Consider the following 144179-nt stretch of genomic DNA (forward strand, 5'->3'; position numbering starts at 1 on the left):
CTGAGTAGCTGGGAAGCAGATGCTGACCAGGGACAAGGAGGCATGTGGAAGCAAAAGTCATGAATGACATCACTCCCAGTCCTCTGCCCCACTTGGTCCTGGCAGTGAGGCAGGCTTTAATCCTTGCTGCTCTAATGAGGAGACAGAGGGGCTCAGTCCTAAACAGACCCATCTTCTAAAAGGCTACTCCACGGGGCCAAAGATTGTCTCTTTTGTTCCCAGAAGTGTCCTGAGTACCCACTGCAGGGCCTGGCACAGGACGGACCATTCATTAATACTTGTGGAACCAGGGGAATACTTGCTGGTCACTAAGCAACTACTCTGAAGGGACAGGTGAGTTTCCTTTGGGGTGGCCCCAAGGCTATAATGTGGCTACTGCATTGTCTTTACAAGGAGACTGTTTTAAGCATCAGGGATACCCAGGAGAAGGAATAGCTGTGAGGACCAGGGCTTTCTCCTTTTCCCATTACGGCCCTAAGGGCAGATCCGGCCTGATTGGGCTCCTGCACCCACTAACTCCAAGGGATGGGGTGAGCCTGAATGTTTGTTGAATGGACAGTCCTTCAGACCCTAGGAAAACTGGTTTATGCAAGAAAACATCGAGGCTGTATGCTCAATCTCAGCCCCCTCCCCACCACCGCTCTCAGCAGCAGGTCTGGGCACCAGCCAGAGTGGAAACCCTGGAACCTTAACTCTGTGAAGACTCCCTGGACTTCCCTAGCACTCTCCAAAGGGGTCTGGTCTCATCAGCAGCTCCCCTCATTTCTGGGCTCAGGCCCGTGACTCCTCCTGCCCATCCTTAACATCTGTCTCACATCGACACTTCTGAAGCCACCCTTGTGCCCATTCAGCTGGATTCCCGCAGCTGTGCTCCATGCTCCCAGCAGGACATCAAAGCTCTGGCTTCAGCCACTGGGTTCTGAGCCCTGCTGTGCAACTCCAGGGAGAGGTGGAAGCCAGTGCTGTCTGGGTCCAAGATGAAAGACATGAGTTGCTTGCATCAGCTGAAACCTGAGGGCAGGCTGCAGGCATCCCTTGGCAGGGGCTGGTCCCATCTCCAGGCCCATACATCTCCCCAGGCTCTCCTGCCTTCTCCCAGCTCTGTGCTGACTCTCAGGCAGGTCCCAGCACTTCAGACGTCCACATGCCCAGCTTAACAAACCTACAGGAAATAGTCCCTGCAAAAGTCTTCAGATAGTGTCCTCTCATTCTGGGTTCAACTCCTGCCCACCTCAGAACCAGTAACTTTGTCAAGGAATGGAAATCTCTGAATCAGTCTTTGGGCCTTGGCCCTGTGCCTAGAGTGGGGGTGCTGGGAGAGGTAATCTTGCTGGGACCCCATATACTGAGAGTGGGGCAGGGGAGATCTCCAAGGAAAACCTACTAAAAGAAAGGTGGATGCTGAGTGGGCAGAAAGAGCCAAGAGCTGTTTCACCAAACACGCTGCTGTCCGCTGTGTCCTCCAGTGGCATGCCTCAGCGCGCCTCATGTCTCTGCTGATGATGCTGCCTGGACGTGGCTATGGAGCTGTATCTGGCCACTGGATATGCCATTAGGGCTTCAGGGCCTCTCTTCTTTTTTCCCTCTGCATGCAAGCACCTGCCCCAGTCCCAGCCCAATAGGCCCTTTTGTGGGGAATAGTATGAACCAGCTGAGTCCTGCAGTGGAAACCTCCCCACATTCCCCACTGGAAGAGTCAGTGAGGGGCATCAGGGCAGGGAAACATGCCTGACACTTAATATCCTAGAGGGCCGAGTCCCAGGAGTTATCAACTGAATTCCACTCAGAGGCCTTTGTGGCTTCCTGGGTCTGCCATGGTCACCTGATGTTTGAGGCCCTCTGTGTTCACATTCCCAAACCCTTCTACTCATTACCACAATTCAGTCTTTAAGGATGAGGATATCTTCTTCAATTAAGGGTAAGGATAGCTGTGGGAGGATTCTTTGCAGAATAAGTCATTCTTGAATATAAGCTGGCCAATGTGTCTCCCAGGCAGTGCTTCTAATGAGGCAGTAAGCTTGGAGAACATGCCTTAGACATCCCTAGATGAGCTACTCCAGTTTGGAGTGGTCTAGGCAAAACCAGATTATTGTTTTCAGGGATATACATAATGGTCCCTAAAGGTCATCCACAAGTAGAGGGTGCTCTGGAGTCTGGAGCTGAGGTAAGGGGTGAGAATGGTCTGAAGTGACTGAATTCAGGGGCTTTCCCAGCTCCTCCTTTCACAAGTTGCTTGCACCATCTCCCCACAACACCTGTTAAGAACCCAGCGGTGAGGGGCAGGCCTGCTCAGGGCTTTGCCTCTTGCCCTCTGACAGGGCTAGAAGGGACAGTATTTGCTTTGGCTTCATTGGCTGATCAACACCCCATTCAAATCTGTACATTCAGAGTGTCAGGCCTATTCCACTCATAAGAGAGCACCACTGAGGCCACCCTCATCCTTCCCTTGGTGGGACTGTACCTGATCTGTTTTGAGAGCAAGAGAGCCTGGAGCGCTTGGAGCACATCAGGTCTAACAGTATGTGTGCATGGGGCTCGTGGCAGCCCTTGAGCACTGGGAACTTAGCCAAAGCACAAAGGGAAGACTTGGCGCAAAGCACCAAATTGATGAATGAAGTGCTGCACAAGGCCCAACACTGTCCATTCCTAGTACTATCTTAAGTGGCACAGATAACTGAGTTCAGTCCTCGAGGAAGAGAGCACTAGAGGGTGGGGCTCATCCAGGAAGCTCCCCAGAGAAAGCAGCCCGAAGGTGAGAGAAAGGGGAGCAGCAGGCGGTGCACGTGGGCGAGGCCACAGTGGTGAGAAGGTAACAGGCAGGAGTCCAGGGGTCTACAAGCAGAGGAAATTGGCTGCAAGCGTCAGACATTTTTTATCTCTCCCTTAAGCATCAGGAGGAAACAATTTACAAGTGTCAAATTTTTTTCCTTCTCTATACAAAATTAAAAGGAGGTTTCTCTTAAAATTCTGTGTTGCCATGATGACACCTGGTTCCACCCGAACTTAACTTTTCTCAGATCTTGAGCTGACCAATGCATTTTTCTTATGGAAATGGTTTTCTTAACCTATGTTAATGAAACTACCTCTTTGCTTTGGAATTTGCCTTTCTTCAAAATCATTACACCAAAGACTTTTTTTTCTTTCCTCAAACCCTGGGTTGATAATAGCTCAGTTCAGTTCAGTTCAGTTCAGTCGCTCAGTCGTGTCTGACTCTCCGCGACCCCATGAATCACAGCACGCCAGGCCTCCCTGTCCATCACCAACTCCCGGAGTTCACTCAAACTCATGTCCACAGAGTCGGTGATGCCATCGACCAACCTTGATAGTATATTAAAAAGCAGAGACATTACTTTGCCAACCAAGGTCCGTCTAGTCAAGGCAATGGTTTTTCCCGTGGTCATGTATGGATGTGAGAGTTGGACTGTGAAGAAGGCTGACCGCCGAAGAATCGATGCTTTTGAACTGTGGTGTTGGAGAAGACTCTTGAGAGTCCCTTATACTGCAAGGAGATCCAACCAGTCCATTCTAGAGGAGATCAATCCTGGATGTTCATTGGAGGGACTGATGCTAAAGCTGAAACTGCAATACTTTGGCCACCTCATGCGACGAGTTGACTCACTGGAAAAGACTCTGATAATAGCTCAACAAACCAGTATTCATATCAATTGTTTTATGGCTGGGGGATGACACACCTTGTGCCATCCTATCTCAAAAATACATATTGTGGGAGAGGGGTCTGGTGAAATTCCCTTACCCTTGAGGTGTCTTTCTTATCTGAATAATAGCTTTCTAACAGACATAAAACATCTGGCTAAAGACCAGCAGGGGGGCACTCTATCTGCCCCCTTCTGATGTCTATGTCAGAAGCTTTGTCTATCTCTTTTATACTTTAATAAAACTTTGTCACACAAAAGCTCTGAGCAATCAAGCCTTGTCACTGGCCCCGGATTGAATTACTCTCCTCTGGAGGCCAAGAATTCCAGCATCTTTCACAGCTCAGCAACAACCTTTCAGTGGTATTGGGAGGGAAGAAACGGTGACTCAGGTTAGCAGCAGTAACAATCTTGGACCACCCCCCACCCCCCCAGGGTTTTCCAGAAGCCAGGGAGCCGAGGTGGAAAGGGTTATCCCTCTATAACAAGATGGGTTATCCCTCTATAACAAGACAGGTTATCCCTGTCTTGTTCTTCCTGCACCAGCCCCAGCTAAGAAGCCCTGGGCAGATACCCAGGGGCAACTGGCACACTCTGCTTTTAGCAGAGATTCGAGGTGGGTTGGGAGGACTAATAGGAGGGAGGAGGCCCTGGGGCCCTGAGCCAAGGCCCTACCCTACACTCAAGATAAGAATCCAGAGAGCTAAGGGGAGGGGGTGACAAAGGGGACCACCCCATCCAGCTATTGTGCAAGAAGAAAGGAATGTTTCTGGTCAAATTTCAAGGGAACTTGTGGAAACTGTTTACTGGTCCTGGGTCAGCTCCAGTAGACTCACTCCCCACTGACCTAGATCTGAAGTGTGGAAGATAAGGGAAGCATTTCTCATTGTCAGGGAGAAGACATTCTCATCCCAGTTTACAGACAAGAACATTGGAACTCAAGGAGTTGATAAAGCAGCCAAAGGTTGAGGCAGGTGGGAGCAGGCTGGGAGAAGTGCAGAGTTTCTAACTGCTGACACTGGCTTGTGGAAGGAGGGGCTGGATGGGCTTCTTCTGGGAACGGGCAAACCTCTGGGGCAGTTGCAATGACTGACGTGGAGAGCAGGAGGGTGAGAGTCTGGAAGACCGACAAGAGTCAGGGGTGCAGAAGCCAAGGTGATCTTGGGTCAGCAGGGGCAGAGCCATACTGTGGATTGATCCAAAGGGTAGGGTCAGTTCAGGAGGCAGGGCATCAGGAGCGGCCCAGGAGTATCACTTGGATCCTACTTAGAGGCCTCTGGGGTTTCCTGGAACCAGCATAGTCACCCAGTGTTTGAGGCCTTCTGTGTTCACATTCCTGAACCCTTCTAGTCAATCCCATGATTCTGTCTTTAGATAGGTCTGTCTTTTATCTCACCGTAAGCACGTTTAGTCCCATCTCACAACTGACTGCCTGAAATAGTCTGTACTTACAAACTGCAGCTTACCAAAATTCTGAGCTTCTGTCCCCGCTTCCAGTTTTATCTCACAAAGGCCTTCCAGGAAGCATTTCCTGACCACTCCTGCCACAGGCACCCGGAATTTCTCTGGGTCCTGGAACATATCAGTGAATCACTCAACACTGGCAGAAATACTAGTGTGTGTCAGGCACTCACAGAGAAAAGAGTATGCACCATCCTCACTTCTTGGAGCTGATGTCATTGAGAAGACAGCCAGCCAGGGGAAGGAGCAAATACACCATGGCAACTTTGACATGGACTAGTGAAGGGGATCGGAGAAGGCAATGGCAAGCCACTCCAGGACTCTTGCCTAGAAAATCCCATGGACAGAGGAGCCTGGTGGGCTACAGTCCATGGGGTCGCTACTAGTCAGACAAGACTGAGTGACTTCACTTTCACTTTTCACTTTCACACATTGGAGAAGGAAATGGCAACCCACTCCAGTGTTCTTGCCTGGAGAATCCCAGGGATGGCGGAGCCTGGTGGGCTGCTGTCTATGGGGTCGCACAGAGTCGGACACGACTGAAGCGACTTAACAGCAGCAGCAGCAGCAGTAAAGGGGATGATCAGTGTGCTGAGAATGGAGATGAGAGGAGAGGCCTCTCTCAGGTAGGGAGGAAACCTGCTACAGAAGCCTGCTGGCATTCCTGAGTGGGCCTGAGATGGAGAAGGAAGAGGAGGCTGGCGCTGCCTGTGGCGAACAGAGGCCCCGGCAGAGTGGACAGATTGTGTGCACTGAATTGGAGAGTTCAATGTTGGATCCTGGGACATATTTGAAGCCATGGAAGTCATCTGGTTCAAGATGATGTTCTTGGACCAGGGTGGTCGCAGTAGAAATAAGAAATAAATGGATTTGGGAAGCAAATCCTTCACTACTACCCACCCTTCCAGACGGATTTCAGTTGTACTCAGAACAGCCATTGCAGGTATGTTCCCAGTTCCCAAACCATGCACTTTCTGCCAGATCTGGACCAACTCCCAAGCTCCTCCCAGACACCACACTTCAGGGTCCACAGGCACCCCAAATCCCATAGGGCCAAATGAAACTTACATATCTTCCACCCATCCCTCAATCCCCTGATCACCCCGGGCTCCTGTTTCTCCTCCTGCATACTCTATCAGAGCGATGTTGCAACTGTCACTACTCTAGACCAGTGCCTTCAGACTTTGAGGGACACATGTGTGTGTGTGTGTGTTCAGTCGTTTTAGTTGTATCCGACTCTTTGTGACCCTATGGAGTGTAGCCCACCAGGCTCCTTCTCTAGGCAAGAATACTGGAGTGGGTTGCCATGCCATCCTCCAGGGATTCCTGACCCAGGGATCAAACCTGAGTCTTCTGCAATTCCTGAATTGCAGGCAGATTCTTTACTGCTGAGCCACCAGGGAAGTCCAAGGCACACAGAAACCACCCAGATACAGGCACTGATTCAGCAGGTCTGGACGGTCCCAAATTTCAAGTTTGTGATAAGCACCCAGGTGCTGCCACTGCTACTGGTCCTTGGAGCCCAGTTGGAAGAATGTGCCTTGTGGCCTTCCCTCTCCCTCACCCACCCACCTCCACATCCTGAATACTTTTTGAGTCTGTCCTTCTCCTTTCCTCCTACCACACCTGCTTTCAGGTCCCATGATCTCTAACCTGGGCTGTTTCAGCACCTCCTGATCAGTCTTCCTTTGGTTCATGTTGCTAAGGGTTGTCCCCAGGAGAAATCAAATGTTTCATGAGAAGTACTACTTGGTCAGGCATCTTGACCACAATTGCCAACAGGGTTCTGGTCAAGGGCAGCTGCAGAGTTGAAGATGCTCCTTACCACTGACTCTGTGCCAGGCTGGAGGATGTGTGCAGAGTGGAGTCCTGGAGGGGCATCAAGATCAAAGCCAGCAAACGGGCTCTAATGGAGTCATCCCATCAACCCTGGGACCCATTGGACAGCAGACCCGAAGGTCCTGGGCCAAGGAAGGACACTACATAATGATCAAGTGATCAACCCAAGAAGAAGATATAACCATTGTAACTATTTATGCACCCAGCATATGAGGTTCTTAATGTGAGGTGAGTTGAGGTGATGTCGCTCAGTCGTGTCCGACTCTTTGTGACCCAGTGGACTATAGCCTACCAGGCTTCTCCATCCACAGGATTCTCCAGGCAAGAATACTGGAGTGGGTTACCATTTCCTTCTCCAAGGGATCTTCCCGACCCAGGGATCAAACCCAGGTCTCCCGCATTGGAGGCAGACGCTTTAACCTCTGAGCCACCAGGGAAGCCCATAAGGGGAAATCAACAGTGACACAGTGAGAGTAGGGGACTTTAACATCTCACTTACACCAATGGATAGATCATCCAGATAGAAAACTAATAAGGAAACAAAGAGTCACATTTTGGGGCAGCGAATTTTGCTCTCCTATGATACGGACACACTGCACAGGAAACATCCCCAGGTCCTCCCTAAACTAGTAGTGAAAGTTAATGATGTTGCTGGCATTATCATCTGTCACTTGATTTATGATAATTTTACAGGACAGATTTAAAGCAAAAAATTTCATTTTAGTTTTTAATCTTAGCAAAGTTTTAAATAAGAGATTATATTAGATGACAATACATTTTGGTTTTTTCTCTTTTTAAAATTTTTACTGGAGAAGATGGCAGAGGGATAAGACGGCGAGACCACTCTCTCCCCCACAAATTCATCAAAAGAACATTTGAACGTGGAGTAAAGTCCACAAAACAACTTCTGAATACTGGCAGAGGACATCAGGCTCCCAGAAAAGCAGCCCATTGTCTTCTAAAGGAGAGAGAAGAAATCCAGCTCCACCCACCAGAACACCGACACATGCTTCCCTAACCAGGGAACCCGGACAAGTCACCCGTCCAACCCCACACACAGCGAAGAGACTACATAATAAAGAGAACTCCACAAACTGCAAGAAGAGGGAAAGGCCACCCCAAGCAAAGCAATATAAGCAAGATGAAGAGGCAGAGAAATACCCAGCAAGTAAAGAAACAAGATAACTGCCCACCAACACAAACAAAAGAAGAAGATATAGGGAATTTACCTGATAAAGAATTTCAAATTTTGATGGTGAAAATGATTCAAAATCTTGAAAGCAAAATGGAGTTACAGATAAATAACTTGGAGAAAAGGATTGAGAAGATGGAAGAAAGATTTAATAAGGACTTAGAAGAAATAAAAAAGAGTCAATATACAATGAATAATGCAATAGATGAGATCAGAAACACTCTGGAGGGAACAAACAGTAGAATAACAGAGGCAGAAGACAGGATAAGCGAACTAGAAGATAGAATTGTAGAAATAAATGAAACAGAGAGGAAAAAAGAAAAACAAATTAAAAGAAATGAGGACAATATTAGAGACCTCTGGGACAATGTTAAACGCTCCAACATCTGAATCATAGGAGTCCCAGAAGAAGAAGACAAAAAGAAAGACCATGAGAGAATACTTGAGGAGATAATAGTTGAAAACTTCCCTAAAATGGGGAAAGAAATAATCACCCAAGTCCAAGAAACCCAGAGAGTCCCCAACAGGATAAACCCAAGGCAAAATACTCCAAGACACATATTAATCAAATTAACAAAGATCAAACACAAAGAACAAATATTAAAAGCAGCAAGGGAAAAGCAGCAAATAACACATAAGGGGATTCCCATAAGGATAACAGTTTCAATAGAAACTCTTCAGGCCAGGAGGGAATGGCAAGACATACTTAAAGTGATGAAAGAAAATACCCTACAGCCCAGATTACTATACCCAGCAAGGATCTCATTCAAATATGAAGGAGAAATCAAAAGCTTTACAGACAAGCAAAAGCTGAGGGAATTCAGCATCACCAAACCAGCTCTCCAACAAATGCTAAAGGATCTTCTATAGACAGAAAACACAGAAAGAGTGTATAAACTTGAACCCAAAGCAATAAAGAAAATGGCTACGGGATCGTACTTATCAATAATTACCTTAAACGTAAATGGGTGGAAATTTTCAAAAAGGCTAGGAAACAATTCTCATAGCCATCAATAGTTCAGTGTTGAGTTCATGAATAGTTTTTAAAGTTTGGGACAAACTGTAGTATTTGCTATTTGAAGTACTATTTGTAATTGGCATATTACGATGTAACATTGGTCTTCATTTCCAACTTAAAACGCCTAAAAATGCCTAACAGGTTTTTAGATTTGTGAATTTTAGTTGAAATGTATTTTACGATGTTACTAAACCTGCAGAAATATTGAAATATTTCAGAGAACTTATTCACTGTACATTTAATTTATTTTATTTATAAAAGTTATGAACTGTAGAAAGTTTTACTTGTTGGGTCAAATGCTTGTTGCTTCAAAGGCTTGTTGCATTTGAAGTGCTAGTTACAAGAAAATCAAATACCTTCAATGTATAAATGCTATTAAGTTTTTAAAGGACTCTGGAGTATAAGTAAGTTTGTTTAAAGAAATTTAGTCTGTTCAACTTGAATCAGCTCTGTCAAACATTAATTAAAAGCCTCATTAAAAAAAAATAAATTTTTACTGGAGTATTGTTGCTTTACAATGTTGAGTTAGTTTCTGTTGTACAGCAAAGGGAATCAGTTATACATATATATATATCTAATCTTTTTAGATTCCTTTCCCGTTTAAGTCACCACAGAGTACTGAGTTCCCTGTGCCATACAGTAGGTTCTCGTTAGTTATCCATTTTATATATGGTAGTATATATATATATGTATATATATATGTCAATCCCAATCTCCCAGGTCATTCCACCCCCCGCTTCTCCCCTTGGCAACTGTAAATTTGTATTCTACATCTGTGACTGTTTCTGCTTTGTAAATAAGTTCATCTCTACCAGTTCTCTAGATTCCACACATAAGAGATATTATATGATATTTATCTTTCTCTTTCTGACTTACTTCATTCTGTACGACAATCTCAAAATGGAATTGGCATTGTTTTGGTCCTTTGAACAAAATAATATTCCATTGTATATATGTACCACATCTTCTCTATCCATTCCTTTGTAAATTATAATACATTTTGAATTAGGGAAAGAAAAGAATAAAAACGCCAAACTTCTATCAGTTTACTCAAAATAAAAATACATATAAAATTATATAAATATAGGTTAACTCTTTCCACTATGTAAATTTATGCTGCTGTTTGAAAGGCTTGAAAATTATTTTTCAAGTTTTTAATGTCCAACTCAATCCCTCAATAAAGTATAACTATATTTTCTGAATGCTAGTTTCTGGGAAGGCTTCCCTGGTAGCTCAGCTGGTAAAGAATCTGCCTGCAATGCAGGGGATCCCAGTTTGATTCCTGGGTTGGGAAGATCCCCTGGAGAAGTGATAGGTTACACACTCCATATTCTTGGGCTTCCCTGGTGGCTCAGACAGTAAAGAATCTGCCCGCAATGCGGGAGACCTGGGTTCGACCCCTGGGTTGGGAAGATCCCCTGGAAAAGGGAAAGGCTACCCACTCCAGTATTCTTGCTTGGAGAATCCCCATTTATAGAGGAGCTTGGAGGGCTACAGTCCATGGGTTGTCAAAGTATCAGACATGACTGAGCGACCAAGCACAGTTTCTGGGAAACTACTCCATGTGCTCAATCAGTGGGTCTCAGATTTTCATAGTGTGTACTAAAATCACTTGTTAAAATGCAGATACCCTAGCCCCAATAGAGACTGTGATTCTGTCTCTTCTGGGGAATTAATATTTTATAAGAAAAAAAACAACAAACCAAAAAAACAGTTCAGGAGACAAAGATGCCCATTCAACTTTGGTTCTGGCTGCTTTTCTTCCCTGATGCTAATGGCCCCACCCGGCGGTCTTAGGGTGAATTACAGGCACTCCTAAAGGAAGGTTACCAGATGAAAGGTTACCCTTTCTAGGGCAGGGTACAGGCTCAGGACATACAGTATCTCTTCTAATTTTCCTCAAAAGTCCTTTCATGAGATAGCCTCATCCCATATCACTGATGGAAAAACAGACTCAGAAAGTAGAGGTGACTTGCCTTATTGATTGTTTTGCAGTTTCTACAAATATCGTTATGCTGTACACTTGAAACTAATATAATGTTATTTGTTAGTTATACCTTAATAAAAGTAAAGATAAAAAAGGAAAGGGAGTATGACAGTTAAAGTTTTCCACAGAGAAACGGGGGGTGGGTGAATTGGGTTGCAGCAGAACCTCCTTAGGTCCTCAAGGTCACCCAACCCAGGGAGAGTTCAGGAACTATTCTCAGCTGCACAGGGGGCCCAAAAGTACAGGGCTGGCCAAGGCCAGGGACACCTAGTCTCTCCCAGGACAGCTCTGTGGTGGCAACTACTAGCCAGCAAGCCCTGCCTGGTTTTTCTTCCCTGTGCATGCAAACAGAAGAACAAGAGCCATTTGGCACTTGAGGAAACACTAATAGAATCCCCATATTGCATATTTTATCCTCACCTAAATGATGTCCACAGGCTTCCCTGATGATTCAGATAGTAAAGAATCTGCATGCAATGCAGGAGACCTGGATTCGATCCCTGGGCTGGGAAGGTCCCCTGGAGAAGGGAATGGCTACACACTCCGGTACTCTTGCCTAGGAAATCCCATGGATAGAGGAGCCTGGCAGGATACTGGGGGTTATAAGGAATTGGACACAACTGACCAACTATAATTCTCACTTTTTTTTTCAAATATGTCCACAACTTGCTTTTTCTTTTTGTGTGGTTTTCAGATTTTGTTGTTGTTTAGTCGCTAAGTCATGTCTGACTCTTTGTGATCCCACGTTCTGTAGCCCACCAGGCTTCTTTGTCCATGGGATTTCCCAGACAAGAACACTGGAGTGGGTTGCCATTTCCTCCTCCAGTGGATCTTCCTGACCCAGGGATCAAACAGACCCTTGAGAGGTAGATTCTTTACCACTGACCTGCCTCTTGACAAACCTGTATGCTGGTCAGGAACCAACAGTTAGAACTGGACATGGAACAACAGACTGGTTCCAAATAGGAAAAGGAGTACGTCAAGATTGTATATTGTCACCGTGCTTATTTAACTTATACGCGGAGTACATCATGAGGAATGCTGGGCTGGAAGAAGCACAAGTTGGAATCAAGATTGCCAGGAGAAATATCAATAACCTCAGATATGCAGATGACACCACGCTTATGGCAGAAAGTGAAGAGGAACTAAAAAGCCTCTTGATGAAAGTGAAAGAGGAGAGTGAAAAAGTTGGCTTGAAGCTTAACATTCAGAAAACTAAGATCATGGCATCCGGTCCCATCACTTTGTGGCAAATAGATGGGGAAACAGTGGGTGACTTTATATTTTTCTGGGCTCCAAAATCACTGCAGATGGTGATTGCAGCCATGAAATTAAAAGACGTTTACTCCTTGGAAGGAAAGTTATGACCAAACTAGACAGAAAATTGAAAAGCAGAGACATTACTTTGCCAGCAAATGTTCATCTAGTCAAGGCTATGGTTTTTCCCGTGGTCATGTGTGGATGTGAGAGTTGGACTATAAAGAAAGCTGAGTGTCAAAGAATTGATGCTTTTGAACTGTGGTGCTAGAGAAGACTCTTGAGAGTCCCTTGGACTGCAAGGAGATCCAACCAGTCCATCCTAAAGGAGATCGGTCCTGGGTGTTCATTGGAAGGACTGATGCTGAAGCTGAAATTCCAATACTTTGGCCACCTGATGCGAAGAGCTGACTCATTTGAAAAGACCCTGATGCTGGGAGGGATTGGGGGCAGGAGGAGAAGGGGACGACAGAGGATGAGATGGCTGGATGGCATCACCAACTCAATGGACATGAGTTTGGGTAAACTCAGGGAGTTGATGATGGACAGGGAGGCCTGGTATGCTGCGGTTCATGGGGGCGCAAAGAATCGGACATGACTGAGCGACCGAACTGAACCGAGCCACCTAGGAAGCCCCTTTGAGATGTATTCATTGTAAATAAATCAAGTAGTTAAAAATTTCAAAGTTCCTATGTATGCATATTTCACAATTTATTGAATGACATGTAGGTTGATTTGGTATGGCTTTGTTCTGGTTTCTACAATTACAAATAATGCTTAACAGCCCTGTGGCTTTGAAAAGTTACTTCGAACCTCTCTGAGCTTTTGTTTACAGAAGCTCAGTTTACAGATATTGATCTGTAAAATGAGGGTAACACTAGGTTTGCAATTAGGATTAAATGAATTCATAAATGTAAACAGCATATCTCAATAAAGATAATTTTGTGCCCAGGGAAAATTTGGCATTGTCTGGAGACATTTTTGGTTGTGACAACTTGGGGAAGAGGATGCAGCTGTTACTGGAAGGTAGGTTAGAGGCTAATGTTACTCTGGTAGGCAGAGGCCAGGGATGCTGCTAAATATCCTACATTGTACAAGACAGCCCCCATGCGCAAAGAATTATCCAGCCTAATATATCAGTAGTGCTAAAGTTGAGACATCCTGGAATAGTTCATGGCACAAAAAAAAGCACTCAGTAAGCATTAGTTTTGAATTGGTGTTGGAGTAGACTCTTGAGAGTCCCCTGGACTGCAAGGAGATCAAACCAGTCAATCCTAAAGGAAATCAGTCCTGAATATTCATTGGAAGGACTGATGTTGAAGCTGAAACTCCAATACTTTGGCAAGCTGATGCGAAGAACTGACTCATTTGAAAAGACCCTGATGCTGGGAAAGATTGAAGGCGGGAGGAGAAGGGGACAACAGAGTATGGGATGGCTGGATGGTATCACCAACTCGATGGATATGAGTTTGAGCAAGCTCTGAGAGTTGGTGATGGACAGGGAAGCCTGTTGTGCTGCAGTCCATGGGGTCACAAAGAGTTGGACATGAGTGAGCAACTGAACTGAACTGAAACATTAGTTATTTTTCAAGAGCAGCAGTGAAGATTCTCTTATTTTCTATATACAAGCATAAGAATCTCTTATAGAAATAATCACTGCCTAAAAATACTCATAAAACATTTACCAAAATTATTTTACTCAGCCATAAAGAGCACCTTAAATTCTAAAATGCAGCAATTGTGCAAAGTATTTTCTTACCAAGAAGCAATAGTAGGGAATTCAACTACAAAAGGAGAACTTCTTCCTGCCCCACCATTACCTCCCACACCTACTAGAATTCCAAGGCTACCAGAATTTTTAAATTTCATAAGTAGCTCTTTTCAAAAAGAGTAACATAGAGTGAAATATTAATTTATAAAGTACTATCAATAATATATCATATATTAAAAGCTACTGAGCATAACCAAAAGAAAATGCAGGAATAAAACACACCACAATCTTATAAAATTTTATAAAATAAACATGTTTTAAGTTTTTAATTGAAGTATATTTGATTTGCAATATCACATTAAGTTTCAAGTGTACAGCACAACAGTTCCACTATATACGTGGGTTTGTGTATAAGACTCTGCACTCCCAATGCAGGGGGCCCAGGTTCGTTCCCTGGTCAGGGAACTATATACAACATACCACAACTAAGACATGGCACAGCCACATCAATAAATATATTAAAAAGTTTGGAAGCTAGAAAGCAGATATTGACACATAACTGACTTAGACTCCAGATAACCCAAACAATAAGCCAATGAGGAAAGCTGAGAAACTCAATTAAAACCTCAAACTGGATTAAACCCCTGAACCACAACCTGAACCACATGATCCACCAGCAGCTGCAGAGCAGCAGAGTTCCTGGCTACCACAGCTCGCACTCCACAAACAGTACACTGGTGATGGTGGTATCTGCCTGCAGCAGCAGCAAAGTCTCGGAGTGTCCCAGATTGCACACTATAATCAGGGACTAGTAGGCCCTGCAATGGCACCAGCAGGAACAAGCTATGCCTCCCTGACCTTCACCAGCGGCCGAAGGAGACCCAGCGCCAGTATATTCTGCTGCAGACATCAAGCAGCAGGCACACTAAGGAAGTACATCCTGCCCCAACAGATGGCACCAGTCAGCACTGAGCAGGAGCCAAGCAATACTAGTACAAAGCCGACAACTGTGCATGACAAGGACTCAGAAAACTAAACTGTCATTGGTACGGAATCTACATAAGCAGATAGAAACCACGGACTAACGTGGTGACTGCCTGAAAACACTGAAGATTAAGTGGGACTGAGAGTGCCCTCACAAAATAACCAAAATGGAAGAGTACTGTAGAAAACCACTCATACAAAGATGCAGGAAGACCACCATCCAAATGAGAAAAGATAGTCAAGTGAGGCCAATACTGAGATGAATCAGATGTTGGAATTATCTGACAAGGATTTGAAAGCAGCTGGCATAAAAACCCAGATGGTCAATACTGAAATCAGATTGATTATATTCTTTGCAGTTGAATATGAAGCTCTATACAGTTAGCAAAAACAAGACTGGAGCAGACTGTGGCTCAGATCATGAACTCCTTATTGCCAAATTCAAACTTCATTTGAAGAAATTAGGGAAAACCACTAGACCATTCGGGTATGACCTAAATCAAATCCCTTATGATTATACAATAGAAGTGACAAATAGATTCAAGGGATTAGATATAATAGAATGCCTGAAGAACTATGGACAGAGATTTTTAACACTGTACAGGAGGCAGTGAACAAAACCATCCCCCAAAAGAAGATATACAACAACAAGGAAAAATGGTTGCCTGAGGAGGCCTTACAAATAGCTGCAAAAAGAAGAGAAGCAAAAAGCAAAGAAAAAGAAAGATATATCCATCTGAATGCAGAGTTCCAAAGAATAGCAAGAAGAGATAAGAAAGCCTTCCTCAGCAATCAACGCAAAGAAACAGAGGAAAACAACAGAACAGGAAAGACTAGAGATCTCTTCAAGAAAATTAGAGATACCAAGGGAACATTCCATGCAAAGATGGGCTTGATAAAGGACAGAAATGGTATGGACCTAACAGAAGCAGAAGATATTAAGAAAAGGTGGCAAGAATACACAGAAATACTACACAATAAAGATCTTAATGATCCAGTTAACCATGATGGTTATGATGGTCAACCATGGTTAACCATGATCACTCATCTAGAGCCAGACATCCTGGAGTGTGAAGTCAAGTGGGCCTTAGGAAGCATCACAATGAACAACCTTGTGCAGGTGATGCAATTCCAGTTGAGCAATTTCAAACCTAAAAGATGATGCTGTGAAAGTGCTGTACTCAATATGCCAGCAAATTTGGAAAACTCAGCAGTAGCCACCAGACTAGAAAAGACAGTTTGCATTCCAATCCCAAAGAAAGGCAATGTCAAAGAATGTTCAAAATACTGCACAATGCACTCATCTCTCACACGAGCAAAGTAATGCTCAAAATCCTCCAAGTCAGGCTTCAACAGTACATGAGCCATGAACTTCCAGATGGTCAAGCTGGACTTAGAGACAGGAACCAGAGATCAAATTGCCAACATCCATTGGATCATCGATAAAGCAAGAGAGTTCCAGGAAAACATCTACTTCTGCTTTATTGACTACACCAAAGCCTTTGACTGTGTGGATCACAACAAACTGTGGAAAATTCTTCAAGAGATGGGAATACCAGACCACCTGACCTGCCTCTTGAGAAACCTGTATGCAGGTCAGGAAGCAACAGTTAGAACTGTACATGGAACAATGGACTGGTTCCATATTGGGAAAGAAGCATGTCAAGGCTGTATATTGTCACCTTGCTTATTTAACTTACATGGAAGAGTGCATCATGAGAAATGCTGGACTGGATGAAGCACAAGCTAGATTTAAGATTATAGGGAGATATATCAATAACCTCAGCTATGCAGATGACACAACCCTTATGGTAGAAAGTGAAGAGGAAGTAAAGAGCCTCTTGATGAAAGTGAAAGAGGAGAGTGAAAAAACTGGCTTAAACTCAACATTTAATAAACTAAGATCATGGCATCTGGTCCCACCACTTCATGGCAAATGATGGGGAAACAATGGAAACAGTGACAGACTTTATTTTCTTGGGTCCCAAAATCACTGCAAATGGTGACTGCAGCCATGAAATTAAAAGACGTTTACTCCTTGGAAGAAAAACTATGACAAACTAAGTACCATATTAAAAAGCAGAGACATTACCAACAAAGGTCTGTATAGTCAAACTATGGTTTTGCCAGTAGTCATGTATGGATGTGAGAGTTGGACCATTAAGAAAAGTTGAATACCAACGAAATGATGCTTTTGAACACTGGTGTTGGATAAGACTCTTCAGAGTCTTTTGGACTGCAAGTAGATTAAACCAGTCAATCCTAAGGGAAATCAGTCCTGAATACTCACTGGATGGACTGACGCTGAAGCTGAAGCTCTAATACTTTGGCAAACCTGATGCGAAGAGCTGACTCACTGGAAAAGACCCTGATGCTGGGAAAGATTGAAGGCAGGAGAAGAAGGGGACAACAGAGGATGAGATGGTTGGATGGCATCACCAACTTGATGGACACGAGTTTGAGCAAGCTCCAGGATTTGGTGATGGGCAGGGAATCCTGTCCTGCTGAAGTCCATGGGGGTCACAAAGAATCAGACACTAATGAGTGACTGAACTGGCATAAAAACACTTCAACAATCAATTACAAATTATCTGGAAACACATGAAAAAAGTTTCAGCAGAGAAAAACTTTACAAAAAAAAAAAGAATCAAATGAAAACTGTAGAACTGAAAAATACAACATCCAAAATTTAAAACCTCACTGAATAAACACAACACTAGATTGAAGATGATAGAAGATAGAATCATCGAACTTGATGACAATCTGAACTACAGAGAATAGAAAAATAATAAACACAGACTCAGGGACCTGTGGGTCTATAATAAAGGATCCATATAATCAGGGTTAGAGGTGCAGAGGAAGATGTGGGACCAAAAAGATAATGAAAGAAATAATGGTTGAAAATATCCCAACCTTGGTGAAAGACAAACCTACAGTTTCAAGAACCAGAGAGAATCCCAAATATGAGAAACCAAAATAAATCCACATTAGGACACATCACAATTATACGTCCGTAAAGAGATCAATTCTGGGTGTTCATTGGAAGGACTGATGCTAAAACTGAAACTCCAATACTTCGGCCACCTCATGCGACGAGTTGACTCACTGGAAGAGACTCTGATGCTCGGAGGAACTGGGGGCGGGAGGAGACAGGGACGACAGAGAATGAGATGGCTGGATGGCATCACCAACTCGATGGACATGAGTTTGAGTGAACTCCGGGAGTTGGTGATGGACAGGGAGGCCTGGCGTGCTGTGATTCATGGGGTCGCGAAGAGTCGGACACGACTGAGCGACTGAACTGAACTGAAACTAAAAACAAACGGAAAAAATTGAAAAAGCTAGAGAGAAATAATGTACTACTTACAAAGCAACAGCAATTCAAACAACAGTGGATTTCTCTTCTGAAACCATGGGGCCAGAAGGGAGTGGCATAACAGTTTTCAAATGCTGAATGAAAAACTGTAAACTCTGAAGTGTAAATCTGGTGAAACCATCCATCATAAAAGAGAAGGCAATAAAGACATTCGCAGATAAAGGACTTCTAGAATTTATTGCCAGCAGATCTATTCTTAAAGAATGGCTAAAGGGAATTCACTAGAAAGAAAGGAACTCATGACAGAAGAGACTGGGCCCTCAGAAAAGAAAGAATGATACAATTAGTGATCAGAAGTAAACACAATAGATTATCCATTACCACAGGAGTTTCCTTAATTATATTTTAGGGATGAAGCCAAAAGGTGCTATAATGTTTAATGTATTGACAGTATAACTTTAATGGGGGGCTTTCTTGGTGGCTCAGCTGGTAAAGAACCCACTTGCCAATGCAGGATACACAAGAGATGTGGGTTTGATCCTTAGGTTGGGAAGATTCCCTGGAGAAGGAAATGGCAATCTTCTCAAGTTTTCTTGCCTGGAAAATTCCATGGACAGAGGACCCTGGCAGGCTACAGTCCAGGGGGTCAAAAAGAGTCAGACATGACTAAACGCACACACACACACATATATTGACAATTGCTTTCAATGTAAATAGTCTAAATACACCAGTTAAAAGACAGACTTGGGAAAAAATACAGATTTGGAAGAGTGGATTCAGTTCAGTTCAGGTCAGTTGCTCAGTTGTGTCTGACTATTTACGACCCCATGGACTGCAGCATGCCAGGCCTCCTGTTAATCACCAACTCCTGGTGTTTACTCAAACTCATGTCCATCAAGTCAGTGATGCCATCCAACCATCTCATCCTCTGTCGTCCCCTTCTCCTTCCACCTTCAATCTTTCCCAGCATGAGGGTCTTTTCAAATGAGTCAGTTCTTTGCATCTAGTGGCCAAAGTATTGGAGTTTCAGCTTCAGCATCAGTCCTTCCAATGAACATTCAGAACTGATTTCCTTCAGGATGGACTGGTTGGATCTACTTGCATTCCAAGGGACTCTCAAGAGTCTTCTCCAACACCACAGTTCAAAAGCATCAATTCTTTGGCACTCAGCCCTCTTTATAGTCCAACTCTCACATTGATACATGACTACTGTCAAAACCATAGCCTTGGCTAGACGGACCTTTGTTGGCAAAATAATGTCTCTGCTTTTTAATATGCTCACTAGGTTGGTCATAACTTTCTTCCAAGGAGTAAGCATCTTTTAATTTCATGGCTGCAGTCACCATCTGCAGTGATTTTGGAGCCCCCAAAAATAAAGTCTGTCACTGTTTCCATTGTTTCCCCATCTATTTGCCATGAAGTGATGGGACCAGATGCCATGATCTTAGTTTTCTGAATGTTGAGTTTTAAGCCAACATTTTCACTCTCCTCTTTCACTTTCATCAAGAGGCTCTTTAGTTCTTCTTCCCTTTCTGCCATAGGGTGGTGTCATCTGCATATCTGAGGTTATTGATATTTTTCCCTGCAATCTTAATTCCAGCTTGTGCTTCTTCCAGCCCAGCGTTCCTCATGTTGTACTCTGCATATAAGTTAAACAAGCAGGGTGACAATATACAGCCTTGACGTGAAAGTGAAGTTGCTCAGTCTTGTCCAACTCTTTGCGACCCCATGGACTGTAGCCCACCATGCTCCTCCGTCCATGGGATTTTCCAGGCAAGAGTACTGGAGAGGGTTGCCATTACCTTCTGCAAAGGATCTTCCTGACCCAGGGATCGAACCCATGTCTTCCGCATTGTAAGCAAGACGCTTTACCGTCTGAGCCACCAGGGAAGTCCTTTCCCTATTTGGAACCAGTCTGTTGTTCCATATTCCTTGTCCATTTCTCACTGTTGCTTTCTGACCTGCATACAGATTTCTCAAGAGGCAGGTCAGGTGGTCTGGTATTCCCATATCTTTTAAGAATTTTCCACAAACTGTGGGAAATGGATTAAAAAATAATAACTCAACTCTATGTTCTTTATAAGAAATTCACTTCAAACATGATGACAGAGGTAGCTTCAAAGTAAAAAGATGGAAAAAATATGTCCAAACCCAGATGGCTTCAGTGGAGTATTTTACCAAACATTCAAAGAATTAATAAATTATTTTAATCTATTTCAGAAAATAAGAGAGGAAGGATGCCTTCCAACTAATTTTATGAGCCTATACTATTCTGATCCCCAAATCAGATGAAAACAGCACAACAAAGAAAACCACAGACCATTATCCCTCACAAATTTAGATGCAAAAATCCTCAGAAAAATTTAGCAAACTAAAGAAAATATAAAAAGATGATATACCACAACCAAGTGGGGTTTATCTTTCCAGTTATAAAGGTTGGTTACATATTTCACAACCAAGACTGAAGGTCATATGAACATTTCAATTTACACAGGAGAAACATTTGACTAAATTCAAGTTAATCATTCATGATAAAAATTCTATGGAATAAAAAGGAACTTAATTTCATAAAGAACATTTACAAAGCCAATAGAGAACATCACACTTAATGGTATGACTTTCCCCGAGACTGAGAAAACAAGGCAACAATATCTGCTTTCACCACTCCTACTCAACATAATACTGGAATTTCTAAACACTGTCACAAGTCAAGAAAATGCAAAAAAAAAAAAAAAAACACATCCAGATTGGAAGAAATGAAATAAAACTTTCTCTACTTGCAGACAACATGCTTGTTTATGTTGTAAATTCCAAGGAATGTATAAAAATCATCTAGAATTAATAAAGTGAGTTCAGAAAGACGGCAGGATACAAAGTTACTATAAAAATGTATTTCTATATGCTGATGACATTCAAGTGAAAAACCAAAACTAAAGATACCACTTAGAATTGCTCCAAAGAAATGAAACAGGTATAAATCTAACAAAATATGCCCAAGATCATATGGTAAAATTTATGAAATGCTGATAAAGAGACATAACTTGTTCAAGATTTGAAAGATTCAACATAGCAAAGATACTAATTCTTCTCAAACTCATTTACAGATTTACCACAATCCTTAACGAAATCTCAACAAGATTTCTTTTTATAAACATAGAAAGGCTTATTCAAAATTTTAGATGGAAAGGCCCTAAAATAGCAAAAACAAATTAAAAAAAGAAAAGTGGCAGTAATCATTCTTTTAAATGTGAAGTGTTTGCTACTAGTTACAATAATAATAACAGTATCATATTAGCAGAGGGATAGTCATATAGATTAATGGAACAGATAGAAAATGAAGAAATAGATCTACATAAATTTGTTCATCTACTTTTAACAAAGGAAAAAAATCATTACAGTGAGAGAGAGGAAGTGTTTTCAGTAAATGGTGCTAAAGTAGGTACCTATAGCAAAAACAAAAAGCCTTAAACTAATCCTTCAACTTTATACAAATTTTAACTCAAAATGGTGAGTTTTTACAAGTATGTAAAATGTAAAACTTCTAAAAAAAATAGGATAAAATATTCAAGATTAGGCAAAGAGTTCTTAACCAAAAGTATGATTCATAAAAGGAAAACTTGATTAACAGAACCTTATACAATCTAAAACTTTTGCTCAGCAATTGATCCCATTAATGAATATGAAAAGACAAATTATGGATTGGAAATATTTGCAAATCACATATTTGACAGAGTATTCGTGTGTGGAATTTACAAAGAACATCTCAGACTCAAGATTTAAAAAGACAAACAATCTAACTTTTAAAACAGGCAAAAAATATGCATAGATGTTTTATGAAATAAGATATGCATATGGAAAATAAGCACATGAAAAGACATTCAACATCATTAGGAAAATGCCAAATAAAACTGCATACCAAATAGAACTACAAACCATTCATAATTATAGAAATAAATACAGTAATAACACAAATGATGGTGAGGATGTGGAGAAACTGGATCCATGATAAATTGCTGCTGGGACTGTAAAATGATACAGAGTAATATAATTTTTGTAAATGATATCTTGATCCCTTTTTGATGCCCTGGCTAGAGGTTGGTCAGTTTTCCTTCTTGAGCGCCCAATTTAGCCCAAACTCCCAACTGTTGATTTACTGGGCTCTCATACTCCTAGCCATTATTTGTTGTTTTTGCTGTCAGTCACTAAGTAACGTCCGACTCTTTGCAACCCCACAGACTGCAGCATGCTAGTCTCTCCTGTTCTTCACTATCTCCCAGAGTTTGCTCAAATTCATGTCCACCGAGTCAGTGATGCTCCTTCTCCTTACGCCTTCAATCTTCCCCAGTATCAAGGTCTTTTCCATGAGTCCGCTCTTCGCATCAGGTGGCCAAAGTATTGGAGCTTCAGCATCAGTCCTTTCAATGAATATTCAGTTTTGATTTTCTTTTAGGATTGACTGGTTTGATCTCCTTGCAGTCCAAGGGACTCTCAACTGTCTTCTCCAGCACCACAATTCGAAAGCAGCAAATTTTCAGCACTCAGCCTTCTTTATGTTCCAACTCTCACATCTGTACACAAATGGAAAAAAACCATAGCTTTCACTATAGGGATCTTTGTCAGCAAAGTGATGTCTCTGCTTTTTAATATGCTATCTAGTTTTGTCATAGCTTTTCTTCCAAGGAGCAGGCATCTGTTAATTTCATGGCTGCAGTCACCATCCACAGTAATTTCGGAGTCCAAGAAAATAAAATCTGTCCCTGCTGCCACTTTTATCCCTTCTATTTGCCATGAAGTGATGGGACCAGATGCCATGATCTTCGTTTACTGAAGGTTGAGTTTTAAGTCAGCTTTTTCAGGCTCTTCTTTCACCCTCATCAAGAGGCTCTTTAGTTTCTCTTCACTTTGTGCCATTAGAGGGGTATCATTTGCATATCTGAGATTGTTGATATAACCTCCAAACCTTGATTCCAGTTTGGGAGTCATCCAGCCCAGCATCTCACATGATATATACTCTGCAAATAAGTTAAATAGAAAGGGTGACAATACACAGCCTTGTCGTACTCCTTTCCCAATTTTGACCCAGTCCGTTGCTCATTATTGGATTTTAACAAGTCTGCAGGGTGTGCCTCTCGCCCCTATGCTGTGACCTTACTCCTGGCAGGCTGGAGCCTGATTCTTCTCTCTGCCCTGGTTGGAGCACAGGGCCTTGACCACTAGTTAACTAATGCACATTCATGCAAACATCATCTGTCAGCTCAGTCCTTTCTCTGCTTATTTTCAACCACCACCTTAATAGAACATCTTGATCTTTGAACACAGCTCAGGACAGTTACATCCGGCTAGGATCCCACCACCAGAATTGTCCTTGAATTTACTAGACCATTCATTTATGTACTGAAACGGGCCATTAACTATTATTTTCTGCAGGAGATCAATCCTGGATGTTCATTGGAGGGACTGATGCTAAAGCTGAAACTGCAATACTTTGGCCACCTCATGCGACGAGTCGACTCACTGGAAAAGACTCTGATGCTGGGAAAGGTTGGGGGCGGGAGGAGAAGGGGACAACGGAGAATGAGATGGCTGGATGGCATCACCGACTCTGTGGACATGAGTTTGAGTGAACTCCGGGAGTTGGTGATGGACAGGGAGGCCTGGCGTGCTGTGATTCATGGGGTCGCGGAGAGTCGGACACGACTGAGCGACTGAACTGAACTGAACTGAGGCCAGAAGAATCATTCACGACTAAACATCTTGTCTTTAGAGAGATCGAGATACTGGCTAAGCTCAAAAGTCTGAAAGCCTGTCCTGTTTCCAAGTAACTGACAGGCCAAATGAAAGGGAGGAAGATCAAAGAAAAAAGAAGAGAGGGACAAAATGAACAGCCTGAGAAAAAAGAAAAAAAAAAAAGAATAAAAGAGTTAGTTGGAAGACTGGGAGCGTTAAGAAGATGATTAAGTAGAGATGACAAGGCAGTAAAAGAGAAGAGAGCAGGAAGAGAACTCAGACCCTGAGAGGCGGGCACCGGTCAGCGCTCCCCAGAGCCCGGGACGAGGGAGAGGGCGGGGCCTGCGCAAGCTGCGAGCGGAAGCGACCGCCCCGGATGCGGAGTGGTCGCGCCCTGCGGCGGCGGCCAATGGGCGCCCGGGATGTTGGAGCGGCAGCGTCGGCCGCGGCGCTCGCTCCTCGCTCGCCGCAGCGGGGTGAGGTGGGGGAGGGGGACGGCGGCCGCCGCCATGATGCTTGTTTGCTTTCAATGAAAACAAGGGGGACGCGGAGGAGGAGGAGGCGGCGGCGTCGGTGGCGGCGGCGTCGGCTGCGCGGAGGCGAAGGCAGCGGTGGGTGCAGCGAAAAGGGAGAGGCCGGAGGCCGAGCGGCCGGGAGGGCGTAGTGGCGGCCAGTCGAGGAGGCTGAAGCGGGCGGCCGCCGCGGTGGATCTCGGAGGGGGAACAAAGAGCGGCGGCTGAGGCGGCAGAGGAGCGGCGACGGCGGCGCTGCAGCTGCGGGCGGGACTGGTATGGTGGTTCCACAGGTCAGACCCCGCTGCACTCACAGGGAGGAGGCGGCGGCAGCGGCGGAGGAAGGCGGCGCACCCCGAGAGGTGAGCGAGACCGGCCCGAGGCCCAGCCGGGCGCTGCTCCTCGCACTGGCGGCGCACGGGCCGCCCTCAGTCGTGTCCCGGGGACCGTGGCGCGGGGCACTCGAGCGGGAGCGCCGTACGTTTTGTGGGCGGCGGGCCTGCAGCCTGGAGGAGACGGCGGCTGTTGAGGGGTCCCTGGATGCGCAGCCGTCGCGATCCGGCTGATTCCGGGACCGCGCCCCCGCGCAGAGTGCGGGGCCGAGGGGTGTTGATTGACGGCGGGGGTGGGGGCAGTGCCCTGGCTCTCCACTCTGGCTCTGGTCACTCGCAGGAGGAGAGTTGGTGTGTGGGACTCTCGGCCAGGATGGGTGGCAACTTTGGAGAAGTGGCAGTGTGGGATTGCGCGAAGTGTAGTATGGAACTTCGCGGTTACCGCAGAGCGGGAAACTGTTTCCCCCAAGTGTGTTTAAAATTAAGTTTTAGGCAGTTATTTTTTTTGAGGGGTGGAAATGGATTGGGAGGATTGGAATGGCATGGTTAAAGAAGCACTTAGCAGCAGATGGAGAGATTAGAATATTGCTGAGGACTCAGAGATACAATTACTTGAAGCTTTTATGTTTAATAACCTAAATCTTATCTTTCCTCTTTTTAAAGTACCAGTCATTATTTTCTTCGGAAACTTTTTTTTTTTCTTTTGACTCTTCTCCTTCTATACCTTTCTTGAAGAGCTTGCTAAGCAGTACCTGTAACCGTTTCTTGAACTGTTAACTGTAAAAGACCGCGTTGTGAATGGTCGTTTTGCTTGTCCTTTTTGGACGTGTTATTGTGTTAAACTGACGTTTAAATAATTTCCATGAATATGAGTTCCCATACTTATTTCCTGGGTGGCTTCCCTGGTGGCTCAGAGGTTAAAGCGTCTGCCCCCAATGCGGGAGACCCGGGTTCGATCCCTGGGTCGGGAAGATCCCCTGGAGAAGGAAACGGTAACCCACTCCAGTATTCTTGCCTGGAGAATCCCATGGACGGAGAAGCCTGGTAGGCTACAGTCCACGGGGTCGCATAGAGTCGGACACGACTGAGTGACGGAACGGATACTTATTTCCAGGTGGATTGTCCCATTAGTGGTAGTGCAGAATATTCTTGCCTCTTTGTGTCTGGGGATTTTAATTTTGGGGAGGAAAAGAGTGAATATGAACAAGTGAAAAATAAAAGGGAATATAGTTACACCCCTGGTGGGCTTCCGTCTATGGGGTCACACAGAGTCGGACACGACTGAAGTGACTTAGCAGCAGCAGCATAGTTACACTTTGTGTTTTTCTGAATGCACTAGAGTTTATCATCCCAAATCGTAGGCTGTAGGAGCTATGTCCATTGATCAAAAGGTTTTGAAGGCTTGTTTTGTAATTGCTATCAGAGTAATGATCACAGCCTTTAGAATAAGATGACTTTTAGAATAAAAATTGCTTAATATTTTTAGACCAGTGATCTGGTCCAGTCGACTTGCTTTAAACAAAATTTTTGAATAGCTACTAATGAGGAAACAAACTTAGAATGGTTAAAGCGACTTGCCCAAGATATTACAGTTAAGAGGGAAAGGACCAGGTTTTGTGTAAGTGTGAGAGCACACGAGAGTGATGTACTTGATAAAGATTAGTTCTTTTGGGAGGGCAGAGTGTGTTTTAGTAAGTGGAAGTTATTTGAGGTAGTTGAGTCTCATCGGTATCAGTAGGTGAAAAAGATACTTAATGAAATGATCAAAAAGCGAGGATGTGACAAAAGACAAAAGTTTCTTGTGAAGCTAAGAAGATTTTGCATAGTTTCAGAAGTGTCTTCATCAGTGGTAATGTGTTAATAAATGAAGAAGCTCTTCTAAACGCTTGTTTGTAGGGATTTTCAGTTTTCTTAGACCTTGGTGGCAAAGTAAAACTTCAGACTCTTGAATAGACGTGAAGTTGGTTATGGAACTTAGTCCTGACTACAGATATTGGCATTTGCTTCTGTACTTGTGGTTTATAAATAATGTATTTTGGCTAGTGCTTAGGCATTCCACTGTGTCCATATTAGCCTTTTTTAAATGTTCTTTAAAGCATAAACCTTTTTCATATTGTAGTGCAGCAGAATGGAGAAGGAAATGGCAACCCACTCCAGGGTTCTTGCCTGGAGAATCCCAGGGACGGGGGATCCTGATGGGCTGCCGTCTATGGAGTCGCACAGAGTCGGACACGACTGAAGTGACTTAGCAGTGCAGCAGAAAGGGGTAATATGTGTAAGGCATACTGGAATAAATGGTCAAGGCTGCTCACAACTTGTGGCTTTTGGGTCATAAAGCATGAGGACTCTTTAGCACCCTTGTAACTTTCTCATACTTAAGGTGCACTGGTTGAAAAACTGCTTTTAAAGTGTTTATTTGCATATAAGGTGGGGGCTCATTTAGGCTGCCTTAATCTTACTCTTCTCTGGGCTTTACCTCTCCCTCATCCATTTTTATTTTCTTGGTAACTTATGTGCAAAGAATAGAATATGCTGGACATAGTGTTGGACCCTGAAAATTAAACAGTGAATAATAGTTGCTGTCTTCTTGTTACTGTAGTCTTAGTAGGTGTACAGAGGCTGTGGGAGAACAGGCGAGAATGATTAAATTTGTAGAAGGTGTGGGAGCAGTTTACAGAAATAACATGGAATTAGGTTTGTCAAACTGGGGAGACAGGTCATTTCAAACATAAGGAACTCTGGGTGCACTGAGTTGCCAAATGTTGGGGTAAGGCCAGTGGTGACATGTTACTGAAAAGGAGAGTGACTGGAGATGAGCCTGCAAAGGTATGTCCATCCTAGATTTTGAAGAACCATGCTTACTAAGCTAAAAGTGAGGTTTGTATCTTTATCCTATAGCAAAGGAAAAAGCAAAATATTTTTCAGAGGGGAGCAATGTGATTTAGAGATCATTTAGGCATCAGTGTGGATAATTAAGTGGAGGCCCTACATAATAAGAGAGTCACATTTGAGATAGTGTGAAGTTAGTGAATCTGAATCTGTTTTAAACTTGGATATAGGGTATTTTGTTTCTGTGATCCCTTTTGTAGTGGGCTTGAGGACTCAGTTCAGTTGCTTTGTAATACAGGGTAATTTAAAATGTTCTGAAAATCAAGAGCAATCAAAACAATGAAACCCATATAGTGGTACTGTAGGTAGGCATTCAGGCTTTCAGAACTTGTCTTCTCAATTAGGCTGAGGCAGACTGTAGCAGTTAAGCTGGAAAAATCAATCCTTTGCTCACCAGAAGTGAGAGCCACCAAACTTAAAGGTTATGGCTATCCTGATGGTCTGTGAGGGTATGGACTGTAAACATTTTGTGAAATTGCGTGGAGGACAGAGTTTTCCCTTCTGTATGGTGGCAGGTGGATTCTGAGCCACCAGGGAAGCCCAGAGCAACATATAGGTTCCTAAAAGTCACTATGGTAGGCAGAACTATGCAGTAAAAACTATAGGCCTTTTGGGAAAAATGGTACTGGGACACAACACTCAGAACATTGTCAGTGACTTTATTTTTTAAAAAAGGAACCTGATAAAAATGGTAGCATAGTTAAATGATTAAGGAATACGTAATACATAAATGATTAAGGAATACATAAATACCACAGGTGCTGGAGAAGACTCTTCAGAGTCCTTTGGACAGCAAGGAGATCAAACCAGTCAGTCCTAAAGGAAATCAACTTTGAATATAGATTGGAAGATGCTGAAGCTGAAGCTCCATTGTGAAGCTGATGTGAAGAGCTGACTCATTGTGAAAAGACCCTGATACTGGGAAAGGTTGAGGGCAGGAGGAGAAAGGGACAACAGAGGAGACGGTTGGATGTTATCACTGGCTTGATGGACATGAGTTTGACCAAACTCCTGGAGATAATGAAGGACAGGGAAGCCTGGGGTGCTGCAGTCCATGGGGTTGCAAAGAGTTGGACACAGCAGCTGAACAAATACCATGGTAAATGTGACACTTTACCTTGAAAAAGACCTGGTTTGCTTGTGGAAATGGGCATCAGAAGGGTTGCTGCTTGTGAGTTATTGTAAAGTTGATGGAAAGAGGGTTACCTGAAATCAAATGGAATGTTAAAATAACACCAAATGTGAATGGTTGTGGCTCAGCATATGTGTACACACAGGCTGAACTGGTGGAGCTGATAGGTGTTTTCAGGTGTGTGTATTTTGTAAATTTCTATGTAGCTCCTTTCAGCCAGGGCAGGTTTCTACCTTTTTCAAGTGTTTTTCTCAGACAAAATCGTATGTAATGGGAATTTTGTGTTACGCTCAAATTTTCTAATACATCAGTCACGTTGGAACAGATTATTTTCAGAGTAAAAGATACAGCAGAACTAATTACACTTCAACATAGTGTTTTAAAGTAGTGCTAAAACTCAGTTCCAAAAATACCTGAAACATGCTATTTTAGACTTGCTACTGTAATTGGGATGGTTGGAAAGTGTCACCGACTCAGTGGACATGAATTTGAGCCAACTCTGGGAGATAGTAGAGAATGGAGGAATCTGGTGTGCTGCAGTTTATGGGGTCGAAAAGAGTCGAGACCTAGCAACTGAACAACAACAACAACAGTAGTAGGGCTTATGCTCTTTTATTTCAAGTGGGCTTACAGTGGTGCAGAGAAAAACAAGTGAACCAATAAAGCGCTCATCAGTTTACATGAGGAATACACAAAGTATTTGGGGAATGCTAAAGAAGGAGCAGAGGCTTCCCTGGTGGCTCAGATGGTAAAGAATCTGCCTGCAATGCAGGAGACCTGGGTTCAATCCCTGCCTTGGGAAGATTCCCCTGGAGAAGGGAATGGCTACCCACTCCAGTATTCTTACATGGAGAATTTCATGGACAGAGGAACCTGGTGAGCCGCAGTCCATGGGGTCGCAAGAGTTGGAAGTGACTTAGCAACTAAATCACCACCGCCAAAGAAGGAGCATCTAATTCTGCTTTGGAAATGGGGGATTCATCTCAGAGGTCTTTGGGCTGAATTTTGAAAGTTGAATAGAGGTTTGTTAGCCTGAGTGGGGCATTTCAGTGGGAAGAAAGAGCATGTGCAAAGACAAGTTACATACAACTTGGACTGTGAAACAGTGCAAAGATGTAAGGGACAGGAGGAGTTGCCAGAAATAGTCTGTGAATGGTCTTAGGCTTTTTCTTAAAGTGTTGGGATGTAAGTCTGTATATAATAGGGATTCATTGAGAGTTTAGGTGGATGGGGTGGGAAAATTGTGTGTGTGACATACTTTTTCAGGAGACATAGTAAAAATGTGAAGGCTTGATGAAGAGGGTCAAGAAACTGGGGTCAGAAAGTCCTTAGGACTTCACTTAAGTCCTTGTAAAAGAAATACTCTAAAATTGTTAAAGCCTCCAGGATTTATATGGTCAGCATCTCGTGAATGATTTTCTGTCTTAGTTTTCAGGGGGGAAAAGGACTAGAGGGTCAAAGTTGATTTCTAGTATAATAGAACTTCCCACCGGAGAAGGCAATGGCAAGCCACTCCAGTACTCTTGCCTAGAAAATCCCATAGATGGAGGAGCCTGGTAGGCTGCAGTCCGTGGGGTCGCTAAAGGTCGGACACGACTGAGCGACTTCACTTTCACTTTTCACTTTCACACATTGGAGAAGGAAATGGCAACCCACTCCAGTGTTCTTGCCTGGAGAATCCCAGGGACGGGGGAGCCTGGTGGGCTTCCGTCTATGGGGTCACACAGAGTTGGACACGACTGAAGTGACTTAGCAGCAGCAGCAGCAGAACTTCCCACAATGATTGTATGTATAACTTAGCAGCTAGAATAAATGTTGAATGTCTCAAAAGGCCGAAGTTGCAATGAGATATGGTGTGGTCACTCACATAGAGCCTGATATCCTGGAGTCTGAAATCAAGTGGGCCTTAGGAAGCATTACTACAAACAAGGCTAGTGGAGGTGATGGAATTCCAGCTGAGCCATTTCAAATCCTAAAAGATGATGCTGTTAAAGTGTTACACTCAATAAACCAGCTAATTTGAAAAACTCAGCAGCACTCACAGGCCTGGAAGAGGTCAGTTTTCATTCCAGTCCTGAAGAAGGACAGTGCCAAAGAATGTTCGGACTACTGTACAATTGAGCTCATTTCACAATGCTAGTAAGATGTTGCTCAATATCCTTCAAGCAGGAACTTCCAGATGGACAAGCTGGATTTAGAAAAGGCAGAGGAACTAGACATCAAGTTGCTGACATTTGTTGGATCATAGGGAAAGGAAGGGAATTCCAGAAAAACATCTACTTCTTCTTCATTGACTATGCTAAAGCTTTTGACTGTGTGGATCACAGCAACTGTGGAAAATTCAGAAAGAGATGGGAATACTAGACCCCGTTACCTGCCTCCTGAGAAACCTGTATGCAGGTCAAGAAGCAGTGGAACCTTACATGGAACAACTGACTGGTTCCAAATTGGGAAAGGAGTATGACAAGGCTGTATATTGTCACCCTGCTTATTTAACTTATATGCAGAGTACATCATGTAAAATGCCAGGCTGGATGAATCCCAAGGTAGAGTCAAGATTACAGGGAGAAATATCAGCAACCTCAGATAAACAGATCCGTTCCGTTCCATCCGTTCCGTCGCTCAGTCGTGTCCGACTCTTTGCAACCCCGTGGACTGTAGCCTACCAGGCTTCTCCGTCCATGGGATTCTCCAGGCAAGAATACTGGAGTGGGTTACCGTTTCCTTTTCCAGGGGATCTTCCCGACCCAGGGATCGAACCCGAGTCTCCCTCATTGGAGGCAGACGCTTTAACCTCTGAGCCACCAGGTAAGCCCATAAACAGATGATACCACTCTAATGGCAGAAAGTGAAGAGGGCTATAGAGCCTCTTGATGAGGGTAAGAAGAGAGTGGAAAAGCTAGCTTAACATTCAGCATTCAATAAACAAAGATCTTGACATCTGGTCCCATCACTTCATGGCAAATAGAAGGGAAAAAAGTGGAAGCAGTGACAGGTTTTATTTTCTTGGGCCCCAGAATCACTGTGGATGGTGACTGCAGCCATGAAATTAAAAAACACTTGCTCCTTGGAAGGAAAACTATGACAAACTTAGGCAGCATTTTAAAAAACAAAAACATCATGTTGCCAACTGAAGTCCATGTAGTTAAAGCTGTGGTTTTTCCAGTAGCCATGTATGAACGTGAGAGTTGGACCATAAAGAAGACTGAGTTCTAAAGAATTGATGCCTTCGAATTATGGTGCTGGAAAGTCCCTTGGACCACAAGCAGTTCAAACCAGTCAATCCTAAAGGAAATGAACCCTGAGTATTCACTGGAGGGACTGAAGCTGAAGCTCTGTCTTCAGCTAGAGCTTTGGCCTCCTGATTCAGAGCCAACTCATTGGAAAAGAGCCTGATGCTGGGAGAGACTGAAGGAAACAAGAGAAGAGGGCAGCAGAAGAAGAGGTGGGTAGGGAGCGCCACTGAGTCAGCGGACATGACTGAGCAAACTCCGGGAAAGAGTGAAGGACAGGGAAGCTGGCGTGCCGCAGTTACGGCTCAGTGCATGAAAGACAACAAAAGGGGGTGGCTGTACTACTGTGATCGTAGGAGAGGGACGAGTGATTAGATGATTGAAAATCTGGTAAAAGATAAGAGATGAAAACGTTTCTGTTCGCAGCCATCATTGTTGAATTGGTTGCTGCTTGTCTCGTGCTAAGAGAAAAGATTTAGATTTAATACTGGTGGTTGGCTCTCCTTACCTTTTTGATCTCAGTGATGTATCACCACACAAATTTTGACTCAATGCCCTTCATGTTAGTTGGCATTCAGCTTTGTTGATTAGATCATAAATCATGATTGTCTTAATTTGTTCTTTACCTCTGTACTTCACATTTGACTTAAAATACAGAAATTAAGATTTCTACACTAAGAAGTATTTGTATTTTAAATTGAAATTTGTGGATAACTTGTATTTAGTATACCTTTGTAGTTATATATTGAGTTGAATTTGCTAGTATTTGACTATTTTTGACCTTCAAAATTGGTAGTTTCCTGTGTTGCGGTATACTCTTGCTTCTCTCTGTGTTTTATATTCAGTCACGTTATTAGGCACAGGCACATTGTTAGAACTGCATTTTATCAGCAGTCTGTTGTGGTGGTTGGTGGTTTAGTTGCTAAGTTGTGTCCGACCCTTGAGACCCCATGGGTTGTAGCCTGCCAGGCTCCTCTGTCCATGGAATTCTCCAGGCAAGAATGCTGAAGTGGGTTGCCATTTCCTTCTCCAGGGGATCTTCCCAACCCAGGGATCAAACCTACACCTCCAGCATTGCAGGCAGATTCTTTACTGCTGAGCCACCAGGGAATCCCCCTTAATAGCAGTCTAGTAAACTCTTACAGGCTGTTGGTTATTGACTGGGCGCTGCAGATACAAATGGGTTATTCCAGTCTTCTCCTTTGAGAAATTAGACTACTATGTCTGCTGTTTGACTCTGTATTTGGAGATTATTTTATCATAATTTTAAAATCTTTTTTGCAGAGGTTTTACTGGTTGTAAGTTTTAGTTAAACCAGTATGAACTTAAAGTGAGACGTGTTAGTTGCTCAGTTGTGTCTGACTCTTTGCCACCCAATGGACTGTAGCCTGACGAACTTCTCTATCCGTGTAATTTTCCAGGCAAGAATACTGATGTGGATTTCCATTCCCTCCTTAAGTTTATTTTTATTCTCTGTGAGAAAAGGATTTAAGGAATTGAGATTTTGGGAGGCAGGAGAAGGTAGCTACTGAAACCTTACATTTTTAGAAATACCACTGCAGTGTTATTTGCCTTTTTCATTCTCCTCTTATGAGTATACTGTGCAGTTTTTCATAGACTAACAAATGTGTGTGATATCTGATCAGTTGAATTCAGAGTAGACAGGCTGTCTTCCAGCATATCAGACCTTAAAGATTTGCAAAAATGTAAGACAGTGTCACTCTTCTTGCAAAATTTTGCTTTGTTTTTGAAAGTAGTTACTTTTCATTAAAATGTTGTGGTTAACATGTGCTCGGTTTATTATATTTAGTGAGTTAATACACATTTTAAAATTCGTTAGTTCTTATTTCTAATATAGTTCTTCTTTCTAAATGTTGATAGAACTCACATACAAAAGGTCTTTGAGGTACCTGAGTATAAGGATCCTGAGATGATAGCATTTGAGATCTGCTGTCTTAAGTATTAGGCACAGTTTGGGAGTAGAGAATATGAGTGAAGAGCAGTTTGTAAAGATGATGTATCTGAGAAGGAAAGTCAAGGACTCATGGTCTTAGCAACATAATATTTGAAGAATGAACCCAGAGGATCTTGGTTTCATCAGTGACAGAATTCTAGAGTTATATGAAGCATTGGTGTACAGCTTGCAACTAGATTGTCCCAGGTTCAGATCCTAGCTCTACTATTAGCTTGGTGCAAACATAATTGCGGTTTCAGATTGTGAATCATTATAACTAGGCTGAAACAGAAACCTTTATTAATCAAAATAGGAACCATTACAATCCACACATTTTTGCCAACGAGAAAAAGGTTTTGTTTATTCCTGTAGCATAAAAATCCATGCTTTGGGTTTTGAAAAACTCCTGGAAAGCATTTTCTGCATCCTGCTGGTTGTGGAAGTGTTTTCCCAGCAAGAAGTTGAGATGCTTGAAGAAGTGGTAGTTGGTTTATGAGGACAGGTGAATATGGCAGATGAGGCAGACCTTTGTAGCCCAATTAATTCTTCAGCTTTTGAAGCATTGACTGTGTGATGTGCAGTCAGGCCTTGTCATGGAGAAGAATTGGGCCCTTTCTGTTGACCAGTGCTGGCTGCAGGCATTGCAGTTTTTGGTGCATCTCATTGATTTGTTGAGTAGACTTCTCAGATGTAATGGTTTTGCCCTGATTCAGAAAGCTGTAGTGGATCAGACTGGCAGCAGACCACTAAGTTTGGCTTTGGGAGAAGCTTTGGAGCTTTTTGGTTCAACTACTGTCACCAGTTGTTGTATAAAATCCACATTTCGTTCCATGCCACAATCCGATTGAGAAATGGTTCATTGTTGTGTAGAATAAGAGAAGATGACACTTCAAAACAATGATTTTTTTTTGATTTTGGGTCAGCTCATGAGGCACCCACTTACCGAGCTTTTTCACCTTTCCAATTTGCATCACATGCTGAATGACTGTAGAAAGCTGGGCATTGAAGTCTTCGGCAACTTCTTGTATAGTTGTAAGAGGATCAGCTTTGATGATGGCTTTCAGTTGGTCGCTGTCAACTTCTGATGGCTGGCCACCACACTCCTCATCTTCAAGGCTCTCGTCTCCTTTGCAAAACTTCTTGAACCACCGCTGCACTGTATGTTCATTAGCAGTTCCCCAGGCCAGATGTGTTGTAGATGTTGAGAATTGTCTCCCCTGCTTTACAACCCATTTTGAACTTGAATAAGAAAATCGCTCGAGTTTGCTTTTTGTCTAACATCTTTTCCATAATCTAAATATAAAATACATAGGAAGTAATGTCAATATCAAGAAAAGAAAGCAAATGGGCATTGAAATGATGTATAACATAATCACATTTATTTAAGAATGTATTCCAGTGTCACACAGCAAATTTCAACAGTGCTAAAACTGCAGGTACTTTTCCACTAACCTAATACTAACCAAGTGTGTGTGACTTTGCGCAAGTTACTTAAATGTAAGAGTCTCAGTCTCCTTATCAAAAGTAAAGAGGATAGTGTCTACCTCATGGGCTGCTATGAGAATCAAATCGAGGTAATACAAGGAGATTATTGCATTGTGGTTGAAAGCACAGATTTGAGTTAAAACCTCAGTTGTGCCACTAGTTCTGTGATCTGGGCAAGTGACTCTCTGACCCTTCCTTCCTTTATGCATGAAGAATAGTAGTATTTATTTATAGGAGTTGTGAGGATCAAATGACATGAAGTGTGTGCAGGGCCTGCCAGTTGGTGAGTGCTCAAAACATGTTAGCTGTTAAATGCCTGGTGCAGAGTATGGCATATAGGCGCCCAGCACAGTGTTGTCTTTACTGCCACCTGTTTGAGGTTTGCTCTCATTTTGCTGTAGAATGTCACCAAGATTATACAGTTTTTACCTTTAAGTTTGGGCTTTCCTGGTGGCTCAGTGGTAAAAGATCTGCCTGCCAGTTGAGGAGATGTGGGTTCGATCCATGGGTTGTAAAGTCTCCTGGAGAAGGAAATGGTAACCTACTCCAGGACTGTAGCCTGTTCCCATGGACAGAGGAACCTGGCAGGCTACAGTCCATGGGGTCGCAAAAAAGTTGGACACGACTTAGCAACTAAACAACAACATTCACTGAGCATCTACTATTTGCCAGGCTCTGAAAATATAAAAAGTTTAAAATGTAAGGGCAAAGATCCTATAGTAGAGTAGGTGAATGAGATGTAAAAATAATTAAGGTGGGGTTAAAGAGGCAACGTTAGAAATACCTTCAAGGTTCAGAATACCTCAAAGCAGGAAATTATAGATTCCTGTGTTGGTGAGGGATAGGAAAGGAGTCCTAAATTAATGTTTGTAAAAAGAAAGGTTTGTAGTGTGATTACACTGTTGTAAGATTTTTGTTTGCACACCCCCCCCACCCTGTAGATTAAGATCCACGATCACGTACATGTTTCCTGTTTATTCTTTTTTCCTAGCACCTGACAGTGCTTGAAACAGAATCAGAAGGTGCTTAGTAAATATTTGTTGAATGAATGATTCTGTAAAGAAAGCTTCCTTAAGGAAGCATGATTCAGTTGTATTGAATTGCCTTTTTTAAATTATTTTTTTGAGTTTTCTTTGAAAACCTGATTTTGAGTGTTGAAGGAAAGAATGTTTAGACCACTCTATTAGTGTAACATGCTAAGTCTGACACAGGACGCTGGGAGATAACAATTGGACTGATAAACGCTGAGTAAGTATGGTGTGCAGAGGAAAGAGGAGTGGATCTGTGCCTTTGTTGGGAAGGGCTTGCAGAGGCTCTGATGTTAACTCGAATTGCTGTGAAGGGGTGAGTAGGAGTTTCTAGTGAAGGTTGTCTGGTGAAAGGATTATTGTCTTCGAAGTAGGTCTGCTGTGATCAACTTGGGACTGGATAGAGTGTTGCATGTGTAAGTGGCTGAAGATAAGTGAGAAAATAGTGGCCTAAATCCATGTTGTAAAGGACTTTGATGTTAGGGTTTTAACTAACTAGGTAGGCAGAAAGGGCCATGTAAGATTTTTAAGCCGGAGAAGGCAATGGCACCCCACTCCAGTACTCTTGCCTCGAAAATCCCATGGACAGAGGAGCCTGAAAGGCTGCAGTCCATGGTGTCGCTGAGGGTCGGACACTACTGAGTGACTTGACTTTCACTTTTCACTTTCATGCATTGGAGAAGGAAATGGCAACCCACTCTAGTGTTCTTGCCAGGAGAATTCCAGGGATGGGGGAGCCTGGTGGGCTGCCATCCATGGGGTCGCACAGAGTCAGACACGACTGAAGTGACTTAGCAGCAGCAGTAGCAAGATTTTTAAGCAGGAGAGTTATATGGGCAGGCATCAATCAGGAAGATACAGAGAAGGTTGTTTAAAAGTTGTAGCTGATAAATGAGGGTGTGAATTAACTTTAATAGCTGTAAAAATGGAAAAGACAGGTTTAGAAGTCCTGAAGAGGTAAAAATCAGTTGGATTAGTGAAAAATTTGTTAACACCTAGTGAAAATTTGGATTGGAAAAAGTAAATTGGCACCAAGGCTAGTCGCACTACCTTTTGTACATTCCCTAACTTATAGTTCTTTGAAAAGCCTGATCAATAAAAGGGTCTTTCTTTGAGAAATGAGTCTATTTCTCCTTTTTTTCCTTTGCCTGCCTTTCCTCTGCCCCACTCACTCTTTTTCTTTGTGTTTCTGAAAGAAGTAAAACACCAAGAATGGAGGAGAAAATATAACAAACAAGAAAAGGAAAAGAACTTACCTTTTGTCTTGTCAGTTAAGATTGGCTGTAATTCAAAATTGGTCATTTGTAGTGATATGGATGAACCTAGAGTATGTTATACAGATTGAAGTAAGTCAGAAAGAGAAAAACAAATATATACTAACACACACATATATATATATGGAATCTAGAAAAATGGTACTAATGAACCTATTTGCAGGACAGGAATAGAAACATAGATATAGGCAATGGACTTGTGGACATGGGGAAGGAGATGGTGGGACACACTGAGAGAGCAGCACTCATGTATACACACGGCCATGTGTGAAATAGATAGCTGATGGGAAACTGCTGTGTAACACAGGAAGCCATGCTCCGTATTCTGTGATGACCTAGGTAGTGGGGTTGGGGGGATGGGATGGAGGCTCAAGAGGGAGGGGATATATGTATACTTATATCTGATTCACATTGCTGTACAGCAGAGACTGATGCATTGTAAAGCAATAATACTCTAATTAAAAAATAAAAAAAAATTGGCTATGATGCAACCTTATTTCCCTTTGGAAAAAAATCTGGCCATTACAATTAAATTATTTAACTTCAGAGTGTCTTTTAACAAGGAACGTGTTTTTATATATTGCTGCAATAAAATCATAATAATTTATTAATATTTCAAAATATGAGCTAGGTATTAAATGTTTATCCAACTGTCTGCATAATGTTGTTTGTTGCAGATTTGTGGATCATTCATTACATCTCATTATATACATCTCTTCATTCTCTTCAAATCTATAATAGTTCTGACCCCAGCTTGTTGAAGGTAGCAGACCAGTTATCCTGGAGAAAGTCCTTCATTGCAGTTGCTGCTTTGGTGTCGTCTAGCCAGTTTTCTGGGCTTCCCTGGTAGCTCTGCTGGTAAAGAATCCGCCTGCAATGCAGGAGACCCCAGTTTGATTCCTGGGTCATAAATTCCCCTGGAAAGGGATAGGCTATCCACTGCAGTGTTCTTGGACTTCCCTGGGGACTGAGACGGTAAAGAATCCACCTATATTGCAGGAGACCTGGGTTTGATCCCTGGGTTGGGAAGATCCCTTGGAGGAGGAAATGGCAATCCACTCCAGTATTCTTGCCTGGAAATCCCCATGGACTGAGGTGCCTGGCGGGGTACAGTCCATGGGGTTGCAAAGAGTCGGACGTGACTCAGCACAGCACAGCACAGCCAGTTCCTCTAGTTCTTAAAAAGGTAAACGTTATTGGTGTGTATTTCATATTCTCTCAGATTTTTGACCCACAGTATCTGGTTCTGCCCTTTACTAGTGTTGAGAAGATTGATGAAGTAATAGTCTATTCCTCTCTTGAACATTTTCTGCCTTATCATCAAAAACAACCTGGGTGGTGGTGTTACCTTAGCATTATGCCAGCGCCAGCGCCTCATCTCAAAGTTGTAACCCAGTTTAGAAGTCTTTGTTTTAGGAGTGCTCATTGGGAATTACGAAATGATGTTGTTCTTGTTCTTTCATACTCATTTATTAGTTGTCTTTTGTAAAATAGGACTTTTTTTCACCTGGGCCATTTGATGACTGAAATAGGGAGGAAATTGAAAGGATGGACACTTAGATCTTTTTCTTTTGTATTAAATTTCTAGTTTAAAGCTACCTCACATGGTGGCTGACTCGCAGTTAGGGTCCCGCACCTGACCCCTTCCTCTCTCCTCCTCCCTCCACTTCTCTGTTACATTTTCTCCTTTGTATTTTTAAGCCAGTTCATAAAATCTTTAATAATGTAAGCATTTCTTTCTGTCTGGTGAGTAATGTCCTGTATTTCTTCATGTAAATATTTATTCTTTTCTGAGATAATGAAAAATCATTTCTCTGAGGTCTAGATCAGGGACAGATTTTGTGCTGCCAGGATCAGTAATGATGTTTGACATTGGATTGGGGGAGTTGAAGATTGACTTCACAGTCCAACTCTCACATCCATACATGACCACGGGAAAAACCATAGCCTTGACTAGACGGACCTTTGTTGGCAAAGTAATGTCTCTGCTTTTTAATCTACTATCTAGGTTGGTCATAACTTTCCTTCCAAGGAGTAAGCGTCTTTTAATTTCGTCAGCATCCACAGTGATTTTGGAACCCCCCAAAAATAAAGTTGGACACTGTTTCCGAATAATTGATGCTTTTGAACTGTGGTGCTGAAGACTCTTGAGAGTCCCTTGGACTGCAAGGAGATCCAACCAGTCCATTCTAGAGGAGATCAGTCCTGGGTGTTCATTGGAAGGACTGATGCTAAAGCTGAAACTCCAATACTTTGGCCACCTCATGCGACGAGTTGACTCACTGGAAAAGACTCTGATGCTGGGAGGGATTGGGGGTGGGAGGAGACGGGGACGACAGAGAATGAGATGGCTGGATGGCATCACCGACTCTGTGGACATGAGTTTGAGTGAACTCCGGGAGTTGGTGATGGACAGGGAGGCCTGGTATGCTGTGATTCATGGGGTCGTAAAGAGTCGGACAGGACTGAGCAACTGAACTGAACTGAAGATTGACTATTTTGGGTCATATACATGCTGACTGTGGCCTCGCTATTTTTTAAAAGTCTTGTAATTTTCCTTGGTAGTTTTCCAGTCGATTTTGGAAACCTTTTACTCTTTTCAGATAGTAATCTGCAGCGATACACTGTATTTTTTAGAGAGCAAGATCTGCTTGTTGATTTCAAAGCTTGGGGAAAAATCCTGAATTGTTTGTGTACTTATGTTAACTACTTAGTTTCCAATACTATGTTCTGTTGGACTACAAGAAGAATGGGTGGAGTTGCTTAGTGGCCAGATATGCTTCTCAAAAGGGCTTGATTGTCCAGTTTGTTACCATTTCTTTTATTCTGTCATGTTCTCTCCCCCTGCCAACCCTCCGCTTCCACTTACACACTCTTCAGTTCAGTTCAGTTCAGTTCAGTTCAGTCGCTCAGTCATGTCCGACTCTCCGCGACCCCATGAATCACAGCACGCCAGGCCTCCCTGTCCATCACCAACTCCCGGAGTTCACTCAAACTCATGTCCACAGAGTCGGTGATGCCATCCAGCCATCTCATTCTCGGTCGTCCCCTTCTCCTCCCGCCCCCAACCTTTCCCAGCATCAGAGTCTTTTCCAGTGGGGGACTTGGAAAACAAAGATTTTGCCTCTTTCAAGTTTAGAGTAATGTGCTGTCTCTTAAATTTTAAGACAACCCATCACATGTCTTGAAAACTCAGAAAGGGAGTGGCTGGCTGCCTAGGCAGAAATCATGACTCTTAAAGGAATGACCCCAGGTCTAGGACCTGGATTTCAGATTTCAGTTCGGCAGTATTTTTATTTATTCTCTGAAGCATGATTGAACTCTGGACATTGATTCACACTGACTAAGCTCGCATGAGATTGGTAAATCAGACTGCTGAACTTTCACTAAGAAGTCAAATGATTAATAACTCAAAGGGAACTCTCTTACACTGTTGGTGGGAATGCAAACTGGTGCAGCCACTGTGGAGTACAGTGTGGAGATTCCTTAAAAAACTGAGAACTGTCATATGAACCAACAATCTCACTGCTGGGCATACACACTGAGGAAACCAGAATTAAAAGAGACACATGTACCCCAGTGTTCATTGCAGCGCTGTTTACAATAGCTGGGACATGGAAGCAACCTTGATGTCCATTGACAGATGAATCAGTAAGGAAGATGTGGTATGTATATACAATGGAATATTGCTCAGCTATAAAAAGGGACGCATTTGAGTCAGTTCTAATGAGGTGGATGAAATTGGAGCCTATTGTATTGAGTGTAGTAAGTCAGAAAGAGAAACGCCAATACTGTATATTAACACATACATATGGAATTTAGAAAGATGGTAATGATGATTCTGTATGCAAGGCAGCAAAAGAGACAGATGTAAAGAACAAACTTTTAGACTATGGGAGAAGGGGAGGGTGGGATGAATTGAGAGAATAGCATTGAAACGTGTATATTGCCGTATGTGAAATAGATGACCAGTGCAAGTTCAGTACATGAAGCAGGGCACTCAAAGCCAGTGCTCTGGGACAACCCAGAGGGATGGGTTGGGGAGGGACGGGGGGTGGTTCAAGATGAGGGGCACATATGCACCCGTGGCTGATTCATATCCATGTATGGCAAAAACCACCACAGTATTGTAAAATAATTATCCTTCAATTAAAGTATATTAGTTTTAAAAAAATAGCTCATAGGACCAAAATACTAACCTTAGCTGAACAGAGCAGCTTATCATTAAATTCTATTTGGAAAAGCCAGTGAAGATCAGATGGTTGCTTTGTAAGTAAAATCTAGTCAGAACAGTAGCATTTGAGTGATCTTAAGGACTCTTAAGGGATGTTGTCATTAAGCTCTGGTCGCCTTACACAGTGCTTTGTTATTACTGGTATATTCATACGATTCACAGTGGGCACTTGCTTTGCCAGCTTGTCCTCCAGATGGAACAGGAACAGTTCTTGACAGTATAGCTCTTTGTTAGGTATGTTTTGTATTAGTCTAAAAAATTCAGTCATTGTATTTATTTCTATTTTGGATAAATCAACATGTAGGAGAATAGTTTTATTAACAATATTTAACAAAACAAAAAACAGATATTCTGTTTCTTGTGCAGGTGATTAGTCTCACTGTTTACTTACCTTCTTCAAAAAGGGATTACTTACCTCTTCCTGTATTTTGACTACATAGTCAAACCCATTTTTGTGTTTGAAAAATAGCTCTAGTTCTCATCAGTACAGAAGTGGCATAACATAATGAAAGTAGCTTTAGCTCTTTTCCAATTTTTTTTACTGTGTAAAGTATATATAACATAAAGTTTACCATGTTAATCATTTTTAAGTGTAACATTCAGTGTTATTAGATACATTGATGATGTTGTGCAGCCATCACCCTCATCCATCTTTGTAACTTTTCTTTTGTAAAACTAAAACCTCCAACCCATTTAGCAGTAACTCCATTTGAGGTAAGTAATTGCTGACTGGCTCACTTTAACTTCATATGATAGTGGGTTTTTCTCCAGCTTTGTTTAGCTTTGTAGGTTTCCAGAGTAGGTGTTCAATTCAGTTGCTCAGTTGTGTCCGACTCTTTGCAACCCCATTAACTGGAGCACGCCAGGCTTTCTGGACTATCACCATCTCCTGGAGCTTGCTCAAACTCTTGTCCATCAAGTCGGTGATGCCTTCCAATCATCTCATCTTCTGTCATCCCCTTCTCCTGCCTTCAATCTTTTCCAGCATCAGTCTTTTCCAATGAGTCAGTTCTTTGCATCAGGTGATCAAAGTATTGAAGCTTCAGCGTCAGTCCTTCCAATGAATATTCAGGATTGATTTCCTTTAGGATTGACTGGTTGGATCTCCTTGCAGTCCAAGGAACTCGCAAGAGTCTTCTCCAGCACCACAGTTCAAAAGCATCAATTCTCTGGTGCTCAGCTTTCTTCACAGACAACTCCACATCCATAAGTAAATACTGGAAAGACTGTAGCTTTGATTAGACAGATCCTTGTTGGCAAAGTAATGTCTCTGCTTTTTAATATGAATTTTAAAGAAACCACAAGCAAAATAAACAGTAGTCCCAGTATCAGCTTAGATATAATTCTTACAATTTGTCTGATTCTCAGAAATGTTTTTTACACTTAATTAGGTCACATTAGACCCAGATGCGGAGAAGGCAATGGCAAGCCACTCCAGTACTCTTGCCTAGAAAATCCCATGGATGGAGGAGCCTGGTAGGCTGCAGTCTGTGGGGTCGCTAAGGGTCGGACACGACTGAGCGACTTCACTTTCACTTTTCACTTTCACACATTGGAGAAGGAAATGGCAACCCACTCCAGTGTTCTTGCCTGGAGAATCCCAGGGACAGGGGAGCCTGGTGGGCTTCCGTCTATGGGGTCACACAGAGTCGGACACGACTGAAGTGACTTAGCAGCAGCAGCAGCAGCAGACCCAGATGAGGTTTGTACATTGCATCTGATTGCTGTGCCTTAGTTCAGTTCAGTTCAGTCGCTCAGTTGTGTCCGACTCTGCAACCCCATGAACCACAGCATGCCAGGCGTCCTTGTCCATCACCAACTCCCGGAGTTCACTCAAACTCATGTCCATCAGTTGGTGATACCATCCAGCCATCTCATTCTCTGTTGTTCCCTTCTCCTTCTGACCCCAATCCCTCCCAGCATCAGGGTCTTTTCCAGTGAGTCAGCTCTTCGCATGAGGTGGCCAAAGTATTGGAGTTTCAGCTTTAGCATCAGTCCTTAAAATGTATACCCAGGACTGATCTCCTTTAGGATGGAGAGGTTGGACCTCCTTGCAGTCCAAGGGACTCTCAAGAGTCTTCTCCAGCACTACAGTTCAAAAGCATCAATTCTTTGGCGCTCAACTTTCTTCACAGTCCAACTCTCACATCCATACATGACCACTGGAAGAACCATAGCCTTGACTAGACAGACCTTTGTTGGCAAAGTAATGTCTCTGCTTTTTAATAAGCTCTCTAGGTTGGTCATAACTTTCCTTCCAAGGAGTATGCATCTTTTAATTTCATGGCTGCAATCACCATCTGCAATGATTTTGGAGCCCCCAAAAATAAAGTCTGACACTGTTTCCACTGTTTCCCTATCTATTTCCCATGAAGTGATGGGACCAGATGCTGTGATCTTAGTTTTCTGAATCAAGAGGCTTTTTAGTTCTTCTTTACTTTCTGCCATAAGGGTGGTGTCATCTGCATATCTGAGGTGATTGTTATTTCTCCTGGCAATCTTGATTCCAGCTTGTGCTTCTTCCAGCCCAGCGTTTCTCATGATGTACTCTGCGTATGAGTTAAACAAGCAGGGTGACAGTATGCAGCCTTGACGTACTTCTTTTCCTATTGGAACCAGCCTGTTGTTCCATGTCCAGTTCTAACTGTTGCTTCCTGACTAGCATATAGGTTTTTCAAGAGGCAGGTCAGGTGGTCTGGTATTCCCATCTCTTATTTTCTGCAGTTTATTGTGATGCACACTGTCAAAGGCTTTGGCATAGTCAATAAAGCAGATATCGATGTTTTTCTGGAACTCTTGCTTTTTCGATGATCCACCAGATGTCAGCAATTTGATCTCTGGTTCCTCTGCCTTTTCTAAAACCAGCTTGAACATCTGGAAGTTCATGGTTCACGTATTGCTGAAGCCTGGCTTGGAGAATTTTGAGGATTACTTTACTAGCGTGTGAGATGAGTGCAACTGTGCGGTAGTTTGAGCATTCTTTGCCATTGCCTTTCTTTGGGATTGGAATGAAAACTGACCTTTTCCAGTTCTGTGGCCACTGCTGAGTTTTCCAAATTTGCTGGCATATTGAGTGCAGCACTGCCACGGCATCATCTTTCAGGATGTGAAACAGCTCAACTGGAATTCCATCACCTCCACTAGCTTTGTTCGTAGTGATGCTCTCTAAGGCCCACTTGACTTCACATTCCAAGATGTCTGGCTCTAGGTCAGTGATCACACCATCGTGATTATCTGGGTTGTCAAGATCGTTTTTGTACAGTTCTTCTGTGTATTCTTGCCACCTCTTCTTAATATCTTCTGCTTCTGTTACGTCAATACAATTTCTGTCCTTTATCGAGCCCATCTTTGCATGAAATGTTCCCTTGGTATCTCTAATTTTCTTTTTTTTTTTTTTACTTTTTCAAAGAGAATTTTACAAAAATAAAATTACCTAAAATTAAGCCCACCATTGTACTTAAATATCCGGTTCCACTTCCCAGGTTAAGAAAAGACAATCCTGGTTGAAGTTTCAACGCTTCCATAACTTCAGAATAAATGCAAGGTGCTGACAAGTGTATGTTGCCATGCTTCCAGGCTAAGTCTTTGTATGCATTGTCTCGGTAGCCTTCCAAATAGTAATCTCCGCGATCAATCGCTCTGAAGGCTTGCTCCACTCTTTCAGTGCGGATATACTGGGCTTCTTTTAAGTTATCAATTAAGTCATCATTATCTTCCCCAGCACTCACAGCTCCTCCCATGATAGTATTCAAATCAAACCATAAATTTTAAACTGTAATAAAATTAGCAGAAATGGCTTCCAATAATGTAGTGTGGTTTTATTTTCCTTTTAATATTGCATTTGATTTCCAAAAATACATTAATCCTGTGAAATGAAGAGGCTAAATTCTCTGATTCTTAAGGTTCCCCATGGCTCTGACTTCTCTGCTAGTTGGGCATCAGTTAAACCTGTGGCGACGCGGTCGGTGGGCCCGCTGCAGCCGGTACTGGTGAGGCGCTGGGTCTTGGTTGGCTCCTCAGCAGCCAGCGCCGCCGCCAAAACAACACGGCCGCCGCCGCCGCCGCGGGGAGAGGCGGGGCCGGGACGCAGGTTGGGGAAGCCCGAGCGCCGCGGCCTCGGAGCCGGCGGCGACCGGGCATGCGTGGACGGCGCCGGGCGCGAGCGGTATCTCTAATTTTCTTGAAGAGATCTCTTGTCTTTCCTATTCTGTTGTTTTCCTCTATTGTTTTGCATTGATCACTGAGGAAGGCTTTCTTATCTCTCCTTGCTATTCTTTGGATCTCTGCATTCAGATGCTCATGCCTTTCCTTTTCTCCTTTGCTTTTCACTTCTCTTCTTTTCACAGCTATTTGTAAGGCCTCCTGAGACAGCCATTTTGCTTTTTTGCTTTTCTTTTCCATGGGGATGGTCTTGGTCCCTGTCTCCTGTACAATGTCACGAACCTCCGTCCATAGTTCATCAGGCGCTCTATCAGATATAGTCCCTTAAATCTATTTCTCTCTTCCACTGTATAATCATAAGGGATTTGATTTAAGTCATACCTGAATTGTCTAGTAAAGTCATGCTCAAAATTCTCCAAGCCAGGCTTCAGCAATATGTGAACCGTGAACTCCCAGATGTTCAAGCAGGTTTTAGAAAAGGCAGAGGCACCAGAAATCAAATTGCCAACATCCACTGGATCATGGAGAAAGCAAGAGAGTTCCAGAAAAACATCTATTTCTGCTTCATTGACTATGCCAAAGCCTTTGACTGTGTGGATCACAATAAACTGTGGAACATTCTGAAAGAGATGGGAATACCAGACCACCTGACCTGCCTCTTGAGAAACCTGTATGCAGGTCAGGAAGCAACAGTCAGAACTGTACATGGAACAACAGAATGGTTCCAAATAGGAAAAGGAGTTCGTCAAGGCTGTATATTGTCACCTTGCTTATTTAACTTATATGCAGAGTACATCATGAGGAACGCTGGGCTGGAAGAAGCACAAGCTGGAATCAATATTGCTGGGAGAAATATCAATAACCTCAGATATGCAGATGACACCACCCTTATGGCAGAAAGTGAAGAGGAACTCAGAAGCCTCTGATGAAAGTGAAAGAGGAGAGTGAAAGGTTGGCTTGAAGCTCAACATTCAGAAAACAGAGATCACAGCATCTGGTCCCATCACTTCATGGGAAATAGATGGAGAAACAGTGGAAACAGTGTCAGACTTTATTTTTTTGGGCTCCAAAATTACTGCAGATGCTGATTGCAGCCATGAAATTAAAAGATGCATGCTCCTTGGAAGGAAAGTTATGACCAACCTTGATAGTATATTAAAAAGCAGAGACATTACTTTGCGAGCCAAGGTCCGTCTAGTCAAGGCTATGGTTTTTCCCGTGGTCTTGTATGGATATGAGAGTTGGACTGTGAAGAAAGCTGATCGCTGAAGAATTGATGCTTTTGAACTGTGGTGCTGAAGAAGACTCTTGAGAGTCCCTTGTACTGCAAGGAGATCCAACCAGTCCATTCTAAAGGAGATCAATCCTGGGTGTTCATTGAAAGGACTGATGCTAAAGCTGAAACTGCAATATTTTGGCCACCTCATGCGACGAGTTGACTCACTGGAAAAGACTCTGATGCTGGGAAAGGTTGGGGGCAGGAGGAGAAGGGGACGACAGAGAATGAGATGGCTGGATGGCATCACTGACTCCGTGGACATGAGTTTGAGTGAACTCCGGGAGTTGGTGATGGACAGGGAGGCCTGGCGTGCTGTGATTCATGGGGTCGTGGAGAGTCGGACACGACTGAGCGACTGAACTGAATTGTCTAGTGGTTTTCCCTACTGTCTTCAATTTAAGTCTGAATTTGGCAGTAAGGAGTCATGATCTGAGCCACAGTCAGCTCCCAGTCTTGTTTTTGCTAACTGTATAGAGCTTCTCCATCTTTGGCTGCAAAGAATATAATCAGTCTGATTTCGGTGTTGACCATCTGGTGATGTCCATGTGTAGAGTCATTTCTTGTGTGGTTGGAAGAGGGTGTTTGCTATGACCAGTGAGTTCTCTTGGCAAAACTATTAGCGTTTGCCCTGCTTCATTCCATATTCCAAGACCAAATTTGCCTGTTACTCCAGGTGTTTCTTGACCTACTTTTGCATTCCAGTCCCCTATAATGAAAAGGACATCCTCTTTGGGTGTTAGTTCTAAAAGGTCTTGTAGGTCTTCATAGAAATGTTCAACTTCAGCTTCTTCAGTGTTACGGTTGGGGCATAGTCTTGGATTACTGAATGGTTTGCCTTGGAAACGAACAGAGATCATTCTGTCGCTTTTGAGACTGCATACAAGTACTGCATTTCGGACTCTTTTGTTGACCACGATGGCTACTCCATTTCTTCTAAGGGATTCCTGCCCACAGTAGTAGATATAATGGTCATCTGAGTTAAATTCACCCATTCCAGTCCATTTTAGTTCGCTGATTCCTAGAATGTCGATGTTCACTCTTGCCATCTTCTGTTTGACCACTCCCAATTTGCCTTGATTCATGGACCTAACATTCCAGGTTCCTGTGCAATATTGCTGTGCCTCATAAGTCATTTAATATCAGTTTGTTTTCATGTCATTCATTTGTTGAGGAAATTGGGCTTTCTGTTATGTAGAGCTTTCTATTGTCTGCATCTGATTCTTGGATAATTCTTGTGGCATTATTTTAGAGTGAAGAAAAAATTTTTTTACTCATAGTAAAATACACTCTCTTAATAACCATTTTAAGTGTACAGTTCAGTAGTGTTAAGTATATTCACATTGTTGTGTCTTATGTTACTTTTACCATATTCCTCTGTCTCCTGTACTTGGTGTAAACTGGTTCCAGATCTAGAGAGGCTTATTTGATTCAAGTTCAGTCTTTACTTTTAGTTTTTTTTGGATGAAGGGGCAAGAGTACCTATTATTGACATATCAGTCTAGCTGTGCTAATACTGAGATTGAGCCTTGGGTTCAGGTCTTACAGCCTGATCTGTTTAAATTTTTTCCATTGGATATTTTTCACCCGATTCCTTTTTTAGCCATTAATGGTCATCCCCTTTTTTTTTTCTTTAGAGGTTGTGAAATAGTGGTTTTTCTAATTATGTAACTTTTTGCTTTTATTAGCTAGAATTGTGTTAAGAACATTTCCTCCACTAGTTTCTGCCAGAAATGCTGCATAAATGTTTGATTCTTTCCCTTTATTTTCCTACTCCAGGTGACAGGTTTTTGTTTTTTTTCCCATCAGAGTTTTTGATTCATACAGTTTACAGTTGATTCGTAGTCTTCCTTTTGTTGTTCAGATTGTCTTATCTTGGCCAGTCGGACCTCTTTAAGCTAACTACTATGCCCTTCACAGCTAGAGCATCTTAGTGTTCAAGCTTGTTTATATTTTTCCAATCCCGTTCTTGAAATCTTCCATTCTCTAAGGAGTTCCTAGTTTGTTTTGGTGGGAAATTGTGTTTAGAGATCATAAGATGGATGTCTACTTTTTGAAAAGATGTTGTTTTCAGCTATTTGACTTTTTCACATACTGACTGGTTTCTTTTCTTGATTCAACAGGCATGCCCAAAGAAAAATACGAGCCCCCTGACCCTCGGAGGATGTACACAATTATGTCCTCTGAGGAAGCAGCAAATGGAAAGAAATCTCATTGGGTGGAGCTTGAAATAAGTGGTAAGACATACACAGATAAATTTATGGTTTGCCAGTTAAGATCTAGTAATGCCAATACACAGGGAAGCAGTACTGTATTTTACCAGTGCTGATTTGTCTTAGAAGCTGAAATGTTCAATAGAAAGAACATGGTTTGAGTCAAAGTTCAGAACCCATTCATTGCTTATTTTCTCACTGTCAGTGTCCTTTTATAAAGTGAAGATGATAATATCATAGAGGAAATGAAAATAGCACATGTAATGACTAGTATACAAAGGTTTGTTCTGTTACTTAATTCTCTGATGATGTAGGATAGGGATTTTTGTGTTACCCCGTTGCAGGTTTCCAGTGATGGGGGGATACCTGTTCTGCTGTAGATTCTGGGCTAGATTTGTTTCTCCTTATTTTCTTCATTTGTGTTTCAGTCTGAGTCTCTGTGGACAGCCTTGTTCAGAAACACAAAATCTTGAAAAGAGTTTGAAGCGGCTCTCAGAATTCCCTTCTACCTTTAATGGAAGTCTTCAAAAATATGGCCAAGGGATGTGATTGCTTCTTAAGGCAACCAGGGCTAAAGATATTTTGTGTTCATGTTGGCCTAACATGCCTCCTCATACTTTCCTTCTAGTTCTTGACTCTTGCTTTATGAAATAATATTGACCAAATTTTCTGTTCTTTCACCTGACTGCCCTTGATATTTTTAAAAGTTTAATGCAACAAGCATACTGAGTATATGCTGTGTGTAAAACATTTTTCCAGGTGCTGTACTAGGCATATGTAAGATATATAGATGGGGGGAAAAAGGGTCTGTTTCATTCTGAAGCTTTTGGCATTTTACGGAGTGAGAGGAAGGAACTGTGCCAGTGTAAGTAACTAATAGACAATCTATAACTGTCAAGTCTAAGTAGAAAAGTGCTATTCAGAAAACAAAAGGAAGTAGTGACAGTAGCATCTCTCCCTTGTCAGCTTAGAAGTTCTGATTAATTATTGAGTAAACCCAAACACCCTCTTCTGCAGCCATGGTAGAGGTTGGCACCTACATGGGTCTCTCCTGTTTTCCCTCTTCCAGTTTCTGGAGTGTGTTGTAGAGTGGTGGGAGAGTGAAATTTCTCTCTTTTGCCTCTCCTGTAAAATTTGATTTTCTCTATCAGAGATCCTTTGAAGCATAGGCAATTACCACTCCAGCTTCCCCTTTTAATTTCTGCAGGATTGGTATTTAACTATATTTTTCTTTTTTCAGTCTGTATTAGCAGTTTTTGAATTACAAGTCGTTTGCTTCTAGGAAATTTGGATAATCTAGAAAGTGTTCACTTAGGTCAGTGAGGTTGTGTCTCTGAGGAAGGGGATTTTTCTCTGTGTGCTCACTCTACCTCATGTTGGGAACTCATTGGCAAGTTTGAGTCATTGTTCTCTGCTTACTCTGAACTTTGGGAAGAAATCTGTGTAGAAGATAGGAAGGAAAAGGAGAAATTTTTCCTTTAAAATAGCATTCTTAACAGTTTTATCTTTACCAGGTGTTGTGGAGGATAAGCTATTGATTGAATAGGTCTGGTGGAATAAGACCTTGTAATTAAGAAAACCACTATCAGGAAGGACACTTTATCATCTTAATACATGAACGTAAACTCCAGTGTGTAGAAATTTTCAAGACTGAGTTCATTTCATACTAAGATTAGAGTTATTTCAAGGCTAGAGTTATTATGTATATACTCTAGCATCAGTTCCTTAAGATCCTGTGATACGAAATTCTAGGGTTCTGAGGTCATTGAACTCTGGACCTGAAGTAATCTCATATATTCTTCTGGTTCTAGGGAGATGGATGGTTAGATACTTGTGCCATTTGGAGGTAGCCAGATAATCCAAATGACTATTAGTCATTTACTTTTTTAGAGGCCTTTTTTTTAATGGTAAAATGAAACACGATAAAGAAAACCACAGAAGCATAGTAGTGAATTATTTTAAGGCCAGAAGCCTCATAATACCCGGATCAAGAATTAGAAGTCTTCTGATCTGTCCAGTAGGCATGAAATGCATGTGGCTACTGAGCATTTGAAATGTACTTAGATGAGTCCAGGGCTTCCATTGGTGGCTCAGTGGTAAAGAATCCTCCTCTAATCCAGGGGCCATGGTTTCCATCCTTGGTTTGGGAAGATCTCACGTGCCTTGGAACACCTAAGCCCATATACCACAACTAGTGGGCCTGTGCTCTAGAACGCATGCACTGCAACAGGAGAAGCCACCACAATGAAAAGCCTCTGCTTGCAGCAACTAGAGAAAGCCCATGTACAGCACCGAAGATCTAGCACAACCAAAAATAAATAAATCTGAAAAAGAAAAGAAATGTCCTTAGTCCAGACTGAGATGTACTGTAAGTATAAAACATATGCCCGATTTCAGAGACTTATAAAAAAGAGATGTAAAACCCTTTGTTAATAATTTGATATTAATGAAATGAATGTTTTAGATATAGAGGATTAAATAAAATATATTATAGTTTAAAAAAAAGGAATTAGAAGTTTTTCACTTTTCCTGAACCCCTTCCACACCACAGCCAAACACAATCCCTTCCCCACTCCCCAAAAGTAACTGTTACCCTAACTTTTATAGTATTCACTTCTTTTGTTTCCTTACAGTTTTAACATCAGGTTATGTAGGGCTTGCCTGGTGGCTCAGATGGTAAAGAATCCGCATGCAGTGTGGGAGACCTAGGTTTGATCCCTGTGTTGGGAAGATTCCCTGGAGGAGGGCATGGCAGTATGGCAATATATCTCCAGTATTCTTGCCTGGAGAATCCTCTTGGATGAGGAGCCTGGAAGGGCTGCAGAGAGTTGGACACGACTGATGACTAAACACAAGTGTTAAGAGTTTAGTGCTCCCCTTTGTATTTGATATGTCTTAAATTACATGTTCCCCGTCCATCCTTTTCTTTACAATTTATCTGTTGAACTTCTTGTTACCCTGCAGTATGTATTCTCCTGTATGCAGTTCATGTTTTTCATCCATATTTGCAAGTAGGATGCAGAGACTTGATCAAGAGCCAGGTTTAAGACCCTTGACAGGACTGAAGACTGTTTTATGTATGTGGTATTTTTTTTTAGGAGGCACATAAGATATAAAAGCCTTCTTTTCTACTGATGTTCAGTGCCTAGAGCCATTACTTCTTTGAGGGTTGCAAAATAGTGATACTCTTTTTTTTTTAAATTAGATGAGCTGTATCTGTTAAGAGATACTTTCCCTCATTTCTTAAAATGTTGCTACATTTTATCTTGGGCTTCCCAGGTAGTGCTAGTGGTAAAGAACCCTCCTGCCAGTGCAGCAGACATAAGAGATGCTTGATCCTGGGTGGGAAGATCCCCTGGAGGAGGGCAAGGCGACCCACTCCAGTATTCTTGCCTGGAAAATCCCATGGACAGAGGAGCCTGGCGGGCTGCAGTCCACAGGCTTGCAAAAAGTCAGACACTACTGAGTGACCTATGGTGCACACAGTTGATTTATTCCCTCATTTACTAATTGATTGCTCAAGGTATAAATTTGTATAGGAAAGGTAGAAAAGAATGCTTCTTTCTTTCCTTTTATTTATGAATTTTCAGGATAAACTGTTGTCCTTTCCAGTCAGATTTTTATTTTTTTTTTTATTTTATTTTTTTTGTAGTTAATTTTTTTTATTGGAGGCAAATTATTTTACAATATTATATTGGTTGGTTTTGCCATACATTGATATGAATTTGCCATACATTGATATGAATATGAAGTTCCCCCTCCTGAACCCCCCTCCCACCTCCCTCCTCCCTTTATCCTCCCTCTGGGTCATCCCTGCATGCCAGCCCCGAGCATCCTATAACATGCATCGACCCTGAACTAGTGATTCGTTTCACATATGACAACATACGTGTTTCAATGCCATTCTCCCAAATCATCCTACCCTCACCCTCTCCCATAGAGTCCCAAAGACTGTTCTATACATCTGTGTCTCTTTTGCTGTCTCGTATACAGGGCTATCATTTGCATCTTTCTAAATTCCATATATATGCGTTAGTATTCCAGTCAGATTTTTAAAGTTTCGTTTTTAAAGTATCCAGTGGTTTAAGAATCCGACTTCCAATTCAGGGAATCCAGGTTTGATCCTTGGTCCAGGAACTAAGATCTCACATGCTGCAGGGCGACTGAGGCCCTGTGCCACAACTACTGAGCCCACGTGCCACAACTGGACAAGCCCCAGTGCCACAGTGAACAATCCTACATGCCACAGCCGAGACCCTACAGAGCCAAAAATAATTAAATAAAGTATATTCAGTTCAGTTCAGTCGCTCAGTCGTGTCCGACTCTCCACGACCCCATGAATCACAGCACGCCAGCCCTCCCTGTCCATCACCAACTCCCAGAGTTCACTCAAACTCATGTCCACAGAGTCGGTGATGCCATCCAGCCATCTCATTCTCTGTCGTCCCCGTCTCCTCCCACCCCCAATCCCTCCCATCATCAGAGTCTTTTCCAGTGAGTCAACTAGTCGCATGAGGTGGCCAAAGTATTGCAGTTTCAGCTTTAGCATCAGTCCTTCCAATGAACACCCAGGACTGATCTCCTCTAGAATGGACTGGTTGGATCTCCTTGCAGCACAAGGGACTCTCAAGAGTCTTCTCCAACATCACAGTTCAAAAGCATCAATTCTTCGGCGATCAGCTTTCTTCACAGTCCAACTCTCACATCCATACATGACCACGGGAAGAACCAAAGCCTTGACTAGACGGACCTTTGTTGGCAAAGTAATGTCTCTGCTTTTTAATATACTATCCAGGTTGGTCATAACTTTCCTTCCAAGGAGTAAGCGTCTTTTAATTTCATGGCTGCAGTCAGCATCTGCAGTGATTTTGGAGCCCAAAAAATAAAGTCTGACACTGTTTCCACTGTTTTTCCATCTATTTCCCATTACTAACTAGTATATTTGGGTTTCAGACATATGCTGTGAGTTGTCATTATTACTCTTATTTTATTGCTTAAAATTGTCCTGTTTTGCCGTAAGCTTGATGGCAGTCAAATTTTTTTTCATTATTCAGTTCAGTTCAGTTGCCCAGTCGTGTCCTACTCTTTGCGACCGCATGGACTGCAGCATGCCAGGCTTCCCTGTCCATCACCAACTCTTGGAGCTTGCTCAGACTCACATTCATCGAGTTGGTGATACCATCCAACCATCTTGTCCTCTGTCGTCCCCTTCTCCTTCTGCCTTCAATCTTTCCCAGCTCAGGGTCTTTTCTCATGAGTTGGTTCTTTGCATCAGGTGGCCTGAGTATTGGAGTTTCAGCCTCAGCATCAGTTCTTCCAATGAATATTCAGGACTGATTTCCTTTCGGATTGACTGGTTTGATCTTGCAGTCCAAGGGACTCTCAAGAGTCTTCTCCAACACCACAGTTCAAAAGCATCAATTCTTCGGTGCTCAGCTTTCTTTATAGTTCATTATTATTTTGTCTTTTTTGCTTAGATGCCCAAAGAGTTTTTTGCCCTTAAAGTCAGTAATTTTTGTTTGAATTTATTTTGGTATTGGTTGTTCTACTTGGATAATCTTAGGTATAATATGCTCTTCAGTGTGTAGTTTGAGTTTTTTCTCTTTTAATTTCAGGGAAGTTTCCTTGGATTATAGCTTTAGTGTTTGTTGTGATTCCTTTCTTCACTTTTTCTTTCAGAGAGGTTTGTTCTCTGTATTTGAATGATCCTGTTCATTTACTAGGCAAACCATTCAATATCACCTATTTGTCTCAGAATCACTGTTAAAGACAGGGTACAGTAAGTTCATGCCCTCACTGTTGTACCGTTCTTTTACATGTACAGTCAGACAGTCCTTTAACCACCATCACAATTACAGTATGGAATGGTTTCATCACTGCAGAAAACTTCACCCTGCTCCATTTTGGGCAGACTCTCCCCCCACTTCCAGCCCCTGGCAAATACTGAGTTTTAATTCTTTTTTACTAAACTGTTTTAGGTTCATAGCACCTTTGATGTAAAGTACAGTGTATGATCCTTCCTCTGTCAGCATCCCCCACCAGAGTGGTGCATTTGTTAACAATCCATGAATCTGCTTTCGCAGCCAAAGTTCATAGTTTACATTAGAGTTCACTCTTGATATTGTGCATTCTTGGGGTTTAGACAAATATATAATGACATGTATCCACCCCTGTCATATCATACAGAGTGGTTTAACTGCCCCAGAAGTCCTCTGTGCTCTCCCTGTTCACTCCTCCTTCACTCTCCCTGAACCCTTGACCTTTTTACTCTTGCCATTGTTTTGCCTTTTCTATCCTTGGGATCAAACAGTGTGTAGACTTCTTAGATTGGGTTCTTTGACGTAATAATATGCATTTAAGTTCCTCCGTGTGTTTTCATGGCTTGATACTTAATTTATTTTTAGTGCTGAGTCATATTCCATTGTCTAGATATATCACACTTGATCCATTCACCTACTGAAGGACATCTTGATTATTTCCAAGTTTTGGCAATTATGAATGAAGCTGCTGCAGATGTCCACATGCAGGTTTTTGTGTGTGTGATGTCGGTTTTCAACTCCTGGGTAAATGGCAAGGCGGACGATGGTGAGAATGTTTAATTTTGTAAAAAAAAAAAAGCCAGACTCTTCCAAAATGGCTGTATTATTTGGCATTTCCACTAGCAGTGAATGAGAGTTCCTATTGCTCTACATCCTCTCCAGCATTTGACACTGTTCTGGGTTTTGCCCATTATAATGGGTAGGTATAGTGGTGTCTCATTGTTATTGTAATTTTCATTTCCCTCATGATAAATGATTAAGAGCATCTTTTCATATGCTTATTTACTATGGATATATCTTCATTGGCAAGGTGTCTGTTCAGGTCCCCCCCTTTTTGTTTTTTTTAGATTTTTTAAAAATTATTTTTAATTGGAGGATAAGAGCTTTACAGTATTGTGTTGGTCTCTGCCATACATCACCATGAATCAGCCATAGGTATACATACGTCTTCTCTCTCTTGAACCTCCCTCTCTTCTCCCACCCCATCCTGCTCCTGCATCATACAGCAAATTTCCATTGGCTATCTGTTTTACATTATGGTAATATATGTGTTTCCATACTACACTGTCAATTCGTCCCACCCTCTCCTTCCTCCACTGAGTTCATAAGTCTTTTCTCTGTCTTCAGTCCATTGCTGCCCTGCAAATAGGTTCATCAGTACCATCTTTATTAGATTCCATATATGTATACATTAATGTACAATATTATTCTCTTTCTGTCTTCACTCTATATAATAAGTTCTAGATTCAGTCATTAGGGCTGATTCAAATGTGTTCTTTACTATGACTGAGTAAAATGTCATTTAATTTAGATGACCATTACATCTACTACTGTAGGCAAGAATCCCTTAGAAGAAATGGAGTAGCCCTCATTGTCAACAAATGAGTCTGAAATGCAGTTTTTGGGTGCAGTCTCAAAAAGGACAGAATGATGCTGTTCATTTACTAGGCAAACCATTCAATATCACAGTAATCGAAGTCTATGCCCCAACCACTAATGCTGAAGAAGAAGTTGAACGGATCTATGAACTACAAGACCTCATAGAATTAACACCAAAAAAAAGATGTCCTTTTCATCACAGGGGACTAGAATGCAAAAGTAGGAAGTCAAGAAATACCTGGAGTAACTGGAAAATTTGGCCTTTGAGTACAAAATGAGGCAGGCAGGTGTTCACAGTTTTGCCAAGAGAACGGACTTTTCATAGCAGACACCCTCTTGCAACAGTACAAGAAATGACTCTATGCATGGACATCACCAGATGGTCAATACCAAAATCAGATTGCTTATACACTTTGCAGCCTAAGATGGAGAAACTCTATACAGTCAGCAAAAACAAGACCTGGAGCAGACTGTGGCTCAGATCAAGAACTCCTTATTGCCAGATTCAGACTTAAGTTGAAGAAAGTAGGAAAAACCATAAGACCATTCAGGTATGACCTAAATCAAGTCACTTGTGATTGTACAGTGGAAGTGACAAATAAATTCAAGGGATTAGATCTGATAGTGTTGCCTGAAGAAATACAGATGGAGATTTGTAACATTGTCCAGGAGGTGGTGATCAAGACCGTCCTCAAGAAAAAGAACTGCAAACAGGCAAAATGGTTATCTGAGGAGGGCTTACAAATAGCTGAGAAGAGACAAGAAGCGAAAGGCAAAGGAGAAAAGGAAAGATACATCCATCTGAATGCAGAGCTCCGAAGAATAGCAAGGAGAGAAGAAAGCCTTCCTCAGTGATCAGTGCAAAGAAGTAGAGGAAAGCAATAGAATGGGAAAGACTAGAGATTGCTACAAGAAAATTAGAGATACCAAGGGAATATTTCATGCAAAGATGGGCTCAGTAAAGGGCAGAAACGGTATGGACCTAACAGAAGCAGAAGATATTAAGAAGAGGTGGCAAGGATACACAAAAGAACTGTACAGAAAAGCTCTGAAGGACGCGGATAACCATGATACTGTGATCAGTCACCTAGATCCAGACATCCTGGAGTGCAAAGTCAAATGGGCTTTAGGAAGCATCACTATGAACAAAGCTAGTGGAGGTGATGGAATTTCAGCTGAGCTATTTCAGATCCTAAAGGATGATGCTGTGAAAGTGCTGCACTCAATATGCCAGCAAATTTGGAAAATTCGGAAGTGGCCACAGGACTGGGAAAGGTCAGGTTTCATTCTAGTCCCAAAGAAAGGCAATGCCAGAGCATGTTCAAACTATTGCATAATTGCACTCATCTCACATGCTAGCAAAGTAATGCTGAAAATTCTCCAAGCCAGGCTTCAACAATACGTGAACTGAGAACTTCCAGATGTTTAAGCTGGATTTACAAAAGACAGAGGAACCAGAGGTCAGACTGCCAGCATCCATTGGATCATAGGAAAAAATCAGAGAATTGCAGCAAAACTTCTGCTTCATTGACTACACTAAAGCCTTTGACTGTGTGGTTCACAACAAACTGTGGAAAATTCTTCAAGAGATGCGAATACCAGACCACCTTACCTGCCTCCTGAGATATCTGTATGCAGGTCAGAGAGCAACAGTTAGAACCGTACATGAAACAGTGGATTGGTTCTAAATTGGGAAAGGAATATGTTAAGGCTATATATTGTAATCCTGCTTATTTAACTCATATGCAGAGTACATTGTGCAAAATCCCGGGTTGAATGAAGCTCAAGCTGGAATCAAGATTGCCGGGAGAAATATCAATAACCTCAGATATGTAGATGACACCATCCTTATGGCAAAAAGTGAAGAACTAAAGAGCATCTTGAAGGTGAAAGGGAAGAGTGAAAAAACTGGCTTAAAACTCAGCATTCAAAAACAAAGATCATGGCACCTGGTCTCATCACTTCATGGCAGATAGTGGGGAAACAATGGAAACAGTGACAGACTTTATTTTTGGGGGCTCCAAAATCAGTGGAGCTGGTGAGTGCAGTCATGAGATTAAAACACACTTGCTCCTTGAAGGAAAGCTATGACCAACCTAAACAGCATATTAAAAAGCAGAGAGATTACTTTGCTGACAGAGGTTCATATAGTCAAAACTATGGTTTTTCCAGTGGTCATGTACAGATGGGGAACTGGACCATAAAGAAACCTGAGCGCTGAAGAGTTGATACTTTTGAACTGTAGTGTTGGAGAAGACTCTTGAGAGTCCCTTGGACCGCAGGCAGATGCAACCCAGTCTATCCAAAAGAAAATCAGTCCTGAATATTCATTGGAAGGACTGATGCTAAAGCTGAACCTCCAATACTTCGGCCACCTGATGCGAAGAACTGTCTAATTGGAAAAGACCCTGATACTGGATATGATTGAAGATGGGGGAGAAGAGGACGACAGAGGATGAGATGGTTGGATGGCATCACCGACTCAGTGGACATGAGTTGGGTAAACTCAGGGAGTTGGTGATGGACAGGGAGGCCTGGCGTGCTGCAGTCCATGGGGTCGCAAAGAGTCAGATGCGACTGAGCGACTGAACTGAACTAAAACTGTCATCGTGTGTATGTACGACAACAACGTCTTTATCCGTGCATCTGTTGATGGACACCAAGGTTGCTTCCACGTTCTTGCTGTTGTTTTTTAGTCACTAAGTTATGTCTGACTCTTCGTGATCCCATGGACTACAGCATGCCAGGTTTCCCTGTCCTTCATCGTCTCCTGGAGCTTGCTCAAACTCATGTTTACTGAGTCAGTGATACCATCCAGCCATTTCATCCTCTTGTCTCCCCCTTCTCCTCCTGCCCTCAATCTTTCCCAGGATCAGAGTTTTCCAATGAGTCAGCTGTTCGCATCAGGTCGCCAGAGTATGGGAGCTTTAACTTCAGGTTTGCATGGGTCCTTCTAATGAATATTCAGGGTTGATTTCCTTTAGGATTGAGTGGTTTGATCTCCTTGCTGTACAGGGACTCTCAAGAGTCTTCTCCAACACCACAGTTAGAAAGCATGAGTTCTTTGGCACTCAACCTTCTTTTTGGTCCTGTTACTGAGTCCAGGCTCACTCTGCTCACAGCAGGTCAGTGAAAATCAGATGAGGTGTTGGGACCAGGAAGATGGCTGCCTACTGCCTCAAACAATCTATCATGTCGGGGCCTGAAGTCAGATTCTTTTATAGACCATGGATGAGGGGAAGTGAGGTAAGTAAAAAGACCATTTCATTCCTGCAGGTATGTCTTAGAATGGCAGTACTCAGGTAGGGGATGTGTTAGTTTCAGTGTTTCACAGTCATTTCATGGGTAGTATGAAGTGGAATATTGCCTGTCATCAACAGAGATGCCACATGTATCTGATTCCGGCCTCTCTCATTGTGAATTTCTGGGACAAGCCTGTAAGCAGAAAATGAAGGGTGCCTCGTACCGTGCCTCATGCTGACCCATTTGCCGCACAAATGATTTAAGTTGTCACAGTCCTTCACAGGTGGACTGGGTCAGGTTATCTTCCTGAGGCAGGCCATTATGTATGCATAATAACAGAAAGGGTTAAAGTCACAGAAGCTGTTCCATTGTAAATTCAAAATTAACCCTTCTTGGTTACAGTCCAACTCTAGTATCATTATGTGACTGCTGGAAAAATCATGGCTTTGATGATCTAGACCTTGTCAACAAAGTAATGTCTCTCCTTTTTTAAAGGAGACATACCTAGAGGTATGTCACAGTTTTCCTTCCAAGGGCCAAGCGTTTTTAATTTCATGGCTGCAGTGATTTTGGAGCCCAAGAAAATAGTCTGTCATTGTGTCTGTTTTTCTTCCTGTCTATTTTCTATGATGTGATGGGACTGGGTGCCATGATCTTAGTTTTTTGAATGTTGAGTTTTAAGTCAGCTTTTTCACTGTCCTCTTTCACCTCACAAGAGGGTCTTTAGTTTCTCTTCCATGTCCTAACTATATATAATAGTGCTGCAGCAAGCATTGGGATACGTGCGTCTATTTCATTTATGGTTTTCTCAGAGTATATGCCCAGTAGAGGGATTGTTGGGTCATATGGTGGTTTTACTCCTAGCTTTTTCAAGGAATCTCCATACCGTTCTCCATAGTGGCTGTATCAGTTTATATTCCCACCAACAATGCAAGGGGTTTCCGTTTCTCCACTCCCTCTCGAACATTTATTGTTTGTAGATTTTTTTGATGATGGCCATTCTGACCAGTGCGAGGTGGTCAGTGTAGTTTTGATTTGCATTTCTCTAATAATGAGTGATGTTGAACGTCTTTTCATGTGTCTGTATGTCGTCTTTGCAGAAATATCTGTTTAGGTCTTCTGCCCATTTTTTGATTGGGTTGTTGGTTTTCCTGATGTTGAGCTGTATGAGCTTTTTACATATTCTGGAGATTAATGATTTGTCAGTTGTTACTTTTGCAATTATTTTCTCCCATTCTGATCTTCTAATTTTGTTTATTGTTTCCTTTGCTCTACAGAAACTTTTAAGTTTAATTAATTCCCATTTCTTTCTTTTTGTTCTTATTTCCATTACTCTAGGAGATGGGTCAAAGAACATCTTGCTGTGATGTATGTCAGAGAATGTATTGCCTGTGTTTTCCTCTAAGAGATTTATAGTTTCTGGCTTTACATTTAGGTCTTTAATCCATTTTGAGTTTACTTTTCTGTATGGTGTTAGGAAATGTTCCTGTTTCATTCTTTGATACGTAGCTGTCCAGTTTTCCCAGCACCTCTTATTGAAGAAACTTTGCCCATTTTTTAATTGGGTTGTTTTCCTCTTGAGTTTTAAGAGTTCTTTGTATAAATAACAGTCCCTTATCAGCTATATCTTTGCAAGTGTTTTCTCCCAGTCTGGCTTGTCTTTTCATTCTCCTAACAGTCTTCCATTGAGCAGAAGTTATTTTAATGAAGTCCATTTTATTATTTCTTTCACAGATTGTGCTTTTTGTATTATATGTAGTCATTGGAGAAGAATGAAACAGAGACCAGAAATAGACCCCCATAAATAGAAATAGACCCACATAAATATGTAGTCATTGCAAATTCAAATTATGTAGGTTTTCTCCTTTGTTGTTTTCCAGGGGTTTTATGGTTTCGTGTTTTACGTTTAGTTCTATGATCCATTTTGAGTTGGTATTTTTGAAGAGTGTGAGGTTAGATTTTTTTTTTTTTTTTCACTTGTGGATGTTCCAGCACCTTTCATTGAAATGACTTTTCTCTATAGTATTGCCCGTGCTCCTTTGTCAGAGATCAGTTGACTGTATTTATGTGGGTCTGTTTCTGGGTTCTTCTTCATTCTTTTGCCAATACCACAGTCTTGATTATCTTAACTTTATAGTATTGAAATCAGGTAGCATCCAAATTTTATTCTTCAGTTTTGTGTTGGCTATTCTGTATCTTTTTCTCCTCTGTATAAAAGTTAGGATTAGTTTGTCAGTATCCAGAGAGTAACTTATTCAGCATTTAGAAGTCTTATTTATGTTCTTTTATTGTTTTACCATTTCTTAATACCTTTCAGCTCATTTTGAAATTGTAGGTGATAGTTATTGGGGTGTGTTTGGTATGTTTTTGTTGTCTATAGGGAGTTTTTCCTGCTACTTATATATGTTTTTCTTATATAATTTTTAGAAATATATGACAACTTTTATAGGATTTGACCTTATAACTTCTGTTCATTTTTATTTTTAAATTTAATTTTTATGAACTTTTAGGTGTGATTCAGGATAGTTTTTCTAACTTTGGAGCTCCCTCTCCTGTGTTATTTGTTTGCAGAGCGTTCACAGTTGTGGTAACTTATTTTATTTTTTGAAACTTTCTGGTTCTGTTCCCTTCTCTCAATTTTATCTGGACTTTCCCCCCCTTTATCTCTTTTATACCTGTCCTACTTTATTTTATTTACATTTTTTTGAGCTTTTTTTCTTTTTTCTCAGTGTGGGGCCTTGGCTGGTCAGTTTGGAGAAATTCTGGGACCCAGGCTACTGTGAAATGAAATTATCTCCTGCCATATCAATAAACAAGAAATGTCACAGCCATCAGCAATTTTGGGCCTCCAAATGTGAGTGAGGGCTCTCAAAATGGAACACAGGGCGATCATGCTGAAGTTGCCACCCTTCCCCTGCCCTGTGTGGTGATTGCTGAGGCACTCAGGGGAATGGAGGCAGCAGCCATCCCCACTCCTTAAGGTGAAGGTGAACAAGGCATTAAGGATGTAAGCAATCAGGAAACTGGATTTAGCCCCGGATATGACTGAGTGACTTCACTTTCACTTTTCACTTTCACACATTGGAGTAGGAAATGGCAACCCACTCCAGTGTTCTTGCCTGGAGAATCGCAGGGATGGGGGAGCCTGGTGGGCTGCTGTCTATGGGGTCACACAGAGTCGGACACAACTGAAGTGACTTAGCAGCAGCTGAGGTGCATATGACAGGAATGAATTCAGGAGTGAGCCCAGAAGCTTGCATCTTCCCTTACAGAGAGGAATACCAAATTCCTTAACTCAGTATCTGAGTTTCCTTACCTCGCAGTAATCTTTGATGTTCAAACTGCCTGCTTTCTTTGTTGCAAACTTCGTTGCAAACTGACTCCCCTTTCAGCTTACTTGGAGCAATTTTCTTGGGCTACCAAGATGCTGCCTCCCAGGATTGGAGTCCTTAACATTCCCGCCAAATGAAATAACTCTCTACTCTCAGGTTGTGATTATATTATTTTTCAGTAAACACTGCTTTCAGACTTACTATGGACCCTATGGAGTAAGTGTCCATAACTCATTACTAAATTGCAGTAAACTCTTCCCAGTTGTGATAATGTGGGTGGGTGAAAGTGTCCTCTTTAGATCTTCAGAGCTTTCAATCTGTGTAGTCTCTCCTCTGGTGCTTTGCCCTGTCACCTATAGCCACCTTGGCGTCTTTGGACTCCCAGCATCATCTCTTCAACATACTTAATATTGCCGGACTCCTTGCACTACTTTGGAATCTGTAGCAGTGAAGTGGAACAGACTTAAGGGCGCACCTTGTTTTCCGTTCATCGGTGATCACTGTCCTTCCTGTGTTGCCTATTGTCTGTCCAGTGCCTTGAACTCAATATTTCATATATTTGTCCGGTTTCTTAGTTGCTTTAGGTGTGAGGGTAAATCCAGTTCATGTTACTCTTATCTAGCTGAAAATTAAGTCTGTCAGTTTTTTTTCTCTTTAAGATTGTGTTTGGTGACTCCAGTGTCTGAATCTCCTGGGTGTTCTCTTTTGTTGCTTCTCTGTTTCTTCTGTTTTTCATTCCTTTGGTAATCTTTATTAAATAATAGGAATTACATGTTAAATGGTAGAATGATTTGATGGGCTGGATGGTATTCTCTTTTTTAGGAGTGAATTTTCTTTTTTGTCTGTCAGTTCTGTGAGGAGTGACCTTAATCTAATCAGGGATTCATTCATCTCATTTAAACTTGGTGTTGGCAGTGGTTTTAAGAGTTGACTTACTGCAGAGTCGCCCCTATTCCATTTATAGATGCCAGCTGGAATCTTGATGGTTAACAGAATCAAATTCCTTAGTGGTTCAATTCCCGTTTTGCATTCCCAGTTGTGTAAGAGGACTTAACGTTGTGTTCAACACTTCACCCTCCCAGCCCCAACTTTCATTTCATCTGCTTGCTCCTGCTGCTTGTGATTCAGTGCATTCTTTTAGAAGTAATGTGGTGAGCTGTGTTTCACTCATTCCTTCTATATTTGCTTCCCTTTTCTCCAGGTTATTTGTGTCTCATGTCTTACTGCTTCTATAGTCCTCCATTTCTTTTGAGCTCATATTTGTGGTGGTTTTCCTCTTTTTTTACTTAGTTTTTCTTTTGCCCAGTGGGATTATTGGTCAGCAACAAATGACTCTCATTATAGTGTTGAAAAAGCTCTCAAACGGTGTTGCAGGAATAAAACAGACAATTGAAAATGGCTCCTCAAGGTAGTCTACTTCTGCAGAAGGGTTTGCTACAGACTCAGGTCTGAGAGCAAGCACACCAAATAGGAAGTCCGCTTGGTCTATTCCTAAGATGCAGATTCCTTCCCCTGGCTCCTCATAGATTGAGGACCACAGAGTTACAGTCTTTCCCAGACATTGCCTAAGTTTTTATTGGACAATTGATAACTATTTTCCTCACCCGTTTAGTTCTTTGCACATGTCCAGGATAAAGCCCGCAAACTTAGCCTGCCAAAATGTTCTTATGAGGAAAGAGAATCAGGACGTGAAAAGAGCAGAGGATTGATACCAAGCCACCATTTAGGAATCTTATTCACAAGTTGGCTGTATACCTTTCTGTTCAACTATTAAGAATGAGTCACTTCTTTATTTCTTATACCTCTCCTTTGGTAGAAAAGACCATAAAGTGAAAAGTGAAGTCACTCAGTGGTGTCCGACTCTTTGTGACCCCATGGACTGTAGCCCCACCAGGTACCTCCATCCATGGAATTTTCTAGGCAAGAGTACTAGAGCGGGTTGCCATTTCCTTCTCTAGGGGATCTTCCCAACGCAGGGATCAAACCCAGGTCTCCTGCATTGTGGGTGAAGGCTTCACCATCTGAGCCACCAGGGAATCCCAGAAAATACCATACCTTTCTTAAATAATCGGAAACAAATACAAATGTGTACTGATTTGAAAATTCTGCTTAAAGAATCTGCAGATGCCAAACTTCTTTCCTGTTCATCATTTGGTGGTGGTCTTACTGTTTTTTCATTGTGTGGGGTAACCCTGTTTTTACCTGTTTTTAGGTACATCTGTAGCCCAGAAAACTGCTTATTCCAGGCTCCTGAGGTAGCAGTGTAGGGTAAGGACAATATATTGACCAGAGCTGCTCCCAGAAATCTTCCAGGAAGTAGAGCCTTAAATCTGGACTCCTTGGTAGTCATTAAATGATCTTAGAACTAGGTGACCTGGCTGTAGGTTACATGTCAGTCTTAACTACTTTGTGACATTTTCTAGCATTTTGAAAGCTTGAGTTTATCATGAAGTTAATCTCTATTCAGACTTAACTGTTTTCCACTGGAAAGTGATAGACCATGTCTCCCAAATTCTGAATCAAATACTTCTGATTTAAAAGAAATTTTTTTTTTATATTAATTTTGGCTCTTTGATAATGTGGTAAGTAACTTCAGAGTCAGGTCGCTTTCAGTATGTTATCAGCTTGTGCATGTCCACCCTCTGGACAACCCTGGTGTCTGCTGTATGGAAGTTCATAGTGGGAATGGATAAACAGGAGAGGAGGGAGACCCAGGTAGATACAGCAGATACTGAATGGTGGCTCTGAGGCCATCATTGGAATCACTTATATGTCACTCATTCATTTATTGAAACTTTGATGGGACAGAAAATTTCAGTAATCCAGCAGACTGTAGGAAGAAATTCCTTTAATAAGGTACTTATCAAACCTTGATAAATACAAGGGAGAAAACTTGAACTATTCATCATTTTTAACATTGTCTTAGCCAGGAATCACAGAAAGCATACTTAAAATAGCAGACTTTCGAGTTAATGATATGAGGAGAGAGTGGAGTTAACAACATCTCAGGAAGAGGGGACATGGAGAATATAAAGTACAATAGAAGTCTCTCATCCCCCTGTTATACTTCCTAGCAGTCACAGGCACGTGACCATTCAAATATAGCTTTATTAATTTCTTTTGCATCCTTTTAGAGTCCCTCTGTGTATATACAAAACAAATTCTTGTTCCATCCCTTATTTTTAACTCAAAAGGTATAGTGCATTATACACAAATCTGCACTGTGCTCTTTCAATGTAACGTGTTTTAGAGAGAGTTCTTAACACGTGTATAGATAACTCTCCTGTATGTTTTAAACTGTAATATTCTGTCACATGTACTGTAATTTCAGTGGTGCAGTACTGATGTCTGACAAACAGTGCTGTAGTAAATAACCTTGTAGGTGATTTTGTATTTCTGCTAATAAATCTATAAGTCAAAGGGTATAAGCATTTATAATTTTGACAGATGTAATGATTGGATGGGAAGGAGAATAAAACAATGATTTCTTGCTCTTACTATAGAGAATCAAGTGTAAAAGTGAAGCATGCAGTTAAAACTGTAAAGAATCTAAACTTTAATGTTTTTTAGAACTTAGCTTAACCATAGAGGGATTTTAGAAAATCTTTTGTAGCAAAAGAAAACAAAGTTTGAAGGTCTGTATTTCCATTATTTTTTCATTTTTTCTTTTATTAAATCAAATTTAAAGAAGCTTTCAGTCCATTTTCATTCCTTTTTATATTAACATATTAATGTGATATAATGGTAGTCATGCTAGGTGATAGAATTTTGGTTTTTTAAAAAATGATGCTGTGTTACCATGTGGTAGAGCTTCTACATCACACTGTGGTGGTCATTTTATTTTCAACTAACATTTTCACCTTTCTCTCAATTTTTGTGTTTTTCCTAATACTTAGTCTTCCCATTCTCAAGTTCTAGGGTTTTTACCTTGAGGTATAATCTTTTGCTTAAATCAGATCTGTTTAATTTGAACAGCTTGCATCTTTCTGTTGCTATTAGGACATGAATTCCTTCCCACAAGAGTTCAGCCATGTGTATATATACCTTTACTATTGCGTTTTCCTTTATGAATGGAAATTTTTGTTAACTCAAAAGCTTGGTGCATTAAGTTCATTTTCTCCCTTGCCAATCCTGCTGTTTTTAAACTAAGCATTATTACTGTATTTAATCTGCCAAATGTTTTCCTTAGCGCCCTTTGTGTATTTTAATCTGGTCTCTTTCCTTACTTTTAATCCAATTTGAAAATCTTAAAACTGAATCTTCCTTTTGTAAGCTTGCAGTTTCCCTTGCTAGAAGCCTGAAATCCTAGTCTTGTACTTCAACAGGAGTTTTGACTGGAGAAAAATTCAAATTACCATCATTTCCAATTATAGTTGATTCTCATTATTCACTGTAGTCATGTTCTATATAACTACTTGAATTAGCAAATACTGAACTGATACTCTCGGATGAAATCGTTAGGTTCCTAGCAAACTCTGGTGGTAATAGTTCTGTCAGCTGATGGATACATAAGCTTTTTGGTGTGTGTTTCTATTTAAAGACAACTTATTTAATGTATGTTGTAACTCATTTAACATTAAATTCATGGCAAGCAACACTGTAACTTGTGCCTGAAGGAAGCTTATCTAAGGCATATCACACAGCCGTGCGTTTAGCACTACACTTAGGGGCTGTCATCACTCATAAAGCACAAAAATGCAAAAACTGGCAGCAAATATTGAAAAAGATAACTTGTTTACACTGCGAGAGCAGCGACAGGAAAGAGTATTACCTGTTGGACCTCAGCTGGAACCTTGGGCAATTCCAGTTTTTACTACTCTGTGCTTGTCTGTGAATGACTGTGAAATTGTAACAATTGATTTGGCAATTAGAAATAAATTCAAAGTGAACTGAAAGTTGCTCAGTCGTGTCCATCTCTTTGCAACCCCATGGAGTGGGTAGTCTTTCCCTTCTCCAGCGGATCTTCCCGACTCAGGTTTGAACCCAGGTCTCCCGCATTGCAGGTGGATTCTTTACCAGCTGAGCCACCAGGGAAGCCCGAGAATACTGGAGTGGGTAGCCTATCCCTTCTCTGGCGGATCTTCCTGACCCAGGAATTGAATCAGGGTCCTCTCCATTACAGGCAGATTCTTTACCAGCTGAACTATCAGGGAAGCCCAGGGAATAGGCAGATTTGCAAATACAGAATCCAGGAGTAATGAAGATCAGCTGTAATTCTTGATTCTTCTAAAATGTTAGAGTTTGAGAGATTTAGTCAAGATTTCTTCCTTGTTATATTTCAGTCTGCAAATGGGAAGTAATGATTTCTCTATAGATAATCCTAATTATAACACCCAAAAAAGATGTGCTTTTCACTATAGGGGACTGGAATGCAAAAGTAGGAAGTCAAGAGACACCTGGAGTAACAGGCAAATTTGCCCTTGGAGTACGGAATGAAGCAGGGCAAAGGCTAATACAGTTTTTCCAAGAGAACGCACTGATCATAGCAAACACCCTCTTCCAACAGCACAAGACAAGACTATATACATGGACATCACCAGCTGGTCAACTCCAAAATCATATTGATTATATTCTTCGCAGTCAAAAGTGCAGAAGCTCTATACAGTTAGCAAAAACAAGACCAGGAGCTGACTGTGGCTCAGATCATGAACTCCTTATTGCCAAATTCAGACTTAAATTGAAGAAAGTAGGGAAAACCACTAGACCATTCAGATATGACCTAAATCATATCTGAAGTGAGAAATAGATTTAAGGGATTAGATCTCATAGAGTGCCTGATGAACTATGGATGGAAGTTCGTGACCTTGTACAGGAGACAGGGATCAAGACCATCCCCATGGAAAAGAAATGCAAAAAGGCAAAATAGTTGTCTGAGGAGGCCTTACAAATAGCTGTGAAAAGAAGAGAAGTAAAAAGCAAAGGAGAAAAGGAAAGATATACCCGTTTGAGTGCAGAGTTCCAAAGAATGGCAAGTAGAGAAAAGAAAGCCTTCCTCAGCGATCAATGCAAAGAAATAGAGGAAAACAACAGAATGGGAAAGACAAGAGATCTCTTCAAGAAAATTAGAGATACCAAGGGAATATTTCATGCAAATATGGGCTTGATAAAGGACAGAAATGGTATGGACCTAACAGAAGCAGAAGATATTAAGAAGAGGTGGCAAGAATACACAGAACTGTACAAAAACGACCAGATCTTCACAACCCAGATAATCACGATGGTGTGATCACTGACCTAGAGCCAGACATCTTAGAATGTGAAGTCAAGTGGGCCTTAGAGAGCATCACTACGAACAAAGCTAGTGGAGGTGATGGAATTCCAGTTGAGCTGTTTCACATCCTGAAAGATGATGCCGTGGCAGTGCTGCACTCAATATGCCAACAAATTTGGAAAACTCAGCAGTGGCCACAGAACTGGAAAAGGTGAGTCTTCATCCCAATCCCAGAGAAAGGCAATGCCAAAGAATGCTTAAACTACCGCACAATTGTACTCATCTCACATGCTAGTAAAGTAATCCTCAAAATTCTCCAAGCCAGGCTTCAGCAATATGCGAACCATGAACTTCCAGATGTTCAAGCTGGTTTTAGAAAAGGCAGAGGCACCAGAGATCCAATTGCCAACATCCGCTCGATCATGGAGAAAGCAAGAGAGTTCCAGAAAAACATCTCTTTCTGCTTCATTGACTATGCCAAAGCCTTTGACAGTGTGGATCACAATAAACTGTAGAAAATTCTTCAAGAGACGGGAATACCAGACCACCTGACCTGCCTTTTGAGAAACCTATATGCTGGTCAGGAAGCAACAGTTAGAACTGGACATGGAACAACAGACTGGTTCCAATAGGAAAAGAAGTACGTCAAGGTTGTATATTGTCACCCTGTTTATTTAACTTATATGCAGAGTACATCATGAGGAACGCTGGGCTGGAAGAAGCACAAGCTGGAATCAAGATTGCCGGGAGAAATGTCAATATCCTCAGATATGCAGATGACACCACCCTTATGGCAGAAAGTGAAGAGGAACTCAAAAGCCTCTTGATGAAAGTGAAAGAGGAGAGTGAAAAAGTTGGCTTAAAGCTGAACATTCAGAAAATGAAGATCATGGCATCTGGTCCCATCACTTCATGGGAAATAGATGGGGAAACAGTGGAAATAGTGTCAGACTATTTTTTTGGGCTCCAAAATCATTGCAGATGGTGATTGCAGCCATGAAATTAAAAGATGCATACTCCTGGGAAGGAAAGTTATGACCGACTTAGATAGCATATTAAAAAGCAGAGACATTACTTTGCCAACCAAGGTCAGTCTAGTCAAGGCTATGGTTTTTCCCGTGGTCATGTATGGATGTGAGAGTTGTACTGTGAAGAAAGCTGAGCACCGAAGAATTGATGCTTTTGAACTGTGGTGTTGGAGAAGACTCTTGAGAGTCTCTTGGACCGCAAGGAGATCCAACCAGTCCATTCTAAAGGAGGTAAGTCCTGGGCGTTCATTGGAAGGATTGTTGCTGCTCTAGAAACTCCAGTACTTTGGCCACCTCATGCGAAGAGCTGACTCATTGGAAAAGACCCTGATACTGGGAGAGATTGGGGGCAGGAGGAGAAGGGGAGGACAGAGGACGAGATGACTGGATGGCATCACCGACTCGATCGACATAAGTTTGGGTAAGCTTCAGGCGTGGTGATGGACAGGGAGGCCTGGCATACTTTGATTCATGGGGTCACAAAGAGTCGGACATGACTGAGTGAGTGAACTGAACTTAACTGAATTATTCCTAATCTCTTTGCCAATCATCCCTTTAATTTCAGGGAACACCAATGAGATTCTTTCTGTTTCCTGGTATTTAGCAATTAAGAATTCTGGGCACTTTAGAATGAATTTGCCAATCAAAACAGGGCTTTTAACTTAGACCAAGATAATCCCAGCCTTTCTGAAGTCACTATAAACTGCTTAAAACTGAATGTAAATTTTTGAGTACTCATGAATATGTTCAGTTTTTAATAGAAAAGTAAATAGATAACATTAGAACCTCAGGTTTCTTTTCTTCTTTGACCTCTATCAGAAAATTAGGAACCTTAGTTTCTTGAATAGCTTATTAGTTCTGTTAGTAGAGATTTATCTTTCTCTACAGTATGTTACATTCTTTTGCTTTTATAACTGTTGATCTTTTAAACCAAGATTTTTTCCTACAGATGGAGTACTGTAATGTTTTGAAATACGTTTTTTTCTTCTTGTTCTGGTGACCATCTTTCCATATCATTGTATAGAGCTCTACTAAATTCTCTTTAATAGCTGCAGAATATCATTGTGTATATGAGTCATAATTTAAGTATACTCTATTAACGATCATTTGTTATTAACATTTTTCCCTACTACCAGTATTATATATTTCTAGGCATTCTTGAATATATTTTTATAAGGTAAACCTCTAATTGTAGAATTGTGATAGGGCAAAGAATAGTCAAAGTTAAAATTTAGTAGCTATTATTACAAGATTGGTTTAAAATATGGTTGTATTTTTCCCATAATGAATGTGTGTTTCCCTCTTAGCTTTGCCAGTACTGGGTATTAATCTTCTTATTTTGCTATTTGCATTGGTAGAAATGTTTTATTTAGATTTTTATCTCTTTTATTACTGAAATGAACTTTGTAAAATGACTGACCCTTTGTTTTTTATTGATTAAGTTACTTGTTCTTATCTGTTGTTCATTTTCCTATTGCTGATTGCTGTTTTTATTATGGAGCTCACATAAAAAAATCCCGAGGTTGGAAACTTTGTCTTATTGCCATTCTGTTGCCACACCATACTAGTCATTAAACGATGGCTAAATTAATGGCTGTTGTCTCTTTAGCTGCCAAACATGGCATCTCCACCATATACAATTGAGCCTTGAACTTGCCTGTTTGAACTGTGTAGGCCCACATAGGTGCAGATTTTTTTCCATAAATGTGTACTACAGCACTAGACCATCTAAGGTTGGTTGAATCTGAACAGAACTGCACATTAAGAGGACTGGCTGTAAGTTACGTGTGGGGGACTCCACATTGTTCAAAGGTCAACTGTAGAGGTTATCTCTTCACTTAGGACTCCTTTCATTTTTTTCAGCATTCTTTTGTAGTTCTTAGTACACTTGGATTCTTCACTTTTTTTTTTTGGTCAAATTTGTCCCTAGGTGTTAACATAAGTTTGATAGATAATAATATATAACTGTGGATAATTCTTCAAGAGATGGGGATATCAGACCACCTTACCTTACGAGAAACCTGTATGCAGGTCAGGAAGCAACAGTTAGAACCGGACAACGGACTGGTTCCAAATTGGGAAAGGAGTATGTCAAGGCTGTATATTGTCACTCTCCTTATTTAACTTATATGCAGAGAACATCATGCGAAAAGCCAGGCTGAATGAATCACAAGCTGAAATCAAGAGTGCCAGGAGAAATATCAAAAAACTCAGATATGCAGATGACACCACCCTCCCTTATGGCAGAAAGTGAAGAAGAACTAAAGAGCCTCTTGATGAAGGTGAAAGAGGAAGGTGAAAAAGCTGGCTTACAACTCAACATTCCAAAAACTAAGATCATGGCATCTGGTCTCATCACTTCATGCAAATAGATGGGGAAACAATGAAAACGATGACTGACTTTCTTTTCTTGGGCTTCAGAGTCACTGCAGATGGTGACTGCAGCCATGAAATTAGAAGAGACTTGTTCCTTGAAGAAAAGCTATGACCAACTTAGTCATATTAAAAAGCAGAGACATTACTTTGCTGAGAAAGGTCTGTCTAATCAGAGCTGTTGTTTTTCCAGTAGTCATGTATGGATGGGAGAGTTGGACCATATAGAAAGCTGAGCGCCAAGGAATTGATGCTGTTAAACTGTGATGTTGGAGGAGACTCTTGAGAGTCCATTGGACAGCAGGAAGATCAAACCAGTCATTCCTAAAGGAAATCAATCCTGAATATTCATTGGAAGGGCTGATGGCTGAAATTGAAGCCCCAGTACTTTGGCCACCTGATGCGAAGAGCTGACTCGTCAGAAAAGACTGATGCTGGGAAAGATTGAAGGCAGGAGGAAAAAGGGATGACAGAGGGTGAGATGTTTGGATGGCATCACTGATTCAGTGGACATGAGTTTGAGCAAGCTCCAGGAGTTGACCTTGCCGTGCTGCAGTTTGTTGGGTTGTAAAAAGTCAGACACGACCCAGCGACTGACTGAACTGAATTGTAAATGCTACAGTTTTTAAATTTCAGTTCCTCATTGTTCATTGCTGCTGCTGCTGCTAAGTCACTTCAGTCGTGTCCGACTCTGTGTGACCCCGTAGATGGTAGCTGACCAGGCTCCGCTGTCCCTGGGATACAGATATACAGTAGATATTTTTGTATATTGATCTTTGCTGTACAGCTTTGCTAAACTCACTTACTGGTAGCATTTTTATAGATTCCATAGGATTTTTTTACATAGATGATTTGATATTTGCAAATAAAGATTCTTTATATCTGCCTTTTTAATTTTTCTTGTCTTGGAATAGCTAGAACCCACGATATAATGTTGAATGGTAGTGGTGAGAGTAGATAAATTTGCTTTGTTTCTGACCTTAGGGAAAGAATTTATTTCTTCATCACTAAGCTTTTTGTAGATGCGCTTCATCAAGAATGAGGAAGTTCTTAGCTTACTGAGCTTTTAAAATTTTTTTTTTAGTGTATAAGAGGATGTATTTTTATTAAAATTTAAAAAATTCTTATATTTATAGAGATTACACGGTGTTTACAGTTATTGTATGATATTGACTGTAATCTCTGTGTTGTTCAGTCCATCCTTGTGGGCCTTTTACCCAGAAGTTCGTACCTCTCACCCCAGTATTGCCCTCCCTTCCCACTGGTAGCTCCTAGCTTGTTCTCTGAATCTGTGAATGTACCACCTTTTTGTTATTACACTAGTTATATTTTTTTAGATTCCACATATTTAAATGATACTGTACAGTATATGTCTTTCTCTGTCTGACCTAACTCACTTAGCTCAATACCCTCAAAGTCCATCCATGTTGTTGCAAATGGCAGAATTTCATCAATGGCCAAGTAGTATTTCATTTTATATATGTATATATTAATATATTTATCCATTCATCTATTGATGGACACTTAGGTTTCTTCTGTATCTTAGCAGTTGTAAATAATGCTGCTATAAACATTGGAAAGCATGTATCTTTTGGAATTTGTGTTTTTGTTTCTTTTGGATATATATCCAGGAATGGAATTCTGAGTCCTAAGGCAGTTCTGTATTTAATTTTTTGAGAAACCTCATACACTTGTCCACAGTGGCTATATCGGTTTACATTCATACAGCAGTGTTAGAAGGGTACCTTTTGCTCCTCATCCTCGCCAACATTTATTTGTGTTCTTTTCAGGGATTGCCATTGTGACAGGTGTAAGGTAATATTTCATTGTGGTTTTGATTTGTATTTCACTAATGATGGACAGGGAGGCCTGGCGTGCTGTGATTCATGGGGTCGCAAAGAGTCAGACACGACTGAGTGACTGAACTGAATGATAAGTGATGTTGAACTTCTTTTCATGTACCTGTTGGCCATCTGTATTTCCTCTTTTGAAAACTGTCTATTCAGTTCTGCCCATTTTTCAATCAGGTTGGATTGTGTTTTTTGGCTGCACTGGGTCTTTGCTGCTACTCACGAGCTTCCTCTAGTTGCAGTGGGTGGGGGCTGCTCTCCACTTGGTGCATGGGCTACTTGTGGTGGCTTCCCGTGTTGCAGAGCACAGTCTCTAGGGCACACAGACTTCAGTAGTTGTGCGTGGGCTTAGTTGCCCCGAGGCACGTGGACTCTTCCTACACTAGGGATCAAACCCAAGTCTCCTGCACTGGCAGGTGGATTTTTCAACCACTCAACCATCAGGGAAGTCCCAGTTGGTTGTTTTTTTGATACTGAGTTGTATGAACTGTTGAATATGTTGATATTAATGTTAATATTATGTTGATAGGTCATAACATTTGCAAATATTTTCTCCCATCGAATAGGTTGTCTTTTTGTTTGATCAGTGGTTTCCTTTGCTGTGCAAAAGCTACTTAAGTTTAATTAGATTGCATTCGTTTAGTTTTGCTTTTATTTACTTTGAGACAAATCCAGAATAAAAAATATTGTTGTGATTTATATCAAAGAGTGTTCTGCCTATATTTTCCTCTGGGAGTTTTTCAGTATCTGGTCTTAAATTTAGATCTTAAATCCATTTTGAGTTTATTTTTGTACATGGTGTTAAAGAATGTTCTAACTTCACTTATTTACATGTAACTCTCTAGTTTTCCCAGCACCATTTATTGAAGAGATTGTCTTTTCTCTGTTGTATACTCTTGACAGAGAAGGCCTCCTTTGTCATAGGTTGACCATGAATGTCATAGATTGACATAGATTGTCATGAGTGTCATAGATTGACATAGATTGTCATGAGTGTCATAGATTGTCATGAGTGTCATACATTGACAGATTGTCATGAGTGTGTCACTTTATTTCTGGACTTTATGTCCTGTCCTGTTTTTATGCTGCTACCATACTGTTTTGAGTCCTGTAGCTTATAGTGCAGTATAGACTAAAGTCAGGGAGTGTAATTCCTCCTGCTTCGTTTTTCTTTCTCAAGATTGTTTTGGCTATTTGAGAGTCTTTTCTGTCTTGATACAAATGAAAATTTCTTTGTACCACTTCTGTGGAAAATGCTATTGGTAATTTGATAGGGATTGCATTCAGTCTGTTGGAGAAGGCAGTGGCACCCCACTCCAGTACTCTTGCCTGGAAAATCCCATGGATGGAGGAGCCTGGTGGGCTGCAGTCCGTGGGGTCGCTAAGGGTCGGACACGACTGAGTGACTTCACTTTTCACTTTCACACATTGGAGAAGGAAATGGCAACCCACTCCAGTGTTCTTGCCTGGAGAATCCCAGGGACACGGGAGCCTGGTGGGTTGCCGTCTATGGGGTCGCACAGAGTCTGATACGACTGAAGTGACTTAGCAGCAGCAGCAGCATTCAATCTGTAGATTGTCTTGGATAGTATGATCATTTTAGCAATATTGATTCTTCTAATCCAAGAACATAATATACCTTTCTATCTACTTGTATCTTCAATTTCTTTCATCTTTAATTCAAGATTATTTAATTACAAAGCTGGATAACTGGAAAAGAGTTTTCCATTAAAAATAGTTTCAGAGCTAGAAAGTAATATGCTGGTTAACAGGTTATGACTTTAGTACAGTGACATGATTGAATAAAAATGGCTTGAATCTTCTGGATGCATTAATCTACATTTGCTGTTGGTTCAGAAATTTACAAATAAATTTCAAAATAAATTATAATTCATCTTGATTTGTCTTTCCAAATCCATAAAATGAAGGTTTTCCTGATCACCAGTTTATCATGCAAGAGACAAGTAAATCTCATGGCACTACCCAGAAATGTGTACACCTTAGAAACTTCACAGCAACTGGCTTCTCAACAGGAAGACAGTGAGGGTCTGATAGTTTCTGGAGTAGTCTTTTGCCTCGTTAGGTAGGTTTACTCCTAGGTATTTTGTTCTTTATGAATAAAAATAAATGGGATTGTTTAATTTCTTTCTGATAGTTTGCTTTTAGTGTATATTAATGCAGCAGATTTCTGTATGTTAACTTTATATCCTTCAAGTTTACTGAATTCATGAATGAACTCTAGTAGTTTTCTGTCCTTAGGATTTTCTATGTATAGTTATGTCCTCTGCAAAATAGTGACGATTTATTTCTTCTTTCCTTATTTGGTTCCTTGTATTTCTTTTTCTTGTCTGATTGCTGTGGCTAGGACCTTCACACCTTCGTGTTGAACGAAAGTGTGAAGAGTGGGCATCCTTGTCTTGTTCCTGATTTTAGAGCTATACTCCCCCACCTTTTTGGTGCCAGGGCTGGTTTGGTGGAACATAATTTTTCCCAGACCAGGAGATTGAGGGAGATGGTTTCAGGGGGATTCAGATGCATTGCATTTACTTTGCATTTAATGTCTATTATTATTATATTATGATGCAGAGTGAAATAATTACACAGCTTGCCATAATGCAGAATCAGTGGGAGTCCTGAGCTTATTTTCCTGCAGCCAGATGGTGCCGTCTGGAGTGATGGGGGACAGTGATGCCCACAGTGTGTTGCTTGTGGCCAGTCTACTCTAATCTCGCTTCAGTTGCTGTCACTGCAGAAAACCCCTTTTCACAAAGATAGAATATTGGAAATGGAAGCAGGCTTTTCAGTGCTTTTGTGGCCATCTCAGGGTATTCCACCTTGATTTTAATCCAGAATGTATGGAGATTTGAAGTTGTCTCAAGCATACTTTAAAGGCCAAGTCATTTGCTATCTCGAGCAATTGATTCTTTTCTAGCAAGGACAAAGTTGTTTCACCTGGCTTATTCACAGATGGGTTGTGGATCTGTTCCTTCCCAGTTCAGGGTCTTTTGTGGTTGGGAAGTAATTCTCAGACTTACTTGAGAGCTGCGGTAGGTGACCATGTACCAGCTGGGAGAATGAGGGCCCTGGCTCAGTCTCTTTCAAAATCTCTGCTAAGGTTTGAAACATGTCAGAAGTCCCCATGTTCACTTGTCATCCCCATCATTCCAGTTTGGCGTTGAATGCAACCACCTTTTGCCATTTCATACTGTTCATGGTGTCTCAAGGCAAGAATACTGAAGTGGTTTGCTATTCCCTTCTCCATTGGACCCTATTTTGTCAGAATTCTCCACATCCGTCTTGGTTGGCCCTATATGGCATGGCTCATTCATTGAGTTAGACAAGGCTGTGATCCATGTGATCAGTTTGGTTAGTTTTCTGTGATTGTGGTTTTCACTCTTTATGCCCTCTCATGGATAAGGATAAGAGGCTTGTGGAAGCTTCCTGATGGGAGAGACTGATGTGGGATAAACTGGGTCTTGTTCTGGTGGGCAAAGCCATGCCCAGTAAATGTTTAATCCAGTTTTCCGTTGATGGGTGGGGCTGTATTCCCTCCCTATTGTTTTTACTGAGACCAAACTATGGTGGGGTTAATGGCGACCTCCTGCAAAAGGACTTATGCTAGCACTGTAGTATTCAGTGCCCCTGACCCTGTAGCAGGCCACTGTCAACCCACGCCTCTGCCAGAGACTCCTGGACACTCACCAGCAAGTCTGGCTCAGTCTCTTGTGGGGACACTGCTCCTTTCTCCTGGGTCCTGGTGCGCACCAGGTTTTATTTGTGCCCTCCAAGAGTCTATTTCCCCAGTCCTGTGGAAGTTCTGTAATCAACTCCCACTGCCCTCCAAAGTCAGATTCCCTGGGGTTTTTCAGTCCCTTTGCTGGATCCCCAGGTTGGGAACTCTGCTGTGGGTCCTGGAACTTTCTTACTGCAAGGATTTCTTTGGTATAATTGTTCTGCAGTTTGTGGGTCGTCTGCTCGGTGGCTCTGTGGTGGGGCTAATGGCGACCTCCTCCAAGAAGGCTTATGCCACACGCTGTGTGACCAGGTCTGCTGCACCCAGAGCCCCTGTCCCTGCGGCAGGCTGCTGCTGACCTGTGCCTCGGCAGCAGACACTCACACACTCAAAAGGAGGTCTGGCTCCGTCTAACTGGGGTCGCTTGGTCCTGGTGCGCACGAGGTTTGAGCCCTCCAAGTGTCTCTGGTGGGTTTGGGGTTTGATTCTAAATGTGATTTCACCCCTCCTACCATCTTGTTGGGGCTTCTTCTTTGCCCTTGGACCTGGAGTATCTTTTTTTGGTGAGATCCAACATTCTCCTGTTGAAAGGCAGAAGAATCAGAGATCAGATTGCCAATATCCATTGGATCATAAGAAAAGCAAGAGAGTTCCAGAAAAACATCTATTTCTGCTTCATTGACTATGCCAAAGCCTTTGACTGTGTGGATCACAACAAACTGTGGAAATAGAGATGGGATTACCAAACCACCTTACCTTTCCCCTTAGAAATCTCTATGCAGGTCAAGAAGCAACAGTCAGAACTGGACATGAACAATGGACTGGTTCCAAATTGGGAAAGGAGTATGTCAAGACTATGTATTGTCACCCTGCTTATTTAACTTATATGCAGAGAACGTCATGTGAAATGCTGGGCTGGATGAAGCATAAGCTGGAATCAAGATTGCTGGGAGAAATATCAATAACCTCAGGCATGCAGATGACTCCACCCTCATGGGAAAAAAGAAAGCGAAGAGGAACTAAATAAAGAGCCTCTTGATGAAGGTGAAAGAGGAGAGTGAAAAAGCTGGCTTAAAATTCAACATTCAGAAAATGAAGATCATGGCATCCGGTCCCATCACTTCATGGCAAATAGATGGGGAAACAGTGGAAACAGTGACAGACTTTATTCTTTTTGGGTTCCAAAATCACTGCAGATGCTTACTTTAACATGAAATTAAAAGATGCTTGCTCCTTGGAAGAAAAGCTACAACAAACCTAGTCAGCAGAGACGTTACTTTGCTGACAAAGGTCCATCTAATCAAAGCTATAGTTTTTCCATTAGTCAGGTACAGATATGAGAGTCGGACCAAAAAGAAGGCTGAGTGCTGAAGAATTGATGCTTTTGAACTATAGTGTTGGAGAAGACTCTTCTTGAGAGTCCCTTGGACCGCAAGGAGATCAAACCAGTCAATTGTAAAGGAAATCAGTCCTGAATATTCGTTGGAAGGACTGATGCTGAAGCTGAAGCTCCAATACTTTGGCTAACTTATATGAAGAACTGACTGATTGGAAAAGACCCTGATGCTGAGAAAAATTGAAGGCAGGAAGAGAAGGGGATGACAGAGGATGAGATGGTTGGATGGCATTGTGGACCTGGTGGATGTGAGTTTGAGCAAGCTCCGGGAGTTGGTGATGGACAGGGAAGCCTGGAGTGCTGCAGTCCGTGGGGTCACGAAGAGTTGGACATGACTGAGCATCTGGATGTGAGAGTTGGACTGTGAAGAAAGCTGATCGCCGAAGAATTGATGCTTTTGAACTGTGGTGCTGGAGAAAACTCTTGAGAGTCCTTTGGACTGCAAGGAGATCCAACCAGTTCATCCTAAAGGAGATCAGTCCTGGGTGTTCATTGGAGGGACTGATGTTAAAGCTGAAACTCCAATACTTTGGCCACCTCATGCGAAGAGTTGACTCACTGGAAAAGACTCTGATGCTGGGAAGGATTGGGGGCGGGAGGAGAAGGGGACGACAGAGAATGAGATGGCTGGATGGCATGACTGACTGGATGGACATGAGTTTGAGTGAACTCCGGGAGTTGGTGATGGACAGGGAGGCCTGGCGTGCTGTGATTCATGAGGTCGCAAAGAGTCAGACACGACTGAGCGACTGAACTGAACTGAGCATCTGAATTGAACTGAAAGAAACCAACAAGCCATCTAGTCATGGCAGCCACTCTGTCCATGAGACACAAAATGACCAATTCTGTTTTTCTGATGTTTAATCATTGTTTAATAGTTCTGCAGCTGTGATGTTGGTTGCCAACAAAAGTGCATATAACATATCCTCATGCACGTCCTCCTGAACATGTATCACACAGAGACAAGTACTTTTGTCCTTTTGTCAATATCAGTAGACTTTCAACCTGGATTGCATTCAGCGGTGACTTATTGATCCTTTTGAACAATTGTGCCTCAATATCCTCTGCTGTTTCATCCATTCGTCTACTTACGGTGCTGGCCTAAAGAGGAACTCGTGCCATCTTTTGAACTGCAGCATCTCCTAATAGTTCATGATAAATGAACTTTAGCAGCAGTCAGGATCAACTCTTCACCAGTAGTAGAGGCCTTTTAGTTTTAGCAGTGCAGTTAGCTACTAAGAATGATGCTCTCAGTGCAGACACATTTGATGACATGGTGGCCTTCAGTAATTGCTTCTGTTTTTCATAGTTACATGTTTATTTTTTAACTCTAAAGACTTGTTTTTTAATGCATTATGCTTGGTCTCCATATGGTGAAGCAGTTCTCAATGATTTCATGGCTTCTTGGATAACTGGTTGCCACATATTACATAAAGTGGCCTTGGAGAATGTGAATCACTTGTTGCAATGAACCTCTAATTTAAATAGAACTCTGGTATTTAAAATGCAGCTTTCTTTTTGTTAGTAGTCTTGGAGTCTTCTGCTGTCTCTTCTTTGGGTCTTTTGCTCTGTTCAAAGAAGCCCTCCAGCAATGTTTGTGTTTTACTCATTTTGGCTGGATTACCTTGTGGGCCTACCAAAATTGACTGAGACAGTATGCAGTGCAGGAAAGAGGCACAGATGGAAGTGGTAAAGAAGATAATGCGCGGGCCACTCATGGACTAAAATCGTGTTGAATTCTGACTTAAAGCCTGCTACCAGGTGCAGCTGTACAATTGAAGTATGTCAACTCACTTGCAGCTATAAACCCTGACACCAGATGCAGCTTAATTGTCACTTGCCACTCACTGATAGGGATTTGATAGGAGTCTTCAAGCAATTGATTTATTATGGTCTCTGTGCAGTCAAACCTCTCTGCTGATGTATTATGATATATGATATATATAGTATATTATTATATATATATAATATATGATATATATTACATGTATGATATATATTATGATAAATAATCTGTATTTGCAGCTGCTCTTCAGTACTAGCATCACTGCCTCAGCTCCACCTCAGACTCTCATAAGGAGCTTGCAATATAGATCCCTTGCATGTGCAGTTAACAGTAGGGTTCATGCTGCTATGAGAATCTGATGCCACTGCTGATCTAATAGGAGGTGGAACTCAGATGGTGGTGTCAGCAATGGGGAGAGGTTGTAAACACAGATGAAGTTTTCCTTGCTTCCCCAGCCATTCATCTCCTGCTATGCAACCCAGTTCCTAACAGGCCATGGACTGGTGTGAGGATTGGGGATCCCTATCTTAGAGGGAATGCTTGCAGCTTTTCACAGTTGAGTATGATGCTAGCTGGAGAGAACCCACAATCTCTGGAGAGATTTTTGTCATAAATGGATTTGAATTTTATCAGAAGTGTTTTTGCATTTGTTGAGATAATCCTATGACTTTTTGAAAGACTTATTCATTCATTCATTTGCTTTTGGCTGTGCTGGGCTTTCGTTGCTGCCTGCGGGCTTTCTCCAGTTAACTGAGTGGGGTCTCCTCTGCATTGTGGTGCTTGGCTTCTCTCTGCAGTAGCTGCTTTTGTTGCACAGGCTCTGGGGTGTGTGCTCTTTGCCGGCTCTAGAGCACAGGCTCTGCAGTTGTGGGTCTCAGGCTGTTTTGCTCCGAGGCATGTGGGGTCTTCCAGGACCAGGGAATGTTCCTGTGCTCTTGAAAAGAATGTTTATTCTACTGCTTTCAGATGGAATGCTCTATATGTTGTTTATCTAACTAAGTCAGTTTGTCTAATGTGTCATTCAAAGTCTTTGTTTCCACATTGATTTTCTCTCTGATGCCTTGTCAGTTGTTACTGTTGATTTCTCCTTTTATGTCTGTTGACACATTATTGACCAGGGGAATTTTTACAGAAACTAACGCCTGTGGCTGGTGATTTGTTATGTAAGTGAATGTTGACGTGCTCATGTTTGAGTAAATATCAACAAGTTTTTTTTGCACTTAATGTATTTATTTGAAACTTTGTACCTGTGTTACTAAAGCCTTCTAATATTTTGTTAGCGTGTGATAGACAGTACAGCAGGCATTTCTGTGCAGAGGAACAGAACATCTATTACAAATATACTGTTTCACTGTGCTTTCCCTGGGAAGAGCAGACTCTCCACTTTCTGACAGGATTCTTTTTTAGTCCTGTGGATATTATTTCCTCTAGAACATGTTCTTTTACCTGATAGTTAACAAGGTGGATCTTTGAAGGGGGCTCTTTTTTCAAATGAGAAATTTTGTGATATGTCATTTCTGATAGTTTTACAGTAATAAACTTGTGTTTATAATATTTAGAAGGTTGGAACAAAATCTAACGGAGCAAGATGTGATGATAATGACAATCACAAGTTGTATAATGAACCCTTGATCAGTTTAAGTTCTAACACCTTTGCACAGTGATGTTAATTGTACCGCTCTATAAACCTGTATTGATCTCTCTGGTCAGTAACGCACAGGTAACAGAAGACATACCAGTGTGTCTCTGGTCAGTACCGTGCCAGTATTTGCGCTCTGTGCTGAGGTGCCTCCTGTGTTGGGTGCATATGTGTTCACAGTTGCTATAAGCCCTCCTGGCCTGACACTTTAGTCGTTATGTGGTGCCCTTGTTGTCTTTCCTGACAGTCTGTAAAAGAAGTGTCCTGCTCCGGCTTCTTTTGGTCTCCGCTCTGCGTGCCATCCTTTTTGACTCAGGCACTGTGTGTGTCAGGAGCTCTGAAGTGAGTGTCTTGTAGGCAGTATAGTTACGGGTATTGTTTCTGCATCTGTGCATCCACTCTAAAAGGTTCCAGCATTTACTCCATTTACGTTTAAGGTAATGACTTATTTATATATAATCACTTTTACCATTTTGCTCATCGTTTTATTATTTTTAGCTCTTTTTGCCCTTTTATTCTTTGTGATTTGATGACGGTCTTTAGTGTTGTTTCAGTTACTTCCTTTTCTGCCTGTGTATCTATTTATACTTGCTTTGCAGTTAACCACGAGGTTTTTGTATAACAGTCTACATTTGGCCCCAGTAGCTCAGCGGTAAAGAATCTGTTGGAGGTGCAGCAGACACAGATTTGCTCGCTGGATGGGGAAGATCCCCAGGAAAAGGGAATGGCAATCCACTCCAATATTCTTGCTGGGAAAATCCCATAAACAGAGGAGCCTGGCAGGCTATTTAGTCTATGGGGTCGCTGTAATTTTTAAAATTATTTTTAAAATAAAAATGAAATTTTCAGTTTCTGCTGAAAAATCAACTGATAGGAGAGGTTTTTAAAAGTCAGAAATGGATACTGATTTTGTCAAAATGCTTTCTTTTCTGAGAAAACATTTTTTAAATTATATTTTTTAAATGCTCAACAAGCCTAGCATTTTCTGGCCAAATCTTAAACTTGGTCATTATCCCTTTTAATGTATTGTTGGATTTGTTTTTGTTAAAGCCACATTTATGTTCATGAGGGTGTTGATTGTAGTTTTCTTGTCCTGGTGTTGTCTGGTTTTGGTATCAGGTTGGTGTTGACCTCATAATGAGTAGGGAAGTATCCTTTTCAGTTTTCTGGATGACTTTGTATAGAATTGTTTTTAATTCTTTTTTGAATGTTTGGTAATATTCACCAGTGAACACATCTGGTTCCAAAATACTCTTTATGGAAAAGTTTTTTAGATACATTCATAATGTGCATTTGTCACTACCATCCATCTCCATAGCACTTTTCATCTTGTAGTTTGCCTTCACTTTTGAAAATATCTCTCTGGGTTGCTAGATAGTTGCATTAATGTGGGAATTTTCTGCCTACGTGTGTGTCTTTCTGTCTCTGTTTTGGTGACAGCTATAATTGGTAACAGTATAATTCACACAGTTCACCCTCTTAAAGTACAAATTCGGTAGTTTTTATATATTTTGTTGTGAACCCCTTACCATAGTTAATCTGAGAACATTTTCATTGTTCACGGAAGAAACCCTGGATACATTAGCAGTCATTCTCCATTTCCTCTTAACCATGGTGTTCAATTTGAGAAGTTCAATGTGAGCGTCTGTGCAGTCTTGTTCAGGTGTCTAGCCTTTGACAGTATGGCTTTTAATATCTTTAAAGTAACTTTTAATATCTCTACTAATTGTGTCATTGTTATCTCTTCTGGACTGTTCTTAATTGACTGACTTTTCATTATGGATATTATTTTAAAGTTTCTTTGTGTACCTAGTAATTTTTAATTAGGTGCCAGATATTGTGGATTTTATCTTATTGAGTGCTGTGTGAACTTGAGTGATGTTTGAACCTAGGGATTTTTATCTCTGATCCTTTTGGGTGTTTTTTTCCTCTGGCTCAGGCAGTTTCTCGCATGCATCTGCTGATCACTTGATAACTTGAGGGGGAAACTCAAATCTCTAAAGCTCTCTCTTCATCTCTCTCCTCTCTGGTACTCTGCCTTTATAAATTCTAGTCATCCTGGCTTCCCTGGACATTTGCTGTTTATCCTGTACTTTGGGGAGATCAGTGTTCTTCCCCTGGAATCCCCTAACTGTGCTGCTGTTCAAGAAGTAAGCTCAGATAATAGTAGACCTGACTTGTTTGTTTCCCATCCTTAACGGATCACTCTCCTGCACTGATTGGTGTCTGATCTCTGAAATTTGTTGTTTCATGTATATTAGAATTATTACTATAAATTACTCATACTTTTTCTGGTCATAGCTGAGGCTAATTAAAGGATAAAGTCTTTTAACTATTGTGCTCTTAAAAATAACAATACAATCTAAATACTGATATATTGCCTTAAATGAGTTGTGGTTAGTTTGCTAAGTGGAGAGTTTATAACTTAATCCTAGCAGTGAATTGTTCTAGAATCAATAAGGTGTTGACCCCTTTCTCAAAATTTTTTGTATGATAAGTTATTACTCAATAAAACATCTCAATGTTACTTAATCCAGAGACCAAATTGTAGAGTTAATTCTTGTCCCATTTTTTTTCTTTCACAGGAAAAGTAAGAAGCTTAAGCTCATCTTTGTGGTCACTAACTCACTTGACAGCTTTGTATTTAAGTGACAATTCCCTGTCCCGCATTCCTTCAGACATTGCCAAGCTTCACAATCTGGTGTATCTGGACCTGTCCTCTAATAAAATCCGAAGTTTACCGGCAGAACTCGGAAACATGGTATCACTCAGGTATACAGATTCAACTCAGTGCATAGTTATATACCCTTAAAACAAAATATTATATCGTTAGGAAACACCACTTTGTTAGGAAACAACGTTGTCAGTTTAATGTTATTTGAACAAAATTAAACGAGGTAAAGTTTTGTGGGAAAATTGAACATCAGCTAATAAATCATAAGTCACATAGATCCATTACATAACATTTATTTTATTGCTGTTTTGTGTAATATACTTCATATTTGACAAATATGGAATGAACAAACAGAAAGTGCTTGTGTTATTCCATATATGCACTTGCTTGTGACACAGTTGAGGTGCTTTTTCTCCACTAAATTCTGGGGCCCCTTATCCTTAATACAGGATCTAGGAAGTCATTGCCAATTAGTGATACCTTTTTGACTGTCCCAGGGCTTCTGTGCATAATAGTAACTGAGATGGGACTTGAAAGAAGCTAGAATTAGTGACTGAATGTGGGGGACTGTAGTGTGGAGTATAGGAGGCATATAGAGTTCCGATTAGAAACTTTGTCATTTATAAATTGTGTGATTTGGGGCAAGCTTCTTATAACCTTGCTGAGTGTTCCTTCATCTGTGAAGTTGCTGTAATAAGGGCCCAGCTGAGATCAGCAATATTTGAGATACTGACTAAAAATCTATTAGCAACCCTGTTTGGTAAATACTGTATTAGTAAATGGTAATTCCTGTAACCTCGGTTTTCTGAGATAGATGAGATTTACTCAAGTTGAATATAAAGCCAATTTCTAGCTATTATGTTAATCCTAACGGAAAATTTTGTGCCATTTCATATTACCTGCCTTTTAAAAAAAAAATTCCACTGACTTTTTCTGCTGCTTTCTATCATTTGCTGAATAATAAGAAAAGGTATAAGGACCTTGTGAGAGGTGTTTTTTTTTAACCTCTGTTGTTTCCAGACCAGCCCTTTGACAATTTTAGGCTTAATGAGTATATACTATTACTGCTAATCCTCCGAACCAAATTTACTTAAAGGACCTCCTTTCCCATGTGATATATTTGGAAATAACAGGTATTCAGAACAAGTTTTTCTTGTTCATTTTATGGCCTCACCAACCTCTGGTTTTACTCAGTAGTAACCAAGCTTCTCTTAAATTCTAAGAACCAAGGATTTTAGAAGTAGTTCTCATTCACATGTAAAAATTGACAAAACTTACTATTATAGAATATTAACCAGTATATGAAGATACTTCTTTTTTCCCTACTGAAGGTGCTTTTCATAGTTACATTTTCTATGCAAAACAAATCATTAAAATAATCAGTAGTTATTAATATAGCTGCCATTATTTATAAAGTGAAACATTAGTAAATTTGGAAAAATATTAATAAACTTATTATGCAGCTACCATAAAGTATTTTGTTTGGGCATGATATGATCATTTAAATTCTGTTTTCACAGTTTACATGTTAGGCGGGATTTTCATTTCCACTTTCTGGAATATGTGTGGGAGACATCCATCTGTGCTGACCAGGGCAGTCTCTGGACTGTGCCATATCAGCTTGCAGTGAGATATGCAGCATGTATCTGTTGAATCTCATGCTCTTAAAAAAGGGCTTAAGAAAAAAAATGGGCTTTTATTTTGTTGGTCTTTTTCTTTCTCATTTTTACAATAATTGATTGTTTTCCCCCCTGTGTTTTATAAATGTATGCCTCTGGCAGTTTGTGATATTTTTTGTTGTGTCTTTTTTTTTTTTTAACCACATATGATTTGAGAAGCACTGTACTAGACATGAGCATATAATACTAAATTTGTATTAGGAATTTATGTCTTTATATTCCTAGAAATCATATTGTTGATTTTAGCTGTTAAAGTTAATATAGCTTTTGACTTCCTGGAATTTTTACATCTACAGGGAACTCCATTTAAATAACAACCTGTTACGAGTTCTACCTTTTGAGCTGGGAAAACTGTTTCAGTTGCAGACTTTAGGCCTGAAAGGTATGACTTCCCATATTTGTGCTGCTTATAGTTTATATATATGTCTTTGAGTCTAAAGAAGGCATAAGAGGGAATCTTTCTGCCAGGGATTGGGCATAAGAGGGAATCTTTCTGGCAGGGATTTGCAGGTTCATTCTTCCCCAGAGTTCATCATTTTGTTAGATGTGGCTCACTAGTTTTTTCTCTTTTTCACTGATAGATTGTCTGCTAGTCTTTTTATTGTTTTTTCCTCTTAGCCCAGCATTGCTTTTCTTGCCCTTATTTCAGTCACCTCTGTTTTGGTGATACATTGTTGATGTCAGACTTTATTTCATCATGCTGTAAAGCAGCTTATTTCTTTTTTTAATGTTAAAATCTCAAAAAAACGGAGATTCTTACAAAGTGCAGAAAGCAGAAAATTTTGACCCATTTGACTCCTCTAATATAAAAACCAGTATTTAAGCATTTTTTTAAAAATAAAAAAAAAATTGATTTATAAGGACTTCATTAATATGTTAGAACTTGGGGACATAATTGACTTAGTAAGAAGTATTGAGAAACATTTTTTTAAACCAGCAAGGTTAAAAGTTACATTTTAAGCATACGTTAATACCTGTAATTTTTTTTTAAATCACATTATAATTCTTCGTTGGTCTTGTAGACGTAGCCAGCTTACTCTATAATTGATTCCTAAATAGAGAACACAGCGAGACTTCCTTCTCCATCAAGTGGCTGTGACTCTGCTCTTCTACTGCACGGGGCCTGAGTTCAGTCTCTGGTTGGAGAACTAAGATCCCACATGCTGTGTGTTGTGCCACCCCTTCCAGCCCAAAATCACATGATTAGGTCTTCAAGAATTTTATTTCTTAAAAATAGTTATAGAATGAGGTTTTGTTTATGTAAATCCATGTCATATTATAAAATTACAGTGTTATTGTTCACAAAAACAATTGGAAGAATATAAATAATACCTTTACAAATATATGTAAAATCATGTTCAACAGATATCACCTTTATAAATGGTTCTTTGGAAAGGTTTTATCTATATGGTTACACTGGGTGAGGCCTCTTAAAATGGATGTCAGGGAAATGTGAGTTGCAAAAGCCTTTTTCTGTTCTTTTCCCCTATGGTAAGTCTGATTTATTCTTATTTTCCTGTTTTTAAGTTTGAAAAACTGAAAAATATAAAATGTAGCCAAATGTAATCCATATAAGGACTACCAGAATTAGCAGTATTTTGTCACTTTTGTGTCTGTTTTTTTTAATGTAAAAGAAATAAAACGTTACAGAATGTTAAGGCCCTCTTCTTTGTTCCTCTTCTAGTCTTTTTCTCCTCCCAGGGGCAGCTACTGTTGTATGTCCTTCTCAGTTCAGTTCAGTTCAGTTGCTCAGTCATGTCCGACTTTTTGCGACCCCATGAATCACAGCACGCGTATGTCCTTCTGGTTTAAGGTTTTTTGTAATCTTATAGTATATATATTTTACAAACCTTAGCCTGTACTCATTTCTCTAAAGATTTTGCTGTTGTTCAGTCACTAAGTCATCTCCGACTCTTTGCAACCCCATGGACTGCAGCATGCCACACTTCCCTGTCCTTCACTGTCTCCTGGAGTTTGCTGAAACTCATGTCCATTGAGTCTGTAATACTTTCCAACCATTTCATCCTCTGAAGATTACAAACTTTATTTGAGGTTAGGGTCATTGGTCACAAGTTTTACATTGATTTAATGTATGTAAAAGCCTGTGAAAGTAAATGCTGGGGATGGCTAGGAAAGTCTTTATGGCACCTTCAGTTTTGATTTCTTGGTCTTCCATTTTAGAAAGATCCTTTACCATTTGACATTTGTGCTGTTATATTTCTCTGTTGGAAGTATAGTTTCACTGAGATGTTTGTATATCTCAGCAATTCTGTTGGACATTGTTACATATCTGTCTGTAACAGCAGTATTTTCACTTAATTTCACCGTTTTAAGACAGATCTCTGTTATTTTCCTGAGCTTTGAAACTTTTCATTTTAATGTGCTAGCTACTAAAAAACAGTTACATTACCCTTACTCTCTAAAAACTTTCATAATTTCTCATATCACTGTTCATTATTGGAAAGAGAAAATGTATCACTTTGTTCAAAAATCAAGTCTATTTGCTATGTCATCCATTCATACAGAGCCAGATTATTTCTGCCCTCTAAATCAGTTCATATCATTTTCTTTAAAGTTGTTTGCCTAAGGCTAGCATGTGTCACTTTTTTTTTAAACGTTTTTCCATGTTCTTCAAAATTGTTCTACTGTGAAAGATAGGACTATAACCTTAGATACACATTCATTTTTTTAAACAAATTTTGAGGTACTTAAAAGATTCTCATGAACCTGTAAGAAATAATGCAGAGAACAATTCATGTGCCTTTACTAATTTCCCTCCAGTGATAACATCTTTCAAACCTGTAGTACAGCTTCACAACCAGGTTATTGGTTGGGAAGCTCCCCTGGAGAAGGGAATGGCTACCCACTCCAGTATTCTTGCCTAGAGAATTCCATGGACAGAGGAGCCTGGCGGGCTACAGTCCATGGGGTCACCAAGAGTCTGACATGACTGAACGACTAACACACACATGCACAGTCAAGGTACAGAACGGTTCCATCACCAAAGGATCCCTCATGTTGCCCTTTAATAGCCACACTTGCTGCTTCTTGCCCCAGTTCACTCCTTAATTTCCTACAACCACTAAAAAGACTTTCTGTAATTTTGTTATTTCAAAAATAATATGTAGAACTTCCCTGATGTCTCAGTGGTACAGAATCTGCCTGCAGGTGCAAGAGACAACAGGTTCGATACCTGATCTGGGAAGATCCCACATGCTTCAGAGCAGTTTAGCCCTTGTGCCACAACTTTTGAGCCTGTTTTCTAGAGCCTGTGAGCCTCAGCTCCTGAGCACAAGTGCAACAGTTCCTGAAGCTCAAGCACCCTAGAGGCGCTACTCTACAACACGAGAAGCCAACGTAATGAGAAAGCTGTGCTCCGCAGCTGCAGAAAGCCCCTGCTCTTTGTACCTACAGAAAGCCCACACAGCAGTGAAGACCCAGTACAGCTGTTAAATAAATTAATTAATTAAAATTATTTAAAAAATACTATGTAAATAGAATTATGCTGTGTCTAACCTTTTGAGATTTTTCTTTTTTTTTTTTTACTCAGGTTAATTCTTTGGAAAGTCGCCCAGGTTGTTGGGTGTTTGCTTGTTTATATTGATGAGTAGTATTCATTGGTATAGATACATATCTTCATGGGTTGTTTAACCGTCTTACTGGGTTTTCATGGAGGCTCCATTTTGTAGGTCTAGTTGATTAGATCATTCGCTGTTGGTGTTTTGTCCCTTCTGGGGGTGGGACTGAAAGTTCCAACCTTCTAGTCACGTAATAGTTCTCTTAGCAACGAGCCCTGTCTTTCAGAGAAATCCAAATATCACCTCATTAACATGAAGCATCTTTATCAATCTCATCACTTAGGAAATTTCAGAAGTTTTAGTATCTATGTACCAGGAACACCAGACAGAAAGTAAATATATATTCCTTATTGTAAATCATACTATCACACAAGGTATTTTATATAGCAAAAGTTTTAAATTTTGATAAAGTCCAGTTTATCAGTTTTTGTTTCTGGAGCTTACTTTTGGTGTCAAGTCTAAGAACTCTTTAAAATAGCTCTGTCCAGTTGCTCCAGCACCATTTGTGGAAAAATTTATCCTCCGTTGAATTGCTTTTGCACTGTTTTCGTAAATCAGTTGAACATATCTGTGTGGATTCTTTTCTTTTCATCAGTCCCTGTGTCTGGCCTTCTGCTTATATCACATAGGTTTTGGAACTTGAAATAGAGTAATAAGTCTTAGTAGATAGATTGATTCTTCCTCTATAGTCTTAAAAATGGTTTTAGATATTCTAGTTCTTTGGCCTTTCCATATACATTTTAGAATAATTTTGTCTGTGGTTATAAAAAAATATTGCTGGGATTTTGAGAACTTGTATCAAATTGGGGAGAACTGACATCTTTACTATGTAGAGTCTTCCAATCAAGGATTGTGCTATATCTTTTCATATACTTAGTTCTTCTTTGATCTTTTTCATCAGTGTTGTATAGTTTTGGGTATATAAGTCCTATAAATATTTTGTTAGACTTAATACTTGTCTTTTTATTTGTTTGTTTTGAGTGAATATAAATCATAATGTATTTAAATTTTGCTGTCTGTGTGTTCATTCCAGTATGTGTGTGGTGTGTTAAGTGGCTTCAGTTGTGTCTGACTCTTTGTGACCCTATGGACTGTAGCCCAGCAGGTTCCTCTGTCCATGGGATTCTCCAGGCGAGAATGCTGAAGTGGGTTGTTGCAGTGCCCTCCTCATGTTCATTCCCTGAATATAGAAATATAATGGATTTTTTAAAGTTTTATATCATTTTACATTGTAGAATCCAATTTTAGTTTTAGGAGTTGGTTTTTCTTTTTTTTAATAGGTTATTTGGTAATTACTAATTTTTTTTCTATGTAGAAAAAGTTACCTGCAAACAGGAACACGTTTATTTTATTGTTTCCAATATGTATGCTTTCCCCCCTTCTCTTGCCTTATTTGGCACTACTAGAACTTTGAGCACTATGTTGAGTAAGAGCTGTGAAAGCAGATATCCCTCCTTTTACCTGATCTTAGAAGGTATTGTTTTCATTTATGAGTATAATGTTAGCAGTATGTATTTTGTAGATTCTCTTTATTAATTTGAGGAAATTTCCTTCTCTCCTTTTTCTGAGCATTTTAAATCATGAATGGGTATTAAATTTTGTCAAATATTTGTTTTATATCAGTTGATATGATGTAAAATGTAATTTTTTTCTTTAGCCTGGTAACTAATTTTTGAATATTGAACCATGCTTGCATTCCTGGAATAAAATCTGCTTGATCATGATGAATAATTTATTGCCCATGTGTGTATACTAATATTTTCTTAAGGATTTTTGACTCTATTCATGAGAGATGTTTGTATTTTTGTTTTTTGTTTGTTTTATGCTCACTTTGCTTGGTTTTGGTATCAAGGTGATATTCAGTTCAGTTCAGTTGCTCAGTCGTTGTGTCCGACACTTCGTGACCCCACGCACTGCAGCACACCAGGCTTCCTGGTCCATTACCAACTCCCAGAACTGGCTCAAACTCATGCCCATTGAATCAGTGATGGCATCCAACCATCTCATCCTCTTTCGTCCCTTTTTCTTCCTACCTTCAATCTTTCCCACCATCAGGGTCTTTTCCAATGAGTCAGTTCTTCGTATCAGGTGGCCAAACTGTTGGAACTTCAGCTTCAGCATCAGTCCTTCTGATGAATATTCAGGACTGATTTCCTTTAGGATGGACTGACTGGATCTCTTTGCAGTCCAAGGGACTCTCAAGAGTCTTCTCCAGCACCACAGTTCAAAAGCATCAATTTGGTGCTCAGCTTTCTTCACACTCCAACTCTCACATTCATACGTGACTGCTGGAAAAACCATAGCTTTGACTGGATGGACTTTTGTCGGTAAAGTAACGTCTCTGCTTTTTAATATGCTGTCTAGATCATTAACTTTTTTCCCAAGAAGCAGGCATCTTTTAATTTCATGGCTGCAGTCACCATCTGCAGTGATTTTCCGTTCCATTCCGTCGCTCAGTCGTGTCCGACTCTTTGCGACCCTGTGGACTGTAGCCTACCAGGCTTCTCCGTCCATGGGATTCTCCAGGCAAGAATATTGGAGTGGGTTACCATTTCCTTCTCCAGGGGATCTTCCCGACCCAGGGATCGAACCCAGGTCTCCGGCATTGGAGGCAGACGCTTAACTCTGAGCCACCAGGGAAGCAGTGATTTTAGAGCCCAAGAAAATAAAGTCTGTCACTGTTTCCATTGTTGCCCCATCTGTTTACCATGAAATGATGGGACTGGATGCCATGATCTTAGTTTTATGAGTGTTGAGTGGTAAGCCAGAGTTTTCAGTCTCTTCTTTCACTTTCATCAAGAGGCTCTTTATTTAGTTCCTCTTCGCTTTCTGTCATAACGGTGGTGTCATCTCCATATCTGAGGTTATTGATATATCTCCCGGCAGTCTTGATTCTAGCTTGTGCTTCATCCAGTCCAGCATTTCACATGATGTACTCTGCATATTAGTTAAATAAACAGGGTGACAATATTCAGCCTTGACGTACTAAAATTGCAGTTGGAGACATTAATACCCCTCTCTCAAAAATTGATAGAACCAGACAAAAGTCTACAAATGCCATCAGTCTAAGAGGTATTAGACAAATATACTGGATATAACTGATATATATAGAACACCTATCCAATAATAGCAGAATACAACTCCTGTTCAATGCCCAAGGGACAAAAGCTTCATACCTGGGCCATAAGACCAAACACCCACAAATTTAAAAGAAAGGACAATAGAGAAATCTAAAATGACACTTAAAGGACAGTGGAGAAATCTAAAATTACATTTGGAGACATTAATACCCCTCTCTCAAAAATATTTTGAGTTTTGTTACTTGATGGATACACATTCAGAATTGCCAGTTCTTGAGGATTGGCCCTTTGTCATTACACAAGACCACTCATGCTGTGGTAATTTTCTCTGAAATTTACTGTATTTGATATTGATATAATCACTTCTGCTTTTATTTGATTAATATTTGCATGATTTTTTTTCCTTCCTTTTCCTTTCAACCTGTTTAGACTGGTATATTTGAAGTGAGTTTATTGTTTATAGCATATAGTTGGGTCATGTTTTTAAATCCATTCTGTCAATCTCTTATCTTTTAATTGGTATATTTAGGCCATTTACACTCACTGTAATTCTGTAATTATTGATTCATTGGGGCTACAGCTGCCTCTTCATTTTTTGTTTTCTATTTTTTCTCCTTGCTTTGTTTTTTGTTTGCTTTTTCTTGCCTGTCTGTGGGTCACTGAGCGTTTTTTCATATTACCATTTTAATTTGTCTCAGTTCATTTGATTGATCTATTTTTGTATCTTCTTTATGGTTGCTCTTAATTTCCTTGGTGTTTAGCTGGAATAAAGATGCTGCTATCTATCAGTTTTGTTTTGTTAGGTTGCCGTTTCCTGGTCCTTCAGCTTTTGTTGGATTCTTTTTTTCCTTGTTCCCATTTATATGTTCAAGTTGCTGGTTTCTTCAGTTCTGTATCTGGAGTATGATAGGCAAATAGTGAATTCATGGAATTCTCTTCTGATTGTTCCTCAGGTCCTGATCATTCTGCCTTCTTACCACATTTCATTCAGTCTTTTCTTTCTTTACAGAGGCTTTAGTTGTTGTTGGTAGGAGGAATAGGAAAAAGTGTGTTTACTTCATCTTGTCAGAAGCAGATTCTCTCACTTTTCTTCCTTAGTTTTGAGGGCTCAACATCATATTTTAATTGCAGAATTGTGTTGTACTTTTTTAAGTTTCAGTTCAGTTCAGTCGCTCAGTCGTGTCCGACTTTTTGCAACCCCATTAACCACAGCACGCCAGGCCTCCCTGTCCATCACCAACTCCCGGAGTTCACTCAAACTCATGTGCATCGAGTCGGTGATGCCATCCAGCCATCTCATCCTCTGTTGTCCCCTTCTCCTCCTGACCCCAATCCCTCCCAGCATCAGAGTCTTTTCCAGTGAGTCAACTCGTTGCATGAGGTGGCCAAAATATTCGGGTTTCAGCTTTAGCATCAGTCCTTCCAATGAACACCCAGGACCTGTCTCCTTTAGAATGGACTGGTTGGATCTCCTTGCAGTACAAGGGACTCTCAAGAGTCTTCTCCAGCACCACAGTTCAAAAGCATTAATTCTTCAGCAATCACCTTTCTTCACAGTCCAACTCTCACATCCATACATGACCACGGGAAAAACCATAGCCTTGACTAGATGGACATTGGTTGGCAAAGTAATGTCTCTGCTTTTTAATATGCTATCTAGGTTGGTCATAACTTTCCTTCCAAGGAGTAAGCATCTTATAATTTCCTGGCTGTAATCAGCATCTGCAGTGATTTTGGAGCCCAAAAAAATAAAGTCTGACACTGTTTCCACTGTTTCTCCATCAATTTCCCACTAAGTGATGAGACCAGATGCCATGATCTTTGTTTTCTGAATGTTGAGCTTCAAGCCAACCTTTTCACTGTCCTCTTTCACTTTCCTCAAGAGGCTTTTGAGTTCCTCTTCACTTTCTGCCATAAGGGTGGTGTCATCAGCATATCTGAGGTTATTGATATTTCTCCCAGCAATCTTGATTCCAGCTTGTGCTTCTTCCAGCCCAGCGTTCCTCATGATGTACTCTGCATATAAGTTAAGCAGTGACAATATACAACCTTGACGTACTCTTTTTCCTATTTGGAACCAGTCTGTTGTTCCATGTCCAGTTCTAACTATTGCCTCCTGACCTGTATATAGGTTTCTCAAGAGGCAGGTCAGGTGGTCTGGTATTCCCATCTCTTTCAGAATGTTCCACAGTTTATTGTGATCGACACCGTCAAAGGCTTTGGCATAGTCAATGAAACAGAAATAGATGTTTTTCTGGAACTCTTGCTTTCTCCATGATCCAACGGATGTTGGCAATTTTATCTCTGGTTCCTCTGCCTTTTCTAAAACCTGCTTGAACATCTAGAAGTTCACGGTTCACATACTGCTGAAGCCTGGCTTGGAGAATTTTTGCATGACTTTACTAGCGTGTGAGATGAGTGCAATTGTGTGGTAGTTTGAGCATTCTTTGGCATTGCCTTTCTTTGGGATTGGGAGGAAGACTGACCTTTTCCAGTCCTGTGGCCACTGCTGAGTTTTCCAAATTTGCTGGCATATTGAGTGCAGCACTGCCACGGCATCATCTTTCAGGATGTGAAACAGCTCAACTGGGATTCCATCACCTCCACTAGCTTTGTCCGTAGTGATGCTTCCTAAGGCCCACTTGAGTTCACATTCCAAGATGTCTGGCTCTAGGTGAGTGATCATGCCATCGTGATTATCTTGGTCGTGAAGATCTTTTTTGTACAGTTCTTCTGTATATTCATGCCACCTCTTCTTAGTATCTTCTGCTTCTGTTAGGTCCATACCACTTCTTTTTAAGTTTACCTTATGTATATTATTTTTCCAGGCAGTGAAAAGCCAGATTAATTATAAATTTAAAGGAATTTCAAAAAGTACATGTATGTTGTGGGAAATATACCATTTGACTTCATCCATTTATTGTTGTTAGTCACTCATTCATGTCTGATGTTTTACGCCTCCATGGACTGCAGCACACCAGGCTTCTCTGTCCTTCACCATCTCCCAGAGCTTGCTCAAACTCATGTCCATTGAGTCAGTGATGCTATCCAACTGTCTTGTCTTCTGTTGTCTTTTCCTCCTGCCTTCAATCTTTCCCAGCATCAGGGTCTTTTCCAGTGAATTGGCTCTCTGCATCAGGTGGCCAAAGAAATGGAGCGTCAGCTTCAGCATCAGTCCTCCCAATGAATATTCAGGGTTGATTACCTTTAGGATTGACTAGTTTGATCTCCTTGCTGTGTAAGGGACTCTCAAGAGTCCTCTCCAGCACTACAGTTTGAAAGCATCAATTCTTTGGTGCTCAGCCTTCTTTATGGTCCAACTCTCACATCCATACATGACTATTCGAAAAACCATAGCTTTGACTAGACGGACCTTTGTTGGCAAAGTAATGTCTCTGGTTTTGAATGTGCTGTCTAGGTTTGTCATAGGTTTCACACCTTCCAAGAATCAAGCATCTTTAAATTTCATGGCAGCAGTCACTGCAGTTATTTTGGGGCCCAGGGAAAGAAAGTGTGTCACCGTTTCCATTGTTTCCCCATCTATTTGCCATAAGGTGATGGGACTGAATGCCATGATCTTAGCTTTTTTGAATGTTGAGTTGTAAGCCAGCTTTTTCACTCTCCCCTTTCACCTTCATCAAGAGGCTCTTTAGTTCCTCTTTGCTTTCTTCCATAAGGGTGGTGTCATGCATATCTGAGGTTATTGATGTTTCTCCTGGCAGTCTTGATTCCAGCTTGTGCTACATCCAGCCCAGCAATTTGCGTGATGTACTCTGCATATAAATTAAATAAGCAGAGTGACAATATACAGCCTTGACATACTCTTTCCCAATTTGAAACCAGTTCATTGTTCCATATCCAGTTCTGACTGTTGCTTCTTGACCTGCATACAGGTTTCACAGGAGACTGGTGAGGTGGTCTGGTATTCACAACTCTTTCAGAATTTTCCACAGTTTGTGTGACCCACATAGTTAAAGGCTTTAGCATAGTCAATGAAGCAGAAGTAGATGTTTTTCTGGAATTATCTTGCTTTTTCTGTGATCCAGTGGATGTTGGCAATGTGATGTCTGGTTCCCCTGTCTTTTCTAAATCCAGCTTATACATGTCGAAGTTCTTATTTTACGTACTGTTGAAACGTAGCTTGGAGGATTTTGAGCATAACCTTGCTAGCATGTGAAATGAGTGCAATTGTGCTGTGGTTGGAACATTCTTTGGCATTGCCTTTCTTTGGGATTTGAATGAAAACTAACCTTTTCCAGTCCTGTGGCCACTGCTGAGTCTTCCAACTCTGCTGACGTATTGAGTGAAGCACTAATAGCATCATCTTTTAAGATTTGAAATAGTTCAGCTGGAATGCCATCATTTCCACTAGCTTTGTTCATAGTGATGCTTCCTAAGGCCCACTTGACTTCACAGTCCAGGATGTTTGGCTCCGGGTGACTGATCACACCATCATGGTTATCTGGATCATTAACATCTGTTGTGTATAGTTCTTCTGTGTATTCTTGCCACCTCATCTTAATATCTTAGAAAGTCAGATTCCTGCCTTTCACCACCTCCTGTATTTTGCTCAGATTTATGTCTGTTGTGTCGATATGCAGCCACGTCATCCTCTGTCACTCCCTTCTCCTCTTGCCCTGGATCTTTCTCAGCGTCAGAACGTTTTCCAGTGAGTAAGCTCTTCACTACAGGTGGCCACAGTATTGGAGCTTCACCATCAGTCCTTTCAATGAATATTCAGGGTTACGGTTGATTTCCTTTAGGATTGACTGGTTTGATCTCCTTGCAGTCAAAGAGATTCTCAAGAGTCTTCACCACCACCACAGTTTGAAAGCATCAATTCTTCAGCACTCTGCCTTCTTGATGATCCAACTCTGTCATGCATACGTGACTCCTAGAAAAACAATAGCTTTGACTGTAGGGACCTTTGTTGGCACAGTGATGTCTCTGCTTTTTAATATGCTGTCCAGGTTTGTTTAATATGCTGTCAGAGCTTTCCTTTCATTGAGCAAGTGTCTTTAAACTTCATGACTGCAGTCACTGTCCTCAGTGGTTTTTAGAGCCCACGAAAATAAAGTCTGTCACTGTTTACACTTTCCCCCCTTCTGTTTGCCATGAAGCGCTAGGACCAGATGCTGTGGTCCTCGTTTTCTGAATGTTGAGTTTTAAGCCAGCCTCTTCATGCTCGTCTTTCACCCTCATCAAGCGTCTGTAGTCCCTCTTGCTTTCTGCTGTTAGAGTGGTGTCATCTGCAAATCTGAGGTTGTTGATGTGTCTTCTGGCACTCTTGATTTTAGTTTGTGATTCATCCAGCCTGCCATTTCGCAGGATGTATTCTGTATATAAGTTAAATAAGTAGGGTGATAGTATTTAGCCTTGACAAACTCCTTTCTCAATTTTGAACCAGTCCATTGTTCCATGCCTGGTTCTGTTACTTCTTGTAATAGAACCTACATGTAGGTTTCTCAGGAGACAGCTAAAGTGGTCTGGTATTCCCATCTCTTTCAGAATTTTCTACAGTTTGTTGTGATCCACACAGTCAAAGGCTCTAGCATAGTCAATGAAGCAAAAGTAGGTATTTTTTCTGGAATTCTCTTGCTTTCTCTGTGATTCATTGGATGTTGGCAGTTTGTTCTCTGGTTCTTCTGCCTTACCTTTTCTATATCCAGCTTTTACATCTGGAAGTTCTTGTGTCACGTACTGCTGAAATCTAGCTTGAAGGATTTTGAGCATAACCCTGCTGTCATGTGGTATGAGTGCAATTGTACAGTGATGAGAACTTTCTTTGGCATTGCCTTTCTTTTGATTTGGAATAAAAACTGACCTTTTCCAGTCCTGTGGCCACTACTGAGTTTTCCGTATTTCCGGACATGGTGAGTTCAGCACTTTCTCAGCATCATCTTTTACGATTTTAATTAGCTCAGCTGGAGTTCTGTAACCTCAGTGATTGCCTTTAAATATATTTTATGCTGCTGCTGCAAGAAAGTAGTAAAAAGACAGTGTTAAGTGTAATCTGGTTAGAATGGGATGCTTACCTGGTACTGAGAAATTTTTAGTTGACTTCATTTTCTCAACACACCCATAGGGTCCTGGTAACTTTCAAGTTATAGCTACCTGTTTCATAGGATTGTGGCTAAATGAAAATATCAGGACTCTGGTATGTGTAAAGAACTGAACACATATGTTGTAACTTGTCTTCTTGCAACTAATACTTTGCATTTATAGGAGCACATTTTTACCTTTACAGTTATTAAAATCGTAGAGATCTTAAAAGCCAACTAATTTAGCTGTTCTTCCCACCCATGTAATCTGGCTTTTTATGAAGGATATTCCAATATCTCACAGGTGAGGGCATGTTATCTTAAATAGTTGTGATGCTTACGACCCAATTCTCTTCTGAACTGGCTTTCTATTAGATCCTGTCCCTTGTCCTCATTCTGTTTTTTGTGTCTATTCTTTCACGAGAGAAAAAAATAAATGCGAATTGCTTTTATTCTCTGTTTGGTGATGATTCTTAAATTCCTTACTTTTAAAAAAAGTTTCAAATGGCTAAAATATCTTATTATTTTAACTATCTTCAGTCTATAGCATTTACTATTCTTTCTTAAAATGAAGCATGGATAGGAACTTTAGTTTTAAACAGTGTACAGTGTTGTTACTTCTCGTATGTAACAAACCCTTCTGAGAGAATTTTAGACTCTTAACAGTACATGTAAATCATTGCATTTGCTTTCATTTTTGGCATTTAGGAAACAGTGATTTAACTTGCTATTGGAATACTGCTCTGGGGTTTTCCCCCTTCATTAGTGAGTTAACCTTAAACCAAATCTGTCTCATTTTGCTATTTCATTCTTTCAGTTCAGTCGCTCAGTCGTGTCTGACTCTTTGCGACCCCATGAATCACAGCATGCCAGGCCTCCCTGTCCATCACCAGCTCCCGGAGTTCACTCAAACTCATGTCCATCGAGTCAGTGATGCCATCCAGCCATCTCATTCTCTGTCGTCCCCTTCTCCTCCTGCCCCCAATCCATCCCAACATCAGAGTCTTTTCTGGTGAGTCAACTCTTCGCATGACATGGCCAAAGTATTGGAGTTGCCGCTTTAGCATCAGTCCTTCCAGTGAACACCCAGGACTGATCTCCTTTAGGATGAACTGGTTGGATCTCCTTGCAGTCCAAGGGACTCTCAAGAGTCTTCTCCAACACCACAGTTCAAAAGCATCAATTCTTCAGCGATCAGCTTTCTTCACAGTCCAACTCTCACATCCATACATGACCATGGGAAAACCATAGCCTGACTAGACGGTCCTTTGTTGGCAAAGTAATGTCTCTGCTTTTTAATATGCTATCTAGGTTGGTTATAACTTTCCTTCCAAGGAGTAAGCGTCTTTTAATTTCATGGCTGCAATCAGCATCCGCAGTGATTTTGGAGCCCAGAAAAATAAAGTCTGACACTGTTCCCACTGTTTCCCCATCTATTTCCCATGAAGTGATGGGACCAGATGCCATGATCTTAGTTTTCTGGATGTTGAGCTTCAAGCCAATTTTTCACTGTCCTCTTTCACTTTCATCAAGAGGCTTTTGAGTTCCTCTTCACTTTCTGCCATAAGGGTGGTGTCATCTGCATATCTGAGGTTATTGATATTTCTCCCAGCAATCTTGATTCCAGCTTGTGCTTCTTCCAGCCCAGCGCTCCTCATGATGTACTCTGCATAGAAGTTAAATAAGCAAGGTGACAATATACAGCCTTGATGTACTTCTTTTCCTATTTGGAACCAGTCTATTGTTCCATGTACAGTTCTGACTGTTGCTTCCTGACCTGCATACAGGTTTCTCAAGAGGCAGGTCAGGTGGTCTGGTATTGCCATCTCTTTCAGAATTTTCCACAGTTTATTGTGATCCACACAGTCAAAGGCTTTGGCATAGCCAATGAAACAGAAATAGATGTTTTCCTGGAACTCTCTTGCTTTCTCCATGATCCAGAGGATGTTGGCAATTTGATCTCTGATTCCTCTGCCTTTTCTAAAACCAGCTTGAACATCTAGAAGTTCATGGTTCATATATTGCTGAAGCCTGGCTTGGAGAAGTTTGAGCATGGCTTTACTAACATGTGAGATGAGTGCAATTGTGCGGTAGTTTGAGCGTTCTTTGGCATTGCCTTTCTTTGGGATTAGGAGGAAGACTGACCTCTTCCAGTCCTGTGGCCACTGCTGAATTTTCCAAATTTGCTGGCATATTGAGTGCAGCACTTTCACAGCATCATCTTTCAGGATTTGAAATAGTTCAACTGGAATTCCACTAGCTTAGTTCGTAGTGATGCTTTCTAAGGCCCACTTGACTTCACATTCCAAGATGTCTGACTCTAGGTGAGTGATTCTCTTGGTCATGAAGATCGTTTTTGTACAGTTCTGTGTATTCTTGCCACCTCTTCTTAATCTTCTGCTTCTGTTAGGTCGATACCATTTCTATCCTTTATCAAGCCCATCTTTGCATGAAATGTTCTCTTGGTATCTCTAATTTTCTTGAAGAGATCTCTTGTCTTTGCTGTTCTGTTGTTTTCCTCTATTTCTTTGCATTGATCACTGAGGAAGGCTTTCTTATTTCTCCTTGCTATTCTTTGGAACTCTGCATTCAGATGCTTATGTCTTTCCTTTTCTCCTTTGCTTTTCACTTCTCTTCGTTTCACAGCTATTTGTAAGGCCTCCTCAGACAGCCATTTTGCTTTTTTTGCATTTCTTTTCCATGGGGATGGTCTTGGTCCCTGTCTCCTGTACAATGTCACGAACCTCCGTCCATAGTTCATCAGGCACTCTATTTATCAGATATAGTCCCTTAAATCTATTTCTCACTTCTACTGTATAATCATAAGGGATTTGTTTTAGGTCATATCTGAATGGTCTAGTGGTTTTCCATACTTTCTTCAATTTAAGTCTGAATTTGGCAATAAGGAGTTCATGATCTGAGCCACAGTCAGCTTTTGCTAACTGTATACAGCTTCTCCATCTTTGGCTGCAAAGAATATAATCAGTCTGATTTTGGTGTTGACTGTCTGGTGATGTCCATGTGTAGAATCTTCTGTTGTGTTGTTGAAATAGGGTTTTTGCTATGACCAGTGCATTCTCTTGGCAAAACCATTAGCCTTTGCCCTGCTTCATTCCGTGCTCCAAGGCCAAATTTGCCTGTTACTCCAGGTGTTTCTTGACTTCCTACTTGTGCATTCCAGTCCCCTATAACGAAAAGGACATCTTTTTTGGGTGTTAGTTCTAAAAGGTCTTGTAGGTCTTCATAGAACTGTTCAACTTCGGCTTCTTCAGTGTTATTGGTTGGGGCATAGGCTTGGATTACTGTAATATTGAATGGTTTGCCTTGGAAACGAACAGAGATCATTCTGTCGTTTTGAGATTGCATCCAAGTACTGCGTTTTGGACTCTTGTTGACCATGAAGGCTCCTCCTTTTCTTCTAAGGGATTCCTGCCTAAAGTTGTAGATATAATGGTTATCTGTTTTAAATTCACCCATTCCAGTCCATTTTAGTTCACTGATTCCTAGAATGTCGATGTTCACTCTTGCCATCTCCTGTTTGACCACTTCCAATTTGCCTTGATTCATGGACCTAACATTCCAAGTTCCTATGCAATATTGCTCTTTACAGCATCAGACCTTGCTTCTATTACTAGCCACATCCACAACTGGGTATTGCTTTTGCTTTGGCTCCATCCCTTCATTCTTTCTGGAGTTATTTCTCCACTGATCTCCAGTAGCATACTGGGCACCTACCGACCTGGGGAATTCCTCATTCAGTATCCTATCATTTTGCCTTTTGATACTGTTCATGGGGTTCTCAAGACAAGTATACTGAAGTGGTTTGCCATTCCCTTCTCCAGTGGACCACATTCTGTCAGACCTCTCCACCATGACCCGCCCGTCTTGGGTGGCCCCACATGGCATGGCTTAGTTTCACTGATTTAGAATTTTTAAAAAAATCTAAGTGCTAGACTGCATTTCTTAGTAGGATATTTCCTTATTAACTCTGTAGCATTTTTAAATTATGATTCTCAGATTGATTACATTGGCTCTCACCTTTCTTTCTCCTAGTCCTTCTTCCCACTCTTCCCCAATCCCGTTTTATTTGCTTTTGATTATTATGAAAGTGTTGAAGAGTCAGGGTCAAATGCAGAGCACTATTAGATATCTTCTAGATTGACGTCAGTCCATTAGTAATCATTTTTGAATATTTCTATGTAATGTGGTATGAATTATTTTTACTCTTCACATCAAAAACTGAAAAAAATATTTTTTCTAGTTTGATATGTTGAGTTAATATATATATATATTTATGTGGTTAATATATACAATAACATAGATAATTGTATATATTAGATCACAAATGATCTAATATATACAAATTATATATATTATATAATTATATAATTACATAGTTAATTGTATATTAGATCACAAATGATCTGATAATTTTGGTATATTTTTAAGTTTTGACATATTTTAATATTTGTGTTTCTTTCATTTTACCTATTTTAAAAATATTTGCAGGAAATCCACTTACCCAGGACATATTGAACCTCTATCTGGAGCCAGATGGAACAAGAAGGCTACTGAACTATTTGCTTGATAATTTGGCAGGTACTGCAAAAAGAAGTAAGTGGTCATTTGATTGAACCATTTTTTTAGAAAGACATCTAAGAATATTGTTTAATTTTGTGTTTTTTGTTCAACTAGTTTCAACAGAACAGCCACCTCCAAGATCTTGGATTATGTTACAAGAACCAGACAGAACACGGCCAACTGGTTGGTAACCTGATTTTTTTTAAATCTTATTTTTACTTTGTCTTTATAAGCCTAATAGTATTGTTGGTATGCTTTAGATTATGGGCAGTATTACAGTAGAATGCTTAAGGTTGATTTGGTTTGAAGATAATAATAATAAAGGCTTGTGTGAGTGAAGTGGAAGTTGCTCAGTCATGTCTGACTCTTTGTGATCGCATAGACTGTTGCCCGCCAGGCTCCTCTGTCCATGGGGATTCTCTAGGCCAGAATGCTGGAGTGGGAAGCTGTTGCCTCCTCCAGGGGATCTTCCTAATCCAAGGATCGAACCCAAGTCTCCTGCATTGCAGGCGGAATCTTTACTGTCTGAACCACCAAGGAAGCCCTGGTGTAACTGGCCTCTATATAATCATTGTCAAGGAAAGTTTGGTATAAGGCAGTACTTCTCAACCAAAGGCGGTTTTATTTCCCAGAAAACATTCAGCAGTGTCTGGAGATATTTTTTCATTGTCAGCAAGTGGTAGATGTGCTCTTGGCATCTTGTGGCTAGAGATCAGAGATGCTGCTGTGCATAGCACAGCCCCCAACAATAAAGAATTACCTACGCATGGTGTCAGTGGTGCTGCTTTTGAGAAACTCTGCTCTAAAGAACTGATCAAATTCAGTTATAATAAATACACCAAAATCTTTCTATATTGTAACTTTCCAAATTCTACAGTATTCCAGATGTATGATAATACAGAATTATAAGATAGCAAAAATACCTACTTGAGAGAGAAATCAAGCTAATGACCTCTGACTGATCTTTTAAAATTGTATGAAAATAGTTTGGACACTTCTGTCGGGTGTGCAACGATGTTTTTCTTTCATGTGAATTAATAGTTGCTTTGTAGAAGAAAAGCAGAGATGGCTGTTAAGAAAATACTTATGTTTTCTTAGATAAATGTCAGATTACATTCTACATTAATAATTGATGAAGTAGTGGAGGGAGCATAGAAATGAGGAGCCTTGGTCTTAGAAGCTGGAGGACTCAAGATCTTAGTCGGTTTCCTTTTGAACCTTCTGTCTATACCTGTGTAGTGGGAAACACAATTATTATTTATATTTGTTCATATATCTGTTCATCCTTTATTATCTGACTTATGCCATGTCTGGCGTACGGCAGCTTTTCTGTGAATATATTATTGAATGAATAAAGTCAAACTTAGTGAAACAAAAAATTTTTTTTTTCTGCCACGTGTGTGAATAAGTAAAGTTATCTTTCCTACAGCCTTGTTTTCTGTCATGTGCTATAATGTTCTTTGTGATAAATATGCGACCCGGCAGTTATATGGCTACTGTCCATCATGGGCACTAAATTGGGACTACAGGAAAAAGGCCATTATTCAAGAAATCTTGAGTTGCAATGCTGATATCATAAGTCTTCAGGTAAGTCATCAGAAGAATACTTGTTTAAATTGCAGAAATGCCCCTTGATCAGGCAAGGAATAGCTTGAATATGCATTACATTAACACATTTGAAGTCCTGACTTTAGCGGTTCTTAAAATACAGCCTTTTCCTGTATTGAGTGAATTCTGGGAACATTTGCTGCATCCTGTGCTTTTAGCACTGTGCTGCCAAATTAAGCAAATGGGTTAAGCTGGGTGTTTAGGTGTTTGCTATTACAGCTAAATGTTTATCTGCTCCTCCCTTATGTCCCTCCACACTATTTTTAATTGGGTTGCAGTGTTACTGAAACTGTGGCACTGTCAAGGTATAATTTTGCTTTACTAAAGCAAAATTGAATAATAAATAATTATTCAGTTATTGAATTATTGAATAATTAGGGCCAAGTGGAAAGAACATTGGATCTAGTAGACAGTAACTGGGTTCTCAGTCCAGCCCTCATGTTAACTTACAAGGCCTTCGGCAAGTCTCCTTGTGGTCTAAAGCTTGATCTGTGGAGTTCCTTCTGCCGCTCTGATTTTTGTTTATACCAGTTTTAAAATATAAGGAAATACATATGCATAGGGGTATATGGCTTTCCATTCTTTACTCCTAAACAGCAAAGAGGTACTTTATCAACTGGTACCTGTAAAATGACAAGTAGTTGTTGTGATTGATTTCAGATAAATTACATTGAGAAGGTGTAATTCTTCATTCTTCAGATCAGTCCTTTGAATTTATTTTAAGGTCTAAAACTGTACATATGATAATGCATAGGACTAGTTTTTGTCTCAGGAAATAACTGCTGTTTACAATTTTTCAGGAAGTTGAAACAGAACAGTATTACAGTTTTTTTCTGGTAGAGCTGAAAGAACGTGGCTATAATGGATTCTTTAGTCCTAAATCTAGAGCTCGGACAATGTCAGAACAAGAAAGGAAACATGTTGATGGCTGTGCAATATTCTTTAAAACAGAAAAGTAAGTCATCTTTCTCTCTTCTTTTTTTGGGGGGGTCCATGCCATGTGGGGATCTTAATTCCCTGACCAGTGATCGAACCTGTTCCCCTGCAGTGGAAGTCAGAGTCCTAACTACTGGACCACCAGGGAATTCCCCAGTCATCTTATTCTTAAAAAGAAAATATTCTCTATATTTGCAGGATGAGGGTCAGGGGAATGGAAATTAGTTGGCAACTAAGAGAATGAGGCACCATATTATTTCTCAAGAAAACAGTACTATGATTTAGAGGGTTTTGGTTTGATTCATCAGAAAAAATGGTTTTGGAAGACGTGTTGCAAGCGCTGCTGTGTTTTCAGGTGCATTCTAGGGTTTGACTCCAGTTGTTAACTGAAGCACTTTGTAATTGCATTCCCTCTGGGATGGTAGAGAGATTCTTAAGCCCATACTTTGGAAGAAAATTATTTTTAAAATTGTAAGATGGAATATTCCAACATGAAACCTAAACAGAAGATGATTGCATTATCTTAAGTTGTAAAAGTTTTTCAAGATGTTATTTGTATCTGTGGCAGACTGAGCGCAGCTGAAATGTACATGGGAAGCTTGGTGCTGAGTGTGGAGGATTTTCTGTAATGTAATTTACATGTCATTATATCTGTTAAGGAAGTTGGGGGGAAATTGCATTTACTGCAAAATGAATGTCTTGATACTCCCAATTTTATATTTGTGTGTGTTTTGTTTTAGATTTACTTTGGTTCAGAAACACACTGTTGAATTTAATCAACTCGCAATGGCAAATTCAGAAGGGTCTGAAGCCATGCTGAACAGAGTCATGACAAAAGATAACATAGGAGTTGCTGTACTGCTAGAACTTCGAAAGGAATTGATTGAAATATCATGTGAGTGACCTTTTCACTTCCTATAAAATTTGGCCTCCAAAATGGAATAGAAGACAGAAAATGTTTCATATTAATACTCTTGTCTAATGCCTGAAGAAATTCAGAATTTAAATCTTTTCTAAAATCTCGTATCCATTTTTCTGTACCACAAAGCTCAAGAAGAGGAAGCATTGCCTAGAAAAGTATTTCAGATCTTAAAAGGCATAAAACAAGGATTTTTCTGCTCGAGAACTTTTCACATAAAATGCTGAAGTAACTATTAGTTAAAATAATTGCTCAGAGAGAAGAATTCTCTACACTTAATAAAATTTATTGGCAACAGGGATATTTCTGTGTTGACTTCTCTTCCTGACCTGCTTTTAGTCATTAAAGGTCTTAAGTCTTGGAGAAATGGACCACTTATTTCAAACTAAATGTATATTTAGAGAGTGATCATCATGCTAAGAACTGAGACTTCTGTCACTTGAGGAGCAGTTGGAAATGGGGATATTTAATCCGAGGGATAGAAAAGATGAAAGATGGAATTTAGTGACTTTTAAATGTTTTTTAAGAAAAAGGATGTCCGTTTAATTTTGTGATGCTTAGTTTAGGACATCTAGAAGATGAGACGTTTTAAGGAGCTGAAATTATTTAAAAACCAAGCTGTCCCAAATAGAATGAGCTCTCTTTGTTCAAAGAATGAATACCCTGTGCTGGAAGTACTCATCCCAGAGGCCAGGTGTCTGTTTCTCAGGTTTGTTACAGAGGGTAGATAGATCAGTCTTCAGATGGGAGATTTTCATCCAGATTTTAGCGTTCTTTTTTTATTCCCAGGACTCTGAGATATTACTTGCTTTCAGACCATGTGAGAATATACGGGCTTTGTTTCTTCTCTTTTTATCTAATATAGCTGGAAAGCCACATCTTGGAACAGAAAAGCAGCTTATTCTCGTGGCTAATGCTCATATGCATTGGGACCCTGAATACTCTGATGTAAAGTTGGTTCAAACGATGATGTTCCTCTCAGAAGTGAAGAATATTATTGATAAAGCCTCGAGAAGTCTCCAGTCCAGTGTATTAGGAGAATTTGGAACCATTCCACTAGTGTTATGTGCAGATCTTAATTCTTTGCCGGACTCTGGTAAACAAAACAATGCTATCTTACATAGAATACTTGCTGACTTAAAATGTTTTCGTAATGTGTTGTTTATGATCATTCCAAATCTAGTCAAAATGAAAATTCAGTTTATAGTGGCCGCTATCAATCAGGTTAAAAAAATTTTTTTGTGTGGAGTAGGGACACCATTTTGAAAATGAAATGGTATTATTACCACTTCATTATAAAATGAAATGGTGAATGGTAATGGTATTATCCTCTGGTACCTCTAGAGGAAGGATGTTAATCATCTTCAGAAAACACATGGGCATATTTTATTATCCCTATTTTATATGTATTGCAGACGCTGAAAAGGTTATTAAGACAGACTCTGGGATTCCAGCATGTGGTAATATAATCCAGTTTAAATTTGACCATATATCACACAATCTTAAATTTTGGTAGACTTGATTAGAAACGTTGTGCACCTCAGGTGGGATTTGAGTTTTTTTATTTACACAGGGCAGACAATGGTTTTAACAAAAAAGGATCAAGAATGTTGATTTTTAGTCACAGAGTGGAAGAATACAGAAAGCCTTATTCTTAAACTTTTCCATAGATAGTACAGTGAGTAACAACTATACTTTCTTGGATACTCAAGAGAACTTTTCCTTGAACTTACTTGCATACATGAATGCATGCATTCACACACATACACACTTGGAGTAGTTAAATTCAGTAGCATATTGCTGCTATCACAATAGATGAAAGAATAGATAATAACATAAAATTTATGTTTAAATCTGTTTTTGGGGAAATAAAGGTACCTAAGATCCATAATTCTTTAGTCTGTCTCAGCAAAGCCATCTGGGGATGACTGGAAAGTTCTTTATTTGCTTTTCATCCTCTTTAGCTACAAAATATGTGAGGGGCAAAGAGAGACTCTTGTCACATGATACAGATCTTAAGACTCATTTCTGTGTTGCATTGTAGTAACAAAACACATGGGAAAATGTCTAGTTTTGCTAACTGATTAAATGAAAGTTAAATATTTGCAGAGCCCACCTTATGCCTGTGTGTGTGCTAAGTCACTTCTGTCATGTCCGACTGTGCGATCCCATGGATTGTATCTGTCCAGGCTTCTCTGTCATGGGATTCTCCAGGCAAGAATACTGGAGTGGGTTGCCACACTCTCCTCCAGGGCATCTTCCCAAACCAGGGATTGAACTCAGGTCTCTGGCATTGTAGGTGGATTTTTTTTTACCATCTGAGCCACCAGGGAAGCCCCATGTTATGCTTAGCACACTGGAAAAATAGTGTCCAGAGATGGTGAGATGGCTCTGTCATTCTTTCATAATTTACATATTCATAAGCACAATGAATCCTAATCTTGGTATTTCATACTAACCCTGAGCAGAAGCCTACATACTAAGATGTTGATTGTGGTGTTAATTAAAAAAAAAAAAAAAAAGGAATAACATGAATTTTTTTTTAAGAAATAGGGAACTGGTTTAACAAATACTATATGTCAGCCCTGTTGTATTACACAGTTATTAAAAAAATAGTAATTGAGATGATGTAAGTTCATACGGTACAGTAAAGTGTAAAATATTGAGTAAAATATTCTCTATGATTAAAACCATGGAAAAATGTGTTTATACAAGTTTTGGCAAAGGTGGAATATAGTGAAACATTTAAAAAAGTGAGAATATGTGTGATTTAAAACTTTAATATTGAATTATCTGTTTAGTTATGTATTGCACATTGTTTATTATACTCAACAATGCAAAAAGTACATTCATATTCTTTATAGGTGTGGTAGAGTATTTGAGCACAGGTGGAGTAGAAACAAATCATAAAGACTTTAAGGAACTGAGATACAATGAAAGTCTTACAAACTTCAGCTGTAATGGGAAAAATGGGACAACCAATGGAAGGATCACTCATGGCTTCAAGTTAAAGAGTGCCTATGAGAGTGGCCTGATGCCTTACACCAATTACACATTTGATTTTAAGGTGAGTTTTGAGATGAATAAACATTTAAAACTCCATTTTTTTTTTTTTTTTTTCAAGAGCATCCTATAATTTTGTGATGGCTTTAGATGTTAACGCTCAGGGTGGAATTAAGCCGTCTCGAGTTAGCTGAGAGCAGTATTCTTAGGTAGGACTCTGTGTGATTAGAACTCCACCCCTACTTTATAGATATTCTTAGAATCATTTCCAGGGTTAGAAATCAGATGAAAAAATGATATTAAATCCTGAGTTACCTGTCATCTCTTTTTAGGGCATTTTTTTTTTTAAATGGGCTCATTACTAATGACTGGATATGCAGGACCATTGTATTTCATTTGATGTTAGTTTGATGTTCTGTTTCTTCTATTTCAGTTTAACTAAAACTGTACTATTTGAGAACCAAAATGTAGTTTACTATTAGCTATTATAAATTTTCTAATACACATATTGTTTATATGCCTTCTTATACAATTAATGGATTACAATATGGAGTTTTTTCCTTAGTAATTCTCCTCATTTTTATTATCTGTGGTTGTTTAGGACTTGTGTTCAGCTGTCCTTTTTTGCCATCTTTTGCATTTTTGCTCTCTTAAATCCTAGTTTTCCATTTGTAACCTGCTGAAAAAATAATCATTCAGGTTAGATTGTCTGTTAGAATAGTGTAAATACTTGTGTTAACGGTTGCTTAATTTTAGACGGGAACATTACTTAGACTCCTTTGAGAAACTGTTGAAAACTAAAAAAGATTTTTATTTGGCTTTCAAGGATCTACAGAACTGTAGATAATGATTTAACACCGGGAAGAGATGAGTATGTATAGTTGAAGAGAGACTAACATGTAAATGATGTGAATAACCAAAGAGGTGGAAAACCATGACAGTATAAGGAACTTAAATGCCAAGGAAAGAAAGCCTTTCTAGGGAAAGAGGAGTGAGTGTTAAGCTTCAGAAAGATTTGCTCAGAGTTGTCTGTAGAGATGGTCAGAGAAACTAGAATACAAGGAGTTGAAGAGTAACTGAGCAACGAGAGAAAAAACCAGCTACAGATTTTCATTTCAAGGAGGTTGATGGCAGAAGAGGGGAGGATGATAACCAAAAGGTAGGAGAGCTTAGAGGTGTTTCCCTGCTGACTACTGTTACTGGTAGAAAGTGAGGAAGAATCTAGAATGTGCTTAAATACTTTTGGCCAAGAGCATGTAAAGGGCAGACTGTTACAGTTACTGGACAGAGAGGAGCAAACTAAGAGTATCCTAGCTGGGTGCCGGATGCTGGGCCTGAGTGCTGTTGAAGGTGTGAAAGGCAGAGCTGTGCTTGGCCTTTGTGAAATCATGGTCTGGTGGAAAAGGTAGATCTCAGCCACACAAATATAATATAGTTGCACTTTAGGGTGTGCATTAGCAAGGGAAAAAATCAGGTGGTAGGAGCTTTAAGTGGATGAGGGTAGGATTCCAGAAGGCCTTGGGAAAGTAATTAAACTTGGCACTTGAAGGTTAAGAAGGATTTAGCCAGGTGACAAGTAGAAGAAAGTGTTCCAGACATGTGCGGAGGCCCTGGAGGAGGACGGAGCTTATCACCTACAGGAATCACACCCTGCTTCCCCAAAAAGGGCTAGTATGGCAGTGGGGTAGTAAGCAAGGAAAAGTGTCACAAATTAAGTTAGGAAAAAGAAGCAGAGGCCATATCGTGAAGGATTCTTTGCTGCTGCTGCTACTGCTGCTAAGTCACTTCAGTCGTGTCCGACTCTGTGTGACCCCATAGACAGAAGCCCACCAGGCTCCCCCGTCCCTGGGATTCTCCAGGCAAGAACACAGGAGTGGGTTGCCATTTCCTTCTCCAATGTGTGAAAGTAAAAAGTGAAAGTGAAGTCGCTCAGTCGTGTCCGACCCTTAGCGACCCCACGGACTGCAGCCTACCAGGCTCCTCCATCCATGGGATTTTCTAGGCAAGAGTACTGGAGTGGCTTGCCATTGCCTTCTCCGTGAAGGATTCTTTAGGTCTCGTTAAAGATTTTGAAGCGATCTAGATAGGAGGAAGAATGATTACCATCCCTAAGGTTTCTTCATTCTCAATTTGGGGATGCTATTTGATCTATGTAATAACTGCCCTTTTCTACAGGCTAGTAAGTTTCTTTGTTTACCAAACATGACTAAGGATGTGTCTTGAAAGTTCTCAGTATTTCAGTGTCATTTTGTGTGTCATTTTCTTATTTTTCTTTTTGCCTTCTGTTTTTCAGGGTATAATTGACTACATCTTCTATTCTAAACCTCAGCTGAACACTTTAGGCATCCTGGGACCTCTGGACCACCATTGGCTAATTGAGAACAATATCAGCGGCTGCCCACACCCACTCATCCCCTCTGACCACTTCTCACTTTTTGCACAACTGGAGCTCTTACTGCCTTTCCTGCCCCAGGTTAATGGCATTCACCTTCCTGGCAGGAGGTAGTCAAGTACCTTCAGAGGAAGACCTCAGTTTTACTCGTAAACTTGTAAAAATTCTGAATATAGGGGAGTGAGGTATGGCCACTAAGATTTGTTTATTTGTTTGTTTTTTCTTAATGATGATTTGAGTTTTCAGTCTGATCATTTGATAAGGATATAGTATGAAAGCCAGGTGCTAGCAAACAAATTCTGAGCCCAGTATGCTTTATATACTGTTAGACAGGGATTGGTGTGTTTGCACCTATCTTTAATTTGTTGCAAATAATTTTCCTGTTTCGTCTATCCAATATAATATTTTCATGCCTTGAAATAGGAAACTGAACAGCATATTCTCTTTGCACAGAAATCTGTAGCACTACTTTTTTGAGGCCAGTAATAACATCCAGAGATCATTCTTCCATACTTTACTCCCTCCTTTTTCAGACTTGTTTGTAAAATATAGAATTTGAATTTAGCCTTTATGATTGTATATGATCCACAGAAGACCTGATTTATGAAATTTTGTACTAAAAAAATCAGATTTGGAAATGATTGTATTGTAATCTAAGGCTAAGTTTTTTTTACCTGTTTCATGTGTTATAAAGCTTGTAAAAGAAGTTGCAACAGACTTTCTCTGCTGATGATTTGCACTGTTAGGGTTTTGTTAGCCCTTTTGTACTACTTTGTTTTTAAATTGAGAACATTGCTCTTTAAATTTAACTCTGTTTAAAGTTTAGGACATTTGCTTGGACCAGAGACAACTTACCTATGAATTCCTGGATTTTTACAAAAAACTGTTTACCAGGACAGATAATCCGAGTAGTGAATGATCTGAAGGCATTTAAGGACTGAATGTGTAATGGTTGATGTATGTACGTTCTGATATTAAACTCTTAACTTTTTTAAGTTAAAAATTATGGCTGCTTAGGTACAGCTTCTTAACTCCTTTTTGAGACACTTCTTGTCCTATCTCCACTGTGCCTGCCTGAATTTGTTCCCACCAAGCACTGCCTGTGCATGCAGAGAAAATCTGTGCATCCTCTTTTGTATTTTTTAAATACTGTTTAACATTTGTGAGAGTTTTATGAAAATCCTTTTGTATGAGCTGTGGGTTTTTTCCATTGTGAAGCATTGAATATCACATTTTGGAACATGTTCATAGGGTGGGGATCCCTGGGTCTTTGTTTACCAGACCCAAGCACTGCTTTTTGGCGTCATTGCACAGTGCTGTTCATCACCCAGAGTACTACTATCATGTGAATTCTTTTTGTTTTCCATGTATTCCTTAGTTTCCATGTTTTTAAAAAATCATTCCCTTTTTTTAAAAAAGAAAAAAAAGTAATTTTCCGTTTATGAAGCAGTATGAAATAAATGAGATGTATTTTCAAAACAGGTCCTAAGACAATACTTCAGATCATTTTTAAAGTGACCAAGTCATTTTAATACGTCAACCAAGATAAAAGATATTATACCTTGTATTTTGCCTGTAGTGCCATTAGTAGAATAGAGATTGAAGCCAGCTTTAACTTTGCAAAGTTAACTCCTGTATATTCTGTTCTCATTCATTCATTCTCTCAAAAAACAAATGAATTCAGAGGGAACTTGGTCTAACTGCTTTTGTTTCAGCTGCAGGCAGGGAAGCAAAAGGACACCATGTATCCAGTGAGCATTAAGAAGAGAAATTGTTGAATGTTAATAACAGTTTTTATACAGAGAATGAGTCATTTTGGATAATGACTTAAAATTTTATGAAAAATGTTTAGCACTTAAATGTGCTTATTCTAAGAGAAAATAAAATTACATACTGTTTAAGTAAAAGATTCTTTTTTATTTTCCTTTAAAAAAAGTTCTACAAAAGGTTTTGATCTTGAATCTTTGTCTGGGACCTGGTTTTTCCTTTGAGGTTTTCTTTTTTTTTTTTAAAGATTTTGTTGTGATAGTTTTTTATTTTTTGCCTTTTGTTTTAAGTTGTGCTGACACCAAACACATTGGGTTTATAATCAGTACATTGGAAAGCTGGTATTATTGATATAGAACCAACGCATAGCTTTCTTTAGGGTTTCTTTTTGGGTTTTTGTTTTCTGTAAAGTGTGAATAAAAGGTGTGTTTACTCATTTTTCCTAAACACTGTGTTGGTAGTGTGCATCATGACAATTTCCAGCAAAGGCAAGCTGGAGCTGGTTGGACTGATGAGATGAAGGAAACTGCTTGAGCTTTATGGAAGAAGGGGAGAAGCACTTACTCTGTTTTTAATGGAGGATGCATTCTTTTCATAGACGCTGGAACTAGAGTGCACTTGTTAGATGCTAAAGGTTTGAGCTTTACACAAAATATTTTCATCTGTATTTGTTATTGTCTACAACATATATTAATTTGGAACCAGCATACTAAGATATAATGGCTGGTTATGTCTTGAAAATATTTGTTCTTGCCTCTTCTAGGCATACTGCATTCTGTGGGTCAGTTTGAACAGCTTCTCCACCTTATTAGATAGTGATAAATTGAACCAGGAGTATAGATTTACAACCATAACCTTCAAAAGAGAAAAAATATTTTCAGTCTATAGTGAATAAATGATCACACCAAAATAGACCGAAACTTTGGTTAAGCAAGGTTTGTGTTTTAAATATTTTCTGTGTTCTGGATAATTTCCAGTAATCCGTACTCCCTAAAATGCAGTCAAAAAAAAAAAAGGAAAACTAGTATGTTTTCACAGTATACATTTTCTTCAAAAATTCTGTAACAAATATATTTAATGTGGTGTTGCCATAATGTAATTTCGGTGTTCTTACAGGATAAATCCATCTTATGAATATTTTGCAGAAAATTTGGGATATATTTTCTTTTTAATGATCAGAAATTCAGAGGTGCTCAATTCCTTGTAAAATCTCTTGAGGTACAGTTTACTGTATTGGTGGCTGATTATTTATGCTTTACGAATTTAAATAATGTTCATCAAAATTAGCTTATGGCATAATTTTAAGTTGTAGAAATAAATTGTTGATTGCAACTTAACAGTCCTAGAAGATAAGCAGGAAACAACTACAGGAAATGTTTTCTATTTTACTTGATTTAGTGACAACCAGGAAAACTTGAGTTAGCACTTTGAAACCTAAGGACGTGATTAAATTGGGTGGAATGCACTTCTAAATGTTGAAATTAAAATTTCAAAGCTCTTCTAAGATGTCAAGTTTTCAATAATAAGTTTAAGTTTTTGTATTCCACTTTTTACTACTTAAACTTAGGGAATTTCCATAGTAACTTTTAAGGTTTTGGGGTTATGCTATATAAGTCCAAGAACCATCCTGGGCAAAACAACAATTTACAGCAGATTTGTTCTTTTAATGAAACAATAAGAATACCCAGTAGAGATGCTGCAGAGAATTCAAAGAACCTTTATGGCAAGTGTTTATCCCCCACTTGTAAACAGTGTTTTAAGATGTTCACTTTGCTCTTTTCGGTTACATAAATTTTAGTAACCGTTCTATTGAAATAGTGTTTAAAATAGAATATCTAGTCTTTATTCACAGTACATTATATTTATGTAATGCACTGGACTAACTTTTGTTTACCATTCATGTAACAAAACCCAGCACGTTATCTGCACTAAACTCAAGGAATGTCCCATTTGCCTAGGCAGCTCTTTAATAAGGGTAATGGGAAACTGAATATGACCTATGGACTGGTGGTAACAAGGGCTTTTACGGTTTTTTTCAGTGGAACCTTCATTGTAACTAGCTAGTAATATATTTATATACAGGGTCTCTTTTCTTTACTGATGTATTTTCCTACTCATAGCCAACCAATAAATTCAATTATCTGTTTCAAATATTTTTAAAGTGTAATTTGTATAGCTATAGTACTGAGGTTTGAGGAGATACATGTTAATCAGCAGACCACCTATTTAAAATTCTGAGTTATCTAGTACAGAGTTGTAACTCTGAAAGGGAAGAGTGAACAGGGCCGTGATATGGGGAGATGGTGTAAAATTAAGGATCTCTTTATTGCTGTGTTATCCTGTGTAACACATCTTTGCCAAAGATCAATTTTATATTTAGGCAACTGATGGTCCTTTTGCATTTAGGTTTTTTGTTGTTGTTACCATATACCTCATAGCATAAGAAATGGGCTCATGTGTGTTTCATCCTTTGGAATGAGCTTGACATATTTTGGATAAATGCTTTTAAATATAGTAGCAAACATTGTATTGGTGGGGTTATATTAATTAATTAAATGTTTTAATTGTTACATGTATATTTTGTTGTATATATAAACTTTTAAAATGTCTGATTTCTCAACTCTTCAGAGCATTACGTCTATTTAATTTTTAGAAACTATTTCTTTAATAAATAAATTTTTATGTAGATGCTGGGAAAAAAATCCTTTAAAAATACAGCACAATTTAGATAAAATATTTGCTGAGATGTCCAGTTTTTAAAGTAGGCATTTTCTACATAATCCTTAATATATAAGTTTACCTCTATAACAAGAATTTTGTTAGATATGAAGAAAGATCTCTGGGATTACAAGGTGACCGAAGACCAGTTTCTACAGTTAATTTAGCAACATTAACATTTTAAATCAAATGAGTAGGGAGATGTCCATTTTCTCATTTTCTTTGCACACTTTAAATTACTCGAATCTGTTCAAAAGCTATTGAATTATTTTAGGCCTGTCATGAGAAGCTTTGTTCGCTATACCAACATGACTGTAAGTGATCCCAAGAACTCTTAATGCCAGATACTTTTCAGGCTTACCAGTAATGTGAGTTTAAGCTGTGGGGTCTCAGAGCCTGCTTCATTAATTAATTAAAGGCTTTTGACTCTCATCCCTGTAGCCCTGGTGATTTTGGTATCTCCCCTTCATGGCAATCCTGCTAGTAAATTTTTTCCCCAAGCTTTGTGTAATTCTTGAAAGTATGGTCGATGAAAGACATTGAAAAGGGATGCTGGTGTGATCGAATTCAGGCGGAAGAAATCTGCAAAATTGTAGGACTTGCTTTCCTTTTTAATATTCATAGTGATGAAGATGTGAGGGGTATGTTCTCACATTCCGAGCTTTATATGGGAAATAACTTTCTCCCTTCTCCATTAACATGATGCTTCCTAGTGGTGACTGAACAGACCTGATGAGTGGGAGAACTGTGTGTACTTTGTCCCTTTTGATGAATCAGTTTTCATTAATATACTTTTCCTACTATACTGATCAACGTTACTAGTACTATACTGATCAGTGGGCTTCTCTGGTAGTTCAAACGGTGAAGAATCTGCCTGCAACTCAAGAGACCTGGGTTCGATCTCTGGGTCGGAAGATGCCTTGGAGAGGGGAATGGCTACCCACTCCAGTATTCTTGCCTGAAGAATTCCACAGACAGAAGAGCCTTGCGGGCTATAGTCCATGGGGTCACAAAGAGTCAGACACGACTGAGCGACTAACACATACATACAGTACTGATCAATACTCATTTAGAATTTCTTCTTTTCGACCCCACGTTTAGATTGAAAGTAGAGATTTATCAGACATGTCCTCTGACTTTAAGTTGTTCATGGGTCGTCATAATCTAGTGTAATATGTGCTAAAGATATACCAGGTATGAAGGGAGCAAGTCTCTGTCTGCTGCTGTTGCTGCTAAGTCACTTCAGTCGCGTCCAACTCTGTGTGACCCCATAGACGGCAACCCACCAGGCTCCCCCGTCCCTGGGATTCTCCAGGCAAGAACACTGGAGTGGGTTGCCATTTCTTTCTCCAATGTGTGAAAGTGAAAAGTGAAAGTGAAGTCGCTCAGTCATGTCTGACCCTTAGCGACCCCATGGACTGCAGCCTACCAGGCTCCTCCATCCATGGGATTTTCTCTGTCTGCTGCTGCTGCTAAGTCACTTCAGTCGTGTCCGACTCTGTGTGACCCCATAGACGGAAGCCCACCAGCCTCCCCTGTCCCTGGGATTCTCCAGGCAAGAACACTGGAGTGGGTTGCCATTTCCTTCTCCAATGTGTGAAAGTGAACAGTGAAAGTGAAGTCGCTCAGTCGTGTCCGACCCCCAGCGACCCCACGGACTGCAGCCTACCAGGCTCCTCCATTCATGGGATTTTCTAGGCAAGAGTACTGGAGTGTACTTGCCATTGCCTTCTCCATTTCTCTGTCTACGTGGGTCTATAAAGTCTAACAGAGGTGACTATAAAGGACTAAGCTTGTTTACTGTATGACTGATAGGAGCCGTATTAATTAACATGGTATTAATATAGTCGGAGCTATACTAATTAACATGTATTATATTAACATGGTGAGGATCTTTCAGTGGAAAGTGCCCTAGTGTATTGTCTGGAACACAGTGGGCATCTTTGAACTTTGAAGCATGTACTGAAGTTTGAATTTCTTCCTGTCAGTTCAGTTCAGTTCAGTTCAGTTCAGTCACTCAGTCGTGTTCTTCCTGTAGATGGTGGTAAAGAGCCACAAAAGGTTTTCAATGGGAGCAGCATTAGCCAGTTTGTGTTCTAGGAAGGTCCTTCTAGCAGTACCGTGGAGGATGGATTAAAACAATGACTGTTAGCTGGTTTTCTTGTCCATTTGTCAGATGATAAGCTGAGGAGAGATTGCAGGGCAGTAAGAGTAGAAGGGAAATTTGACATATTTAGGAAATAGAATCAGTGAGAAACTTGATTCCTGCCTTCCTTGTGGGAGAAAAGACAGGTAAGTGAATTTTGTTCATTCACTTATTATTTCCATTAGAAAAACCCTAACTCAACATCTCTTACGTCTTCACCACCAAGGCCCTTGTGTTTCAGGCCCTTTACTGGCCTGAACATTTAGTCAAACATTTTTTTCTCAAGTTTCATTTTACTTCATTTCTCATTATAATTCATTCAGATTTTAGTCTGCAGAAGAGATCCAATGTACCTCTACTAGACAGTTAAGTAATTCTGGAAAATAATAGAAGATAGCATCTGATGCTTATTTGATTATTTTAGCCTGTTTCTTCTAGGCTTTTTATGTCCTTGAAAATGCCGTATGTATAAAAAGAGTTTTTTAAATCTAGATTACTAGGTAAGATTATTCTTTAGAAGATATTTCAATAGAGGAACCCTTAAATGGGAGGAATCCAGCCATTCTAAACCCACTTGTTTCCCATCATGCAATGAATTAGACTGTTCAGTATGGCACCCTCTAACCACATGGTGTTTGAGCACTTGAAATATGGCTAGTGTGAACAGAACTGTAAAATGCTTTCTGTTAAATGAAACTTAATTTTGATAGGACCATATTTCCCTTTATATTTTGCACTGTGCTTGTTCATACTACCCATAAACACATCACTGGCTGATGTCAAAAAACTGGTTCTAACAGTGATTTACTAACCAAAGTAATATGTGTTCATCTGAATGCTTTATGCAAGCAGCACAAGCCACTGTGCCCATGTGAATCACAATTAGTAATTGAGATACCTATATTTGTTTTTATATCATTAAATTATTTTTCTAGTTCAAAAATAAATATGAACAAATTGCTAAATTTAAAATCAGTTCTACTAATATGAAACTGAGCTAGTACCACAACTGGAAAAGACTGGGAAATATAAATTTTACAGTGAAATATTAATGACTGTAATTTGTGCACCAGAACAAAAGAAAAACTTTTATGCAAAAAAATGTAATAAAATTAACAATATTAAGATATATTTTGTTCAAATGCATATTGGGTTTATTGTTTTAACAGTCAAAAAATTATGGATGAAATTAACCACCTGAAATCAGAATTAAAAGTCCAAGTAAGAGGATAAGAACTTACATACTTGGCTAGCTAAAAAAGATCTTGTACTCAGGCAAATTTTTTGATGGATTTATGGTTTATATTATGGAAATCTTGTTGGAAATTGCGGAAAAGACAGTGTTTTACAAAGATGAAATATATTCAGTTAAGCAAGCATATTACCTATAGACTATAAGACCTTTCTGATAGTACTAAAGATTAGTTAATTCAAAATTGAAAGTATTGGGTTGCCTCAAATGTTTGGATTTTTCCTTAAGTAATATGTTACAGAAAAACCTGAATGAACTTCTGGGCCAACCCATTTTTTTTATCTTTAGATGAGCTATGATGTAAAAGACACTGCTCAGTTAACACTTTGTATGCTTTGTCTTAAAGGAGTTCCAAATGTACCCAAAAAAGGTGATTTCTCAGCCTAAAAAAAATCAGTTGTGGCACGTTTTTGCATCTTTGACATCTGCTGAAGAATTTTGCTGGATATGAAGAAAGAGGTTTCTATCAGTACAGAAAGTGTTTCTGCTATGTCAGGTCAAAAATCTGGATTTCGTATGATTTTTTTAATAAGCCTGGGTTTCTCTTACTGTTTTGTTTCATCTCGTGATGCTTATTGTAAATAAGTTTTCTGAAATAGACTCTTTGAAGAGTGTCACAGTTGTCAAAACTTGATCAGTATGTAGGTTCAAATGCAAGTGCTGTAACCAGTTTGTGATAAAAGATAATTTAATGATCTTGTCTACCTTAATGCTCATTGGTTGAATTGTTAATTTCTAACAATGATTTATTGTTCTGTTAATCCCAGTTTTGGATTTTCTTGCCAAATATCCAGTAATCAAAAGCAAAAATGTCAGTATAATACACATTTTCTTGCCTGTATCACTGAGTATATTAGTGAACCAATACTGAAACTCCAAGGAAAGGAAAAAGCTGTCACATTCACAGCCAGGTACAAAAATCTGTGTTGAAGCATGATGATACAGATCAAGAAATGGTGATTGTACATATTTTCTGACATTTAAAAATTTTCATTGTAATCAGCCATTTTGTAAATTTGCAACAAAAGCTACCAGAAAAATTTGAAGAACACTGTTGATATTAAATAAGTTTAGAGTTTCTTTACAAATTATGCAAATTCCTTTGTTAGTTCAGTCAGTTCAGTCACTCAGTCGTGTCCGACTCTTTGAGACCCCATGAATCACAGCACGTCAGGCCTCCCTGTCCATCACCAACTCCCGGAGTTCACTCAAACTCATGTCCATCAAGTCGGTGATGCCATCCAGCCATCTCATTCTCTGTTGTCCCCGTCTCCTCCCACCCCCAATCCTTCCCAGCATCAGAGTCTTTTCCAGTGAGTCAACTCGTCGCATGAGGTGGCCAAAGTATTGGAGTTTCAGCTTCAGCATCAGTCCTTCCAGTGAACACCCAGGATTGATCTCCTTTAGAATGGACTGGTTGGATCTCCTTGCTGTCCAAGGGACTCTCAAGAGTCTTCTCCAGCACCACAAAAGAATATTGTCTCCAACAAATGATGCTAGACAACTGAATATCTACAAATAAAAGAATGAAGTTAGACTTATACACCATATATATACAATGAACTCAAGACGAATATACAACATTAAATGTAAAGGCTGAAACTACAAAAAACAGGAAAACACATAGGTATAAATCGTCATGATATTGGACTAGGTAATAATTAGATAAGACAACTTTTAAGCATCTGAATGCAGAGTTCCAAAGAATAGCAAAGAAAGACTTCCTCAGTGATCAATGCAAAGAAATAGAGAAAAACAACAGAATAGAAAAAAACAAGAGACCTCTTCAAGAAAATTAGAGATTCCAAGGGAACATTTCATGCAAAGATGGGCTCGATAAAGGACAGAAATGGTATGGACCTAATAGAAGCGGAAGATATTAAGAAGAGGTGGCAGGAATACACGGAAGAACTGTACAAAAAAGATCTTCACGACCAAGATAATCACGATAACGTGATCACTGACCTAGAGCCAGACATCTTGGAATGTGAAGTCAAGTGGGCCTTAGAAAGCATCACTACTAACAAAGCTAGTGGAGGTGATGGAATTCCAGTTGAGCTATTTCAAGTCTTGAAAGATGATGCTGTGAAAGTGCTGCAGTCAGTATGCCAGCAAATTTGGAAAACTCAGCAGTGGCCACAGGACTGGAAGAGGTCAGTCTTCATTCCAATCCCAAAGAAAGGCAATGCCAAAGAATGCTCAAACTACCGCACAATTGCACTCATCTCACACACTAGTAAAGTCATGCTCAAACTTCTCCAAGCCAGGCTTCAGCAATATGTAAACCGTGAACTCCCAGATGTTCAAGCACGTTTTAGAAAAGGCAGAGGCACCAGAGATCAAATTGCCAACATCCGCTGGATCATGGAGAAAGCAAGAGAGTTTCGAAAAACATCTATTTCTGCTTCATTGACTATGCCAAAGCCTTTGACTGTGTCGATCACAATAAACTGTGGAACATTCTGAAAGAGAAGGGAATTCCAGACCACCTGAGCTGCCTCTTGAGAAACCTGTATGCAGGTCAGGAAGCAACAGTTAGAACTGGACATGGAACAACAGACTGGTTCCAAATAGGAAAAGGTGTACGTCAAGGTCGTATATTGTCACCTTGCTTATATAACTTATATGCAGAGTACATCATGAGAAACACTGGGCTGGAAGAAGCACAAGCTGGAATCAAGATTGCTGGGAGAAATATCAATAACCTCAGATATGCAGATGACACTACCCTTATGGCAGAAAGTGAAAAGGAACTCAAAAGCCTCTTGATGAAAGTGAAAGAGGAGAGTGAAAAGGTTGGCTTGAAGCTCAACATTCAGAAAACAAAGATCATGGCATCTGGTCCCATCACTTCATGGGAAATAGATGGGGAAACAGTGGAAACAGTGTCAGACTTTGTTTTTTTGGGCTCCAAAATCACTGCAGATGCTGATTGCAGCCATGAAATTAAAAGACGCTTGCTCCTTGGAAGGAAAGTTATGACCAACCTTGATAGTATATTAAAAAGCAAAGACATTACTTTGCCAACCAAGGTCCGTCTAGTCAAGGCTATGGTTTTTCCCGTGGTCATGTATGGATGTGAGAGTTGGACTGTGAAGAAAGCTGATCGCTGAAGAATAGATGATTTTGAACTGTGGTGTTGGAGAAGACTCTTGAGAGTCCTTTATACTGCAAGGAGATCCAACCAGTCCATTCTAAAGGAGATCAGTCCTGGATGTTCATTGGAGGGACTGATGCTAAAGCTGAAACTGCAATACTTTGGCCACCTCATGCGACGAGTTGACTCACTGGAAAAGACTCTGATGCTGGGAAAGGTTGGGGGCGGGAGGAGAAGGGGACGACGGAGAATGTGATGTCTGGATGGCATCACCGACTCTGTGGACATGAGTTTGAGTGTACTCTGGGAGTTGGTGATGGACAGGGAGGCCTGGTGTGCTGTGATTCATGGGGTCGCGGAGAGTTGGACACGACTGAGCGACTGAACTGAACTGAACTGAACCAAAGACAAAAATAGGTAACCTGAACTTAAGAACTTTTGTGCTTCAAGGGAGAAAGTAAGACAACCCATAGAAAGGGAGAAAATATTTGCAAATCATGTATTTGATGGGTCTAGTCCCCAGAATATATAAAGGACACTTACTGCTCAACAATGAAAAGACAGCCCAATCTAAAAATGGTTGAAGGATTTGAATAAACATTTCTCTAATGTAGAGTGACTTCTAAGGGGTATAGTTTCTTTGGGGGCTGATATAAATGTCCTGAGACTCAATAGTGGTGATGATTGCACTACTCTGAATATTCTAAAACCTCTGAATTTACTTTAAAAGGGTGCATTTTATGGTATTTGAATTATCTCAAAAAAATACATGTGTGTCAACTTAAAAAATTACACAGCATGAGAGTTGTGAGTTAAGTTTTATTTGGGCCAAAATGCAGACTTTATAGTCTCTGAGAGCACCTCAGAGAGCTCTGAGAAACTGCTCCAAAGAAGCAGGGTGGAAGATTAGTATATATGTGGTCTTTTTTTGCTTTTGGATTTTTTTTTTTTTTTTTTTGAAGAGGGAGTATATACAATCAGTCACATATTTTGGGGGGCAGGTTTCTGCTAGTTACCATGAAGGATTTTAGTGCTTTTCTAGATGTGAGTATAAACAAGAATTGGGTTCATAAAATCAGCTCTTGAAAGTATCTTAACTGTCTGAAAACCTGTTCTGCCCGTTTTCCCAGACCACAGAGTGCCTCACTTCTGCTCTCCGTAGTGAACTCCTTACCGTGGGGTGTTGAAAATCAGCAGTTGCAGCAGCTCATGATTTAATCCTTGTAGATGACAAGTACCAATTTATAGTTGACAGGGCCCCCTCTTGGTCATAAATTATATCATAATGTGTGAGGCATTTCATGACCATTTTGTCCCACAGTGCTAGGAAGGCTCATTTCTAGGTCTGGCAAAGATTTCACTAATTCAGTGTGCTGTTACTGAGCTAGGTCTTATCAAAAGTAACCAAAGGACTCAAGACTATTTTACTAATCTGTTATAGTCCAGGAAAAATTTCCTCTTGTTGTGTCTTCCCATAACTAGAGTTACAACACTGCAATCATTGATCTCATATAAAACTACATATTTTTGTCAGGCAGTCACACATTTGGTAATGCAAGAAACAACAATTTAATAAAACAGGCAAAGTACAAATAACATCACTAGCAGTATTATTTTAAGTCATAAGTAATAATTAAGTGAAGAACTTCCATTAGGTGCTGCCCAGTATATTCTCAGGTTGTCTAAATTAGTCTATTATATACCAATCTTTTTCATCAGAGTAAATTATATATTGGTCTTGTCCATCAGCTTTCAAGGTAGCACAGTGGTAAAGAATCCACCTCCCAACGCAGGATGTGCAAGAGATGTGGGTTCAACCCCTGGGTCAGGAAGATCCCCTGGACTAGGGAATGGCAACCCTCTTCAGTATTCTTGCCTGGAAAATTCCATGAACAGAAGAATCTGGTGGCTTACAGTCCATGGGGTCATGAAGAGTTGGACATGACTGAGCACGCACACACACACACTGTCCATATGACTCCCAGTCTTGTTTCCTAGTGTTACTGAACTGGTTATCCTTAGCACAATTTCATTATTCCCAAGATAAAGGGGGGTCTTAAAAGTTAAGTGAACACAGCTTGATTTTAACCACATAAATCCATCCCATAATTGTGGGAGGTTTTATTCCTTGGCTGAACTTTTGCTTGCTGTTCAATCAGAGCTTGAGTAACTAGAAGAAAATTCGTATCTATAGCCAGGGTCAGAGCAGGTATTATTAATTGGCCAGGTAAGAGGATCCCAATCAGTAATACCAAGAATGGTCTGAATAGGACTGAGCTTTGTTTCTTTTAATATAATTTCCTAAGAGCTAGCCAATCAGAGCCTTGGAGGGGAGAAATCCACCAAAGTAACCCCAAAGTATTAGGTAATTGGCCACAAACCCAACAATTGAATTTTAAAATTAGGATTTTGTCCATGACAGAAAACATTTATGTGGAAAGGTCTAAGAAGTCAAGAAAACATTAAAAATGATCATGCAAGTCATGTCCAGCATCTTGGGTAAGCTGTCTACTTCTGACATCTAGTTTGTGGTGGGATTACAGTTTCTTCAGTTTGAGCATCGTTTTAAGGTGAGTTTGAGGTTATCAGTCCTTCCTGTAGATGAGTCCAGTGCAGGGATCCTGTTGAGGGCCTTTGCATCTGGGTTGTAGTGAGTCTATTAAATGATGCCTTTCCAATATACGTAATTTCCTGGTTGAATGTTGTAGATCATCTTATCTTCATCCAAAAATTACTAAGATAAGCTTCAGAAATATTTTTTAATGAATCAGTTAAACTACATTAATGGAGCATAACAACAAGGAATTATCCGGAAAATGAATCTTAGTAATACAGACCTCCATTTAAAAAAATGGAAATAAGTATTCATTGAAACATATTTTTCTCTCTAAAATCACCTGCATTTCTCCCAAATATATCCAAATTAAAGATATATATTGTAAAATATGTCTAGTGTCAAAAAACTTGGCCTGATAATTTATATAACTATAATTGATCATACAGTAGGCCTTTTGCTTTCCTGAAACTTTTATGAGGAGTCTCAAACTGAACTTTTAAAACATCACTCAGAGGTAGGAAGTTCACGCCAGTGGCTTATCACAGATCCCACCTAACAGATTTAGGTGAATTCCTTCCTTTTCCAGGCCCCCAAAATACCTTGAGGGACTTGCCTCGTGTCTCAGTGGTAAAGAATCTGCTTGCCAAGTGGGAGAGATGGATTTGATATCTGGATCAGGAATATGCCCTGGAGAAAGAAATGGCAACCCACTCCAGTATTCTTGACTGGTAAATCTCATGGACAGGCAGGCAGGTTACAGTCCATGGGGTCGCAAAAAAGTTGGACATGACTTTAGCAACTAAATAGCAACAATAACAAAATACCTTGAGGTTTCTGTACCTGCAAGTGAGGTAGCCTTCACAATTTATCTGATAAACCTGCTAGGACCCTAAGAGTTAAAAAATCTCTGGAGGGAACAGATAGAGAAAAAAACATTTCAATTCTGCTTGCAAACGTATAATTTCCCAAATTACTGTGAATCATAATTAGTTTGAGGGAAAAGTTTCCTTATACATAGAAAAATATTAAACCAAATAGAAACCTTAAAAATTATGACCATATTCACCAGTTCACTCAGTCTTTTGTAACTAGCTCTTTTTGCTAACAGTTTATGAAGCCATCAGGTTTCTCATTAGGATTTTTAATTTTCTTAACTAGTTCAGCATTATGGTCTAAAAGTCAGAAACTTGTATTTATCCACAAATTCTTTCTGTTAATGTTGGAGAGGAAACATTTTCCCAAAGGCATTATAATAAAACTACAACTGCCTGTAATGACAAAAAAGACTTCAGACATATTTAAAATCTGAAGGGTTTAGAATACTCAGTCAGATAGGATTATATGTCACTGTGAAAAATAGTTGTTCACTTAGCCAAAGTAACAAAGATTTCAAAGCAAGCACAGAATAGATTACTTAAAGGGGTAAACAACTTAAAAGCAGTTATCAAAGGCAGTTTAGCATCTTAGTAAAACTTATCCTCTTAACAGAGAGAAAAGCAAAGTTCAAGTTTTATACAGCTTACTTTTATTTTATTAACCTATCAATAATTATTTTGCATTTAAAATTATTTAATTGGAGGATAATTACAATATTGTGAAGGTTTTTGCAATACATCAATATGAATTGGCCATAGGCATACATTTGTCCCCTGCATCCTGTACCATCCTTCCAACTCCCTACCCCATCCCTCTAGGTGGTCACAGAGCAATAGCTTTGTTTGCTTGTGTCATACATCAGACTCCCAATAGTTGTCTATTTTGCATACGGCAATATATATGTTTCAATGCTGTTCCCTCAAATCATCCCACCTTCTCACACTACGTCCAAAAGTCTGTTCTTTACATCTGTGTCTCTTTTGCTGGCCTTGCACGTAGGGTTGTGAGTATGATCTTTCTAGATTCCATATATATGCATTAATATATGATATTTGTCTTTCGGACTTCACTTTGTATAATAGGCTCTAGTTTCATCTACCTCATTAGAACTGACTCAAGTGCATACCTTTTTATAGCTGAGTAATAGAAACTGCAATACTTTGGCCACCTCATGTGATGAGCTGACTCACTGGAAAAGACTCTGATGCTGGGAAAGGTTGGGAGCGGGAGGAGAAGGGGATGACAGAGAATGAGACGGCTGGATGGCATCACCGACTCTGTGGACATGAGTTTGAGTCAACTCTGGGAGTTGGTGATGGACAGGGAGGCCTGGCGTGCTGTGATTCATGGGGTTGCGGAGAGTCGGACATGACTGAGCGACTGAACTGAACTGAACTGAACTGAATATTCCATTGTGTATATGTACCACAACTTACTTATCCATTCATCTGCTGATGGACATCTAGGTTGCTTCCATGTCCTAACCACTGTAAATAGTACTGCAACGAATATTGGGGGACATGTGTCTTTTTCAATCTTGGTTTCCTCAGGGCATATGCCCAGTAGTGTAATATAGGTCATTTGGTATTTTTATTCCTAGTTTTTAAAGGAAGCTCCATATTGTTCTCCATAGTAGTTGTATCAGTTTGCATTCCCACCAACAGTTTAAGAGGATTCCATTTCCTCCATTATTTACTGTTTGTAAGCTTTTTGATGATGACCATTCTGACCAGTGTGAGATGATACCTCATTGTGGTTTTGATATGCATTTCTCGAATAATGAGTGATGTTGAGCATCTTTTCATGTGTTTATTAGTCATCTGTATGCCTTCTTTAGGAGAAGGCAATGGCAAGCCACTCCAGTACTATTGCCTAGAAAATCCCATGGATGGAGGAGCCTGGTAGGCTGCAGTCCGTGGGGTTGCTAAGGGTCGGACGCGACTGAGCAACTTCACTTTCACTTTTTACTTTCACACATTGGAGAAGGAAATGGCAACCCACTCCAGTGTTCTTGCCTGGAGAATCCCAGGGACGGGGGACCCTGGTGGGCTTCCGTCTATGGGGTCACACAGAGTCGGACACAACTGAAATGACTCAGCAGCAGCAGCAGCATGCCTTCTTTGGAGAAATATCTGTTTAGGTCTTCTGTCCACTTTTTGATTGTGTTGTTTGTTTTTCTGGTTTTCAGCTGCATGAACTACTTATATATTTTGGAGATTAATCCTTTATCAGTTGTTTCATTTACTATTATTTTCTCCCCCTCTGAGGTTTGTCTTTTCACCTTGTTTATAGTTTCCTTTGCTCTGCAAAAACTTGTAAGTTTAATTGGGTCCTACTTATTTAGTTTTGCTTTTATTTCCATTTCTCTAGGAGATTTGTCAGAGAGGATCTTGCTGTGATTTATGCCAGAGAATGTTCTGCCTATGTTTTCCTTTAAGAATTTTATTGTTTCTGGGCTTATGTTTAGCTCTTTAATCCACTTTGTTTATTTTTGTGTATGGTGTTAGAAAGTGTTCTAATTTTATTCTTTTACAGTTTTCCTAGCACCACTTGCTAAAGAGACTGTCTTTTCTCCATTGTATATTTTTTCTCCTTTGTCAAAGGTGTCCAAAGGTGTGTGGATTTATCTCTGGACTTTCTGTCTTGTTCCATTGGCCTATATTTATATTTTTGTGCCAGTACCATACTGTCTTAATGGCTGTTGCTCTGTAGTGTAGTTTGAAGTTGGGAAGGTTGATTCCTCCAGTTCCTTCTTTCTCAAGATTGCTTTGGCTAGTCGGGGTCTTTTGTGTTTCCAAACAAACTGTGAAATTATCTATTCTAGTTCTGTGAAAAATACTGTTGGTAGTTTGATTGGGGTTGCATTGATCTATAGATTGCTTTCGGTACTGTAGTCATTTTCACTATATTGATTCTTCCCATCCAATGCTGGTCAGAAGGGAATGGCAGGATATACTTAAAGTGATGAAAAACCTGCAATCAAGATTTCTCTACCTAGCAAGGATCTCATTCAGATTCGATGGAGAAATCAAAAGTTTTGCAGGTGAGCAAAAGCTAAGAGATTTCAGCAGCACCAATCCAGTTCTTCAATAAATAGTAAAAGAACTTCTCTAGACAGGAAACACAGAAAAAGCCCTTAAACAAACCCCAAATGCGGATGGTTATTGCAGCCAAGAAATTAAAAGACGCTTACTCCTTGGAAGGAAAGTTATGACCAACCTAGATAGTATATTAAAAAGCAGAGACATTATTTTGCCAACAAAGGTCCGTCTAGTCAAGGCTATAGTTTTTCCAGTGGCCATGTATGGATGTGAGAATTGTACTGTGAAGAAAGCTGAGCGCCAAAGAATTGATGCTTTTGAACTGTAGTGTTGGAGAAGACTTGAGAGTCCCTTGTACTGCAAGGAGATCCAACCAGTCCATCCTAAAGGAGATCAGTCCTGGGTGTTCATTGGAAGGACTGATGCTGAAGCTGAAACTCCAATACTTTGGCCACCCCATGCGAAGAGTTGACTCACTGGAAAAGACTCTGATGCTGGGAGGGATTGGGGGCAGGAGGAGAAGGGGACGACAGAGAATGAGATGGCTGGATGGCATCACCAACTCGATGGATGTGAGTCTGCGTGAACTCTGGGAGTTGGTGATGGACAGGGAGGCCTGGCATGCTGTGATTCATGGGGTCGCAAAGAGAAGGACATGACTGAGCGACTGAACTGAACTGAACTGAGGACATGGAAGCAATCTCGATGTCCGTTGACAGACGAATGGATAAAGAAGCTGTGGTACATAAACACAATGGAATATTAGCCATAAAAAAGAACGCATTTGAGTCAGTCCTAATGAGGTGGATGGACCTAGAGCCTATTACACAGAGTGAAGTAAGTCAGAAAGAGAAAAACTAATATCATATATTACAGCATATATATGGAATTGAGATGCTGATTGCAGCCATGAGATTAAAAGACGCTTACTCCTTGGAAGGAAAGTTATGACCAACCTAGATAGTATATTCGAAAGCAGAGACATTACTTTGCCAACAAAGGTCCGTCTAGTCAAGGCTATGGTTTTTCCCGTGGTCATGTATGGATGTGAGAGTTGGACTGTGAAGAAAGCTGATCGCTGAAGAATTGATGCTTTTGAACTGTGGTGCTGGAGAAGACTCTTGAGAGTCCCTTGGACTGCAAGGAGATCCAACCAGTCCATTCTAAAGGAGATCAATCCTGGGTGTTCATTGGAAGGACTGATGCTAAAGCTGAAACTCCAATACTTTGGCCACATCATGTGACGAGTTGACTCACTGGAAAAGACTCTGATGCTAGGAGGGATTGGGGGTGGGAGGAAAAGGGGACGACAGAGAATGAGATGGCTGGATGGCATCACCGACTCGATGGACATGAGTTTGAGTGAACTCCGGGAGTTGGTGATGGACAGGGAGGGCTGGCGTGCTGTGATTCATGGGGTCGCAAAGAGTCAGACTGAGCGACTGAACTGATGGAATTGAGAGAGTCAATTCCTAGGCAGGTTGATAAGAAGTCCGGGGGTCCCCAAGAAGAGAGGGGTCTGGAATTTTCAAGAAGGAGGAAAGGACAATTTTTTTTTCCCTCCACATTCCTTAGGATTATACAAGAATAATGTATCTTTCTTGAGGACAGTTCCTGGAAAAAACCTTCTGGCTAATCCTGTTATCTTAAAATGTAAATTATGGGAGTGCATCTAGTAAGGTCTTTACAACCTCCAGACATTGTTTTGATTCATTGTAATAACTATTTGGAGAGCATATAACTCCCTTGCTAACACTAGCAAGCGGGCACTCTCTGTCCCTCTTCTGATGTCTGTGTCAGAAGCTTTCTCTATCTCTTTTATACTCTAATAAAACTTTATCACACAAAAGCTCTGAGCAATCAAGCCTCGTCTCTGGTCCTGGATTGAATTCTGCTCTTCTGGAGGCCAAGAATCCCAGCGTCTTTTGTGGTTCAGCAACAACCTTTCAGAATCTAGAAAGATGGTACTGATGGACATATTTGCAGACCTGCAGTGGAGACACTGATATTGAGAACAGACTTACTGACGCAGCTGGTGGGGGAGGAAGGAGAGGGCGGAGCATGGAGAGCAAGATGGAAGCACACATTACCATATGTAAAAGAGAAAGCCAGTGGGAATTTGCTTTATGACTTATGGAACTCAAACTGGCGCTGGGGAGGGAGGTGGGAGGGATGTTGAAGTGGGAGGGGGTATGGGTAAACATTGCTGATTCATGTTGATGTTTGGCAGAAACCAACACAATACTGTAAAGCAATTATCCTTCAAATAAAAATAATTAAGAGAAAAAAAAAAGAAATGTGGTATGTATATATATACAAACACACACACAATGGAATATTACTCAGCCATAAAATGTGAAATAGTGCCATTTGCAATAACATTGATGCAAGCAGAGATTATCATACTATGTAAAGTCAAAGAAAAAGTCATGATATCACTTATTAATATATATGAAATCTAAAATATGACATAAATGAACTTATTTATGAAATAGGAACAGAATCACAGACATAGATGACAGACTTGTGGTTGTCAGCGGGGAGGGGGTTGGGGCAGTGATGAAATGGGAGGTCAAATTTAGCAGATGTAAGCTTATATATATAGAATGGATAAACAACAAGGTCCTACGTTTATGACTCTGAGAACTGTATTCAATATGATAAATCATGATGGAAAAATATTTTAAAAGTATATATATATATATATATATCTGAATCACGTTGCTACCAGGATGTGTGCTCAGTTGTGTCTGACTCTAAATGAACCAATGGACACAGGAGCCTGGCAGAGCTCACCAAGCTCCTCTGTCCTTGGGATTTTACAGGCAAGAACACTGGAGTGGGTTGCCATTTCCTCCACCAGGGCATCTTCCTGACCCATGGGTCGAATCTGCATCTCCTGCATTGGCAGGTGGATTCTTTACCACTGAGCCATCTGGGAAACCTATCATTTTACTATACAGCAGTAATTAACACAGCATTTTAAATTTACTATGCGTCAATAGTCCAGGGTCAGCAGCTGTGCTTTGCTGGAGCAGCCTTGAGGAAATACCCCACTTCCAAGGTCAGAGAAACCCCAGTAAGATGGTAGGAGGGGCGAATTCATGTTTAGAATCAAACTCCATTCCCATCACAAACATTCATAGGGCTCAAACAAACCTTGTGCACACCAGGACCCAGGGACCCCACAGAGACTGAGACAGAACTGTGTTTGAGCATCTCCTGTGGAGGTACAGTTCAGCAGTGGACTGCCACAGTGACAGGGGCTCTGGGTGCAGCAGACTTGGGTATGGCAAGCCCTCTTGGAGGAAGTCGCCATTAACCCCACCATTGAGCTACTAGAACTTACACAGGACTGGGAAACAGACTCTTGGAGGGCACAAACAGAACCTTGTGTGCACCACGACCCAGGAGAAAGGAGCAGTGACCCCACAAGAGACTGACCCAGTCTTTCCTGTAAGTGTCCAGGAGTCTCCAGTGTAGGCATGGGCTGGTCTTGGCCTGCTGCAGGGTTGGGGGCACTGAGTGTAGCAGTACATGCATGGGATCTTTAGAAGGAGGTCACCATTATCTTCATTCAGATCAGTTCAGTCGCTCAGTCGTGTCCAACTCTCTGCGACCCCATGAATCACAGCACGCCAGGCCTCCCTGTCCATCACCAACTCCCGGAGTTCACTCAAACTCATGTCCATCGAGTCGGTGATGCCATCCAGCCATCTCATCCTCGGTCGTCCCCTTCTCCTCCCGCCCCCAATCCTTCCCAGCATCAGAGTCTTTTCCAGTGAGTCAACTCGTCGCATGAGGTGGCCAAAGTATTGGAGTTTCAGCTTTAGCATCAGTCCTTCCAATGAACACCCAGGATTGATCTCCTTTAGAATGGACTGGTTAGATCTCCTTGCAGTCCAAGGGACTCTCAAGAGTCTTCTCCAGCACCACAGTTCAAAAGCATCAATTCTTCGGTGATCAGCTTTCTTCACAGTCCAACTCTCACATCCATACATGGCCACTGGGAAAGCCATAGCCTTGACTAGATGGACCTTTGTTGGCAAAGTAATGTCTCTGCTTTTTAATGTACTATATAGGTTGGTCATAAATTTCCTTCCAAGGAGTAAGCATCTTTTAATTTCATGGCTGCAATCAGGATCTGCAGTGATTTTAGAGCCCCCAAAAATAAAGTCTGACACTGTTTCTACTGTTTCCCCATCTATTTCCCATGAAGTGATGGGACCAGATGACATGATCTTTGTTTTCTGAATGTTGAGCTTCAAGCCAACCTTTTCACTCTCCTCTTTCACTTTCATCAAGAGGCTTTTGAGTTCCTCTTCACTTTCTGCCATAAGGGTGGGGTCATCTGCATATCTGAGGTTTTTGATATTTCTCCCAGCAATCCTGATTCCAGCTTGTGCTTCTTCCAGCCCAGCATTCCTCATGACATACTCTGCATATAAGTTAAATAAGCAGGGTGACAATATACAACCTTGACGTACTCTTTTTCCTATTTGGAACCAGCCTGTTGTTCCATGTCCAGTTCTAACTCTTGCTTCCTGACCTGCATACAGGTTTCTCAAGAGGCAGGTCAGGTGGTCTGGTATTGCCATCTCTTTCAGAATTTTCCACAGTTTATTGTGATCCACACAGTCAAAGGATTTGGCATAGTCAATGAAGCAGAAATAGATGTTTTTCTGAAACTCTCTTGCTTTCTCCATGATCCAGCAGATGTTGGCCATTGGATCTCTGGTGCCTCTGCTTTTTCTAAAACCTGCTTGAACATCTGGGAGTTCACAGTTCACATATTGCTGAAGCCTGGCTTGGAGAATTTTGAGCATGACTTTATTAGCGTGTGAGATGAGTGCAATTGTGCAGTAGTTTGAGCATTCTTTGGCATTGCCTTTCTTTGGGATTGGAATGAAGACTGACCTTTTCCAGTCCTGTGGCCACTGCTGAGTTTTCCAAATTTGCTGGCATATCGAGTGCAGCACTTTCACAGCATCATCTTTCAAGATTTGAAATAGCTCAAGTGTAATTCCATCACTTCCACTAGCTTAGTTCGTAGTGATGCTTTCTAAGGCCCACTTGACTTCACATTCCAAGATGTCTGGCTCTAGGTCAGTGATCACATTATCGTGATTATGTTGGTCGTGAAGATCTTTTTTGTACAGTTCTTCTGTATATTCTTACCACCTCTTCTTAATATCTTCTGCTTCTGTTAGGTCCATACCATTTCTGTCCTTTATCGAGCCCATCTTTGCATGAAATATTCCCTTGGAATCTCTAATTTTCTTGAAGAGATCTCTTGTCTTTCCTGTTCTGTTGTTTTCCTCTATTTCTTTACATTGATCACTGAGGAAGGCTTTCTTATTTCTCCTTGCTATTCTTTGGAACTCTGCATTCAGATGCTTATGTCTTTCCTTTTCTCCTTTGCTTTTCATTCTCTTCTTTTCACAGCTATTTGTAAGGCCTCCTCAGACAGCCATTTTGCTTTTTTGCATTTCTTTTCCATGGGGATGGTCTTGGTCCCTGTCTCCTGTACAATGTCACGAACCTCCGTCCAGAGTTCATCAGGCACTCTATCTATCAGATCTAGTCCCTTAAATCTATGTCTCACTTTCACTGTATAATCATAAGGGATTTGATTTAGGTCATATCTGAATGGTCTAGTGGTTTTCCCTACTTTCTTCAATTTAAGTCCGAATTTGGCAATAAGGAGTTCATGATCTGAGCCACAGTCAGCTCCTGGTCTTGTTTTTGCTAACTGTATAGAGCTTCTCCATCTTTGGCTGCAAAGAATATAATCAATCTGATTTCGGTGTTGACCATCTGGTGATGTCCATGTGTAGTTTTCTCTTGTGTTGTTGGAAGAGGGTGTTTGCTATGACCATTGAGTTCTTTTTGCAAAACTCTATTAGCCTTTGCCCTGCTTCATTTCGTGCTCCAAGGCCAAATTTGCCTGTTATTCCAGGTGTTTCTTGACTTCCTACTTTTGCATTCTAGTCCCCTATAATGAAAAGGACATCTTTTTGGGGTGTTAGTTCTAAAAGGTCTTGTAGGTCTTCATAGAACCATTCAATTTCAGCTTCTTCAGTGTTACTCATTGGGGCATAGGCCTGGATTACTGTAATATTGAATGGTTTGCCTTGAAAATGAACAGAAATCATTCTGTCGTTTTTAAGATTGCACCCAAGTACTGCATTTTGGACTCTTTTGTTGACCATGATGGCTACTCCATTCTTTCTAAGGGATTCCTGCCCACAGTAGTAGATATAATAGTCATCTGAGTTAAATTCACCCATTCCAGTCCATTTTAGTTCACTGATTCCTAGAATGTCTATGTTTACTCTTGCCATCTCATGTTTGACCACTTCCAATTTGCCTTGATCATGCACCTAACATTCCAGGTTCCTATGCAATATTGCTGTTTACAGCATCAGACCTTGCTTCTATCACCAGTCACATCCACAACTGGGTATTGGTTTTGCTTTGGCTCCATCCCTTCATTCCTTCTGGAGTTATTTCTCCACTGATCTCCAGTAGCATACTGGGCACCTACCGACCTGGGGAATTCCTCATTCAGTATCCTATCATTTTGCCTTTTGATACTCTTCATGGGGTTCTCAAGGCAAGTATACTGAAGTGGTTTGCCATTCCCTTCTCCAGTGGACCACATTCGGCTGTGGTCCATGTGATCAGATCGACTAGTTTTCTGTGATTATGATTTCAGTGTGTCTACCCTCTGATGCCCCCTCGCAATACCTACCATCTTATTTGGGTTTTTCTTACCTTGGTCGAGGGATATCTCTTCACAGCTGCTCCATCAAAGCGCAGCCACTGCACCTTACCTTGGACGAGGGGTATCTCCTCAAGACCGCCCCTCCTGACCTTGAATGTGGAGTAGCTCCTCTCGGCCCTCCTGCGCCAGCACAGCCACCACCTATTGGACATGGGGTAACTCCTCTCGGCCACTGGCCCTGGCCTTGGGCGTGGGGTAGCTCCTCTCCGCGCGCTTCTTTGTGTGGTTGGTTGCGCCAGAGCCGGCATCTCTCAGGTCTGCGCCACCTGAGCCCCTCCACCATAGTTTGGCCCCAAGTAAATAGCAGGGAGGGAACACAGCTCCACCCATCAACAGAAAATTGGATTAAAGTCTTACTGAGCATGGCCCGGCCCATCAGAACAAGACCCAGTTTTCCCCTCAGTCAGTCTCTTGAATCAGGAAGCTTTCATAAGCCTCTTTATCCTTTTCCATCAGAGGGCAGACAGACTGAAAACCACAATCACCAAAACTAACCAATCTAGTCACATGGACCACAGCCTTGTCTAACTCAATGAAACTATAAGCCATGCCGTGTTCCACCATGTCCCATCTATCTTGGCATGGCTCATGGTGGAGAGTTCTGACATAGTGTGGTCCACTGGAGAAGGGAATGGCAAACCACTTCAGTATTCTTGCCTTGAGAACCCCATGAACAGTATGAAAAGGCAAAAAGATAGGACACTGAAAGATGAACTCCCCAGGTTGGTAGGTGCCTAATATGCTACTGGAGATCAGTGGAGAAATAACTCTACAAAGAATGAAGAGATGGAGCCAAAGCAAAAACAACACCCAGTTGTGGATGTGACTGGTGATGGAAGCAAGGTCCAATGCTGTAAAGAGCAATATTGCATAGGAACCTGGAATGTTAGGTCCATGAATCAAGGCAAATTGAAAGTGGCCAAACAGGAGGTGGCAAGAGTGAACACTGACATTTTAGGAATCAGCGAACTCAGATGACCATTATATCTACTACTGTGGGCAAGAATCCCTTAGAAGAAATGGAGTAGCCATCATAGTAAACAAAAGAGTCCAAAATTCAGTACTTGGATGCAATCTCAAAAACAACAGAATGATCTCTGCTCATTTCCAAGGCAAACCATTCAATATCACGGTAATCCAAGTCTATGCTCCGGCCTGTAATGCTGAAAAAGCTGAAGGTGAACAGTTCTGTGAAGACCTACAAGACCTTCTAGAACTAACACCCCAAAAGATGTGCTTTTCACTATAGGGGACTGGAATGTAAAAGTAGGAAGTCAAGAAACACCTGGAATAACAGGCAAATTTGACCTTGGATTACAGAATGAAGCAGGGCAAAGGCTAATAGAGTTTTGCCAAGAGAATGCACTGGTCATAGCAAACACCATCTTCCAACAACACAAGAGAAGACTCTATACATGGACATCACCAGATGGTCAACTCCAAAATCAGATTGATTATATTCTTTGCAGTCAAAAGTGCATAAGCTCTATACAGTCAGCCAAAACAAGACCGGGAGATGACTGTAGCTCAGATCAAGAACTCCTTATTGCCAAATTCAGACTTAAATTGAAGAAAGTAGGGAAAACCTGTAGACCAGTCAGGTATGACCTAAATCAAATCCCTTATGATTTTACAGTGGAAGTGAGAAATTGATTTAAGGGACTAGATATTATAGACGGAGTGCCTGATGAACTATGGACAGTACAATGTATGACACTGTACAGGAGACAGGGATCAAGACCATCCCCAAGAAAAAGAAGCTCAAGAAAGCAAAATGGCTCTCTGAGGAGACCTTACAAATAGCTGTGAAGCAAAAACAAAGTAGTGAAGCAAAAACAAAAGAGAAAAGGAAAGATATACCCATTTGAATGCAGAGTTCCAAAGAATAGCAAGGAAAGATAAGAAAGCCTTCCTCAGTGATCAGTGCAAAGAAATAGAGGAAAACAATAGAATGGGAAAAACTAGAGATCTCTTCAAGAAAATTAGAGATACCAAGGGAATATTTCATGCAAAGATGGACTCAATAAAGAATAGAAATGGTATGGACCTAACAGAAGCAGAAGATGTTAAGAAGAGGTGGCAAGAATATACAGAAGAACTGTACAAAAAAGGTCTTCATGACCCAGATAATCATGATGGTGTGATCACTCACGTACAGCCAGACATCGTGGAATGTGAAGTCAAGTGGGCATTAGGAAGCATCACTATGAATAAAGCTAGTGGAAGTGACGGAATTCCAGTTGAGCTATTTCAAATCCTGAAACGTGATGCTGTGAAAGTGCTACACTTAATATGCCAGCAAATTTGGAAAACTCAGCAGTGGCCACAGGACTGGAAAAGGTCAGTTTTCATTCCAACCCCAAAGAAAGGCAATGCCAAAGAATGCTCAAACTACTGCACAATTGTACTCATCTCACACACTAGTAAAGTCATGCTCAAAATTCTCCAAGCCAGGCTTCAGTAATACGTGAACCGTGAAATTCCAGATGTTCAAGCAGGTTTTAGAAAAGGCAGAGGAACCAGAGATCCAATTGCCAACAACCACTGGATCATCGAAAAAGAGAGTTCCAGAAAAACATCTATTTCTGCTTTATTGACTATGACAAAGCCTTTGACTGTGTGGATCACCACAAACTGTGGAAAATTCTGAAAGAGATGGGAGTACCAGACCACCTGACCTGCCTCTTGAGAAATATGTATGCAGGTCAGGAAGCCACAGTTAGAACTGGACATGGAACAACAGACTGGTTACAAATAGGAAAAGGAGTAGGTCAAGGCTGCATATTGTCCCTCTGCTTATTTAACTTATATGCAGAGTACCTCATGAGAAACACTGGGCTGGATGAAGCACAAACTGGAATCAAGACTGCCGGGAGAAATATCAATAACCTCAGATATGCAGATGACACCACCTTTATGGCAGAAAGTGAAGAAGAACTAAAGAGCCTTTTGATGAAAGTGAAAGAGGAGAGTGGAAAAGTTGGCTTAAACCTCAACATTCAGCAAACTAAGATCATGCCATCCAGTCCCATCATTTCATGGCAAATAGATGGGGAAACAGTGGAAACAGTGTCAGACTTTATTTTTTTGGGCTCCAAAATCATTGCAGTCGGTGACTGCAGCCATGAAATTAAAAGACGCTTACTCCTTGGAAGAAAAGTTATGACCAACCTAGACAGCATATTAAAACGCAGAGACATTACTTTTCCAACAAAGGTCTGTCTAGTGAAGGCTGTGGTTTTTCCAGTAGTCATATATGAATGTGAGAGTTGGATCATAAAAAGAGCTGAGCACTGAAGAACTGATGCTTTTGAATTGTGGTGTTGGAGAAGACTCTTGGGAGTCCCTTGGACTGCATGGAGATCCAACCAGTCCATCCTTAAAGGAAATCAGTCCTGAATATTCATTGGAAGGACTGATGCTGAAGCTGAAACTCCAATGTTTTGGCTACCTGATGGGAAGAAGTGACTCATTGGAAAAGATCCCGATGCTGGGAAAGATTGAAGGTGGGAGGAGAAGGAGACGACAGAAGATAAGGTGGTTGGATGACTTCACCAACTTGATGAACGTGAGTCTGAGCAATCTCCAGGAGTTGGTGATGGACAGGGAAGACTGGCATGCTGCAGTCCATGGGGTCTCAAAGAGTCAGACACGACTGAGCGACTGAACTGAACTGAGGCTTCAATAAAAAAATATAATCCATGTTGGATCCATTATTTTATATATATAACTATATATATTCATTACCATGATGCTTTTTTGATTTAAAGCAAAATACAATGAAACCTTTCCATGTCCTAAGTGCATCACTGGTCCTTAGCTCTTCTCTGGACATCACCTATCTTGTGGAGAGGATCAGCGCTGAACAGAAGTAACTGGAGAACACCCAGCATGTTGTCAGAGAAGCTCTATGGGCCTCTCCCAGCTTCTGGTGTGTATATCTGTTCATTCTGCTCATGACGTCAGTTGTCTTGCTGTATCTCACTGTGTTCACTGTTCACTGAACCCAGGGTTGCTGCTGCTAAGTCACTTCAGTCGTGTCCGACTCTGTGTGACCCCATAGACGGAAGCCCACCAGGCTCCCCCGTCCCTGGGATTCTCCAGGCAAGAACACTGGAGTGGGTTGCCATTTCCTTCTCCAATGTGTGAAAGTGGAAAGTGAAAAGTGAAAGTGAAGTCGCTCAGTCGTGTCCGACCCTTAGCGACCCCACGGACTGCAGCCTACCAGGTTCCTCCATCCATGGGATTTTCTAGGCAATAGTACTGGAGTGGCTTGCCATTGCCTTCTCCGAGGTTGGAACTGCAGGCACCTTTATTCCCTCCTGGCTGACTCAGCAGCCATTGCATAACCTAACGCTACACAGCCTCTCTCCTGGCTGACACAGCAGCCATTACAGTATTCTCTCCTCGCTGACACAGAAGCCGTGGCAGTAGACACACTACATTCTCTCCTCTCGTGGCTGACACAACAGACACAGCGATGACGCAGCATTCAGGCCGCCACTTTCTAGGTTGAGCTCATATAGCCCGTGACCAAGCGAGTACCTCGTGACGCGCATGCGCAGTGCTACAACTGAGCTCAGCTGTTACATAGTCATTATTTACAAAACGTGGAGTGAGAGAGCCGGAACAGGCCATCTTGGCCAATTTGGTCTCTCTCCACACTCTACCCACTGAGGGTCTCTCATATCATACTCCATGCACAGTCCATCTTCTGTGATACTCCCTTGATGAGTAACGCTGACCCTTGGACTTACATCCTGCAACAGCAGTAGCTACAACAACAGTTACATCCCCAATACATTGCAAAACCCAACGCCAGGTATCACCTGTAACTCGTGTTACAGTCCTTGCCCTCACGGGGCTGGAAGAGCCACCCACCACTGGTGCAGTGCCTTTATCTTCAATGGCCAAGTTCAGTCCACTGTATGTCTGTGTGAGATTGCAGGAACATCTCCACAGGGGCAACTCCACTGCCGTGGGATTTTTTTATCAAGGACCGCAAAACCCCTGACAGGCACCAAGCCCACCCCTTTAAGGAGGGGATTTTTTTTTTTTCGCAGGGTTCAGTCCATTCACATGATCACACTTTTCTAAATCTGAGGACACAGTCTTTCTAATGCACTGTCTACATCCTAGGACACAGCCTCTACAGTACTTGGTTCTGAATCTGCATCCCAGGACACAGCTTTACACTACACCTTCACACAAATCAGCCCACATTGCATCCGCATAACCCAGATGGGACCCCTGCCAGCTCAGGCCCCCTTTGGTGTCTTCACATTTTCAAAATGGTATCTTGCATGCCATCCCTCTACTTCTCTCAGTGAGGACTCATAAACCCCCCACAGGTGCTGAGCCCACCCCTGTGTTCCAGAATCACAAAAGGCAAGCTGCCAAGGTTTCCCCTTGCTTTTTGCCAAAACTGCTTACCGAAGTCGACCAATTCCTCCTGAGTATGTGGTTGATAGGTCATGAACTCAGTCACATGGGGGCCCCTTGAGGATGTCCCTCTTGGGCCATAAGGTGCTCACGCTTCACTTTTTTGCTGCACAATGGGCCTCTCTGCC

The 144179-nt window shown here is 40.6% G+C and overlaps 1 protein-coding gene across 5 annotated transcripts; it reads left to right on the top strand.

Annotated features, from left to right (window-relative positions):
* Nucleotides 1-24626: 24626 nt before the first annotated feature.
* Nucleotides 24627-118747, top strand: CNOT6 (CCR4-NOT transcription complex subunit 6). 5 transcript variants are annotated; one of them, XM_055431528.2, is made up of 12 exons: nt 24628-25019; nt 49779-49892; nt 86463-86649; nt 88527-88612; nt 105439-105543; nt 105625-105693; nt 106940-107097; nt 107919-108073; nt 108795-108949; nt 109839-110069; nt 111838-112040; nt 114270-118747. In XM_055431528.2, the coding sequence occupies exons 2-12, from the start codon at nt 49781-49783 to the stop codon at nt 114480-114482; spliced, it is 1674 nt and encodes a 557-aa protein (XP_055287503.1). In that variant the 5' UTR covers nt 24628-25019; nt 49779-49780; the 3' UTR covers nt 114483-118747. The 5 variants fall into 5 exon arrangements, with proteins under 5 accessions (XP_055287506.1, XP_088695408.1, XP_055287503.1 ...); XM_055431530.2 differs by having other exon boundaries at nt 105439-105528; XM_055431532.2 differs by lacking the exon at nt 24628-25019 and adding an exon at nt 60409-60532.
* Nucleotides 118748-144179: the final 25432 nt, after the last annotated feature.

Source organism: Moschus berezovskii, chromosome 8 (genome assembly GCF_049115385.1).
Source record: "Moschus berezovskii isolate FMDL1 chromosome 8, NW_MosBer_1.0, whole genome shotgun sequence".
NCBI lineage: Eukaryota > Metazoa > Chordata > Mammalia > Artiodactyla > Moschidae > Moschus > Moschus berezovskii.

Bases quoted from the DNA above. Each gene is read 5' to 3' on its own strand.
- CNOT6 (XM_055431528.2), top strand. From the start codon at position 49,781: ATGCCCAAAGAAAAATACGAGCCCCCTGACCCTCGGAGGATGTACACA. The intron at 88,613-105,438 runs GTATGACTTCCC...AAATATTTGCAG, and splicing joins GCAGACTTTAGGCCTGAAAG to GAAATCCACTTACCCAGGAC. The intron at 107,098-107,918 runs GTAAGTCATCAG...ACAATTTTTCAG, and splicing joins CTGATATCATAAGTCTTCAG to GAAGTTGAAACAGAACAGTA.